This window comes from Ictidomys tridecemlineatus, chromosome 1 (assembly GCF_052094955.1).
Source record: "Ictidomys tridecemlineatus isolate mIctTri1 chromosome 1, mIctTri1.hap1, whole genome shotgun sequence".
NCBI lineage: Eukaryota > Metazoa > Chordata > Mammalia > Rodentia > Sciuridae > Ictidomys > Ictidomys tridecemlineatus.
The window spans coordinates 183811793-183952303 of record NC_135477.1 but is presented as its reverse complement, the minus strand read 5'-3'; the positions used below and the strand labels follow the sequence as shown (position 1 = coordinate 183952303).

The window sequence follows — 140511 nt, the reverse complement described above, 5'->3', positions numbered from 1 at the left end:
CCATAGCGGGGTCACAGAGGCTATGAAACATGGCATGGTGCTCAGGTGAGTGATTTTAGAGCACCAAGTGAACTTATAAAAGGAAATACCTGGGTGGGGTGAGATTTGCATTCACTCGCACGTACACAAGTATGTAGAGGATCAAGTCGCCCTTTTCTGTGCATACTCTCCCTCATGCAGTTCTTTAATCTTCACCATGTAATGTGCTTATTGATTTCTTTGATTTTTCTCACAACCTTGCTACTCACTATTCCTTCTCAAAAATCAATTGTTATAATAATGATAGCTAAAAAAATAAAAGTAGACTCCAGGTATCAAAAAGAAAATCAATTGTTATTTCATGACTTCACAATTTAGTCTTTTGTGTCTTTCTAAAGTTTCATTGCACATCGTATATGTTAGTTTAGCCTCTGCACTCCAGCCTTATGTACAGATTGGTGAAATGTCTCATTCCTTCAGATTTCACCCAGGAGTGCTCCACCACTATGAGCTTCGTCATAGCCCTTTTAATTGTTATTTTTTGAGATGAGGTGAGGCTGGCCTCAAACTTGTGGTCACCTGCCTCAGCCTCCTGTGTCCTTGTGTGCCCTGCAGCTGGCCTCTTCCTTATCATTGATGCCTTATTGGTCTGTTGATGACTCTGGGATGACCGCTGGTGCTTGTTCTAAGTCTCATTTGTTGTGTTGTACATAGGCACGTTAGGGAGGAATATAAAATATTGGCATTTGTATGTATTATTTGTAGAGGCATCTTCTCAAAATATATTTTGCCCTATACTTAATTGAGTTGCATTCTATTTTTTTCTTCTTTTTTCTGGTGCCAGGGACCTAATCTGGCCTTGTGCATGCTAGACAGGTGCTCTAGCACTGAGCTCTCTCCTAGCTCAGGCCAGGAGTTTGCTTCTGCTATATATGTGTGGACCCCCTGATAATACTGATAGCCACTTCAATAGATGCAGCTCTTCAGGTGTTCCCTTCCTTCTTAAAAGTCTTTTGCAGCATTGAGTTTTAAACACATCCAAGGTTTTCTCCACATGATTAATACTTAGGTGGAATGTGCCAGAAAACGAAGGCTTGATTTCTCTCTGTTTAGGGTACCTCAGTAACTCTGGAAAAATCATGTGATGATTTTTTTATACACAGTACAGAAGTCCAGATAAGGAGGATCCCAGTCTGAAGTGCTAATGTAGTGGTGCCCCCTCCTCCAGATAAGAATCTTAAATAAGCTTCTCCAGATATGCTCATCATAATTTTCTTTAAACAGAATGTCAGGAAATTTTTTTTTGCAAACAACTCAATGGGGGTTAGAATGCAGACTTGATATTACTTCTGCTTTTGTGGCAAAGCTGGGAAAACCTCTTGACTAATCTTACAGATGGTATGCAAAGTACTTTCTGTGATTTAAAACAAAAAAAAATTACGTAGACTTCTACAAGCTTGGGATGCTGAGGCAGGAGGATAGTAATTTCAAAGACAGTCTCCACAAAAGAGAAACACTTAGCAACTCAGTGAGACCTTGTCTCTAAATAAAATACAAAAGAGGGCTGGGGATGTGACTTAGTGTTTGAGTGCCCCTGAATTCAATTCCCTGTACCCCCCACAAAAATGCATGAATCAAGTTTTAATAACCTGTATGATGGTTGGATGGGCCTGTCCATTATACCATTTTCTTTTTTGGATTCTAATGCATGGTTTGGCAGTGCAAGAACTCTATAAAATGAACACATTCAATAAAAAGTAAGTACATGGATTTTTTTAAACAATGATGTAGCAAGGCCATGAAGGGCAGTTTCCTGCTCTGGGAACCCTCAGTAATTGATGGTCATCACAAGTGGCCATAATTTCCTCATCATGAAGAGTGCAGTGCAGGAGTCTCTGAAGCTGTTAAGAGTACTTGTCTGTTCTGTTCAGAGCCTTTTGGTGGAAGAATCCCATATGGGCCTGCCTGATTTGTAGATGGGGTCATCGTGGAGATCATCTGAAGACTCACAAGTGAGGAACACCTTGCCACCAGGTCCCCTGCAGCCTTAAACAGGGCTTGTTTTTAAAGAGTGTGTCAGGGATCCTTGGAGGAGAATAACAGGAATATAAGGTCAACCCTGTGCTCCTGGAGAAAGGGGGATGCTATAAGTCTCATCTCAGGGTCACGTGTGAAAAGTTAAGTGGTCTGAAAAAAATATTGGTCCTTTTAGACATAAGAGCAATTTGCAGTAGAATGGCCTGAAATAGAGACAACAGAAAATATTAGCCAGATCTTTCCATTTTTTAATGTAGGAACTCAAAGCTATAAATTTTCTTTTCAGAATTGCCTTCTTAGTATCTCAAAGGTTTGGTATATTGTGTCCCTTCTCCCTCTTTTTTATTTTTCCCCTTCATTTCTTTTATGATCATTCTTTCTCAAGTCTATTATGTAGTCTTCAGGGATTATAATGGCTTTTACTTTTTATCTTGTTATTTTCTAATTTTATTCCATTATGATCTGATTGAGTGTAAGGAATTATCTCTAATTTTTGAATTCGAGAAACTCTCTTTGAGCTCTAAAATATGATGTATTTTAGAAAAAAATCCATGTACTACTGAGAATGAAATTAATTTAGTTGTCAATGCATGAAATATTTGATGGATGTCTGTTGGGTCCTTTTGATTAATAATGCTTTTTAGTTCTGAAGAGTTCTTACTTAGTTTATGTCTAGATGACCAATCTAATGGTAAGAGAGGTGTGTTGAAATCAGCCAGTATTGTGGTCTCTTTGATTCTTTATATTCAGAAGGGTTTGTTTTATATGTGCAATTGCATCAATGTTTGAAGTATAGATAATTACAGTCATTATATTTTTTTGGATGATTCCTTTAACCAGTATGAAAATGCTACCATAAGCAAGGAAGTACAGGTAACTCTTTGATATAAATTTTTTTGTTTGGATATACTTCCATTAGTAGTGTTGCTGAATCCTCTGAAAGTTATGCATTTAGTTTTCAAACTTTTTATCAAAATGGGTATACTATTTTACATTCCATCCACCAGTATGTAAAATTTCCTCTTTCTCAACAGCCTCATCGGTGTTTGTAATTTTTTTCTCTTTTGTAATAAACTTTCTAAATTGGTGGCATTGGTGCAGTTTAGACTTTCCTTTCCTTGACAGCTTATGAAAGTGAGAAGATACAGAAATGAGGAGGATTTAAACACTGCCATATTTCAGTTTGTGCTAAGCTTTATATATTCTTTCTCAATAATTTGGTAGCTACAGTTTGGTATGTATATATACATACATATATAATCTCTGTGTGTGTGTGTGTGTGTGTGTAAATGTACGTCTTGATTAAAATATAAATCCGCCCTTACTTCAGAGTGAATTTATAATAAATTCTTCACCTAAATCCATTTCAGGTATAAGTTAGTTAGACCATGCATTTGTTTAAAGCTTCTATGTTTATATTTATTTTCAGAATGCAAAACATACTCAAGTGTATGCATGTGTGTTACTTAAATACACACATGTAAAGTTGTAAAGGTTTCATGTATATGTGTGTACAGTGTAATAATTGGGGTCACTGAAGTTCACTTAAAATTCCTGACTCTCAGTTATATCATTTTTAAGATGTGCTTGAGGAATATCCGTTTAGTGGAATTAAATCTGACAGCATACCAGAAGGCTCCTAACACATACCAGCAGCCAGCCCATGAGACTGGTCCACAGAAACCCATGCCTCTGCCCTTCCTTTCTTGTAGGACACATTGCAGATTCTAGGCTCCATTCCCCTACTTGGTGAGAAGCCCTCATTGGAGTTTCTCCCCTGCTCCCCTCCTGTGTGCAGGTCATCGCTGCTGGGATGGAGACTGCATGATCTGAGGGGAACATAAGAAAAGCAAAGCAAGCGAAAACACGGGCTTCTGGAAAGGAACTTACAGCTATTTCAATGGATAGAAGTTAAAGGGGACATACTATCTCGATTTGATTTACTTTACATGAGAAAAAAAGGCCTCACATTATTGAAACAAATGAATAATGGTTAAGGCTGCTTCTATGTGATTTGCAGGCTCTGTTTTATTTACATAACATTATATGATAGGTATTGTAATGTTAACAGACTGAAAAATGGGTAATGAAATAGGTGCTGTGTTGGCTTTTTTGGCACAATAGAAGATATCCGATTTATGTGTCATTTATTATCTCTTCCCTTCTCCTTTTTAAAAATTTTAAATCAGGATAATTTTGGCCATCTCATGGTAGGTGAGTCATTGACAGTCCTATATAAAATAAAAGTGACAGAAATTATTGTACTCTTATTTGATATCAAATAGTATGTTTTTACTTGCTAATAACTAAGTTATTTAAACCTCATGATACATGATGATGTTATCAATATAATTGGCTTGTTTCATGTTGACTTGAAATGATATTTAAAGAATAAATTTACTTTTCTCAATTTTTTTTACAAATTATCAAATTTCATACCATAATTAAATATCATTTTCTTCATAAATACTAATAATTCTACCTAAATTATTTTGAAATACATTTATTATCCAACTTTGGAAGAAATGAAGTTATTTAAAAGTTTTAGCTTTTATATTAAGGTAAGGATATATACACACACACACACACACACACACACACACACATACATTTTAACCATTTTTAAGTGCATAATTTTGTGCTATTAAGAGCATTCACATTGATGTACAATTGTCACCACCATTCATCTTCAGAAGTTTTTAATCTGTCTAAACTAAAACTCATGAAAAACTGTCCCTTTCCCTTAGTCCCAGGCAACCACCACTCCAATTCCTGTTGCTGTTAATTTGATTCCTCTGGCTATTTCATGACTGATTTCTTTTACAAAGTATGATCTCTTTATTGTTCATTGTTATTATAGTCTATATTTACTTTTTATAATCCCAGTTAGTTTATCATTGTGTATATGTGTCACGTTTTGTTTCTTATTCACTTGAGGATAGACATGGCACACAGATAATTGCTTTAGCATTTTTTTTTTGCAGTGGGGGGTTCTTTGTGTGTACCCCAGTGGAAGAAATGCTGGATCATTTATTAATTCAGGGATAAATTATTTGAGGAATCACTGCTTTGATTTCTACAGTGGCATCACTATTTCAAATTGCCACAAAACCTAACAAAACTTCAAGTTCTACACATACTTGTCCAAATGCATTTTGTAATTTTTTAAATTTTTTCTTAGTTGTAGATGGACACAATACCTTTATTTTATTTATTTTATTTTTTTTAATGTGGTGCTGAGGATCAAACCCATTGCCTCACACATGTTAGATGAGCGCTCTACCACTGAGCCACAGCCACAGCCTCTTGTCATTTTTTAATGAAACTTTTCCTAGTAGATATGAAAGGGTTTCTCATTGTGGTTTTGCTCTCCATCTCCCTGATGAGTAGAGGTGCAGGGCATGTTTTAATGTGTTTGTTATCCATTTGGATATCCTCTTTGGAGAAATTCGGTTTTCAAGTTGTTTGCTCATTTCCTAGTTACTTTTTCATTCAGTTATAGGTCTCTTTAATATTCTGGATATTATTTCTAATCAGATGTGTGATCGTGAGAATCTTTCCCTCCTTTATAGGTGCTGCTTTTTCACTTTCTTCATAGTGTCCAATGATGCAAAAAAGGTTTTAATTTTGATAAAATCAAACTGTTTTTTTGTGTTATTTGTACTTTTTGTGTCATATTCAGGAAATCATTGCCAAACACATTATTAGGAAGATTTCTTTTTTTACTCTTTCATTGATATGCTTCTCTTCTACGTGATTCCTACACCCTCACACCATTCCATGACTCAGCGCTCAGCACCCTGTGCTGGTAATCTGGCTCCTGGCCACATCATCCCCTGCAGAGTGCAAAACTTCCTCCAAGTCTCAAGTGCTGCGTCCCTCCTGGTGGCTCAGGGAAGGGTGGACTCCATCCCTCCAAGTTTTAATACTAGTTTTCTCTCAGATGTTTTAGGATCTTGCTCCAAAGGAGTATTTCTCATGAAAACACTTTCAATAACATTTCTCATGTGTTTTGTGATATTTTTATGCTGTTCTCATACAATAGCACAGATATTCGATTTTTCTGAGATTTTTTTCCTTTTGCACTATGGAATTTTTATCATTTTGTTATACATATTTCTATGAATGCCCATAAGCAATCATTAGTTTCTCATTATTTTTCTTTTTCTACTTTTTTTAATGTTAATTATTTCATGCTATTGCTTCTGCCCTTATTTTCCTTTTGTTAGATTTTATAGTTTGTCCTTTAAAATTTTATTTCATGTTTTTGCCAATTATTGTGATTTATTTTCCAGTAGAGTTTTACTCTTCATCTCTTAAAGAGACTTTTTTAAAAAAATTCATTGGCATCTAATTCTTCTCCAGAGTTGTCAAATTAGCTGGAAAATCATCATTCTCCCAATCACTTCCACCCCAGGGAATACACTTGTATGAGGGCTCTGTGAGGTCAAGAGCATCATTTGTGTGTGTGTGTATGTGTGTGCACACGCATGCATGTACACACATGAGCACCTGCGTGAATCGTAACATTTCACAATGTGAACTTTCCTTAAGTCTGGTGAATTTTGGCTCTAGTGTAATATATGTCTAAAAATCGCAGACATTTTGGTGGTACTACTCAAAATTGCCTAATGATCAACTTCACCAAGATCAGAATCCCCTATACTCCTCTGATCTGAGTATTCTCAGGATGACATCTTCTCCTTCTACTTAGGCAAATGACAGTTCTTCTGTTCAAATTCCTTTTTTTTTTTTTTTGAAGGGTTTACAAAGCTATGAATTTGGTGCATAAGCATCACAGAAGCACAGAGACAACACATATGCTGTTTGTAAAGAGCTTGGGCACAGCGGGGAAGCTGCAGCGAACATGGGCATAGATATCAGATATGGGAATGACGTTCTACAGCACTGAAGACCCAAAGGAGACTGAGTGGAGGTGAACAGTGTAAATCCAGAGCATGAATTTCTGTTACTTTGTATATGAGTTCTTGGCAATAGAAATTCAGTATGAATTTCAGAACAGAAAAAAAAAAGTGATGTTCTCTGACTTAAGATAAAATGCTGTACCTGGGAGTGTTATGTAAGTACCACTCAAGAAGGAGCAACCATATTTTCTTACAGTGAATAATAAAGTACTGAAGTTTTGGAATTAAATCTTAAAAAATAAATATGGAAGAAATAAATCATGCTGTGAGGATTTTATAGCATTTTTTAATATGGACCTCTACTGGATGCATTTACATGAATTTTTTATGCCTATATTCTGGGCAAAATATTAGAATATAATAATTTGTAAGTGCATTTATAAGACATTCATATCCTACTGAAGTTGTAACAAATGTTATTGTTCTGTATATTTTTCAAGTTTCCTATAAAACATTTTATCATAATTTGTCTCAGAAGATATTAATCTCTAAGGAAGAACATGAGATTTCTTTTTGACAAATACATAAAACTGGTTCTTCATTTAAGATGCATTAATTTAATGAATAACACACAGCCTGATTGAACAAAGGAATTTTCCAAATTGACTTAATAATCATTCAACATACTGATTCTTGTGTGTCACTGCAGGGTGAACCATATTAAAGCTCTGTGGCAAATTATGATCAAGTGTGAACAGATTTCATCTTGTTGGGATTTTTGTCATCGTCCAGAATTAGTCTTGTTGGGCACAGTGTCACACACCTACAATTTCAGTGGCCCAGGAGGCTGAGGGAAGAGGATGACAAACTTAGCCTCATCAACTTAGGCCCTAAGCAACTTGGTGAAACCCTGTGTCAAAATAAAAATTAAAAGGTGTGTGTGAGGTGTGTGTGGGGGGTCTCTCTCATCCATCAAGGAGGTCCACAGAATAGGGTAGAGAAAACTGGCTGTGGAATCGCTAATCAAGACCTCCGGAGACCAAGCAGGAAGCAGGTCTGATTTTATTGTATAGTTATCATGTATATATACTCAGGCAGTAGTAGTTAAACAGATTATAGGCAGCAACCAGTGCAATGTCTGCTAATTGTCCTTGCAATGACCAGTCAAGGAGCAAGCCATGAAGCTAGCGCAGAGACTGCAACACATGGCCTCAGGGCTATGCCTATGGGATAAGCTGTCTTTGCTCATGTGCCTAGCACAAGGGGAGTGGCCTGCCACTCAGACGCCCTTAACATATGCCATGTATGTACTTGTCCCCACATCTCCCTCATTTGACTGTGCTGCAAGGACTTCTGCCAGCATTGCTATTTTTCATTTGGTCGCCTTTACATGATTACGTAAGTGTCTCACAACACAAGAAAAAATTATCACTATGATAAACAGTATGGCCAGGGTAATAGCATTATAAAGGTTAGTTACATTGGCTAACAGGTTTTTCCAATGTTCATTCAATCCCTGGAAGAAAGAGGAGTTTGTCAAGATAGACATCTCAGTCTCATTGATTTTGACAATTACCTTCGTAAGGTTATGCATAGTTATAACATAGTTAGCATCCCAAGTGCCCTTAATATACTGAGAAAAATTGGAGAAGTCTAAGGTTATATTTTCAGTTACAGTGTATTGGGTGACACAAATGCTATGGAATTTAGGGTCACAATTGAGCCGTCGCAACATAAACAGAATATCTAGTTGTTCCTGGTGAGGTCTAGTTCTTACTGATGACTAAAATAGCAGATCAGGACAGTTTATTTAAGTCATTTTGCATGGCAAAGTCTTCTGTCATGGCAGTAGACACATTGTTCACAGTCTGAGCAGTCAGGATACTCTGAATGAGGGAAGCAGTGACAGTGGCTGTGGTTGCGAAATTTCTCTTATCAAAGAGATAAGCTATGGCAGTGACACATTGATGATGAGGCTAATTGCACGCCTTGTCAGATGTAGGATCTCATTCAGAAGGTTCTTCATCTCCATGCCCTATGGACTCCTCCACTCTCGGACAGGGTCACTGGAAGCCAGATTGCTGGGGGCACTCTGAGGATAAATATACCTTTAGCTTTCACAGCAGGGGTTAGACAATTTGTGAGCCAGTAGGATGTATTGACTGCACAAGGGATCTCTGTATGAGTGATGTTTATGCCATCAGTATCATTGATTATTGGCATGGCAAAGGGTGGTGTCACACAAGCTTGTGCATAGTGAGTATGGGTATCATTTGGCACAAAGGCAAATCCATGGTCAGGGTCTGGACTCAATATCAACTAATTCATCCAGCCAGCTGCTGCCCATTTGATGGGCCTAGCAGCTAGCAATATTAGTGTGATATCTATCTTGCCATAATGGTTTTCTGCATACTGGTTGGTAATGCCTTGTCCCTGTAGCAGGTACTGCAGTTGCCCATATGGTTTGAGGGCACATCAATTACTTTCCAGGGAGCTGTGTCTGCCCAGGTGCATAGATGTTTCTCCCAAGAGAAATTTCTCTTATCAAGAAGATAAGCTATGGCAGTGACACATTGATTCCATGGGATGCTATCATTATCTGAAAGGGACTTTCAAAAAGCATTGTTAGGCATGTTGACAGCAATGGTTTCTTGCATTTGCCATGGGGGAGTCTATGGCTATAGGTAGCATTAACTATAACTCTAAGGTCAGTGAGAGCCAGCCCAACATATTACTTATTATAGCTATCTACAATAGTTTCTATGGCAAGAGCAAAACATAGGGGACTGTCTGGATTATAGGTTTCACTATTCACTATGGAGAAACAAATGGGCAAAGTAGGTATGGAAATGCTGGTATTCCAGGGTACAATTACCTTCTGGATGGATAACTCAGGTTTATTAAGGTTGGAGTTATTAGAGAAGAGCTTAGGTAAAGTCCCTTCCCAATTATCAACAGCCAGAAAGGGTGGTTTAGTGACCAGGGCCCAATTTGCTTGGGCCATGATACTGTTGATGGTTAGAGCTGAGCATAAGAATAGAAAGAAGACCTGTCCAGGAGAATTAGGACCATGATCCTGGCTTTCTCCAATAACTTGGCCTGGTGTATTAGCCTTTTACATCACCCCATGTGATCTCATGATGGAGTTTTCTCTGGTATCCTTTTGCTCTTGAATTTTTCCTTCCTCTCTCTTTGGATTGTGGAGCAGGCCATCATGGTAGGTAGGCGTCCAGGTTCAGACATGCCAAGCTGGAATCCAGGTAGGCTGTGGATTTTTTTCTGGGAAGACAAAATCAAAACCCCTACCTAACACCAGAAGCAATGAAGGCTCCAACCACCAATTGGTTAAGGGGTCCTTATACTGCATTAGGGGTAAATGGGACGATCTGATCAAAGGGGCTCAATGCTTGAAGGCAGGTGTACAATCATCGCCCTTAGGCACTGTTAAAAAAGTAAAGAGGATAGTATTAAGATTATCATAGGGAGTCTGTGGGAGTCTGTTTCCTCCCTTTTGTTTTAAAATGGCTGCTTTTAGCTCTTTGTGGGCTCTTTCTACTATGCCTTATCCCTGGAGGTTGTAAGGAATACCAGTGGTATGTTTAACTTGGAACAGAAATCCTTAAATGTCTTACTGATATATGTGTGGCCATTGTCTGTTTTTATTTGATATGATCCTCCCATGGTTGTAAAACAATGTAAGAGGTGAGAACAGATGTGTTTAGATTTTTCTCCTGGGGCTGTTGTTGCCAGGAGGACCCTTGAGTAGGTGTCTATGCATACATGCACATATTTCAAATGCCCAAAGGATTGCAGATGAGTGATATCTCTTTGCCATAGGGTGTTGGACTTTAGACCTCTAGAATTAACACTTTGTGGTTGTAAAGATCCTATGGGAAAGAAGGGAGCACATTTAATGCACTGTCTAGTAATTAGTTTGCAATTTTCTTTTGTTAATTGAGAGAATAAACAGTTTGTGCAAGCTATAGGCTAATTGATGGAACCCGCTTGCTGTGCAGCTTGATTACCTGCTTGGGTAAGGAGGCCTCATAAGCTTCATGGGTCAGGTTATAGTCTCCTCATTTAGTTGTAACAAAGGCCAAGGCAACCCAGAATGGGCTCAGATATGCTGAATATAAAGAAGATTCTTCTAAGAAGGTTTGAACAGATTCTTGGAGCAGGGTAACCATATTAGTATCATTCTTTATGGAAGCAAAAAGTAGTCTAGGATAGCCATGGCACAATACTGGTTATCAGCCACAACATTAATAGGGTCAAGGAGCTGTTGCAAGACCAGATTTATAGCGGATAATTCTAGTGCTCTGGGAGACCCAGGGGAATAATTATATTGGAAGGTCCTTTTTACCCCAGCATCAGGGTGGAAATAGATTATGGCAATTTTCCTGGTAGAGCTGGCATCTGTGAACACCAAGGGTGCACCAGGAATAGGTTGGCCCAGTATTACTTTGGTTGCTTTAGAAGCACAAGGGAAATGGTTTGAAGGATTTTTAATGGAGGCATATGACAGTCAAGAAACTCAGTGAAATTAGCCATGGCCACTCGAAAGTTAGGGCTAAGCATCACCTCTAACCTTGTGAGAGGAGTTATGAGCCTATCAGGTTCTTTTCCCAGCGCTCGTAGTAGAACCTTTCTCAATGAATTGATCATCTGTGAAATGCCTTCTACTTGACTTTGGACTCTTTTTTTGTGCACTGGAGAAAGAGTGCACCCATGATATGATATTGTCTGGCTCTTGCCAGATGACTTCAGTAGAAACCCCAGAAGTTAGGCATACTATTGTCCATACATCCTTCTTAGGGTCATAGCATTGTATCTTATTGTTGTTTAGGGATGCATTAACCAATTCCAAAGCCTTAAGGGCTTCTGGGTAAAATTCCAGGGGGAATTTAAATGTGGGTCTCTCTTTAGCAAATCAAACAGGGGCCTCATTTGTTAAGTGATCTTTAAAGAATGCCTAAGCCAATTCAGATGTCCCAAGATAGTTTGCATTTGGTTCAAAGTAGACTTCTCAGGGAGAGTGATATGAGGAGCCACTTGCATAACTGCTCCTGGCAGGATACAGTGTCCTAAAAATTTAAAAGGGTGTTCTTTTTGAATCTTTTCTGGAGCAATGGTTAATCCCAATTCATTGAAGTTTTCAATCAAAGCTGTGAAAGCCTGTTGCAACATAGCCTCTTTTTTTATGTGCTAAGAGTAGGTCATCCACGTAGTGTAACACAACAAGATTTTTATATTGCTCAAGGCCTCTTGGAGCTTGAACAACAATGACAAACAGCGGGGCTGTTTTTCATGCCTTGTGGTAACACTTTCAACTGAAAACTTTGTGGGGGCACAAAGTCTGGTCTGCGTTTGTGTAAACATTTATACATTTTAATTTTGTATATAATATCTGTGTATATTTTATATTGATAAATGACAAAATGTGGTATTAAGTGCATGGATTTTATGCATTCATGACATCTAATTTTTTGTTAATGTTTTTGAATATTCAGTCACACGTTTTGTCTTTGAGTTTATCAAATGCTTGCTAGTCTCCAAACATGTAAACAATACATTTACTAAAAAAGATTTTTGTACAAGTGTACCCTTGTAGTTCAAACCTGTGATGTTCAAGGATGAGCTGCATTTCGTATTTTCCTAGATCCTATCAGATACTTTTTTGGGGGTGTTCTTTTGTGCCTCTGAGATTTTGACAGGAGCTCAGAAACTTATGGTGATGAACCCAGCCTAATTCCATCTTAAGATTGGAGGGCCATCTCATCACAAAGTGATGAAAAGTTAATTTCCATTTTACTATAAATTACTGAGATTTCTAAAGTTGTTTGGAATGCCTGCCCATGCCTTGAACTCACCCATGCCTGACTTTCCCTGACCAGAGAACAACCCTCTCTGAAACCTCAGTGATGCCTCATAGATTTTGATATTGGGATCTGAATTTACTCCCTACCTTGAAATGCCATGCCATGTAGATCATTAACCTGCTCTCTGCTCTTGTTTTATGTTTACCAGAACCTGTTAGCTGTAAGTTCCCAAGACACCCGCTTTGTAACTTTTTGTGCTGTGTAAACCTTCTCTTCCCTGGGAGCTGGGCTGATCTCTAGCCTGGGGTTGGGAGAGACAGTGGCTGATGACCTCTCTGAGTACACAATACACGCTTGCCTTAATTTGATTTAACATTGGAGTAGGTGGTCTTTTCTTTGTGTTGAGGTTCAACAGTGGCTCTGGAAGAAGCAGAGGTTGGAGCTTGGCAGGTGTGCCTTTCCTCTCTGCAATGACAGAGCACCAGGTGTGGATACGGATGAAGATGTCAGGCACTTTCCCTGGGGCAGACCAGCTCTGCCTCTCTACATGTGACATTCATTTACTTAATGTCATTTACACAGGTGCCTCAATTTCCTTTTCTATAAGTTGGGGATAATAATAATAATCATAGTGGAGCCTCCACACCACTGTTTAGGGCTTAGGTGAGTAAATAAACCTGCTCTGTGCGCCTCTAAGCCTGGCTAGGAGTCCATACTCCAGCATCAGCAGGTGCCACTACTGGTGTTGACACCTCTCCTCAGGTGCAGTAGACATGGACAGGACCAGTGGCAGCACCCAGGGCTGCTTCTTCCTCCTGTTATAGGTGATGAGTTCTGCTCCTTCACATGTTAAAGTCTGAACATTAGAGAAGCAGCTGAGGCAAAGCATATGAAGCAGGGTTTATTTAAAAAGAGGTCACATAGACTTCTCCCTCCCAGAGGGAGAAGGGGCCATAGCTGGTATCCTGATATCCCCAGAAGCGAGGTGTTCTGCCCTTTTTATACGTTCTAGGCTTCCTCTGTTCTCCTGCATCTTCCCCTTATCTTTCTCCTTCCAGTTTAAGTTACTAAGCCCAGGAATGCTGGGTGGGATGGCCCAAAGGTGGGACACAGGTAGGCTGAAGGGGGAAGGGCAGGATGGAGCAGCCCAGGACACATTAACAACCTTATAGCTCCCTGTGTATGAAGGGGACAATTCCTGGGACAGGTTACCTTGGCAACAGGTTGGAGCAGGGGCAGGTTCTTGATAAGGGTGGAAGAAGGGCTCTGAAGGAATTAATATTTCAATCCCTCAGGGGACAGTCTCCAACTTTCCAGACTCAAATTGGCCTCCTTGATCCACCTGACTCAATTTTCCTTTATCTATACTGACTGACTGCCTAATTCTGGCTTCAATGTCACCCTGTTGTCAGTCAAAATTCAAGAGTCAGACTTGGGCTGGTCTTTCTGGAGACTTCTCTGAGACCCCAATAAAACTGGAGTGCAGGAGTGGTACACTCTCCCTCTCCTCTCTGAGTGGACTGACTCTCACTTGAGAGTGTGCCCTTTTCCTTTTCCCTATCCTTTCAGTAAACTCATGCATGTTACTCTGAGCAACGTGTCTGAAATGTTTCTGATGTGATCATAGAATCAGGGGTTGAAGAGAGACTTTGCTGTGCCTCCATCTCCCTGAAGGCCCCACATCTTCATGTTGAACCTACAGGTGTAATACCTTCTTCCCCAAACTTGGTCATTGTCCCTGATGTCTGATTTAACATTCTGAATTCATCAAGACTTTCACATGTGACATTGATTTGGGGGGTCATTTAACTCTTGAAGCATGATGATTTTGCAAATGTGTTTTGTTTGTGAGCACACCTGGTGTTTGATAGGTTCCTGCCTGGTGATCCCTGTTCATCTCACCTCTGTGCTTGTGAGAATTTGATGTGACTGGCATCCTTCCCACTGTATCCTCTTGGTGCTTAAAAAGTTATGGTGAGAGGGCTGGGGATGTGGCTCAAGCAGTAGCGCACTCGCCTGGCATGCTTGCAGCCCGGGTTCAATCCTCATCACCACATACAAACAAAGATGTTGTGTCCACCGAAAACTAAAAAATAAATATTAAAAAAATTCTCTCTCTCTCTCTCTCTCTCTCTCTCTCTCCCTCTCTCTCTCTCTCTCTCTCTCTCTCTCTCTCTTCTTTAAAAAAAAAAGTTATGGTGAGAAACTGATGTAACTCCATTTTTGAAAAAAGCTTCTACCTCAAAGCCTATCCAAAGAAGGGGCATGACCCTTGTCCTTGGAAAAATTCACAGAGCACTCCTAGGCACATAGCCACCCTGCTGAGATATTTATCTGCAAATAACAGGAGAGATCTGCCAGCCAGGTGTCCCTGACTCAGTTAGGCTAGGTGAGGACCCACAGCAACCCCCAAGCAACCACCAATCAGCATGAGACAGGGAAAATACCTGGGATGCCAGATGATCCCCCAGTAGTTTATGGTGGTTGATAACATGCTGGAAAACCATGTAGTTTGGCACGTACAACCCTCATGGCTTAAACCAATCAGTTCAAAGGAATTCCCTTCTTGTACTAACCAATTACCCTTACCCAACTTGTTCCTGCTAGTGAATGTGCTAATCAATGTTAAGAGTTGTTGTTTGATTTTCCCGAGGTGTGGAATGATTTGCTGTGTGATGTTGTGACGCATAGAGTATCCCCCCAAAACCTATACAATCTCACTGAACAAAGGACCAGGACTCACTCCCTGGGACCACCACTGTGTCTGAACGGTTGTGAGTCCAGGCTCAAGCTCGCAATAAAGACTCGGATTCAGCTCCTGGAGGTCTATTAGGGTCCCAGGAATCTGTCATTACAATGGTTATATCATTTATTCAGGAGAAGAGAACATGGATTTACCCAGGGCCTCTCTGACTCCAATTCCCAAGGTTCCTACTGCACAGCCAACTTTTAAGATAAAAAAAAAGTCCTCTAGCCTTTGATAGGTAGAGGTTCTCCCCATTCTCCTCCATTTGCTATGCACACAGATCCCCTGAGAGCTGGGAGGCACACTCTTGATTCAGGGGGTCCTGGGAGGGCTGAGGGTCTACACTTCCCTTATCCCACAGGTGACATTCCTGGGACTCAGGTCGCATTTTGAGGACTTAGGGGCAGGTCACCTTTGCCCTGAGGGCAGACATCTCTAGGGAAGAGCCAAGACTGAAGGGAAATCAAGAAAGGAGAGATGGGCAAGCAAGAAATGAAAGATGATGGAGACCAGACATACATATATACAAGAGTTTATTTGTCACAGCTGACAAACAAAGACCATCTCTCTATAGAGTAGAGAGAGGAAAAACAGGCTTGGGTTCCAGGACTTTTATGGGGCAGGCTCAGGAATCAGAGCCAGGCAGTCCTAATGTGCACCCTCAGAAATGCCTTCTTGGGCGGGGAAAGAGAAATCTTTTCCTTAAAATGGCAGATGTCACTTAAGATAGCCGTCCAGATGCTAAAAAAGGACCTAATAGCTTGGTTTAGCTTCTGCTGAGTGCCAGGCCCACAGATCTTTCCAAAATTAATGGGGCAGAACTGTTGTGAAGGCCTCAGGTGTATCCTGGCATCTAGAATGGTTATTTCCAAGGAAAAGTTAGAGGATATCCTAGGGGGGCTGGAGATATAGCTCAGTTGGTAGAGTGCTTCCTTGCAGGCACAAAGCCTGGGGTCCAATCCCCAGCACCACGGGGAAAAAAAAAAGAAAAAGAAGATATTCTAGGGAGGTAACCCCTTTCCCTTCACCTCTCCTGAGTTTACTCACAGAGTCTGTTTTCTTGTCACAGTATTGGATGTCAAACCCTCCTGGAGACAAGAGAGGCGGGTCACATCCAAAACAAGACTTATCAGTGATCTCCCAGACACCACAGCCATAAAACTTTGCAGACAGCTGAAGAATTCAGGAGGCTCCAGGAACAGTCCCGCCACTAGGAATCTTGAAGCAGGTGATAAGGGAGGGCAATAAATCTCCCTGGGCTCAACTAGAGTCCAGCACCTCTGAGCACCACTGGTGCTACTAGAAGTCACCTATGGTGGCTTCTTCTCATCTCTGAAGCCCCTTCCTCCAGCCCAGGGCATATAATCTTGAAGCTTCCTTCCCTCTTTCTTTCCTCCCTGTCTTCCTTCTCAGCACTGGAGATTGAAGCCGTGGTTGTTCTACCACTGAGCTACACCCCCCAGAGTTTTCATTTTATTTTGAGAAAAGGTCTCACTAAGTCACCCAGGCTGGTTTTGAACTTCCAATCCTCCTTCCTCAGCCTCCTGAGCACGCAACAAGCCTTAGCACCTGGCTGCTCTCTCCGATTCTTTGGTTTTTCTACCTGCAGAACGTTTTATCTCATCCCCTCTCCCTCCGTGTTTTGCTTCCAGATCAATTTGTCCATCTTTCTGGGTCTGCCTTTTCTCTGTTACATTCTGTGTCTTGAAAATAGATTTTTAAGAAAACCAATTTAGAAACAAATAAAAAGTAAACCCAAGGTGGCAGGTCAACTAAATACCAAGTTGCCCTTATTCTGATTTATTTTTTAAACCTTGAATTGTTTTGTTGTTGCTATGAAAACATAGCTCCCCTTCTTCCTCAGGCTTCATGCTGCTTCTGGCAAGTCCCTTCCAACTTGGTAGCCAGAGTAGTCCTACCGCTGGATCCAAATGCAACTACTGAGGGAGAAGGAGCGGTTAGTGAGCAGAGGCTCCTAAATCCTGCCCTAAGTAGACGAGGGATCAAGAGAAGGAGACCACTGAAGGAAGGTCGCTCTCCCGCTCTGGGGCGCGGGTGGGGGGTGGGGGGGGTGCGGGGGGGAAAGGATTGTAACCGCTCTATCCCAAAGGAGAGGGAGGCTGACGCCAAGGCAGCAGTGCTGGGTCAGGAGGAGGTGGGAGGGGACCCTTGAACCACCGCACCTCCTGACGGAACAGTAGCAGCCCTGGAACTGCGCAGCCGCAGGGAATCCCAACCTCCATTCCCCCGGGCCGCGAGCTTGGGGTCAGCGTACAGCAAGCGCAAGCCGCGGTCCCTTCCCCACCCCCAGAGTAAGAAAAGAAATCCTGCTTCACTGGCCTAAATGGGAAGCCCTGCCAAGTTGGGTAGCCTGCTGTTGGGAGCCGAGAGCCTCAGCCCTTCTGCATGTCAGCGCAGAACCGCTAAGTGAAGAGCAAACAGCCGCCGCGCCCTGCCCGCTGCCCTGGGGACGTCCCCTCGGCCACGGGTCTGGGGCAGATGCGGCCGCTGCGTACCCTCCGATCCCCGCGCGGGGACGGGCTCGACGCTCTTCACCCGGGCGCCGCCGCTTCCGCCCGCTCCTAGGGGTGGACCGCCTCTCTTGGAGGGAATAGGTGGGAAAAAACTGTTTTCAAGAGAAAATGACCAGTTTTGAGAGACTTAAGCCTGTATACCTGCAGACACCAGTAAGCTCGAAGAATCTGAAGGAGAAATGAAATGATTGCAAACGTGTGACAGTTTCCCTCAGAAGTGGTTGTTCCAGCATCTGCACGGACAGGAGCGGTTCTGTGTGTACTAGGGAAGGAGAGCGTGTGGTGAAGTGCTATGGTCATCAGAAAGCAGGAGATCCACAGCAGTATGAGCCCTCGGCAGGTGGAGACTCAGGCAGTGTCCCCAAATTGCAGATCTATTGACGGATTTAAAAAAAAATCTTTTTTAAAATAATGCCACATTAACCTACAAATCCTGCTGTCCCAAATGGTCAGTATAAAGCCCAAAAGTACCTGGAAATTGAAATTGTTTTGCTTTAAATGGGGGATTGGAGACTCCTGCACTCTTGAGAAGTGGACAGCTTGTAGATAAATCAGACACCGGTGCCTGAGGAACTCCACCATGGGTAGCCAAGACTAGCTAAAGTCGTTTCAGAACCGGCCAGACCATGTCCACGGCCCCAGAGAGCTAGCTGGCCCTAACTACTGCTCTGTTCTGGGCCACAACACTGGAAGTGAGTTGGTGTGAATTCTGATAGGAATTTTACAAATTCAACAAATCCAGACGTGGCAGAGAATGAAGCACGGTCTCTTTCTGGGATGTGAGTCTATTCAGTCAAGGAGCAGCCGCCAAGAGCTGGATTTTTATGTTTCAGTGAAGGCGATGGAATAAAGTGCTTCACTGTGGAGGAGGGCCGCTGGTCGAAAACCCATTGAAGACCCTTGGGAATAGCATGCAAACTGGGGGCCAGGGCATAAATGTTTGTTAGAAGAGAAGGGAATATATATATAAATGATATTCATTTAACCCATTCAATTGAAAAGTCTGGTTAAAACGGCTGAAAAAAAAATACCATCACTAACTGAAAGAATCCATTATACTTACTGCCTTTCAAAATCCTATGGTTAAAGAAGTTATATGTTTGGGATTCAGTTTGAGGACATTAAGAAAGAACTGGAAAAAATAATTCAAATATCTGGGAGCAACTATAAATCATCGGAGGTTGGGGTCTGCAGATCTAGTGAGTTCTCAGAAAGGCAGAACCCAAGATGGGTCAAATCACGCTTCACTGCAGACAGATGAGAACCACAGGGCAGCAAGCTCCTCTGCAAGAGCAGTTTTGCAAAATCCGCATGGATAGAGGCATCTTGTCACTTTGTAATCAATGTGCTGAAGCAGTGGACAAATATCCTATATGCTACACAACTCCTGCCTTTCAAGTAAAACATTTTTATCTTTTTTTAAAAATTTATTTTTTAGTTCTCGGCAGACACAACATCTTTGTTGGTATGTGGTGCTGAGAATCGAACCCGGGCCGCACGCATGCCAGGCGAGCGCGCTACCGCTTGAGCCACATCCCCAGCCCCAACATTTTTGTCTTAATGTAACTCTATGGTGGGCATGTTATGTTCACACAATCCACTGAATACACAGTATGAAGTACTCAGCATTGAATGCCATTAACATTTGCTAAACAAGTAGCAAAAAATGGCAGTGTTTTGATCTGAATTTATGGATTAAAATCTGAATTTATGGATTTTAGGGGTACTAGGTATATTATTTGTCCAATTTTCTACTGTTATCCAATTGAAATCCTAGACTAAGAGCATCCTATTATATCTGATCACAATGTGTACGTGTAGCACAGGCTTTTTTTTTCTTTTAGATAGGCTTGACAGAGCATTTGTTTTGTATGAAAAAGGCATGAACTATCATCCCATGTGGTGAAAAAATAGAAATTATTTTTAAATGTGTTTTAAGATTCTGTCCATTTTTTAGAATTATAAGCACATACTTGTGTGAATGATTTTTTAAAAGGGATATTGATGTTTTTTAAAAAGTTATTTAATAAGACTATCATGCAGCTGACATGTGTTAAGATGGTAAAGCATCAAGTATATAGTAAGTGTGACACCAAGCGCCAAAACCCAGGTGAAAGATGGGCCAGATCAACCTGCTTTGCATCTATGTAGAACAGAAGGCCTGGAGGGGATTGTACCCAACCCAGTGGGTTCCTCTTGATGGGGGAGGGCCACAGAGGGGGCTCCCAGGGTCTTCCTCTTTCATTAAGTTTATTTTGTTCTCTTTGGATTTCTTATGTGTCACTTTCGTAGTCAGAATTCTTAGTATCTTACTGACTTCCAGGCTTAGGTGGGGTGGGGGTGGGCTCAATGGTAGAATGTGAGGCCCAGGGTTCAATCCCCAGCACCATCAAATATACAAAAGCTCAGTCTTGTTCAAAGCTAGTTTTTGCTGAGCTTAAGTTTTTCCAATCTAAGAAGTCAGCACTTTTGATCGGTGATGTGAAATTTGAATATTTTTCTTGGTGTTCCTGCTTTGAGGAAGAGAAACATTTCCGAGTAGTAGTTTTCTGGTAGACTAAGTCTTATTACCTTTTTTAAAAGTAAATGTTTGATTTTTTAAAGTGAATTATTTTTTAAAGGAAGAGTGCAAAGGACCGTGGCTGACCCTGGAAGAAGGTGGGATGAAGCATGAGGCTGAGGAAGGAGGTGTGGCCCTCTGAACTAGCTCTTCCACCCGATCCTGGTTCTTGGAAGTTCCTCTTTCTTGGCACCCCTACCTCCCAACCGAGCTGGAATCATCAACTGTTTTACTCACATTGTGCTGACCACCAGCCACCTGCCTGGTAAAAGCCACTGCCCAGGCCTCGGTTCCTCAACTGCAATGCACAGCTGTCACCCCTTGTCTCTGCGCTGCCTGCAGGAACGAACATCCCTCACCAACCTGGACTTGCTCCGCAATCTCATGCGGGACCCCAGTCCTGTCAACCCTGCCACCTGGATAATTTAATGCTTAGTTATCCTGAGAGGCCCCAGGTGTAGCCACCTTGGGCAGACAGGAATACCGAGGCCAGAAGTGCCACGTGACTCATGCAAACAGCTCATTGTGGCAAAGACCAGTCAAGGACAATCTTTCTTGGACAGCATGCTCAGTAATTCTGATGCCTAAGCTTGCGAATCAGTGTCTGAGTGTCTGGAACGAGAGTGACCACACATCACCTGAGTTAGCCAGGGGCTACACCTGCCTGCTTCCAAATCCAGCTGTCCTGATTTAGAGCCTCATCAATTCCCACCATGGCGTTTTGCACACTGAAACATCTGGGTAAATATTCCTTAATTAACTGCATATGCCATTTTGTTGGTCCCTCCACCCAGAGCAGCTGCAGTGGGGGATTAGGAAAGGAAGCAGGAAAGGGAGGGGCAGGACAGGAGGGAAGACCAGCAGGAGGTGACCTGTGAGCACACTGCAAGTCAGCAGCTCCCAAATATCCTGTCTCAAAGGACCAAGTACCCCAAGACACTGCCTGCTCTCTCTCACAGGGCCAGTGACTCCAAGGTCTCCTGGACATGCACAGGGTCTGGGAGGACATGAGGCCTCTACACTGGTGCCCACAATCCCCCGCCTCTATGAGTCTCCCAGGCCTCTCTGTATTGTGCACGGGGAGGACCTCCGTGTCTGCAGGACAAACACTACAAGCCTCATCCCCTGCACCAAAGATTCATTGAGATCCTCCCAACTTAAGGTGGCTGCTGCCCCCTGCCAGCAGCATGTGACAGTGACATGGGAGAAGCCACCTCCCCTAGTGAGATGGATCCACCAGACATCAGAGCAATTTGTGGGCCTGTCAGATGAAGGAGGTGCAACTTTTTTATGAGGACAAGGCCATTGAGAACCGCTGACAGAAATGGCTGAAAACACCCCTTGATGGACGCTCTTCGGACCTACACTGTCCCATTGGATAGGTGACAAAAAAACAGAGTAGAAGCCAGGGGACATCCACTGGAGATGTCCTCCCAACTGCTGTACCAGAGACGTGCTGTAGGTCTTTGGGGAGGCACACAGAGCAAAAGCCCCTCATGATCTGTGAAGTACAAGGTCTGTGCTGAGGCAGGGGAGACTGAAGTGCCAGCCCTTTGGTGGGAGGACACAGCAATGGGGACGAGGCATGCGCTTGTAATGAGATGCACCTGGTGAGCACCTATCAGCACTAGAGGGAGACTGCTGGTTGTGGCTTGTCCTCTTCCACCATCAGCTCTGACCTCCTGGCCTTGCTCCACCCTACCTGAGTCCTGCTTCCCCCGAATGTTGAAGTCTGAACATTAGAGAAGCAGCCCAGGCAAGCATATGAAGCAGGGTTTAGCTAAAAAGGGGTAAAACCTAGACTCCCTCTCAGAGGGAGAAGGGGGCTATAGCTAATATCCTGGTATCCCCAGAAGCCAGGTGTTCTGCCCTTTTTATATGTCCTAGGCTTCCTCTGTTCTCCTGCTCTCTTCCCCTTATCTTTCTCCTTCCTGCTTAAGTGACTAGGCCCAGGAATGCTGGATGGGAGGGCCAAAGGTGGGACACAGGTGGGCTGAAGGGGGAAGGGCAGGATGGAGCAGCCCAGGACACATTAACAACCAGGAGGGAGGGGCAATTCCTGGAACAGGTTACCTTGGCAACAGGTTGGAGCAGAGGCAGGTTCTCCGTAAGGGTGGAGGAAGGGCTCTGAAGGAATTAACATTTCAATCCCTCAGTGGGCAGTCTCCCACTTCCCAGACCCACTCAAAATTGGCCTCCTTGATCCGATCTGACACGATGATTTACCTCTATGCTGACTGCCTCTCTGATTCTGGCTTCACTTGGTCTGGCAAATGATCTTGCAGGGAGAAACTGCAGGGCATGCACAGTCCTCTGGTGCTCCTCCCCCAAGGAGCCTTACAGGACCCATGCCAAGACAGTTTAGTGCCATCTCAGAAAGCCCATGCATGACTGATAACCACACTATTATATACTAAGCTGTTCTTGCCACAGGAGGTTAGACGAGTATAAAAAATGATGAAAATGCTAATAGACTTCACTTCTAGTAACTTATCAAGACATCATGTTATACGCCTCTAATATGCACAATTTTTAAAAAAGCCCACGTAGGCTGGGGTGTAGCCAGTGGTAGTGCACTTGCCTAGAATGAGCAAGGCCCTGGGTTCCATCACTAGCACCACAAAATAAGTAAATAAATAAATGAAACCAAGCTGGCTCACTCAGACAGCCGTGAACTGCTATTGATAAAGGCAACATTTCCCACCTACCTGCCAGGCCAGCAAAGGTGGTCTCCAAGACCCAGCAGCAGTCCCTGTCAAGGAACACAGTGACTTCCCAGTACAGAGGCTCCTGATGCACTCACTGCTCTTCTGTGTCCCTCCAGCTCCTTCACCTGCCCGCTCCTGGCCCCACTTGCCACCCTTCCTGGCAAGAGCTGTCTCCTTCCCTTGACTGCCAGCCTTTATCCAGGTCTGAAGCGTCACAAGCCAGCTGGCTGTAGCCAGACCAGCCTTTTGCTTTGGGCCTCTGGGGCTACTCAGTTCACATTCCTCCCCAACTGGAGGCCACTAGAAATTTCTCAGGCACTTCCCACCCTCCCACCTAAACTGTGACTTCAGATACACACAGATAACCCCCACTGCGAGCCAGCTCTGAATGCTGCAGGAGAGAACCAGCTTCCTTTGGATAAAGGATCCCACCCACTGGCCCATTCACCTCTTGGTTCCCACAGTGCCTACTCCACCCTGCAGGTTTCTCTGACCAAGCCCTCCCTGGTGTCCTGGTTCCCACAGCATGGCCTCAGGACACTGGCTCCTCAGGTCATCCCCACTCACCTGTGTGGCCTCCCTCTTCTCCTGCCACAGTCTGGCTTGCTCTACCTCGTCCTCCATGCCCCTTTCCCTTCCTCCCTCCAACACCAACAGTAAACTTTACTGTTACATAAACTATTTTATTTAAATAAAACCAAGGCAGTCCCTTTCCCACATTCACACTGACACATGCACTCACACACACCCATGTCTCCCCTCCCCTTCCGTGGCCAGCTCAAACCTTGAGGTTCTCATCGTTGCACACCCATGTCCCCTGATTCTCCTCACCAGTGGCCACCTCAAACCCCAAGGTTCTCATTGTGACCTTCCTCCTCCAACCTGAGCGTAGGAGAGGCCTGTGCAGAAAGGCCCACCCCTCCTCCAAGTGCTGCAGCACCCAGGCTGGGAAAGAGCTCCCTGTCCTTTCGGGGTGACACAGCAGGACCAGCTCTCCCAAGGCACCCAGATCTGTTTGGCTTCCCTACACACACTGGGAGCACCACCCCTGGAGCAGCTCCCCGAGGAGGGCTGGGACCCTCAGCCAGGGGACTCCCCCCCATCATGGCAGGCAAGGCTTGACAGGCTAGCCTAAGCACTCCCCAGGGACCGTGGAGTAGGGAAAGCAAGGGAGAGCAATTGAGCACCAATTCCCTAACGCCACCCACAGGAGGGTGCTGAGATCCAGTTCAGCAGCACCCACTCAAAACACTGGCCCAGCTCTACTGCAAGAGCAAGGGGTGGGGACCGCATCAGCCTCCCACATGGACCCCTCAGGGACCCACTAGCACCTGGGCAAGGTTGAGGACTCAGCCCAGCTGGAGAAACACCACATATACAGAGCCAGTCTAGAATAACATTCCCTATGTTGATAATGGGGTCAGGCTCCCTTCCATCTGGCAAGTTCTGCTACAGGGCACATATAACAGCAGCTCAGTTCACAAAAGGGCACACTGAGGGTGGTGGTGTCTCTAGAGGCGAAAAGTCACCAATCACACAGGCAGGCTAGGACAGAAGGGCGGGGCACATGGCCGGCAGGACTCAGCAGCATAGCTAGGGCACCCTGGGAGCCGCCTTGGGGTGGGTGAGGAGCAGCAGCCCCTTGCACCCCTCTGGTTAGGGTACTCATTTCCTCTGATGAGCTTCCCAGGTGTTCTAGACCAAGTTCCCTGAGGGGCAAAGCTAGACCAGGAAGGAAAGAAGTCAGAAGGTGGGAAGTCAAGGGTCTCAGAGGGGTAAGGGGAAGGAGATAAGTGCAGAGAGCAGCCTTCTGAAGGGGCCCTGCAGGACTGCCTCCTGAGGGGGCAGGGGAGGCCGAGGAGGCAGGGCAGACAGAGGGCTGACACAGCTGGCCTCCAGGGGAAAGATGGGATCCGAGGGGCAGGAAGAAGCCCAAGGGCCCTGATGAGCCTACGGTGGGAGACAAGCCCAAAGCCCCAGATAGCGTGCTACAGGCTGACACTGCGCTGGTGGCGGCCCCCTTGGGCCCCACCGTCACTGCCCCGGCGTCCCCCACTCCGGGGTCCCAGCTCTTGGCCGTCTAGACTGGCATGGTCCGAGAGGCCCCTCAGGTGCTCCACCGAGTCACACTTCTGCAGGTCAGAGGCCACGGTGCGCAGGCTCAGCAGGCTCAGTGTGTCTGTGTCCGCGCCAGGTCCAGGCCCTAGACTGCCACCCTCCTCCAGCCCCCCACCTTCAGCACCCTCAATGCCGCTGTCCCCGTCATCCAGGCTTTCAGGCCCAGCCTCAGCCCCCACAGGGGAGGAGCGCCGTGGACCTGGCGGGTGGGCAGGCAGGCCCCGGCGCCTCGCGTGAATCTGCTCGCTGATCTGCTCCAGGTTGCGCAGAGCGACTGAGTAGCGGGTCTTGGCCTGTGCTACCTGCTGCTCCAGTTCTGTCACCTTAGCCTTGTGCTCCTGCAGAGGGCAAGACAGGTGAGGGCAAGACAGGTAAGCACGGGACATCACTCAGCCCCACTTGGCACTCTACATCTAGGCCATGGCCTCCTATCCTGGAGGCCTGGCAGTGCTGGGTACAGAGCAGACCTGCAGCACCATCCCTGTGTGCCTCCTCTGGTCGGTCCTTCCATCCCGGGTGTCCTGCCCTGCTCCAGGCCCACTCTGCCTTCTGGAGCTGTCCTCCCAGCTCTCAGTCCCCACCAGAGGCCCCCGCCCTCTGTCCTCTTCCCCATCCCAGGGCTTTCAACAATTCTTCTTCCCACTGACCTCCCTTCTTCAACCAGTTTCTCTGCCAGGACAAGCCCCATCCACCCTTCTCCTATAGGGTCATTCTAGCACTTGTGCTTCACCCGGCAGGTGGCATCCCTTGACCTGCCCTCAATTTCTGTGCAGCCCCTCCTCTTCCCACACTCCCACCTGCCCATACCCCGCTGCACTCCAGCTACCTCCAGGATCTGGCTAAACTGCGCCTTGAGTTCAAAGTAGGGGCGGCTCTTGCCGATGGCTCGCCGGAGGGTCTTCTGCAAAGCCTGCACACGGGCCTCAGCCTGCTGGCACAGCCGCGTCACTCGCTGATGCTCCCGCTCGCCTCGAAGCCGTTCCTCCTCTGCCTCATTCACCTGGCCGGTGTGAGGAAGGGACACGCGTCACTGAGCTGGAACACACGCTTCAGTCCCTGGCACATGCCTAAGCTCAAGGGAACCTGCATGGGAAGGCCTCAGCAAGCCCCCCATCTGCAAGCCGTCCGCAGGGGAACGTGGGTCCACCGGCCTAAGGACAGCCTCTTTTCCATCTTTTCTGCACTTGCTGCCTGATCTCCTGGTCTTCAAGGACCAGGTCTCAAGCACATCCCCTGCAGCCACTTCTCCCCCACTGTCCCGCCTGTTGTCCCTGCACTACCTGCCACTCAGCTTTGCTGACGCCAAGAAAGGCGCTACAGCCATCTCAGGAACACAGAAGAAATGTCTGTCCTGGGCACAATGTCCACCCGCGGCCACCACAGTTGTGGCAAGGGGTCAGGGAGAGGAGGAGCCTGTGGGGAATCTCAGCCATGTATGGGGTTCTCCAGGCTTCCACACCCCAGGTGTCCACAGTCCAGAGCTACAGGTGAGCAGGGAGCAGGGGAGAGCTTTGGCCACAGTGTCCAGCAGGGCTATCATACCATATTCCAGGCAAGCACAGACTCCAAGGTGCCCACCATCCCTTAATGTCCCATGGTGCAGTTTCGATAGCCCATCCCACAATGCCCTGTGCCTGCCTGCATCTGTGTGAGCTCCACAGCAGAAGCCTGTGCCCTCTGTGCAAGGAGCAGCTAAAGAACCACAACACTGCCACTCCCAGGAGCTGGCGCTTGCCCTGTATATGCTGAAGGTCAGAAGGAGCCCAGCCAGAGATCCTCCTGTCCCCAGTCTACTTTCAGGAGCTTGGAAATGATACATAAATCACACTGCAAAATCAAGGTACATGACAACAAAACTGCACATCGTGCAACAGAAGAAAGGTATCACAGAGCTCAGCCTCACGAGATGTGAGTGCCGAACCAGGACATCCACCCGGTGAGACTTTGGGGTCAGCCCACACTCAGAGGTGACAGCTTGATACAATGCCATTCTAAGTCAGAGGGAAGGGCACACGGGAAGCCCCAGAGGTCAACGGAGAAGGCTGGAGTGGTGGAGAGAGGGAGAAATGAAGAGGTAAGGGGATGAAGGGACAATGAAAGAAGAACTAGAACGTTCACAGACCTGCTGGCAACGTCCACCCACCTTGCAGGTGGCATGGTTGAGCATCTCCTGCCACGTGGGGTCCAGTCGGTTCTTGTCAGCCATGACCCCCTGCTCGGCCACAAACACCATCTCCCGGGCGGCATTGTGCATGCTCACAGCCCGCTCATACCGCAAGGCTGCCTTCTGTGTCTCCTGCTGGGCCTGGGGGGAGATGGCCATCAGGACAGGGAGCCCCCACCAGGAGGACCCACCTCAGGCTTGAGGATGAAAGATGGAGAAAGACTAACTTGCAATGTTAGGTTAAATACCACTGAAGTAGCATTCTATAGGGAACATATCGTAAGGAAATGGATGAGGAAAGAAATAAACATAGAAATGAATATTAAAATGAATGCTACTAGCCAGGCATGGTGGCACACACCTGTGATCCCAGAGACCGAAGGCTTAGGCAGGAGGATCCCAGGTTCTAGGCCAGCCTTGGCAACTTAGCAAGACCCTGTCTCTGACATAAAATGAAATGGCCCAAGGAGGAAGCTCAGTGGTTAAAGCACCCTGGGCTCAATCCCTAGTACTGGGGAAAAAACCCAAAACCCCAGAAGGAATGATGCTGCCCATAGATGGTAGCTTGTGAAATCCATCACTCAAAGTCTGCTGGCCTTTTGCCCTGGGAAAACCCACACCATTTCAGTTGGAAGGTAGTTAGCAACATGGATTGAGTCTTACAGAAAGTCACTCTCTAGGATCAACTCCACATCCTGGGAGCAAGCTGAAGCAAATGACCACGTAATTTCCCAAGACATTCATCACAATCACGTGGGTTGGTTGAGTATCCCTGACTCAAGTCCAAGACCCCACCACGTTCCCAAATCTGAAGTTTTCTAACCACAGCACAATGCCACAAGTGAAAGATGGCATACCACATGACTGTCCAGGCACAGAACTGCCAAAGCACCTGGGTACACCAGGTGAGGTGGTACATACCTAAGCTCAGATACTCAGGAGGCCGGCCCGGGCACTTAGCAAGACCCTGCCTCAAAATAAAAAAAATTAAAAAAAAATGGCTAGGGATGCAGCTCAGGGGTAGAGAGCTTTCCTAGCATGTGTTAGGCCTTGGATTCAATCCCCAGTACCTTTAGGCAATGTCCAAAGGTGTTTATGTCATAATATAACTGTCATGTTTAGACTTGGGCCCCATCTCTAAGATATCTCATTATGTCTATGCAAATACTCTAAAATCTGAACAAACCTGAAACACTTCTGGTCCTAAACATCTCAGGAAAAGAACACTCAACCTATACTAACCAAGCAAAAAACTGGAAACAATGTTAACCCAAGTTCTGAGAGAAAACATACTAAACAAGTAAAACAAGAAAATATTCCTACGTCTTTAAAGGATGATGGCATGGGGGCTGGGGATGTGGCTCTGTGGTGGAGCATTGCCTAGCACATGCCCATATCATAAAGCTAAGTAAAACAAGGGACAAAAACAGCACATATTGTATAACCTACTTTGGCAGAAAATACACCAAAGTGACTACAAAGAATGCCCATGTGGTTATATGTGGCTATCTGTGCTGCATTACTCATACCTTTTATTTTCTATATTTCTCCATCATCTGGCATTGGGGTGCCTTGCTGGTCAAGAGGGTCTGCTCCTCCCAGGGCTAGAAAAATGCCTGGACCTGGTCAGCTTCTGTGTGTGTACATCCTTCACAGGTAAACCAGCTAATCCAAGGCCTGGATCCCAACCAGACATCTCCTTTATCAACCTCTTACTCAGGCCAATACTTCCCCTGCCCTACATCACTGCAGAGTCAGCTACAGATAATGAGAGACCACCCTCAGAGCCCAGAGCCCAGAGCCCGGCAGAATTATGCAGACCATTCAATATGAAATCCACTCAGACTAGCCTGCCCTGCTTTAGCTGCTGCTTCCCACAAAACCACAACAGATGCTCTGGGCTGGCTTCCCTAGTCACCTCTGCCTCAATGACCCTGGTGCTCCCCCATGTGGCCCTGCATGGCATGGCAGGTCCCCTCCTCAACTCCTAAGGCATGAACTCTTTCAAGGCAGCTGTCCCCTTGCCTAGCACCTTCCCACACTGGATCAAACAAATCCTGAGTATAAAGTGCATGACAGAATTGGGAGAGATTTTGGATTTTTCTTGTTTCTATTACAGTCTTCCAATGATGAATCCACATTATCTGTGCAAAGAAAAAAGATGGATGGGGGTAAGAAGGATGGTCAAGCAAAGACACAGAAAAGACAAGAACCAAAGGAAAGAGGAGAGACAGGAAGTGGAAGATGTTGGCCCTATCAGATGCACCTAGGGCCTGAGCCCTCATGCACAGAAGGTACTTAGCAGCAGGTGGCAGTCAAGGGGCAATTAAGTGGGAGGGCATGAGCCAGGCCCTGGTTCCATCCCAGCTATGTAAAACATAAAATAAAATCAACACCAGAAAGGCTGAATAGCTTCTAGAGCAGAATGCACCCACCTACCCCTATTTTCTAGGTCTTTAGCCCACAGTGGTGAAGGAGCCTTCTTGGCCCAGAGCTGATCTGAAGCACAGCCAGTGCTCTGCCCTCTGGGTGCAGACAGAGTCCAGGCCAGGCTCATGCAGTCCTACCTCCTTAGCCAGCCGTCGAGCTTCATAGTAGGGCCGAGCCTTCTCAATACAGCTCCCCAAGTGGGAGCCCTGCGTGTTGAGCTTCCTCGCAGACTCCTGCAGGATCCTCCGATAGGTGGTCCTGGCCTCCTGGCAAAGGGACAGGGTGGAGGAAGAGCATGTACATGGCTCCCAGGCCTCTGGTTCCTCAGACACACCCATTCCTCTCACTCTCTCCATCTGGGCAAGACACCAATGGAGACATCCCCGGAGACCAGCCCAAGGGTGTGAAGAAAGAGACTCACGTCCAGCTGTAGCTCCACCTGGTTGATCTCCTCACTGGCCTGGTTTAGATGCTCCAGTTCCTCCTGCACAGAGAGCGTGGTTAGAGCAGGGGAAGAGAGACGGTACCCAGTGGGCCAGGAGAGGCAGGCCAGATGCCGGGGAAGGGGAAAGACATGGAGGAGGGACTGTCCCAACATGTCCCTGTCAGATACCTATTGGGTACCATCTAACACGACCCTTGAAACTCCACCTGTGGGCCTGATAAACCCCCAAGTTAAAGAGGAGGAAATCACTGGGCGCTGTGGTGCATGCCTATGATCCTGAGGCTCAGGGGGCTGGCTGAGACAGGAGTTCAAAGCCCTGCCTCAGCAAAAGCAAGGCACTAAGCAACTCACTGAGTCCCTGTCCCTAAAAAAAAATACAAAATAGGGCTGGGAGTGTGGCTCAGTGGTTGAGTGCCCTGAGGTCAATCCCTGGTCATCCCCCCCCATACACACACACACACACACAAAAGAGGAAATCAAGTTTTGGGGATAAGATTAATACATGCCCCACGGGGATGTCTCCATTGGTGACACACTGCTTTTAACCCAAAATACTAAAATGTTATGTCAACATGCAATCAACCTAAAATATGAACCACTTTTTTTTTTTTTAAATGCTTTTCAAAATCTGCCGCAGTCTGGCAGAATAGCCGGGGGTGACGAATAACTTGGGTATGTTGATACAGCAGGAATAGGAGCCGTTTATTGTAGGGCAACAGAGCTATTTATACATTTTGCACAGCTTATCTTAATTAGCATAAACTAGATACATCAGTCAACCAATAAGGAATCTCCACACTTAATGGCTTGCTTTTGTTACTTTTCAAACCACTCCCTCTGGCATTTTGCCAGGCACCATCCAGACTTGTTTACGAACTCTTAACATTTCTCTGGCAAAATACCACGTGTTATTTTGACTTGTCTACAGACCTTAACAAAAATCCACTGCATTTGATTCCGAGGGCACATCCCAACTTCAGACAGTAGCACGTGGCTCCTGTATTTGACAGTGCAAGCTAACAGTCGGTGCATCGGGGGAAGTAAATCACAACCCGGTGTCAGAGCAAGCCACTCCGGACGGGCAGCCAACAGACAGGCTGAGGAGGCAGAGGACGCCTAGGGAGCAGCATCAGCTCTAATTACAGAGCACCTCCCTAACAGGGCCAGCAGGTTCCTGACTGCCTCGCAGAGAGAGGGGCCAGTTCCCTTGACAGATGCGGCGTGAGGCTCCTCCCCAGCTCATCCGCGTAGAGAGGGACAACCCAACGAGGGGGGATGGTGACCGAGTCGGGTCTGATCTCACTGTCCTGATACTGTGGCCATCATCTGGGACTGAGGCTGTCCTTCCACGAATGGCTCAGAAAAGACAGGACTGCTGTGATCACCACTGGGTAGGCAAAGAACAGGTCTCAGGAATGCAGTAAGCTTTTATTCCAAGGGAGAGAAGAGGGAGGCGGGACAAGCTCACTCTGCAGTGTCCACCTGAGCTAAGCAAGATCCAGGATCAGATCCCCACCTGGTTCCATGACCCAGAGTGCTCCCCACCCCCAACTCCCAGACAATGAGGAGAAGGGCTCGGTGTTAAGTTGTCCCTGGTGGAAAATTGACAAGGGCTCTTGCTATCAGCCCGTGGCAGAAGCAGACATCATCTCATTACATAGGAACCAGCACCCCAAAGGCACTTCCTACAACTAACACACCACTTGCTCAGCTCTGCCCTGTGGGGTCCAGCAGGACAGGAGAGGCAGCAGAGAGGCCTGCAGAGAGAGAAAAGGGGACACAAACACACAGCAAAGCTGAGTGGGAAGCCATCGAGAACTCCAGGCACCACCCTGGCCCATCGGCAACAGGCCATTGGCTGGCTCCACCAGCACTCCTGGCTCTCAGCTCCAACGGAACGCAGGGAGGACAGTCTGAGTCAGCGTGCCTCATCCATCAGTGAGCAGCAGCCAGCAGGGAGGGTGACCTTCCCGGGCACACTGGCTGCACTCTCAGGATGCCAAGCCACTGAGTCAAAGGCATGGGCACTCAGGACAGAGGCTCCCGCCCCACCTAGTGCAAGCCGTCAAAAACACTCAAGCAACCTGGGCACAGCTCCCTCAGCTAGACCAACACTTCCAGATAAGGACACACATTGCGAAGTCACTCCAAGGAGTCTGGGGGGGGGGTGCAAAAGAAGAATGTGCCCACCACAGAGGAGATGGAGGAAAACGTAGGGGAGACCCAGATCCACCCAGCACCACCCTCCTCTCCCCTTCCTCCCACTGCAACACTCTCTCTGGAAGCTGGAGAACTTTCCACTGAAGTCCCAACACAGGGACGCAGCACTGACCTTTCCTGAACGAGAAAGCACACCACAGGTAGCTGCCAACCAGCCTCCTTCCACCCTCCAGCGTGGTCCCACAGACAGCAGGCATGTGTGGCCAAGGGGCCCCAGTCCACTTGAGGGCTTCACCCCATGGACAACCATTTCTGGGAACTTTGGAAAATACAAAAACCAGGCCCTCTGGGATATCCATGTGCCAGTGGACTCCACCCAGGCTGTGCATTAGAGTCACTCTGTACCCCACCTGTGAGAATCCAAATGACTGGCAAGTCAGGGGAGGGTGATTTTGAAAGCTCCCTCGTGTGTTCTGATGGAGCCCCATCCAATGCAATGAGAATCCAGAAAAACGGACAGCCATTTAAAGCACCCAAACACATCAGTAGGTGACGTGGTCTTGGTCACTGTCAACACGAAAATGGACCTCGAAAGACACAGGCCCGAAACTCCTCCATGTCCAGAAGAGGGACCCAAACACTGGAGGGTTAAGTGCCACGGCCTATTCCAGGAAAGATGTCCCTCACACCAGGCTGCTTCTCCCTCAGGGTGAGAAGACACCAACCCCTGCTGAGGCTGGCATGATGGCCTGCCACACTCATGGCCTCAAACGAGGGAGGCTGCCAGGGGCCTTTCCTCCTCATGCAGCCTGCAAGCTCCACAGTGTCCTCAGGACACTCCACCCTCGCAGAGCTGCCTGTGACCATGGATGTGCTCTGCGTCTGCACCTTCAGCACAGCACTGTCAGAAGAATCACTTTTTATTTTATTTTAATTAATATTTTTTACATAGCACGTTCAGAAGCTGCAGCTCGCCTTTTCAGACAGCCTGGTGCAAATGTGACTCTTCATTCTGTGCCTTTGCCTGTGCAGAGATCGGAAAATGCACAGAAGCAGGAGAGCAGAGAAGCCACAGCACTGGATTCTCTTCTAGAGGCCCCCCTGAAGCAGGAGGAATAGTGCCTGTCAGAGGCCCTCTTCAAGAACAGAGAGCTCTGTCCCAAAGCACCACTGCGAACTCTCACCAAGACAAGCAAAAGAATTTGTAAAAGAAAAGGACTGTACACCTGTGTCCGAGCAGAGCCAACATGAGCCAATCAGGTCAGCCAGACCAAGCCCTTGCCTCACACATGAAGAAACTGGGCCTCAACTTTCCTAAAAACCAATGCTCATAGTACAGCCCAACACTGTTAATACAACTTATTTCCTTAGTGGACAGTAGAATTAGAAAGAACACTCAAGCTGTTTTCAATGCAGTGTCCATGAGGCACAACAGAAATAAATTACCCACTCACAGCAGAAATGAATGGCTCACTCTGCTCCATTATAAACACGGGCACAGTCTAAGAGCCACCCACATGCACATAACCTGGGAACTCAGACCACAATGGCCATAGGATGCCAGGACCAGATTCTATTTCTTAGCAACTCACTGCAGTGATCCAATAAAGGTCTGCTCACAGAGAAACCCAAGAACTCAAGCCTGGGACACTATTGCTCAACTAGAGAAGGGTGAGTCACTTTCTGATACCAGAACTTTGGCGATGCAACCTGACCAAATGGCAGATCAGGCCTCAAATACAAGGAGCATCATGGCTGTCACCTGTCCAAGCACTCTCCAGAAAGACCTTCATAGCCAACACCCTGAACATTACAACCCAGCACTAGAACCGAGGCCAGGGAGCTCCTCCACATGGGGCTTCCTCACCTTGCCGCAGCTCCCCCTGTCTGCTCTCCAGCTGGACTGTAAACACCCAAGGCAATAAACTGCTCTTCCATTCCTCTGGTAGACCCTCCAACCTGAGAGCCGGCAACGTGTTATTATGGACTGCCCATGGCTGACGGAAAGCCTTGAACACAGAAGATTACCTTCTAGGTCCAAACCCAGGGCCTCCTTCCTAACACTTGAAAGGTCTCACAGCCTACAGAAGGGAATGTTCCTGGGAGACACTGCTGAAAAAGGTAGAAAGAAGGAAAGATCCCTCACTCCCTAATGGCCCCTCCGCTCACCTAGAAAGAAGCACAGCAGTTCTACTCTGGCTGACCTAAAGTGTGCCTCTGGTTTCCATGAACAACCTGACCCTGGGCTTCCTGCAGGGAAGCTTTCAGCAACACACCCTGGCACTCAGGGCCTTCCCTGCACGTGCGTGCACAAACACACACACACACACCTCTTTTGGCACTTGCCACACTAAATTACAATGCTGTGTTGACAAACTTGTTTTCTTTCCTGCCCCAGGATACTGGGGAGAGAAGCCTTAGCTCTTGTTCATCTGACAGTTCTTCAGGAAGACTGCCGGCTGGATGTCTTTTCTCTCCCCAGACTCAGTCTTCTCACCTGTATTCTAGGATCCAGTTCTTCCTCCTCTCTTGGAGACAATTTGGACTCATTGCTGTTGCTTCCACCTCCTCCTCCAGGCTCCTCTGCCACTGGGCTCCTAGGAATTTCATCCTCTACAACCCCTGGCCGCAGCTCCCCCTGTGGGGTCTCCCGCCCCCCTGGGACCTGTCTGAACTCAGCCATGCTGACCTGGAGAGGGCAGAGCCCTATGCACAAGAGAGGACTGACATGCTGGGACCAGGGCCCCAGTTTGAGGGTTCCTGGGCTCTAGATGGCAAAGAGAAGTGTTTGTCTTCTCAAAAGGCTGATAAAGTGGGCACAGGAAGAACCTCAAACTCAGAGGCTGAAATTCCTAGAACTAAAACCCCGTCCGGGCAAAAGTTCTTCTCTCCCCTCCACCAGGAGTCCACCAACACGGTATTGGAGCAACAGCTCCAAGGCAGGGGGCAAAGGGGGCCTGGATCCTGGGCCGAGGCCAGCGAAGAGCAGCACCATTCGGGAGGGTGGAGGAAGGCGCCTCCAGGCTGTAGTGCCAGCTGGAGAGAGAAGGCCAGGCTGGAGCAGAGGCTTCGAGGCGTCTCTGGGGAACTGCAGGAGAAACAAGGCCAAGTGTATGGCCATGTCAGCATCAGGGCCTCGGCCACCAGCCCCTGTCTACCTCCCAGCCTCCCTACAACTGCGTTCTCGTCTCTCCACGCTCTTGTATTCCGCCTGGACCCCAGTTTCAACTTCTTTCCTCGGCTCTCCAGGACCTGAGGTCCGACTCTGACTCCTGTCCCAGCTCCCACCCCAGCTCAACCAGCGTCCACGGGGCTTCCCTCCGAGCCCCCACCCTCTCCTCCGCCCGCCCCACCCCACTCTTCCAGCTGTGCAATACACCCTGTTACCCCCAGCCTGGCCCCACCTCCTCTCCTCTCTCCAACCCTGCAGAACTCGAGCCTCTCGTCTCCAACCCTACATTCTTTTGCAATCCCGAGGACCATGCTCCAGCCATCTTCATATCCAGGCACAAAAGCTCCCCTTAAGGCACAGCCTTACCTCAGTTTACCTTCCCTTGCGCAGAGCTCCCAGGCAGCAAACAACCTTCCCCCTCCCTCCCCGCAACAAGCCGGTCCAACCAAAACGACGGGGCCTGGCGGAAGCGGAAATGCGCCAGCAGTAACAACGTCCTCCCTCCCACTCTCCTTCGCCTGCCCGGGCGAGCGCGAATTCCTCTGCCTTCGGTTCCGTACAGCATGGTGCCTCGTAGCGTTCAGCCTAGCCTCCCGGCTTCCAGCTCGTTCTCCGCCAAGGCTGAGTGGAAGCCAGACGTGAGCGTGCTTTTCTAAAGGAAAATAGAGGGGATAATGGAAACCGAAGGTCCCTTGTGAATAGAGAAAGGCCAGAAACAGGAGGCTCGTAAGTGTCCGCAGAGTGTGTGCTGCCATCTTGCTTTACGGATCTTGGACGGCAACTCTGGGAAAGCCACTTCCGGCCCCGCCCGGAAGGGCGGGAGCGACGGCGTATGTGGGTCCGGGAACTTCCGGCTGCGGCCATAGGGGCCGCTGAGGTCCGGGGGCTGCGGTTGACTGGGAGGTCTTCTTCCGAGCGGGATTTTTCTCGCTGCAGGGGCGTCAATGGGACCGTGAGCATTGGCAGCCTGGCGGACGGCGGCAAAGTGCAGGTCTGTCCTGGAGGCCGCCGCCTAAGAGCTTCGCGAGCGGGGCTCGGGGTTGGGCGCGGAGCGCCCGCGCCCCTGCGGCTAGTCCTTGGGCCGAGGAGCAGGCCCCTCGCGTGCTCCTGGCGAGGCGCCCACAAGCCAACCGAGTCTTTCCTCTTCCCCGAGGAGCCTGTCCAACCTGAGCATAGCTGGATGGAGCTGTCGCCAGTGACTTCCGACAGTCGGGGACAGCAGAGTCCCTGCCCTGTTTGTAGGGAAGTGTTCCGGCGTGTCCAGGGAGAAACGGACGAGTGAGGCTGAGCGGGTCTCAGGGCAGTCAGAGGGGAGAAGTTAGTTGGTCTTAAAGAGGGAAAGAAGGCGTTATTCGGGATCACTAAGCTTCAAAGCAGGTGTAGAGACCATTGCAGGGAGGGAGAGAGGGAGCTCACTCCAGTTCCAGCGTGGATCAGCCTGTAGCCAAGGAGCCATGTAGGGTCAGTGGGTGAAAAATTGCCAAGTGCCAACAGCGGGGGTTAAGGAGTGGGTGGCAAAACCAGCCTAATGGTTCCTGGGAGTACAGGACTGGCGGTGGTGCGGAAGGCTGATCGAACACCCAGGATGGCGGCGGGGGTGTTCTTGTTAAACTTGAGATTCTTTGTTACACCTGATGTTAGGGACACATGTACATTGGGCCTAAAATAAGGTTCAGACGAATGACTAAAGTTTGACCAAGCAAAGAGTCTTCTGTCGCCTTTCATTGAGACTGGGAGATCGAGACCTGTTGTTCCTGATGATTACCTTTAAAGGAATAGGTCTCAGATTCCTGAGAAGGATACCCCCCCACCCCCACTAAACATCTCAGAGAGGTGAGATACATAAGCAAAGGGATGAAGGAAGGATTCACAATTGCGCTTGTTAGTTAATACTCAAGAAAAGGAAGTTAGGAGAGTCTTACCAGATAATGACTAGAACAAACAGTAATTTTCCTAGCTGCATTGAGGCAGGCAGGCATTTTAATGGGGAAAGAATTGGGGTCACCCTAGGAACATGACTATTGTTGCTATGGGCTATGTTAGAGTTCTTTCTTTTCCTAAGTGCAGAGGTTGGGATGGAGGTGTTATGCACCAAGAATTCTGCCGTTCTCAGTTCCCTCCTTCCATCCCCTAATCCCTTGAATTACCATATTTTTTTAAAATTTGGGGGACGGAGTAGGCTGGGAATGTAGCTCAGTGGTAGAATGCATGCCTAGCATACATATGGCATTGGTTTCCATTCCCATCACAGGATGGCAGAAAGTAGAATCAAATATATTCCGTTAAAAAAGGTGATTTAAATGAGATTTTTCCTTGAAATTGGAAATATTCATTTTAAAATTTCAAAAATGATTTATCCTAAGAAGTCAGCATCATCTGATGGGTAATAATGCTTCACTTTTCTGCCACATTCCTTATTGTTATTGAGGTACCATATATAATCCATGAAATTACATGTAGCAGTTGTAAACATTTTTTCTCTATCAGTCATTTCAATTTTGTAGAACAAGACTTTCACTGTAATGACCCCATTTCACTTAGTTTTCTGTCTACCCTAGCCTGAATTTTCCAACTTTTCCTATTCAGCATTATTCCAGTACCTATGTGCCCTAGTCCACATCTCCTTTTTCTGTGTGTTCAGTCCTTTCAATCATGAGCTGCTACTGCTTGTCACAGATCTTTGTTGGATTTTAAGAAAACATTGTAAATGTATATACTGCCCAGATTCCCTAAAAAAAACACCCTGAGATTCAGCAGCTTCTCCGTGTCTCCACTGGCCTCCCAGTGGTCACTCTAACCCAGTGAGTCCAAATGTAATTTTTATTATGTATGGTTTGTAAGATAATCCCCTAGTGGTTTTCTGCTGGATTTGGATAATGCTTCAGGTAAAAAGCGGTTGTAGGATACTGTACACTGGTTTAGTCTAAATTTGTTTTATCTGTGAATTAAAACTCTTCAAGCAGCACTGTCTAGCAGAACCTTCTACAACAAAGGTAATGTTCTGTATCAGACCTATATGCATTATGATGGCTTCTAGCCACACATGCCCAGTGAGCACTTGAAATGGAAATAGTGTGAGTAAGGATGTCTATTCTTTAAGTTGTTGATGGATCTTTATTTTATTTATTTATATATAGTGCTGAGAATTGAACCCACTGGCTCACACATGCTAGGCAAGTGTTCCACCACTGAGCCATAACTCCAGCCCAGGAAGTCTATTCTTATTTAATTAATTTGTATTTAAATTGCCATGTTGCCTAGTGCTTTCCATTATTGGAAACCACAGTTCTAGAGCCTGCCTTTACTATATAATCTCTTTTGAATCAAACTTTCACACTTAGTAAAAACAGTCCCTCTTAATGTCCCTGTCACTTATCTCATGTCCACTTCACCTCCTTTTCAGCTCTGGATGTGGACTTCCCTGCCAATTCATAAAATTACAGAAGTAAGGGTCATCTGTTGTCTCAATATAGCCAAGGCACTGACATCTGACACTGGGTTAATTTTCTCTTTTATTCTTTGCCTTCTCAGTCACCCATGTCCTAGGTTTCCTATTCTCTGTGAGTTGTTTTATTTCTTCATGCAGTGTCCTTACTATTGTGTGCCACAATTTTGAATTATGATGAAAAAAAAAAGGCATTATGGTTCCCACGTAGCTTATAGTCTGTGGTGCTCTTTCTATAAGTTGATGACATCCAAGCTAATTGAACCACAACACAGAAATATATTATTGTTACAAGCTAATGATTGCATATGTGTGTGAATAAATTAATGTTTAAGGAAAATATGACCCAAATTGCATGCAAAGTACATTAATACTTAAATAATTTTTTTAATGCTGGTAGAGATGCAGTTTGTTGATTTTTATCTCACGTTTGAAATTAAACACTAGTGTTCCCAGGCCATGACATTAGCCTGTGACTACCTCCTGCCACCTGATTTCCTGCACGCTCTCACACAAGTCCAGCCCTACTCCTGTCTGTGGCTCTTTCCTTGAAACTGCTTCTAGAGACTCCTCATGGACTGCACTCAGCCAGCAGGCTCCCAGGCATCACTGCTTGGTGCCAGGCTTGCCTCCACTCACTGTGTCTAATCCTGACTTCATTCCCTTTCCCCATATCCTGTTCCTTCTACATTGACTGTGTTGGTGAATGGTTCTACAGAATTTGTCCTAGGTAGACATCTAGAAGACATCCTCAATATGTCTCCATAGCTTCATCATGTGAAGTCTCTCTAATCCTTCTTCTCCTCACTGCCATTGCTTCATCTTAGGTCCTTCTGACTTCCACCATGCACAATGTACCTCAAGAGCCTTCTGGATGGGCCCTATATAATGGCACTTTCAATGATGATGGAAGTTTCTGTATTTACACTGCCCAAATGGGAGCCACTAGCCACGTGTAGCTGTTGAGCACCAAAAATGTGGCCAGTGTGACTGACAAACTAATTTGTTTTTCTTCCTCAAGGGCAGAGAATGGGCACAGCATCTTGCCATGTTGCCCAGGCTGGCCTTGAACTCCAGGGCTCAAGTGATCCTCCCCCTGACTCATAGACATGCATGGCTAATGATTAATGTACTGTACAGCAGCATATGTCTAAATAATCTTCCTGCCACAAGCGTAGCCCCTCCCAGCCCCTGGCACAAAGAGATGGCCAACCAGCAGTCCTGTTGACTAGTTTAATGAAGGAAACATGACAACATGAAGGCTGAATAAGGATGATAGCAGTACCACGAATTGCTATGTAATGTCACAAGTCAAGCTTTTTAAAAAAGTTCATTAATTTTCTTCTAACTTCATTGGTTATTTATTTCCTCACATTCTTATTTTAAACCGTCTTTGTCATTAAAAACTTTTTCCTTCTTTTTTTTCCCCAACAAATACAAACTACCCTTTATCTTCAACAACTTCTATCATCAGTTATATATTTAATAAATACCTCTATCAATCTGTTTAATCAGATTAGTTGATTCTTGTTTAGAGACAAAAGCAAATGAGTGCTTGCCTAAAGAAGTGGTGGGAGGGTTTGCAAAGTGTAATGAAAAAAAACCCAGAAGACACAGGCATTTTTGCTGTCCTTTCCTTGTACTGGGCACTATTCTGCGCAATCCACAACTAGTAGATAAATTATGCCTGCATTTTACAGCTGCTGCCTCTTGGAAGTGCCACCCACTACCATGGCTCATCCACTCACCTCTGACTAACTGATGTTTGCAAACCTCAAACACCATGACTCTTTCCCTCCCCACCGAGGGTAGCCATGCTTTGGAAATTGAGGGACAAGAGGATTACATAAATTGCCTGAGGTTGTGCTGCTGGAAGAGGCAGATCTTGTGTGAGATTTCAGATAATCCAGGTCTCAGGGATAGTACCTCGTGGCCTCAATAAAGCCTCACAAAAGTACTCAAGGTTACTTAAAATCTTAACACACCAGAGGTCACTTAAAATCTTAACACACCATATGTTAATTTAAGTGTATGTGCTTACATTTTAAATGCCTGAATTTTGAAAATAACAAAGCTACTATAGATTTGCATTTGATGTCATTTCAACTTATATTTACAACTCTTGCTTGACCCCTAAAGTTGTTTAAATTATAAAAATTGATATTATCCTACCCTGTATATTTTATTTTGAGATAGATTTTCCCCTGAAACTTCTGCACCATGATTTTAGGTTTATTATCAATATCTTATTTTGAACATAAATTTTATCTTTTTAAAAAATTTCATATTTAAGTACCTAGACACCATGAAGAACTAGGAAACACTTTTGTGCTGTATCATGTTTATGTAATTTACTGTAGCTATTCACAGTTTACCCACATGATGGTAAAAAAATAAGTAGTGTCTTTTTGATGGAATCAGTGCTTGAGACCTTGGGCAAGTGCAGACTATAAGCAGTACAGACAACAAGCGATTTTTATTGAGATTACTGTTTACCTTAATTTAAAATGTGTGTTATTGATGAAATTTGTAAATTTTTGTTCATCTTATTTCCTGAAGTCCATTTTGATCTGGATTTATAATATGAGACTTGACATTAATTAAAGTATTCATACTTAAAAAAATAAAATCTGGGGCTGGGGATGTGGCTCAAGCAGTAGCACGCTCGCCTGGCATGCGTATGGCGCAGGGTTCGATCCTCAGCACCACATACAAATAAAGATGTTGTGTCCGCCGAAAGCTAAAAAAAAAAAAAATATATTGAAAAAGTTCTCTCTCTCAAAAAATAAAATAAAATCTGCAATTTGGTATTTAACCCAGTCTTTTCTCATCATTCTAAATTACTGAATATTAATTTTCTGCATTTGCTCTTTCCATCTATGGAGTTATTTAAGGACGCACTGGAAGCCACTGTGCTGTAGAGGCGAACATTTTTATTGCACAGGGATCTGAAATCCAAACACTTCAAGAAGGGAAAATATTGTATTAGCAATATAGGAGCATGATGAATGAAACTGAAATAGTCTTCTGTCCTAGTAGCATAGCAAGCCTTCTGAATCTGATTTTAGACACTGAACATCCACTGGGCTCACGTTTCAAACGAGGAATTTGGAATCCTCTGTGCCGTCCTGATAACCTTTCAGTTGCCCCTTAGCTGATGTTAACTAAAGCAGGTGTTCTCTGTACTTGCTCTGCATGACAACTCTAGACTGTCTGCTATCTTTTTTCTAATTTGAATTATGTTTAATCGATACATTCAACCTCATACATATTAATTGGGCAATGTGTTGTTTCAATAAATGTATGTTGTGTAATTGTGTAATGTTTCAATCAGATAAACATCTGCCTCCTGAAGCACTATTTCTTATGTTGAAAACTTTCCAACTGCTTTCTTATAGCTTTTGGAAATGTGCAGGATATTGTTGCCATCTACAGCACCCTCTGTGCAACAGCACACCAGAACTTCTTGCTTTTGTCTAACCATAACTGAGTACCAATTGGTAAACCTGTCTGTCTGAAACCATGGGCAGTGCCCTCTAGCCAAACCCCATGGCCTTGCTACTATTCGACTCACTCCAGCATGGGGCAGTGTTCACCACTTCCTCACATAGGATCCCAAACTTGACCCTGTCCCAACCCCCCCACCATCACCACTAAAGTCTTTAGTGGTTACCCTTCTACAGCTTCCTCCTTTTGGAAGAGTGATGCTCTAGGCTTCTGCCCTTAGCTCTTGTACACCTACAACCTCTTGGACATGCTATCCAGTCTCACAGCTTACCTCATTCACCTCTAACTTCCTAGTTTTTATGAACCCTCATACACCTGGCCCTTCCCCAGCCCACTGAGGGAAGCCAACACGTGGGTCTGGGATAGATTTTTCTACCATATTGCGTGAATACAAGATGGGTATGTGATACTTTATTCATCTCTATATTCCTTTACCCAGCCAGATGTGGACAGTGGGCCACAATAAGAGCTTGTGGAGAGCTGAGGAAGTAGCTTCATGGTAGACCACTTGCCTAGCATGCTCAAGACCCTGGATTTAATCCCTAGCCCCGCAAAAAATAAATAAATAAATAGAAGTTGTGGAAGGGAGGAATTCCTTGAGTTAGCCCAAAATTTCTCTTAGTTTTCTCTCCTTACATCTTCACCTCCTCAATTTCTAGAACTCCAACCCTGCTTCCCTCTGGGTGCTCCAGAGTTCTAAGCCTCTATTTTCCCTGGTATGGATTTAGTACATGCCTATTCCTTTCCTGGTCAATCAGTTCCTCTGCACAAACCAGTGTCATCACATATAGTGTCAGAAATCTAGGAAGTGGAAATCCTTCACTTCCATCCACAGATCCCAATATGAGTCTTCACTGCATATTGAGTCATTGAAGTGTACTGATGACCAATGCAGAATTATTCTTATTTTACTGTTATATCACTTTATCCCATTCACAATGGTATGGAAACGTCTGTGGGGGTCTGTCTCCCACTCCCAGCATGTCCTCAAAAGACAGTCTCTATTTTCTCTCCAATACTCTGCTCAATTCCTAGCAGGTAATCTGAAATGTTCACTCAGACACTGACTCTGCCTGCAAGCTTAGAGTTTAGTAAGGGAGATAAACTATACGTATTATTTGAAAATACATAGTAAATGACTGTAAATACAGAGAATGTGTCCTAAGTATCTGGTGACCTGCAAAGCTAACAGATTTTCAGTAAATACTTAAGGCATTGCTGAATGACCAATTCCAGTGATCTTCAGAAAGAAGGTACAGTTTTCATCTTGAGGGTGAGCTGGCATTTGAACCAACCCTAAAGGGTAATAAGCATACTATGACAGACAAGAAGAGGTGGAGGAATGAGAGGAGTGTATCCCAAGCTGAAGGAAATGTAGAAAGTGGGAGAGAAATGGTCCAGTTTAGTGGCAACTTGGGAAGAACAAACTAGAAGGCAGGTTAGAAGGTCTTAAATGCCACACCAGAAGGACAAACTTCACTTTTGACAGTTTTTGATCAGGAATAGGACACAATCATAACTTCAGGGGGATTCATCTGGTGGTTCACAGCTGTATCTGTGTGTGGAATTATGAACCACTGTGGGAATTGTCATCTACTGATGTAAATTGGTAGGGTAAAAAACCATTTGGTCAGGCCCTCATCATTCCAGGCCTGCATTCTGTCTTGGTTTTCAGCTTTGCTATTGTCAGACCTATTCTTATCCCATGCTGTGATAGGCAGCAAATACTCATAGAGCATCTGTGGGTAGGGACCCTGCATTCATGATTCATGCTTCAGTAAGACAAAGGGTTTCCTTTAACTATGGTGCAACCTTCCATAGGCTACTTTAGACAACTATAGCAACGTTGCAGGGGAGCGTGTTACAATTAACCCCTAGCGAAGAGTGGAGAGAGAATTTCAATATAAGTTTAAGGAAATGGCAATTTTAAGGGTCTATGAATATGTGGAATTAAAGTAGAGAAGATGGAAAGAGTTTCCTGGCCAAGTGTAAGAGGTGTCAGTGCACACTGATTTAAGAGCCTCAGGATCAGAGCTCTAGATGTCTTAAAAGACCGATGATTCTAAGTGATCTCGAAAGGAAAATCAATGAAGAAGGATCTTGAGGGGATCAACAGTCCCCGGAAAGGGGTCAGCCAGGCTGAAACACTATACATTTCCCGCCACACTAATAGTATCTGCCAGAGGAAGAAGACATCAACAATCTACGTTTGGCCAGGGCGCTCGGTCCGCAAGCTCATGGGGAGGCGGTTGTCAAGAATAACAGGGGTGCCCAAGCTTCTAGCTGTGCGACCCTGGGCGGGTCTACGTCAAGCAAAATCGAGTCTGGCCTCACTGTAATAAGTTGCTAAACTACTACTGGAAAGGTTTGGAGAGGGGGCCCTCCGAGATCTGGTTCGCGTCGGGCACTGGCCGTGCAGGGCTCAGCACGCAAGGTTACTCCAACCGCTGGCCCGGAGCGCACCAGCCTCAAGACTGGGCTCACCCAACGCGGCCAGGGGAGTGGCGGGGGCGCGCGGTGCTCGGCGCCCTTTACTCCAATTGGCCGGGATGAGGCTCAGGGGCGGGCAGGCGGGCAGGGGAGGAGGCAGGGATTCGCCGCGCCCGTCCAGGGGCGGAGCTATGGGCGGGGTCAGGCACCTCCTCGGCTTCCCGCAGGGCCCGCCCCTCCCCAGGGTTCCTGCGCCGCCCTGGAGCTGGGCGGGCAGAGGTGTACCCCCCAGGCTCCCCAGCAACCCGCGACACCGGCCGCCGGGGAGAGCGGGCCTGCAACGTGACCTCCGCTCCGAGGCGCCTCCCGCTGCCCGCTCGGCGGCCGCGCTCCCCGCCCCGGTCTCGGAGTCCGGGAAGCGGGTCGGCAGACTTGCCGAGTGGGAGCCGCGCGGCGTCCGAGGAGCCAGCCGCGACCGGTGAGGGGCCGGGGGCTGGGAGGGCGAGGGTGGCGGGGACAGCGGTCCCCTACAGTTGCCGGCTTCTCCCCTCCGCCGCCACTCGAGTCTGCCCGGGCCGAAGCGCCCCTCGGCAACGCGTGACGTTCAGGCTCAGCGGAGCGGCGATTGGTCCACGCCCCGCCGCGTGCTGCCCGCTCCGCCCAGGCCAGCCTTCCGCGCGTCCTCGCCGCCCTGCCCCTGTGACCTTCGCGTTGGAGGCCCCACGTCGCCGGCCCCGCGGGGCCTCGCCGGATTAAAGGGGCAGTGACGCCGCCGGGCGCGGAACTCGCCTCCCCACTCCCTCCGCGTGCCGAGCGCCGGGGCAGGGCGGGGGCTGGGACGGGCCCCGCGGTGGGAAGGCTCCCAGCCATCTGCCCAGCAACTCCCGGCGCGCCTACTAGGGCGCCCCGATAGGCTGCGGGGGCCCACGGAGGCGACCTGTTCAGGTGCCACGTTCCTCATTCCGTGAACAGTCGTTCCAAGTCCCATTAAGTACCAAGCACCGAGGCTGAAGGCGAAGCCGGCCTCCCTGCTTTACTCGGGAGCCCCGGGTGCGCCGCCGCGCGGGCCACGCTGCTTGAACCACGTGGGGAAGGCGGGGTGTGCGGCCAGGGCCTCCGCGGGGCAGAGGTCCGCCTTGTAAGGGCCTCTCCAGAGAAAGGCAGTCCAAGAAGACTAGGCCCTCAATTCGAGTCAGCTGCAGTTCTCAAACTTTTCCTCCCCGAGGAAACTGTTTTCCCAGGCAGGAGGGTGACACCCTGAGTTCTCTGTTCAAGGTCACACAATTAGTAATGGAAGAACAGGAGTTAGGACATGTGCCTCTCTGGTTCCTTTAAACAATTTGTATTCCCAACTCCATAGTATTTAGGGTTATGGAGAATAGGATAACTATAGAAAAAAGCTGGCTCCTCCAGAAACCTAACATTTGTGAGAACTGAATCCTAGCCACAGACTGAAGAAAAATTTTATTAGGACGAACTGCTTTTTCCGAAAGCAAAAGAAAGGATATACAAAAAGAGAAAGGGAGGCTGACCTTAACGGTCATGGTCATCGTCATTGATGCTTTTATTAGGCAACGGAAAGGCACAATTTTTCAAAGGGAAAATAGCAAGGGGCTACAAGAAAGAACTGAGTTTTATAGGGTTTAGCAGAGCTGGGTCATCACTGGTGGACTCCTTTAGGGTGGGGCAGGAAGGCTGTAGGGGAACAGTTGTAGATAAGGGAAGTTCCCTGAGGGCCATCATTCTCCTTTCTCTCTGGTGTCTGTTTTCCATATCCTTCAATCTTATAGAAGATTATATTGCCTAGTGGTGTTGTAGATGTCTTAGTTTGTGTGTAATTCACCCGGATACTCACAACAAAATGGCCCAAGAACATATTTCTCAGGACTTACTCCTGTCAGGAAGCCATCTCTTCATTTTTAAAAAAGCATTGAATGCCAGATGTGTACACCTTGATAGACCCGTGAGTATGTTGAAGACCTAACAGTCTTTCTGATCCTAGTTCTGGGATGCCTTGGCCACTCTGGGCCCATGGCAGAGGGACAGGATAAACTACAGTGTATACTCTCTCAGACCTGCCTACATACCCACCTTCTTCGCACTTCCAAGTTGTCAACAAAATCTTTGTAAAACCAGAACTTCTGAAAGAATGTCTTTGGCTCATTATCAGACAATAGGTACTTGGGTGGAATGGAGCTGTCATTCTTCTTTCCACCAGCTCTTAAGCATATCTCCAAGTGGAAGGAATGTCTTATCTGGAAGCCTTGGGCCTTGCTGCTGTTGGAGGAGAAAAAAGGAAGGCGGAGGGCCATTCTGTTGCCTGAATTCCACTCGCCATCCTCACTTCCCAGAATAGGGCTGGAATCTTTCCAAGGTAGATGGGAATCACTGCCCTGTTACTTTGGCTAATTCAAAATAGAGCTGAGTGGTGGGGTTGGAGAATAAGAGGGTCACCTTTTCTATGGCTAGTTACTGAGAAGAGGCCTGAATGAAGTAGGCAAGGATTTTCTCAGTGGCAGGAACTGCACTTCCTGGAAGGGCCCCAAATCAGGCTCCTCAGGCTGAAATAAGCCTTTGCACTACAACCACCCAGAGTAAGGAGTGGATGATTTACTTCTGATTTCCAGGTAGTTTAGGGATGTCACAGAAACCTGGAAATGGCATCTCTCAGCTTCCTAAGGGAGTTAGATCCAGCAGAAGGCACCTCTCCTGGATGCAGCTCCCCCTTTCTGACTTCCCACACACCAGGTCCTGTCCCCTTTTGAACACTGTTCCATTTCCTAGACCAGGGTTCTAAGGTAAATGCTGTGCACATAGACCGAACCCCAGGGCCAGCATCCTACCCCCTACTCACCTGTCCACCATGCTTCCCACTGAACCACACAGTCAGGTATGTTGCCACTGCTCAGTGAGCAGTTACAGGTCAGCTGGGCCCTCTAAGATCCTGTGGGGGCTGCTTCAGGGAAAGTGACAGACCTCTCTTGTCTTCAGACCTACGTGCGTCTTCTGGATGACTCTGGGACAGGCCCATAAGGGAACCCCAGAGCAGAGGAGGGTAATGGATAACGACTACCTCAAAGACTACTGGCAGGATGAAAAGGGGTCACATCCACAAATATGTAGCGGTGGGAGAATGTTTTGAGTGGTCACAACCCCAAGGCCCAACCAGTTCTACATGAGCATTACAGACATCGACTTCCCAAAAGAGCAGGTGGATTTCTTTGGAGTGGGTGGCCAGTTGCTAGAGCCTTGGAAAAGGCTCCTGCGTGGTTTTGGTGGCATGAAGTCAGGTGGACACAACCTTCCAATCAGAGCACTCCAGAGACCTTGAGATGGGCTACTTTTGGTAAGATGTTACAGGATTTGGAAAGGTTATATAGACAAGTGCTATCCAATATTTTATCAAAAATAACTTGTATTTGTAATTTAAATTTTTAAAAAATAGGTGAAATCTTAATAGTATGCTTTATTTAACATATATAAAATATAAAAATATTTTCCATGTGATCAACATTAAGTATTACTAATGAGATATTTTGTAATATTTTTTTATACTGTCTTTGAAATGAGGAGTTCATCTAACCCTTTGGACTCAGTTTCAAATGCTCAGGGGCCACGTATAGCTCTTGGCTGCTGGAATAGATGGTACAGTTCTCAAGAGTTCCCCCAGTTTCACTTCTTGCATCTTCTCTAGCAGTGTGACTGGCAGGTCTACGTCAAGCAAAATCTTATGTATCGAGTCTGGCCTCACTGTAATAAGTCACAAAACTACTACTGGAAGGGTTTGGAGAGGGGATCCTCGAGACCAGGTTCGCGCCAGTCACTGGCCACTCTGGCCACAGCACACAATGCGTTTTGCGAACTTTGTAATGGATAGAGATGGCAAGATGATCATTTGCTTCTTGTCAGTTGTAACTTTCCTGGGTCTCTGTTCCCACCCAAGAAGTGCTGGTGTTGCAAAACAGAGTACCAGGAAAGAGGATTCTTTTTGTTCTGACTGAAGGACATGGCTCAGAGGAAAAGACTCTCTAGTAGCTTGTTAATTAGTGTCCTAATTGCTGATTAATTCTTATTTTCTTTTGGCGGGGGGTGCTCAGGGGCATTTGACCACTGAGCCATATCCCCAGCCCTATATTGTGTTTTATTTAGAGACATGGTCTTACTGAGTTGCTTAGCACCTCACTTTTGCTGAGGCTGGCTTTGAACTCGCTATCCTCCTGTCTCAGCCTCCCAAGCTGCCGGGATTACAGGCATACGCCACCACGACCGGCCTAAATGGAGGATTAATTCTAATGCCCTTGAAATGTAATTTCTGATCAATTAGTTAGGGCACGAAATACCTGTCTATTAAGACAAAAATAAATAAATGATATATGAAACTTAGAAGTTTATCTTAAATCTACCATGAATGTTAATTTTTCTATTAGCTTATCTTACTTCTTAGTACCTATTTTTATTAGTTATATGTATTAAATGCATGAAACACTGAAATATTGTCAGTATTCAGCAGTTAGGAATTCACAGACCACAGTCACCCCCTTGCCTTTTCCCAAGCTTCCCTGTACTTCATCTTTTTTCCAAAGTAAAAGAATTTGGCAGCATAGCAACTTTAAAACTTACGCGTACCCAGGGGGTCATAGTGAGAGTGGTCTACTGCTTGTTCTTTTTGGACACAATGGTACTTTATATTTTTCTTCCAGGTTTCTGCCCCATGCACAGGTCCCTTTGTTTTTGTGATGAGCACCAGCATGGGGTGAGGTTTGGAAGAGAGACCTGAAGGCCCACTCTGGTACCGGAGCACCAAACCTGCATTCTACAGTGGAACCTCTCATATCCCATGTCAGTGACAAGAGGAAACGGTATTTTTGTTTAGCCACTATTTAGGTGTGTGTTTGTGTTGGTGCATTTGCCTTTTGTTGGACATGTGTCCTGGAAGCAATAGCCTCAGAGAGTGTGGGCTCCAAAACTATGGGCTGGGAGTGCCATGCCTCCTGGAGACCCCCAGGGAGGCAGGCCACTCACCAGGCCATTGGCATTGCCCTCTTTGGCATTTGGGTCCAGCCACTGGGTCTCTAGGAATTTCACTCCCATGCAGGCAAGCATTCTTTTGAACTGATGTTCAGTGAATCAGCAGCCTGGTTGACTGGGTGAAACCTGGTTGACTAGTTGGTAAAACCTGGGTGACTGGGTTGAAAGGTTCCTCTGGAGGATCCTTTCATTCTGCTCATTGATCTGCAGTGGTGCTCAAACCCTGCTTTCAGATTTTGTTTAAAAATCACTTTTTTTTTTTACTAAGATGGCTTGGATTTCTTGGCCAAAACCAAAACCAAAATAAAACGTGGAGTGGTGTCACAGATGAACAAGAATGGAAATTGGTCACTGAGTGGTTCAAGATTCATTCTTCCTAGTTTTTTATATTTGAAAATATCCATTAAAAATATCTTCCCTAGGCCAGGTGCGGTGATACACGCCTGTAATTATAGCAGCTTGGGAGGCTGAGGCAGGAGGATCACAAGTTCAAAGCCAGTCTCAGCAATTTAGCAAGGCCCTAAGCAACTTAGAGATATGCTGTCTCAAAAAATAAAAAAGGTTGGGGGATGTGGCTCAGTGGTTAAGCACCCTGGGCTCGGTCCCTGGTACCAAAAAAAAAAAAAAGCTAAACTAAGGGTTATACATAATCTTCAATGTCCCCACTCATTGGGCTGGTAATAGACTCATGGACCAGATGAGGAGGTGAAGCCACATTTACATTCTTAGCTGGAGGGTTTGTGAAGTTGTGTGCATTTTAAAAAAAGGCTGATCCTGCTTAGAGAGATGCCAGAGAACCTATTAGGAATACTGTTGGAGATTTCTCACTCTGCATGTTCTCAGAGCCCTAGGGTTGCAGAAGTAAGGAAAGTATGCAGAGTGTTGACAAACTTGTATAGCTGAGAATTAGAAAGAGGTCCCGTTCTTTACCCCAGCCTTGCGTGAAAATGTGGAATGCACTTCTTGGATAACACCACTAACTTGAAATAACTGTTTTGTGAATTTTCCATTTTTCCTTTTTGCCTCTCTCCTGGATCCTGACTTGCTTTCTCAACTGGGGCATGTACTAAGTAGTTGTTTATAGGTGATGTCCAAAGCTAAGGAACAATTTTGGGGGGTTTCTCAGATACCTTTGCTTGCCCAGGCTGAGCCCCTTCCATAATATCAGATGTGTGCCCTTTGCCAGGCTATTGCTGCTTCTGTGGCATGCCCTTGTGCTTTAGTATGTGGCCTCTTTGTCCTTCCAGGCTTGGGTGGTTCACTGTCCATGCTCAGGAAGTGGTGGTGGAGGACTCCTTGGAATGGTCTGGCTTGGGTTCTCAATACTCCACCCTTCCTTGTCATTGCCTAATGCTTCCCTAGGCGGGACACCCCGCCTGCCAGTGAACAGGCCAGGCTTTCCCATTTCTTCCCTCTCCTGAGGTGTTGAGGGTGCCGAGTTTCCACACTGAACTAAACTCCCCTTTGAATCCTTTCTGCTCTCCAGGACAGATGTGATCCATCCCTCCTCCCTTCCAGGTAGTACAAGAACACTCCCTTCATATTGATGGGATCCCCAGGATAAGACAACCTGTCACAGGAAGCGTTCACATTAACCTCTCCCTTCTGACAGCGGGGTTTGGCAGCTCTGCTGGACTCTCATGACTTTCTCCCCGCAGAGTTTAGCAGCAGGGTGAAGCTGGCCTCAACTTGCCCCTGGAATAGAAGCAGCACCTACAGGTGACATTAAGACCTCTAGAAGACACAGTTTTTGAGGCCTCCCCCTCTTCCCTCTTAGGAAAACCAAAACTTACCTTTGGAGCAAGGAGCGTGTTTTCCTGCAGGCCGCCCCTCACGATGTTGGCGGCTTCAGGCACTGTGGCAGTGGGCAGACCCTACGCATGCAGCGAATGTGGAAAGAGCTTCCGCTACAGCACAGTGCTGCTGCGGCATGAGCGTGCCCATGGTGGCGACAGCTGTTTCCGCTGCCTAGAGTGTGGCGAGCGCTGCGCACAGGCTGCCGACCTGCGTGCTCATAGGCGGACCCACGCAGGCCAGACGCTCTACATTTGCAGCGAGTGTGGCCAGAGCTTCCGCCACAGCGGCCGACTCGACCTGCACCTGGGTGCCCACCGTAAGCGCAGCCGCGCCTACCCATGCCGCCTGTGCGGTGGCCGCTTCCCTCACCTACCTGCGCTGTTGCTGCATCGCAGCCGCAGACACCCGCCCGAACAGCCTTGTCGCTGCCCACTGTGTGCACGTGCTTTCCGGCAGAGCGCGCTGCGTTTCCACCAGGCGCGGGCGCACCCAACTGGCAATCCGGCTGTCCCCACCCCTGGCGCGCCCCACCGCTGTACACAGTGCCCTCGGGCCTTCCGCAGCAGTGCAGGGCTGCGCAGTCATGCACGCGTCCACACTGTCTCCAGCCCTGGAGCCCACATGCCCCCACAACCCCGTCCCACGGACGTGCACCAGTGCACTGTATGCGGCAAGACTTTCGGCAAGAGTTCCACGCTAACGCGCCACCTCCAGACGCACTCAGGTGAGAAGCCTTTCAAGTGCCCAGAGTGTGGCAAGGGCTTCCTGGAGAGCGCCACGTTAGTGCGCCACCAGCGTACACACACGGGCGAGAAGCCCTATGCTTGCAGTGACTGTGGACGCTGCTTCAGCGAGAGTTCCACGCTCCTACGCCACCGGCGCAGCCACCGTGGCGAGCGGCCACACGCGTGCACCACTTGTGGTAAGGGCTTTGGGCAGCGATATGACCTGGTGGTACATCAGCGCATCCACACCGGGGAGAGGCCCTTCCCATGTCCCGAGTGTGGCCGCGGCTTCAGCGACCGTTCAGATCTCACCAAACACCGCCGTACGCACACTGGGGAAAAGCCATATGGCTGTGAGCTGTGTGGCAAGCGATTCACGTGCGTGTCCAATCTCAACGTGCACCTGCGCAATCACGCAGGCCATAAGCCACACACGTGCCCCGAGTGTGGCAAGGCCTTCAGCGTCGCCTCCAAGCTTGCGCTGCACCGAAAGACACACCTGGGCGAGCGGCCAGCGAAATGTGCTGAGTGTGGCAAATGCTTTAGCCACAGCCGGTCACTGTCACAGCATCAGCGGGCCCATACACGTGCCCGTGCTGCTGTCCATGAGGCTGCAGGAGGCAGGGACCTGGTCCTTATGGGGCCAACTGGACAGGAAAAGTCAGGGGTCTTATGTCCCCGCTGAGGGTGACTTGCTGGGAGGTTTCTTAAAGGGGCCTGGGCTGGCACCCCTACAGTGCCAAGGGACAAAGGAGGACTCACAGGTTTGGCCTTTTGCACTTCTGTTGGTGGCCCTTTGTTTACCAGGATTGCCTTACCTCTGCACTGACTTCCCCAGAGGCTCTTTCTCCATCCTCAGTCCTTGAATCTCTCAACCTCTCTCCAGGTATAGGGGAGGGCATCAGGACAGCCCTCACCCAGTATGCAAGGGGTCCCAGAGTTGTGTCCTATTGCTGGCCTGTGTTCTGGTATTTTTCCTGTTTTCTTTCCTGTGTGCTGTCTTCTCCCCTCTCCTTATGCCAGTGTGCATTTCCTTGGCCTCTTTCCCCAATACTTTTGCTGCTGTGCCTCTCTAGGTAAAGTCACAGATTTGGCTAGTTGCATCTTGCCAGCTCTGTGGTCTTCTTGCCAGGTAGTTGTACCTGTTAAACTGCTTTCTCCCTCTGCCTGAAAGATGGAGATGGGAGCCCAGTTCATTGAACAGCATCTCCATGCCAGGAGCTGCTTGCTCATTGGGAATGGTAGCCCACCCAGATGAGACCAGGCAGGACCCTCAGCATGACTACCGTCTGTCCCCTGAGCAAATTCGGGTTCCTATTAGGACAATATTTTCCGACCAGGTGGGGGACATTTTGCCCTGGCATGTGGGACAAGACTATGTGGGTTCACAAAGCCAAGTACTGCCAAGTGGAGTATCAGAATATTATTTCCAAATCAAATTTGGAACCATGGGGAAACAGGTTCACAGACAGGTGGAAGCAGGACGGAGACTCCTGGAATTGTGACTTTTTGCTACGGCTGGTGAAATAAAAGAGTTGTTTGGGTTTTGGATGCCAAGAGTCCCTTTGTCAAATCTGAGGTTGCTGTCTTCCCAGACTGGGAGTATACAAGAGCCAGGTCCTTCTATAGTTCCAAGGTCTCACCCCTTTTCAAGGACCTAGATGACGTGCATCATCCTGGTCTAGCTAGTCCCACCACTCTGTGGGGACCCTCTCTCCATACTGTTACAGCCTCTCTATTCAAGGATGAGAGTAGGTTCATACTCCCCAGGAAAGACTACCAAAGTGTCTAGTGAATCTGGAAATCAGGGTGGGGGCAGGTGAGAGCCTGCAGAGAGAGACGGACCTGTACCTGTCGTGCATGCTGGCACACTCTCACATCCAGCTCTCAAAGAAATCCAGCATTCCTATGTCTCAGGTACTAAAATGTGCTCTGCTCAAAATGCTCATGTAAAATACTTGTTTATTCTTTCCTTCAGGAAGACTAAAGTAGCCTGGCTCTTTAGGGCCCGCGCCTCCACCTGCACTCTCTGTGGCCTAGTTTCTGGGACCAGATATCTGCAGTTATCCTCTGGGCTTTTAGTCCTGTGCAGTCCCTGGGGACTGGCTCTCTGAAGCCAGCTGAGGGGGAAAGGTCACTGCTGAGGGAGCACCAGAGCTTTCAGTGGATCCCAGAGGTTCAGGAGCAGAGCCATGGCAACAGGGCTCCAGTGGGCCTGGTGGTTCCTGTGGGGCTGGGCGCAGAGCTGGGTGACTTTTGCTACAGTGAGCAGCCACACTGTCTGGCCTCTCAAAGCGCTTGCCGCAGAACTCACAGGGAAAGCGCCAAGCTGCTGCTGTCTCTGCATGCTTGCGCCGGTGCCAGTTCAGGGAGGCCTTCTGGCGACAGGTGAACCCACAGATCTCACACCTGCAGCCAGGGACAGAGGAGGGAAGGGGTAAGCCTTGACTTAGGTCTGCCTTGACTCCCCCAGGGCTTCCTGCTGGGCCCCGCCTGGGACCCTCAGCACTCAGGCACTCACTGCAGGGGCTTCTCTCCAGTGTGGATGCGTCTGTGAATGACGAGGTTGCTGCTGGTGCGGAAAGACCGGGCGCAGAATTCACAGATATAGTCCCGGGTGTCTGTGGGCACATGAGGCACACTCCAGTGTCTGTCCCCAGGCCCACGGCCCCTCCATGGCCCACCCTGCCCATTATCCCCCACAGAATGCAGCAGTCCTAGGGGTCAGTCCTGGTTTTGTTCTAAGGAGGTGCCCAAATCATGGAGCCTGTCTGGATTTCCTTTACATGGAGAGGTGGGACAACTGAGTGGGGAGGGGCACAGAATGGAACATCCAGCTGGAAAGCCCCATCACTGTCACACCCCTCTCCACCCAAACCCTGATCTCCCTGTGGAGTTGCAGCGACCTCATCATGGGCCCTGGAGCTGGGTCTTTGCCAGAGGAATGGAGAGTTGTGTCCCTGTGGACAGGAACACCAGGCACTAGCCACAGTATACCTGGAGTCAGGGGCAGGAAGTAGGACTACAGTTCAAGCCCCAGGGATACTTCCTGGCATCTGGAATCATCTCCCCATGCAGGCCTGCAGACCACAGCTCCAGCCCTGCTCAGGGACCTGCGGAACACCTAGACTGCTGGCAATGACTGTCCTCTCCTTCCAGAGTCTGCTCCCTGCTAGTTCCAGCCACACCTGCCTGTTGCCCATGGTTACTGCATCTCCAGCAGCTCACAGGGACTGCTGTGGTTCTCCCATACCACCACGCCTCAGGGCCTGCTTCTCCTGGTACCCACAGATGTCTTCCCTCTATCCTCTACAGACCTGCAGACTCCTCCCTTGTCACTCCCGTCCATCCACACAGCTCTGACTCCAGCCCTCTCTCCAGGGTCACTGACCTTACCACCTGTCTTCCTCAGGTCACACTCCAGCACTGTGCAGCCTCAGAACTCACAACTTCAAGCATCCTGGCTCCAGCCAGGGCCTCCTACCGTGTGCTGCTATGATAATCTCTTGACATCCAGGCCTCTGGTCCATTGGCCCCACCACCTTATCACTGTCCCCCTCCCCTCAGCTCCGTTTTCATGGCCATCTTAGGTGTCTTTCACTGATACCACCAATCTGCCCACTTCTCACTCCCACCCAACACAGGACAGACAAACTGGACCTGCTCTAGGCCTGTACATGGCATTGTCCTTCCTATGGCCTCTTCATCTACAGCTGCAGCTTTAGGGGCTCACCACCCATCTGCAGTCCCCAGGCCTGTCCACTCTCTAGAATCCAGAGGACACTCTGCCCATCCACTCGCCTCCAACACCTGGGCTCTCCACCCTTGCTCAGCACTGCTCCTGTTTTCCAAGCCACCAAGAAGGAAGAAACCAGCAGAGTGGACCTCACCCTCTGCCCACCGGGCCATCAGCTGACCTGCATACCAACCCTTGGCCACAGCCCTCAAGGCCCATCTTACTCAAGGGCCCACTGGCAGGTGTCAGCAAGGCCTGCTCTGTGGGCTTACTCCCACCTCTGCCCTGAGCCCACAGGCCCATAGGTCTAGATCCTTTCCCCATGTTTGCAGCAAACCCCAAGCTCTCCAGATGACTGCACTGCTCCCACAGCTGCCTCCACCCACGGGCTTACGCCCAGCTCAACCCCTCCTGCCAGAACACTTTCCTGCGGTCAAGGAAAGCTTCCTATGGCCACAGCTGGCAACCCTCCTCCCTGGAGCACTCGCTGTCCCCCACCCCTCAGATCCTACCTTTGCTTTCCCCTGTGCCCACCTGGCAGGCCCAGGACAGGTGTGCCACGCTCAGGCCCATTCTCCCCACTACTCTGTGGGACTCTCCTCCACCCATAAGACAGGGTGCCAGGTGCACCATGCTCAGGGCCCCTCTCCCACCTCTCTGTGGGGACCCTCCTCTGGGGCTCCCAACACTCAACAGAGATTGGCCTGATGTGTCTGCTATGACTTCACATCTCCTGGGCTGTACTTTCCTTCACAGGACACTTCTCCCTTAAAGTGGGGGAAACTACTCCACCTTCTGCCTGTTGCTCTTCTGGTGTCCTCCGAGCCACCCCTGACTCCTGCTGCCTGTCCCACCCAAGGCTGTTTTGTCCTGCCCCAGCAGCCTTCTGGCCATCGCGCACACACCAGCCTCCAGCCACTGCTCACCAACTGCCACGGCCGGTCCAGGCCACCATCACCATCTGCCCATCTCCATAGTTGCCTGGCAGCTAAGCACCATGCTCTACACATCCGTGGTCCTCCTACTTTCCACACAGCACTGTGACCTGGCTTTGGTCTCGTCTCACTGGAGGCAGGAGCCACATTGTCCTGTGGTGGTCTCTAAGGCCACCACTCCTGTGAGCTTCCTCCCCAACCTCCTGGCCTCCTCCCTCCCCGAGAGCACCACAGGTGAGACTATACGGCCTCCCGCATGCTCGGTCCTAGGACTAAGGGGGGTCTCCACGCTCTCTTCACTCAGGGCTCGCTCAGGCTTCACTTCCTACCGCAGCAAGCCTCCTTGCTGCCCTAGTGTCGCTGCCCTAGCATCACTTCTCGTCATTCTTCATCACTAAGTGGGTGCTTGTGGGCAGACGGCTTCCTGCTGTGCACTGCCATACCCAGCCCCAGGCACAGTCCAAGCAGACCAGGGCTAAATTCACAGGGATGCAGGGCGACCCTAGAGCCACTCTCAGAGGGAAGAGCAGGTTCACAGAGGGAGAGGGTGTCCCCAGGGGGAGGGGAGGCCCCAGAGGGAGAAGGTGAAGGACACCGGGAGAAGGTGAAAGCGTGTGGCAGGTGAAGATGGAGGCCCAGGGGGAAGTGAAGACCACAGGGGAAGGGGAAGGACACAAGGGGCAGGAAAGGACACAGAGGGAAGAGAAGGGACACTGTGGGGAGCGCCAGAGACAGACGAAGTGGACCCCAGCACTCACCACTGTGCAGCTTCACGTGCTCCTTCAGGTGCTTCTTAAAGTTGAAGGACTTCCCACAGGCGGGCTCCGGGCAGCAGAAGGACTTCTGGTGAATGTGCTGGTACTTCTTGTGGTGCTGAGGAGGAAAGGGTGGCAGGGGAGGAGGGCCAGGAGGATGACTGCCTTCCTCAGGGAGACGGACCCAGCTGAGGGGCAGGCAGGCACCTCTGCTACCTCCCGCACCACAGCCCTGTCACGGCCTGGTCATGCCACCTGTCCTCACCTGCACCAGGAGCAGCGCCACATCCATCCCACACCGACCACTCTGCTGTGCCCCACCCTATCCTGACATGGACTCCCACTTGGTCACCTCCTCAGCGTGATGCCCCACAGTGGCCGTGTACAAAGCACTGCTGAGTGATACTCCTGCCCACCCACCACGGACTCACTGTTGGAGGGGAGAGTGGTCTAGGTGAATGTGGCTGTCCTCTTCCATGTCAGTACTAATGGACAACACACCCTCGACCACCTGACAGCTCAGCCACTGATGCACACTAATGTCACACAAATATGTGGTTCCCTTCTAACCTGCTTAGAAACACACACACCACAGCCTCCCAGTGGAGAGTACTGTTAGGGGTAAGGGGTCCTCTCTGACCCTCCCTCTGGCAGTGCTGGGGACCAAACCCAGGACCTGACACATGCCAGGCAAGCATTTGCCACAGGGCTACACCCCCTGCCCAGGAGATGGGCTCTCAGATCTCTATGCCCCCATGAGGAGTACTTCCTGTCATCCAAGCTAACTCCCACCCTAGCTGTCCTTTGCACCACCATTCTGTTTACCCACAGTTCAACCTCTAGAGCAGCCTCATCCTCCCACACAGCCAGCTCAGGTGTCTGCCCCAGCCAGGGCTCAGCTCAGCTACTGGCACTCAGGCACCCCCATGACTCCCATGTGGCCTCCTGTAGAGACATTCTCCGGTCCCTCCCACTCACATCACACTCAGGACCCACTCTGCCATAGGCTCTGGCCAACTGTGGGTCCTGATCCTCCCCCCACTGTTCCTCAAACTTCCTGGGCAGAGAGTCTGGGGACAGGACTACTGCCCAGTCCTTCTGGTCTACCCATGCAGGCCAGCAGGGGTGGGGAGACAGCCCCAGCACCGCCTCACTCTAGCAGAGAAGCCTTGGCAATGCTGAACCTCTCAGGGAGCCTCGGTTTCCCTAATTATAAAGTGGCAGTAATATCACCACCTACTCCACAGCAAGTCTGTGAGGATCAAGACCTCACATGTCAAGCACCTAGAACTGCACCAGCACCTACCAGTGAACGATGAACAGGCACTGTGTAGTCCTCTGAGGACCCACAAAGCAAGCAGGAGTGGGCCGGAGCTGTGTGCCCTGTGGCTCGGTTTTCCACATCTACTGGTTATGTATCTCATTTAAAGGTTAATGTAGGAAACTGCCTGTTAACAACCTTCTTCCTCCTGGCTTCCAATTCCCCCTACACCTAGACTTCTTTTATTTTCCCTCCACTCCCTCCCTTTCTTTTTTGCAGTGCTGGGGATAAAACCCAAGGGCTTGCATGCCCCTGACCACACCCTGAAGTCCTCTTCAGCCCCAGCACACACGGGGTCCCTCACATTCAGATACTGCCGGTTGGAGAAGATCCTTCCACAGCCAGGGAAATCACAAGACATCAGCTCTCTTTTGGCAGCTTTCCTAGGAAAGGAAAGGGGGAGCAGAATGACTCCCGCCTGCTCTCCTCCACTCCCCTCCTCTTGACCCTGTCCAGAGCACCTTTTCCTCCAAGTCCTACCTAATTCTTTTGGGCCCAATCTGTGCAGTGTCCTCATCCCAGTCCAGTGTCAGGGCAGATGAGGCCTGGCTTGTAGGGCTAAGGGCAGCAAAGAGGGAGTGGAGAGTCTTGAGGGAGGGCCAGTCACAGGGTACCCTTGCCCTCTCTGTTGGCTGTCATGTTACCTGGCCAGTGGCTCTGTCTGCTGGGCCACTGGAGGGGTCCCACTGAGTTCCAGCTGCACCCCAGCCTCTGATGGCAGAGGGTCTCTGGCACCCTCAGTGTGTGTGGATGAGGGTGGAGTAGCAACAGGAACAGGAAGAGCTGCAGGGGGTGGTGCTGTCTCTCCCTCCTTGGGTGTGGGGGTGACAGGGGAAAGGGGTGGTCTGGTGTCATCTGGCTCACTGCTGAAGGGAGATGAAGAGAAGGGCATTACCTTTCTGGGCACTCAGCCAGCCCTGACAACCCTAACCCTAAACTGAAAATCTCAAACTTGGAATAACCCTGTTCCTCCCCAGGCTCTCCATTCATACCTGCCTTCAGCCCACAGTCTCCCCTGGAGCCCATCTTCCAGTTCCTCTGCTTGGGTTCACCTGCCCTCCCCGGCAGCAAGCCCACCCCTTGAATCTGCACCTTGTGCCTCTTGTGCTCCACCCAGCACACCTCCCTCCATCCCAACTTGCTCATCTGGGGAGGAGCTGTAGGTCCATGGACTGGCATCACTGAGCATCTCCTCTTCATCCTCCTCACTGTCTTCCTCTTCCTCTCTTGAGGGCAGGAAGGCCTCTGGTGGGGGTCCCGCCCCCCTGCAGGCCAAGGAAAGCAAGCCTGAGGTCCTGTTCCCACACACCACCATCTATGCAGGCCTGTCCTGTTCTTCCTCCCTCCCCATCCTCACCTGGGCACCCTGGCTTCTTGAGTCCTCTCATGCGTAGACTCCAAACCTGTTGACACAGGCAGGGTCAAAGGAGGGAACACAAGGCTCAAAGAATGAGGACAGATGTGGGGAGGCCCTCTAGGAAGGGGGCAGGGCCAAGAGCCTACTGGAGTGGGAAGATGCATTTTGGTTCAGAAGTTCTATTCACATAGACCAAAAATAAATAAATAAATAAATACAGTAAGCAAGCAAGCAAGAAGCACACAGTGAGAACCTTCTTTCCAGTACTGTCCCCTAGTCACCTGGCTCTCCCCAAGGCAGCCAGTTTCCTATGTGTCCTTCCAGAGACATTTTATACAATTACATACATAGATTTATTTTGTTTTATCTATCTATCTATCTATCTATCTATCTATCTATCTATCTATCTATTTATTTGCAGTACTGGTGATTGAATCCAGTGGCCCTCAACCACTGAACTATATCCCCAGCCCTTAGCTTTATTTATTTATTTATTTATTTGCAGTACTGGTGATTGAATCCAGTGGCCCTCAACCACTGAACTATATCCCCAGCCCTTAGCTTCAATTTCTTTTGAGATAAGATTTCACTAAGTTGCCAATGTTGGCCTTGAACTTGGCATCTTCCTGCCTCAGCCTCCCCAGTCACTGGGATTACAGGTGTGCACCACTGTGCCTGCCCTTTTTACTCTTATTTTTTTTTATTTTCCACTAATGACAACACACCATATCTAACAATGTATGTGAGGACTATTTCCTTGTTGCCATAAAAGGATTGTTTTTAGAAACAAGGTTCTGAGCCAAATGTGGCAGTGCCCACCAGTAGTACCAACTGCTGGGAAGGGTGAGGCAGGAGGGTTGCAAGTTCAAGGCCAGTTCTGGGAATGTAGCTTAGCCACCATCTGTGGAGGCCCATCCTATCCCAGAGGACCCCTGGATTCAATCCCACTACTAAAAGAAAAAAAAAAAGGAAGGAAAGAAGAAAAGAAACAAGATTGTCTCAGAGACCTGAAAGCCTTTTTCCTTCATATTTTCCACAACTCTTTTTTTTTTTTTCTATGGTACTGGGGATGGCACCTAGGATGTCACCCATTCCACAGCCTCTTTCCCCTGGCCTACCTGCAGGCTCCTGCCTACTCCTGGATTCGGGGCTCCAGCTCCTTGGGCTAGTCCGTGGAACAGAGGTCTGCTTGGGCACCTCTGGAGGTGTAGGGCTCAAGGAAGGTTCCCAGGAGAAGGTGTGGCCGGCTGAGCACTCCCACACCAGTCCCCCATCTTGGCCCCCAGGTCCCCGAAGACCAGGCACTAAGCTGCATTCCCGACTGTGGACATGGGACAAGAGTACCAGATACTGCAGACCCTTGGGGGGCAAAGGCTCTGGACCTGGAGGGGGTTGGGGGAGCAGTCAGGTTGGGCTAGAAGGCCCCTCCTCTCACCCAGAAAACCACATTTAGACAATGCGCTCCCCAGAAGCCCCAGTGCAGATTTTCATCCTTCAGAGCGCTGACCCTGAGGCCCTGAGACATTGCTCCCCATCCCAGAGGTGCCCAAAAGACTAACTCCCCAACTCCATCCCCCTTCCCACTTTATTCAGGGCTTCCAGCCAATTGTCTCTGGGTACCATTGTCTTCTGGGTCCCACCAATCCCTTTGCTCCTGTCCCTTCTGGCTCCTCCTCTGCCATCCTCTACCTACCTGCACAGAGGACACAGCCAGAAGTGTACCTGCCGAGGGAGAAGCTGCAGGTCAGATCAGAGCCTGGGTGACCATCACCCTCGGCCCTGGGCCACACACTTAAGGGGCGAGGCCTAAATGACCCCTCTTCGCTGGGGCCACGGAGGTTGGAAGGACCCTGGGAGGCCACAAATCACTCAGATCATACTGCTAAAGTGAGAAACCTGAAGGTGGAAAGGAGCAGCTGCTGCACCTGACCCCAGAGGGGACAAGAGGCTTGCTGCCTGAGGCCCGCCCCGACCCCTCCCGACACCCCCACCCGACACCCCCACCCGCAGCCCCCTCGTCCCTGACCGGTCCAGCAGGAACTTGGCGAGCTGCGAGTGCAGGGAGAAGCCCAGCCGCTCTTTGAGGAGGCACCATTGCTCCATGTGGCCGCCCAGGCGGATGCGGCACTTGCTGCGGCGCGCGTCCAGCTGCCTCCGCTTCTCCCGCCGCAGGCAGGACGCGTCCACTGCTGGGGAAGCCATGGGACCCGGGCCTGGAGGGGAAGGGGATGCTCCTTGCCGGCGGGTCCTGGGGGCAGAGCCCCCTGCTCCACCGCCCTCTGGCTCATCTGTCCTCATCGGGGCCTCGGGCAGAACTCAACTATTTCAACAGCAGCAGCCGCCACTGGAGCCGAACCGCCCTGCACAAGAGGGTGTGCGAGCGGGGCGCTGTGGGGGGCGTCGCTGGGTGCAGGTCAGGGCCAGGATGAAAGTCAGGACAATAGCCCGCGCCCTCCAGCCCACTCAGGTGTCAAACGCCAGCTGCGGAAAGGGGCGGGAGACTTGAAGGGGAGACTTCAGCTGAGGCGGGGGCGCGGGCACTTCACCGGCCTTGCTGCTTTCCGGGGGGCAGAGATGGTGTTCTGGCGTGCAACTGGGCGCTCTTCTCGGCCAGGTCGGGGGTGGGCCGCACGGTGCCCCCACCCCTCCTCGGGCCGCCGCACTCGACGCTCACGGAGCGAGGGGCTGGCCAACCCCGCTGGCAGCTCCAGGCGGCCAGGGCCCCGCCGCTGCCCTCCCGCATGGGTCTTACCTGTGCGCCCCCACCCACCCTCACGACTGCGCCTGCGCCCTGGCCTCGCGCGCAGGCCGGGAGCGAGGCGGGAACACCGGGGCCCACCTCGCGCGCGCCCCGCCGTTTCTCTTTTAAGAAACCGTCCCCTCCGCGTCGGCTTCGCCCGGAACTGCGGCCGGTCCCAGGAGGGGCGGGGGTGAGGGAGGGAGGCCGCGATGCGCCTGCGCACTGGGCGTCCGCGCGCCCCCTGCCGGCAGCGGTGATCCTACGCGAGCAGCGCACTGTGGTGAGCTGCCTGAGTGGCGAGTGGCTGCTTGGGACCGCCAGAGGCTTTGGGGAACGAGGGGTGGCCAGGATCAAGCCCTCCTGTGCACAGACCCTGGCCCTCCGATCAGGATAGACACGTGACCTCTCTAGCCTCTTTGCCTTCTTAGCACTCTCGAGCTCCCTTCTCAGTTGCCACCAGCGAGAAAACACGTGCTGCAGAAGACTAGCGCCTCCTCTGGACCACGAGGCCCCGTCAGGCACAGCCTCTAACCTCTGGTAGCTTCAGAATTCTTCCGAAGAGTTGCCTAGATGATCTGCAGGCTCATTCTCTCTTCATTCTCCTCAAATGGCTCCGCTGGAGCTGTTCTCTCCAAGCCCTGCAATGGCTCCTCTCAAGATTGTTTGATGGCCATGTAGCTAAATGCAGTGGTCAGTTTGGCCTGCCTCTCAGCCCTAGACCGAAGCGACTATCATGGGTACATCTCTCTCCTCCTCTTCCCAATGGATGCCTTCACGCTTTCCCAAGCTCTTGTGATTTCACCTGATCCCGGGTTTCCTTCCTCCTCCTGTAGCAGTGGTCCACTTTATACTTGAATATAACCCTTGCTGCTCTGCCACTGCAACTTATTTTTAAAATGAATATATTTCTTTCTCTTCCTCTCCCTGCTCCTCCCTAATCTTAGAGGAAATCTTTCTAATCCATTTTATTGATTGATTAATTAATTGATTGGTACCGGGAATTGAACTCAGGGGCACTCAACCACTCAGCTACATCCCCAGCCCTATTTTGTATTTTATTTAGAGACAGAGTCTCACTGAGTTGCTTGATGCCTCACCTTTGCTGAGGCTGGTTTTGAACTCACAAAACTCCTGCCTCAGCCTCCCAGACGCTGGGATTACAGGTCTGCACCACCGTGCATCCCACATGCTGGGCAAGCACTCTGCTACTGACCTACATCCCCAGCCCTTCTTCCCCACTTTAGGAAGATTTGTCTGTCCTTGAGCACACACCCACCATAGGAAGGAAGTAATACAGACTTTGGGGATAGAACCAGAAGATCTCAGAAATAACTATCTCCCAAATTAACAAGTGAATTACAATTCCAAGAGAGAAAATGTGGAATGCAGCCTTTGAATTACCTCTATAAAAACCCCCTGGTTCCTGCTGATGGGCAGAATCACAGCCTTTGGGATTGGAGTCCCCTGTGCTTCTCCTTTGCTAGCAAAGTAATAAAACTTTTTTTCTTTTTTCTCCAAACCATGCCTTCATTATTGGATTGGCACTGGGGAGAAGGACTGAGTTTCGGCAACACTCATTGGCCTCCTCCTTCCCCTTGTTGGACCCTTCTCTTCCATCTTCTGTGGGACCAAGTATCTCTTCTCCACATGTTTTTTTTTGGGGGGGGGTGGGGGCAGGGAGTGATCTCATTAGGTCCCCTAGCTTTAAATTCACTGATGGCATCCAGATTGATATTCCAGCCCAACCTTCTTTCAAACCCAGACTTGAAAGTCTTTTTAACTGCCTGCTTGGTTTTCCATGGTTAATTCAGTTCATTCAGGTAAAGAATTGAGGACAGTGCTTGGTGCAAAGATAGCCTGAACATATGCTAGCTTATATTTTCTCTGACTATGAAAGATAATGCTTAAAACAGCCCATTCCCCTCTCCCTTATCAGTTCTCAGTAAATGGTGCCATCATCTATGTAATTGCTCAAAACTAAAACCTGGGAATCAGGCTTGAGTGTATCTTCTGGGACATCTGACCATAAACCAATAAGGTGTGTGTGTGTGGGGGGGGGGTTGTCCCAGGACCACCTGCCTGAAAGGGCTCTAGGAGAGAATTCATTCCTTGTCTCTTCCAGCTGCTGGTCATGGCCAGCATTCCCTGGCTTTTGGCAATGTCACTTCAATCTCTGTATCTGTGATCATATTGCTTTTCTCTTCTACATCAAATCTCCCTCTGTTTCTCTCACAAGGAAGCTTGCAGGTGCATTTATAGTGCAACAAGTGATCTCCCATCTCACTGTTCTCAAATAATTACATCCAAAGGGTTTGGTGCAAGGTGATCTTCCTGGATTCCAGTCATTAAGGCTTGGAGGTTCTTTCTGTGACTAGTTCTTAACGTACCAGACCACCATCATAACTCTCAGGGTCTATGCCCACACCCTTCCCATGAATCTACCTTCTACTTTGACATTACTCTCACAATGCAGATGAAGTGAAGGCAAATCTCTTCCTTAAAACCTCTAGTTATCTCTAGTGTGATCCAAAGTCCTTACTGTGGCCTTAGGTCCTAGGAGATATGACCCCTGGCTACTTCTCAGGAATCTTCCTCTGAATTCCTGAACATTATGCTCTCTGACCTGGCCACTTCCACTTGCTCACTCTTTCTGATGTGGGTTGACCATGCTGGAGGGAGCTTCTTTTTTCTTGGGGCACTTCCTCCTAGCTCTTCAGGTGGGCGCTTTCTTTTCACCATGTATATCTTGGCTGTAAGATTAACCACTCAGATAGCTCTTCCCTCTGTCAGTTTCTACCCCACTGTGCCCTATTCTCTTGCTTTGACCACACTCATTGTTTTTTGAAATCATTTTAGGGACTTGTTTGTGTATGTGTGTGTGGGGGAAGGTTGTTTGTTTTTTTGTATATGATGATTGTTGGCTACCCTAGCCTTCTTCTGCAAAGGCTAAATATACCAAGTGTCATGGAGTTCAAACACGAACCACCCTTAGGAAGAACCCAGTATTTCCTGTCCATGTTCCTATTCATTTGTGGTCTTGATGATTCTATATACTTGTTGAGTAGCATAAGGTAGGAAGGAAGATCAGCTACCTTGTTCCAGATACTTTACTCACTAATAAGGGTAAAACCTATGTTTATATGTAAAGCAGGAGTCTTCCAGGCACCATGGTGCATGCCTGTAATCCCAGGCTGAGGCAGGAGACTGAGGCAGGAGGATTGGAAGTTCAAGGGCAGACTGTGTGACAGGAAAATCCTGCCTTAAAATATAAAAAAGGACTGAGGATGTAGCTCAGTGGCAGGTGCTTGCCTAGAATGCCTGAGGCCTTGGGTTCACTGGAATTCAGGTCCTCACAGTGCACTGAGGTCACTGAAGGAAGAGAAACATTTACTGAGAAACCACCTCTCCTTCCCCAACCCCAAGAAGTTAGTGCTCTTCTGCAGGACTCAAAAAGGTGGGAGCTGGTGGCTGCTTTTGAGATAATTATTCATTCCTTACTTCAATGATTGAAAATTTAGAGAGGTCGACAGAAAAAGATATCTTTAAAATTCTAGTTCCTCTGTACAACTACAAATAGGTCCCATAATTCTTGGTTACTCTTAGACAATAAAAAAAAATTTAACTCATTTTGAAACCCAAGAACATTCTTAGTTCTTTGGGTTTGATACTGTTCAAAACAACTCTAAACTTCTTCCAGAGTCAAATGCTCTCAAGAGATCAATCCTCTTTTTCTCTCCACCTCCCTTCAATTTCTCACATCATGGAAACAAGGAATGAACAATTGTCTCAAAGGTAGCCCCAACTCTCACCTTTCTAAGTACCATGGAAGAGTGCTTTCAGGGGATGGGAAGAAGAGGCAGTTTCTCTGTAAATATTTCTCTTCCTCAATGACTTCAGTGCAATGTGAGGACCTGAGTTCTATTTTAGTGTCCCATTACAAAGGCTAAGATTGAACTTGAGCTATTTGTAGCTCTGCTGCTGTTTGGCTATGGCTTACAGCCCACTGAAACCGCCAGTTCTTTTTCACATATAAAGTTCCTAATCTCCCCATCACAAACTCTCATAACTAGGGGGTCTGTGTGGAGAACATTCATCTCCATAACATTTATGTTTTCCTGGACTTTACATGTTACCCCATGGTTGTAGCCAGATCTAATAATAATGGTGTATCATCTGAGCTCTCAATATTCCATCTCTTAAGAGAAAAATCACTTTCCACTCCCCTGGCCCACAGAGGGAAGAGCCAAATTGTTACAGCCTTGGAATCACTAAAATTCTGAGATGACGACTTACTGGAAGTGCAAGCCCTTTGGGTGTCCACAGAAAGGCTCCTAGTAGCACAAGACCCACCCACTCTATTTGTCTACTCCCTCCGACAATTGGTAGGCGGTGCCTCTCCCCAGCAGCCAATCATGCCGGGCTGTGGCACACAGGTTTTCCCCCCCCCCGCCCCCGCCATGACGAAATGTGGGCGGGGCCAGGCGGGACAGTATATAAGAGACGCAGGGCGGGGATCCTTAGTATCTGACTGGCCCATCCGCGAGTGCTGGGTCGGGAGGTTTAGACGCTGGTCTGGAAGAGCTGGAAACGCGAAGGACTTGAAAGCGAGCTGCGGGGGAACTCACAATTGGAAATGTTATGGGCGGCCGGGGTGCTTAGGGCCTCGAGGCTGGGGAATCGGCAAAGTCCGGGACGCCAGCTTTGAAGCGACACCATGTTCCAAGTGCTGAAGCAGCAGCTGCCCAGTGACACGGTGGCCCCGCTGCCCGTGGTGAAACCTTACCTTTTCGATCTTCTCACCCACCGGCGAGGTGACAGGGCTCAGGCAGGAGAGCGTGGGAGAGCTGGACCAGCATGGCCAACAGAGGGCCATGCGCTCTGCTGAGATCACAGCCGCCTTGGTGTGGCCATTTTTCTCTGAGCTGCGCTTGGCGCCCACATGTCTTCCTCCCCAACCTGCGAAGAGCGCGTGGTCGGTACACAACCCTCATTGTCCCCAAAAGCTGTCCTCTGTGATATGCCAAAGACTGTGGGAAATCGCAGATTTGCAGATGCATCGCAGTTATCATCCAGGTTGTAGACAAGATCCTGCCACCTGTGTCTTGGATATGTTACAGAAGAAATGAAGGGGCTTTCAGCGCAAATGCCCAAGGGAAAAAAAACATGAAATACAGGCAGGGAAGTGGGCGCAGGAAAAGGTCCTGGCAGATGTGGGATGTTAGGATGCACTGTGTAGGCCACTCCTGCTGCTCCCTGGGGAAGATAGAAATGGAGGGAAATCGATTTGCTCTCAAAACATGGCTTCTTGTGTGCTATTTTGAAGGGTAAAGGTCTTCATTTGGTGACAAGCTCAAATGACAGGGTTTCTCCAGCAGAGGAAACTCCCAGTTCCTTCCCCTTTCTGGCACCTTCATTCTTTGCAACCATAGATGAAGAACCACGAAGGGCAAGCTGAGGTTGCTGAAGAAACAGTAGGGCTCCTGAGCCAGGTTTGCTGGGGAGAGGAACACCGGTGGGAGACTGATTACAGGAGACTCTCCAGCCCCACAGCAAATCTCATCCCGCTCTGCAGACTTCCGTGTTTGTCTTGCTTTCATCTCTTCTCCCTTGTCTTGTTTCTTTTCCTGTTTTACTTATAACTACCTTTTCTCTATTCCGACCTTCTCATTGCCTCTGGTCTTTCTTTTTTTCTCTCCTTCACTCATCTTCTTCCCCTTTTCTTTCCTAATTGTCTTATCGCCCTCTCTAGAAAGTTTTACATTTGGACCAAAAATGAATCCAACCTTTCCTTTTCTGCCATCTTCCAGCATCAAGCTTTTAGTATCTAGGGATTTGTGAGCTACCAGCATTCTGAGGACCTCTCTCCAAGGCCTGTCTGATTGCCCACTCACCACTGAACGATCCATTGCTTCCACCTATCAGCACCTGGTAGATATTGCCCTCCCCAGACTGCTCCTTCAACTTGGGTAACTGAAGTCCCTCCCACCAGTGAGAACTGGGAAGCATGGTGGAGACTATAGACTTCTTCTCCTTCTCTGCTCATTGTCAATCTCCAGTTTACTCCAGAAGCATCTAAAGCATCTCCAGAACCCTGGAAACTTACAGCCATGTGTAAAAGGGCCCCCATCAGCATCCCCCCCTTTGTTCTATTTATGTTGACTCCTAGGAAGGGAGGGAAAGAGGAACCCTGCTACAGCCCCCAGCAGAAGAATGAGGCATGAAAAATGGTGCTGAGGACATGAAATGACAAAGCTGAGCCACCACAGTAGAGTCTACTCTAGATAAGCTAGTCTGCAGATTTCATGAGCTAAATCAGTGCCTACTGTTGTGGATGTTTGTTATACAGCACTATGGGCCATGGTTAGCTGATACAGTCTCTTAACACCTATGAGTCTGTCAGGGTTGGTCTCCTTGCAGAGATCTTAGCCTGACATGAGCCCAAGGAGACCTCGGAGAATTCCTTCTACCCAAATTTTCTGTTCTACCCTGGAAGTAGTGTATCTCTAGAAGGATCTTTCTAACTCCTACGATGAGAAGAGGCCACAGGGCATGGTGGGAAAGACAGGTGGGCCAGGGAGGCTGGAGAGAGGTCACCTCAGTGCTGCTGGTGGAAGAGGGCTGTTTGGCAACACTTATGTTCTATATGCAGAATTATTTGTAAGTACAGACCCTCTTTGACTTTGAGGAGGTTATGTCCCTGTAAACCCATCATGAGTTGAAAATATAAGCTAAAAATGCACTAAACACACCTCACTTGCAAATCCTAGCTCAGCAACAGCCCACAGGAGCACTGGCCAGTCACCCTTATGATTCCGTGGGAGCTGAGGCTCTCTGCTGCTGCCTAGCTTCATAGAAATGGACCCTACACAACAGGTAGTCTAGAAGAGACTAAAATTCCAAATTCAAACTACAGTTTAAAAATCCTAAGTTGAAGGAGCCTAAGTCAGGGACTGTCTGTAGATTTATGCTAAATAGCACTTCCAACAACAAGCTCCATTTGCACATATGCACAAGGGAACATTGTCATATGAATCAGAAAAAAAAAGAAAAACTAGAAATGACTCAGAGGTTCATGGGTAAGGAGGCAGATAAATAAACCATGGGGCACTGACAGCATGGAACAAGCTCAGGTGGTTAGAAATAACGAGGAAGACTTTTCCATGCCATCATGATTAAAACCTGAAGACAAGTTGTTTTCTTCAGTTCCTTAGGTACACTGTGGCTTTTATTTTTTTAAAAAGAAAACCAATAAAACTGAACCAAACACCATACAGTAACCTGGGATCACATTTTCCTTGTAGAGAATAGCTAGATATTGGGGGTGGGGGCAGACTGACTTATCAAATTAACTCCAGCTTTCTTTTTATTGTACAATTTTTAAAGAGGCTTTATCTCTATCATCACTTATGTCCTTAAAAATCAAATTCAAAACATGAATTAAAAAGACCTAGATTTTGGAAACGAGCAGACCTAGTTGAATCCCAGCTATATCACTTGGGCTGTTCATTTCCTACCGGTGGTTTCAGTCTTCCTGCCTCCACCAAGGGAAGAAGTGATGGTGTCTATAGAGGGCCAGCATAATGTCTGGGCCCAGGAAAGGGCTTTTGAATGTCAGCTGACAGTGATGGACAGGTTCACTGGGAGCCACACAGCTTGGACTGCTCATCCCTTTGGGACCTTGTTTCCCTGGGAATCCTGCCAGGTCTTTGGGTCATATGAGAACTGACCCTGGAAGGGGTGACCCTGGTGCTGCTGGGCCAGCACTCCAGCCAGCATGATGGCATCACAGGGCATGAGAAGCACATTGTGTTCTGTGACCTTGAGGGAGGTAGTTGGAGGTTGGGGACATGGTGTTTGCCTCAGTCTGGCTGGGCACAAAATAACCGAGCCACCACGAGGCACTTGTAGGTTCAAAACAGGAACTCCTTTTTTGCCCGAACTCACGCGAACGCTTCCAGGAACCACCAACCGGAAATCCCCAACCAAAACGAACTCTCCAGAAATACCCAGGAGAACTCCAAAGTAGCACAAGAACTCCAAAGTAGCCGGGCTGAGGTGGACAGCAGGGGTCTAATATACAATTGAATACACAGCTTAATATAACCATCTTCATCTCAATGGCTCCCTGGCGTCACCTCTCAACCACTCCTTCTGCCATGCATCATTCTGACTAGCTGTGGCTCTCAGCAGGTGTTGACATTGCAATGACATCTAAAATAACAAGCCCCTTGAGCTGTCCACAGGGTGCAGGAGAACTTCTTCCACGCACCCTGCTGGCTATTGTGACCGGCCAGGGGCGAGATGAGTCCCTGGTGATCGTTTCTTGCTTGAAGATGTGGAGCTGCTGGCTGTCTTGTCTGTGCAACCAGGCTGATAAACTAGTCCTGATGACCATAGGTGGTTGGGGAAGGTGAGCCTCCAGGCACTGTGCTCAGTGGTGCTTAGTAGAAGTGGATTCTCCTTCTCATCCAACTCCACTGAGATGGGATTTTAGATGGATTCCCTTGATGCAGGCTACTGAGCAACCCCCTAGCAGCCATCTTGAACCTAAGCTGGGTTCAAACTGCCTAGGCCTGTGTGCACTGGGGTTCCCTTAGAGCCTCTCTGCTGCTTAGGTCCACATCTGTGCACTCTCACCCAGGGCACCTTCCTCCCAACCTGGGCAACCCTTCTCCCCATGTCTCACTCCTTCCCTAATTCTCTGTAATGTGTAGATCCAAGCCCGTCTCTCAGGAGGGCAAGAAGTGCCTGTTCCTTTGGGTTCCCAGCACGTAACTGGAGGTCTGCAGAAAGCAGACCTTCATAAAGTGCTTCCCTGGACCCTCACGTCTTCTCTAACTCCAGGAAAGGGCTTTTAAAAACCGCCCCCCCACACTCCCTGCCACCAATCTTACCATTTTTGCCCCCTCTTGCTTGACACCTTTTGAAAGCAAGGTGAGACACGGTTCCTAACTGCCTGGCCTTCCCAGCAGGCGCCTGCTCTGTGTCAGCCTGACTGGCCTCTGGTCTCCTTCCACCTTCGCCTGCTTGCCTTTGCTTCTCTTCTGATTCCTGGTGATGGAATCTGTGTTGGACAGAACAGGATTCTGGAAATGGCAGTCCCCAGCTCCAGCCCCAGCTGAGTGTCCATGAAGTACCCCACTGTGACTCCCCTCACACCCATGGTTATAGTTCTGGTGCAGGCGGCTCATCTTCACGGATTGGCTCCACTGCTCCCTCACCCTCTCCCAGGCATCCTTTCATGAAGCTTTGTATTCCCCCCTCTGAAAAAATATCACCCAGATATTTTTCTGTGAGCAGAGCAGTTCCTATAAGCTTCGGTGTCCCCACCATCTCTTCTCTGTATCTTTTGGAAATTCAAGGTGTGTCTTACTGACTTCTTCCTGAAGGTCCATGAATCAAGAACCTCTAGCCTCCCCCCCTCTGTCTAGGGGACTCTGATCATGGCAGACACCACCATACTCCAACAGCAGCCTTGATTCTGGCCAGTGCCTTTCCTTTTCAAGAGCCTGTCATTGGAATCTCTGGGATCATTCCTTGCACAAAATCCATGGATTTTCTCTTGACCTGGTGTCTCTCATCACCCCACCTACTGACTGCTGGCTTCCTTGCTTGACAAGATTTCTATTTAAAAGATGTCCCTTTCTCCTAGGTAACAAAAGAATCTTGGCATCTGGGAACTCTGGAGACCTGCCACTGCATGGAGTCCCAGCCATACACCTGGTTCCCCAGGTGAGCAGGAAAGAGGATCTTGGGCAAGTCATGTTCCCTTTTCAATATCTCTGTTTGGTTGTGTACTGGGTTGAATGGTATCTCTTCAGAAATTTATGACTACCCAGAGTCTCGAGAGGTGAACTTCTGTGGTCTGCCCATCTGTGGTTTCGCTCTTTATGGCCTCTGAAGGAGGTCTTAAGACAAATCATAGCTTTGGGTAAACTCCCTAACTTTTTAAGGTAATTTTTAATTTGGCCTTTACCTCAGAATTCTATTGTGACTCTTTTTTGAGGGGAGGGTGGAGTAACCAGGGATTGAACTCAGGGGCACTCGATCACTGAGCCACACCCCAGCCCTATTTTGTACTTTATTTAGATACAGGGTATCACTGAGTTGCTTAGCACCTCACTTTTGCTGAGGCTGGTTTTGAACTTGCAATCCTCCTGCCTTAGCCTCCTGAGCTGCTGGGATTATAGAAGTGTACCACCATGCTCCGCCATTGTGACTCTAAATCAAGACACCGTATGATGAAGTTTGGGAGTATCTCTTCACTGGGGATTTAAAAAATGAAATAGCAAGGCAGCCTGCATTTTGATAGCTTTATTGGAACATGATGGTAACACAGAATGCTAACTCAGGTCCACCACATATGCTGCCTCTGGGCAGCAGGTACCCCACTTCTGCAGCCAGTGGAGTCTCCAGGAGGCCCCCAGAGGGGCCAGGACAGCCCAGATGCAGGCTGGAAGGAGTCCTCTGCAGTGGCAGGTGGCTAATGGGCTCCTGGGGTGGAGTCCTGACCAGCGGTGCCTGTGATCAGGCTGCAGTTTGCTTGCACTGTAGATCTTATGCCTCCAAATACTTGGCATGACTTGGAGACCCAGCTATCTCAGACTCTTGGGGGAACTTCCAAAAGAGGGGTTTCTGGGACTTCCAGAAGAAACAGCCCAGAAACTAAGCATCTCTGGGGCTTACCAGGGCAAACCAAGTCTCTGAGTTTTTTTGGCAGGTAGGCTGTTGACCACACTCTGCACTCTTCATGTTCTCTGCTCGCCAATCTAACAAACATTCATGAAGCTCCTACTGTGTGCCAAACACTCTTCTAGGGGCTAGACAGACAACTGTCACCAGAACTCATGAGCAGGGGAGGCAGATGATGTTCCAGGAGTCAGCCAAGTGGCAGTATCGTTACCGCCAATACAGGGGTTTCCAGTGAAGAGACAAGGAAGACTTCCTCAAGGAAGGGCAGTTGTGCCTGAGATCTGCAGGAAGTCAACTGACCCAAGGGCAAGAGCATGTTGTCATGGAAACAGCACTGAGCATGCCTGGCTGCCAGGAAGAGCAGCGAGATACAGAAACCAGGAGACAAAGGCTGGGCAGAGGACAGGAGGGAGGGCTGGGCATGCGGGGCATATACAGCACCTGTGGGCCATCAGCTTTGGCCACCATGTGTGGAGAGGGGCTGGAGGAAGGGGGTGGGGACATGGAGGGAGGCGTCAGAAGCTATTCCATTTGTCCTACTGGAGACAGGGCCCTGGGCTGAGTGATAGCAGGGCAGACAGAATCAGCTGGAGGGTGGACCCCTGAGGGGCCTACGACCAGAGAGCTTGGACACTGGAAGCAGGCAAACGAGGCCCCCTCAGCTACGGAAGCCCCAGTGGGGTTTTTGCATGAGAAGTGGAACCTGGGGGAGCAGGTACGGGGACACCGTGCAGTGTGGTTACGGAAACTCTGAGGTGGGGTGTCTTGGGAACATCCCGCTGGAGGGGGCACATAGGCAGAGGGGTTGCAGCCCCAAGGAGTCTGGCTACACCTGGGATCTGTGTGAAGGCTCCTGGTGCCTCGTAGCTGAGGCCTTGGGTGTAGGTGAAGTCACGGAGGGAGACACCGGGTGAGGGGAGGGCGCTGGACCGAGCGATAGAGAATGGCTGCCGCTCACGCGGCTGGACAGTGATGAGCTCAGAGAGGACTGAGAAGTCCTGGGTGGACAGTGAGGGAGGGAACCAGACAGGGTCTTGGAAGCCTAGGAAGGGTGTCATGGAGGGGCAGGGCCAGTAAAGAGAGATGTTGCTGAGAAGTCTGCCCACACTCTCATGCCCCCGGGGCTCTCACCTCCCCGTCTCCAGGGGTCTCTCCCACAACCCTACAGATAGGGAGGAGGAACTTGCCCCCTTGAACAGAGGAGTAAAGAGCTGCTCAGGGGGGTCAGGAGATGTGCCCAAAGAAACACAGCCAGCGAAAGGCATCCCTGGGCCAGCACCACCTGGATCACCTCCACCAGTCAGCACACGGTGCCCGGGAGTCCATGCACATCAACAAGCAGCAGAGAGGGTCGGACTTTAGCCCCAAAGGATCCCAAGGCTCCAGGGCTCTAGGCTTTGCCAGGAGAGGGTAGGCTGAGGCAAGGAAATTGCGTCACCTCTTTACTACAGTGCAGTGCAGGGTTGAGAGCATGGCTTTCCACCCATCCATCCATCCATCCACCCACCCATCCATTCCCAAATCTGTTGAGTGCCTCTTCCAGTCTGGCTGAGTGGCCCCAGGGGGACCCTGTGGTTTTCTGACTCTCAGTTTCTACCTCAGTGAGGTTGGGATGGTGACCCTTTCCCTGAGGACATGCTAAAGGGTTAGGAAAGCTCACACAGGTGAGGTAAGGTGCCTGCACATAGTAGGTGCTCATGGAAGACAGTCCCCTCCCTTTCCCCCTCCTCCCTTCCCTTTGTCCTGCTGACCCATGAGAGGGTGAAAGGCCTGTTTATGCAGCACCCTCTGCCTTGCTTAGAGGACAAGCGGGTTCCCACACATACGTGTTCAGGCTCCCGCATGCACGCACCTCTGTACGTCCCACTGTCTCCACTCATGACACTTAGGGCCAGCACCAACGTGTGCTCTGAACCCCTGGATTCAGCCCAGAGGAGTCCTGAGCACGAGGGTGGGGTGCCGAGCACAGAGCCGATGTCTAGCCCGGGTCTAGGCACCACGGCACCCACTGTGTGTGCTGGGAGCCCCAGTTCTCCGTGGCTTTGGAGGCTGGGTCCTCGGGGGCTCCAGAGGTCAAACTTGGGTGAGCAGAATCTTCAGGGTCCTGGAGCAGGGTTTAGACAGCCTCCTGGGACAATGTCGTCGGGGTGTCCTCGGGCAGTGGCTCCCCCGACAGCTCCTCTGAGGGGCATCGCTGCTGCCTGTGGAGGAACCGAAGCCCCCACAGGCTCTTGCAGCAGTTCAGGAGGCTGTTGGCGCACGTGGTGCAGGACAGTGCTGGCTTCCTGAGGAGACACAAGCAGAGGTCAGAGCTGCTCTGCTTTGTTACTATTGAGCTGGTCTTTGGGAAGGGGTGAGGGGCAGGACGGGGACCCCTCTTTGCTGCCCAGAGTGGCACAGGCAACATATGCTTCTTTCCTCCACATTGGGGTGACTTGTTCCAAACCCCAGCTCTCTTTCTAATATGCTGGACACCTTAGTCAAGTTTCTTAGCTTCTCTGAACCTCAAGTGGATGTAAATAGTTACCTTCTCAACTCTCTGTTTTGCTTGTTTGTTTGTTTATTTGGTACTGGGTACTGGGGATTGAACCCAGGGGTGCTTAACCACTGAGCCACATCCCTAGTCCTTTTTCAGGATCTCACTAAGTTGCTTAGTGCTTCACTAGTTGCTGAGTCTGGCTTTGAACTTGAGACTCTTCTGCCTCAGCCTCTCAAGCAACACTTTTTCCCCCTCCTTTTTTCAGTACTGGGGATTGAACCCAGGAAATCTTTACCACTGAATTACATCACCTCAGCCCTTTTTATTGTTTGTTTGTTTGTTTTGAGGCAGGGTCTCTCTAAGTTGCTTAGGGTTTCACTAAATTGCTAAGACTGGCCTCAAACTTGTGATCCTCCTGCTTCAGCCTCCCTAGGCTCTGGGATTACAGGTGGGTGCCATCATGCCCAGCAATCTCTCCAATTCTTGAAGGAATTTGGTGTTGTAAAATATGTATAAAAGCACACACAGGTTGGCTCACAGTAGGAGCTCAGTTAAGGTTTGCTCTTTTGGAATCTGCTCTTTTTCCAGTGCCATGGATGAAACTCAGGGTCTCTTACATGCTAAGCAAGTGCTCTCCCACTGGGCCACTCTCCAACTCTATTTCCAAGTCTGAATGAAAGGGTTCCTGGGCCTCTGCAACGTGACTTGTATGCACTGGGAAGGTGGCATTAATACCAGCTGTGAGCACTCAGGCCACCAGAGGACTCCAGCACCTTTTCCTTTCAGACAGAGACAGGGACCTCTGTGCTTCCCTTGGAGTCTATGAGAAGGTGGCTGTGGACTTGGAGGCCTGACTGTAGGCTCAGAGCAAGGACACAGCCAGCCCCACCCTGCCTTCTCTGTGTGGCTGGAGGCTCCCGTGGCCTGGGCTCTCCCTGCCCGCCCAGCCCCAGGACGCTCTTCCTGCCTGGACCTGAATGTCACACCTCTGGCATTTCGGGAGCACCATTTTCTGTGTTAGCAGTACACAGGTCTGGGCAGGCAGGCAGGAATCTGCCCTTAGATTCACATTCTAGGTGGGGCCATGGCTTTGGGGAAATCACTCTCACTGAAATTAGTAGAGTTGTCAAAGAAAAGCCTCCTAGAGGCTGGGAAATAGCCACTTCTTCTCTAGCAGCTCAAGAGTCGCTTGAGAGAACACAGCCTTAGAAATACCCGACACTCACAGTAAAATGTCAGAACACAGAGAAGGATAGAAAGAAGAAAGCCAGCATCTCAGAAGGCGATTCAGTCATCAGGTATTCTTAAATGAGACAACTTGTCATCCAGAGACTCTATAAAGCACATGTACGTGGTTTAAAGAATATTAAAATATACCAGTGGACCACAGCGCAGGGTGAGAAACGGAACATCACCAGCACCTGACCTGCTCTAGTACACATGTCTGCATCCCTAGACAACATATTGGGCTGTTCTGCCAGCCCAGTGCTATCGTGATATGGGAATTTTTTTTCCTGCAGCTCACTTTCTGTTCTTGTTCAACATGATATTTTTCAGATGAAACGGGAGCACCCACTGTTACTTCTCAGTGCTTGGGTCCATGGTATGAAAGCATTTCAACTGGTCCATCCACTCATCTCCTGATGACCACCCAGACTGTTCCCAGTCTTGACCATTTCAACAACACCGCCCGGCGCGTCCTGGACCTTGGTCCTGATGCACGCTTTCCAGTTCCTCCTGTGACGCCTGGCATTGAGGCTTATGGAGGTTGGCCAAATTGCTCTCTAGAGGCGCAGGACCCTTCCCGTCCCACAGGTCCCACAGCCATGCAGTGGCTCCGGGTGACATCCTCACCAGCACGGGATCCTGTCAAGCTCAGATCTTGTTGATCTGGTGAGTGTGAAATGGAGCCCTCTTTTTAAATTCATGCCTCTCTGATTACTGAAGAGGCTGCTCAGGTCTCTGCCCAGGCCCTCACACCCACCGCCTCCCTCATCTTCTTCCCATCTCTCCTTTCCTCCCCTCCTCCCTCTCCGGGTCTGCCTGCCACAGAGCTCTTTATCTATGTCTGAATACTAATACTTGGATTGTGTTGCAAGTCTTTACCCACTTCTGGCTTGTCTTTTATAAACGTTTTTATAGATCTTTTTAATAGATCCATTAGGGAGACAGATCTTATATCCATATAGTCTCTTTGGATGATTAATGTATTTCAATTGAAAAACATCTAATGATGGAATCAACATGTAACAAAAAGACGTGGAGTGGAGGAACAATGAGATGTTGGTCTGCTTCTTTGTGTTCTCTGCTCTGACATTTTACTTTGAATACGTGATTTTCCAAGACTTTATTATCTTAAGTGATTTGTCTTTTGGAAAGCAGAAATCCCTTAATTTTAATAGTAAAATTCATCTCTCGGTTGGGTTTTCACATCTTGGTTCTTATTTAAAAAATCCCTTCCTACCCCCAAGGTCAGAAAGATATTCTACATTTTCTTCTAAAAGTTAAATATTTGGTTTTGATATTTAACCCATCAGCCTATCTGGAATTGACTTTGTGTATCACGTGAAACTTGGGGCTATTTTATTTTTCTACTTGCTCCCTCCAGGCTCCCAACCCCAATTTTAATATCCAAAGACCACCGGTGGATTTCCCTGCTGATTGATAGTGCTACCTCAACCTTTCACTTCATGTTCATTTTCCTTTGCCATGGGCAGAGCATTGATCCCAACGTTCTTTTTTTTTTTTTTTTTTTAAAGAAAGAGTGAGAGAGAGAGAGAATTTTAATATTTATTTTTTAGTATTTGGCGGACACAACATCTTTGTTGGTATGTGGTGCTGAGGATCGAACCCAGGCCGCACGCATGCCAGGCGAGCGCGCTACCACTTGAGCCACATCCCCAGCCCCTGATCCCAGCGTTCTTATTATCAGTCTCCAGCTCTGGAACATCTAAGATAATATCCCTCTCATTATTGTATTTCTTGTATCACTTACACTTTCAGTACGTTTTGCCAGATTTTTTTTTTTTAATCTTTTGATGTTGCTGCTCTTCGCTGGTAAATCTAAGTCTTCTGTTCCATGGGCTTCTGCTGATAATTTGTCTTCACTTTTTCCTTTACTATCTTTGAATTCTTTGAGATTTACTATTTGGTTGTTTCTTTAACTCTCTAAATTGGATGTTTAGATCATCACATTTCAGGTTCATTTTTAAATTATAAGCATCTCAAGCTACACATTTTTCTTTAAGTACAGCTTTCGGAGGTGTACTCTAAGTTTTGTGTGCAGTGTTTTCGTTGTTGCTTACCTGACACAATATTTTCTAATGACCATAAGGAATTTTCTTCATCCCATGATTTACTAAGAAATGTGTCTGCAAATAAGTAAAGGTTTGTTGTTGTTTAGTTGTAGTCAGTGACTTATTATGTATGCATACAGTTCTTTGAAATACGTTGATTCTTGCTTCTTGGTCTAGTACATAGTCAACCTTTTAAGTGTTTATGCATGCTTGAGAGGAATACGGATTCTCTAGCTGTTGGAAGTAGTGTTTTATTCAATAATATTGATTTATAAGCTTTTCATTTATTTTTTCAAAATATTACATATCCTGATTAATTTTTTATGTATTTGATCTTCAAATATTGATATAAGTATGTTATACATTTTATACTATAATGATTTGTTTATTCTTTGTAGTTTTGTCAACTTTATTTTTAGAGGTAGATTATTTGACACATACAAGTTTAGAATATTATATTTCTGGTGGATTTTGGATTATCTCTTATCAAAATATGGTGGTCATTTTTATCTCTAGTAATGCTTTTTGCTTAAAGTTCACTTTGGTATTAATATAGCTACTAGATTTCTTCTGATTAATATTTGTGTGTAGTATCTAGTATACATTTTTTTATTTCTCACACTTTCAATGTTTTTATTTCCTTAAGTCCGTGCTTATTAAGATACTTGCTTGGATTTCAAAAATCAAATTTGATGATCTTGGTATTTTTTCATTGGCCAGATTATTGGGTTTACATTCAATAAAATTACTGATGCATTTTCACTTATTTCTTCTTCCTGTTTTTGTGCTTTACATTTGCCCCCCACACTTCTACATTCCCCTCCTCTCTTTTCTTTCTTGATTTAAATTGACTTTATTCTCTTTTCTCTACATCATATGAAAGAAATATTTACCTTCTATTAAGAAAAAAAATAAAATATTTATCCAAAGCAGCATTGTAGCAGGAGTAGTTAACCTTAAAGACCTGGGGCAGGCAGTGCCCCCCTCTGCTGACCTTCCAGCCATGCAAGGTGAGCTGAAGGAACACAGAGCCCAGCTTACCCTCACACACTTGAGAGGCTCCATCTGCATCCACTCAGAGCCCTGTGCCCTTCTGTCCTGAGCCCTAGCCTGGGCGTGAGGGGATGCAGGGGATGCTGGAGAGCGCAGGAGAGGAGCCCTGGGTGCTGCTAGGTGCTTCCCACAGCCCCTGCACCTTTCCACCCACTTCCCCTTCTCTCAACTGCAGCACCTGATTCTTCTGTGAGAGGCAACCTTCCCCATCTTCCCCGTGTGGGTCAGGCTAACGTGACCTCTTGCCCTTTGCCCTTGCTTAAAAGTTGCTTGTGACAGTCGGATCAGAGGGATCCATGACCCAGCCAGACAATGAAACGTGAACCTGAAACTTCTCTCCTGGTGGCTTCCTGGGGAGAGTCAGACCCTGGGAAACCAAGTCCAAAACTGGAGAAAAACAAATGCCTGTGACATTTGAGCCCTAGGACCCAGGCAGGCTTGCAGCCCCTCGGTCTCTTCAGCTCCAGTGGGTCACCTGTCCCGCCCGTCCCATGCGTCTGAAACTAGACTTCTGCTACCTCAGCAGCGTCCAGGATATTTCCCATTAAATGTTGCTGGAATCTCACTGCATGAGGGTGTTATAACACGGCCGGCCGCCAGGGGTCAGGGCACAGCACCCGGCGCCTGCGAGGGCCAGCTCCGGGTAGCTGGGACCCTGCAGGAGCAGCGCCACTGCCCTTTGGGTTTCCCTCCACCGCCGGTCCCACGTGATCTCAGACAGAACCGCCCAGTACTTCCTATCCTGCCGTGACTGGCGTCGGTGTCCTTGCATGATAGTCCTTTACCTCCTCAGATGGCCAGCTCCTCTCCTGATTCCGGCTGTCTGGCATTACCTCTGGGCAGCTGCCTCAGGTGACCCAGGTTACTGTGCCCTCCTAGCACCTGCAGCCCCTCTGCCAAGGCTCTTACCACGGGGCGAGCTGACCCTGCCTTTGTCTGTCTCCCAGACTCAAGTCAGTGTCCCCCGCTGTCCACCCTGGAGTCGGGGCCTGGGTGGCTGGATGAGCGGAAGCGCAGCAAGTCTCAGCAGACCTGAGGCTTCTGGAACGCATCTTGCGCGACCAGAGGGCGGGGGCAGCAGCGCAGCCAACCCATTGTGGCTTCCTCCCTTCCTTCCCCACAGGCGGGCGTTGGGCTGCACACACCCTCTCACTTCTGGAGAGTCAGAGGGGGACACTGCCATTTAGCCAACATCTGGGCAGCAGCCGCGCGCGCGTGGGAGACCGGTGAAAGGATGCGATTCGGAAACAGGCACCCTGTGTTGGGTTGGACCCAAGCTCTTTCCCCTGCGGTTGGGTCTCAGACAGCTCCGCCTCCTGCTTAGGCCCAGGATAGACCTGGGAAAAGGGCGGTTGGAGCCGTAAGAAATATGGGAAAAGTGAAATGTTTTGAAAATTTTCCTGTAATGCACACTATCATTAGGTGCTTTGCCCTGGGGTCATCAAAAACTCACAGCTGCCCGGAGCAGGTGGCATTTGTGTTGGGCCTGTGCGGTGGGGGGAATTTCCACAGCAGTGTTGGGGGCCGTTGGGGTTCTCCAGGCAGAGGGAACGGCATGCGCTGGGAGCTGTGCTCTGAGGACAGAGAGGAATGTGGGATGCAGAGGGAGGGGAGGTGCAGGGTTTTGCAGCCAGCAGGGGACAGCCTGCCTGAAGAGGCTGGTGAGATCTGACAGGCACTGGGTACTACTGAAGGCTGTGGAGTAGAGGAGTTAGGAATTGACCAGGTAGGGGGCCTCAGTCTGTGGCCTGGATAGGACATTCTCTGAGATTTTACAACTGTGTGGGGCAGTGAGTGTCCAGGGGCAGAAGGGAATTTGTTCCTCTGCTATAGTTTGGATCTGCAATGTCCCTAAAGACCCCGCGCTAAAGGCTAGGTCACCTGTCTGTGGTGCTATTGGGAGGTGGTGGGTCCTGCAGGAGTGGGACCCAGGTTGGATCACTGGGGCATTCCTTGAGGGGGACACTGGGACCCTGGCCCCTTTCTGGCTCACTCTTGCTTCCAGCTGCCATGAGGTGACGGCCCTGCTCCACCTTGTGCCAGGACATACTGAGCCTGCACATGCTCAGGAGCAATGTGGCCAGCTGACCATGAAACCTCTGACACCACAAGCCAAAGTCAATGTCTCCCACTTCTAAGGTGATGATCTCGGCTATTCTGTGAAGTAACAGACGCTGCCCAGCACTCTCTGTCCAGGAGTGTGCCCTACCGCTGACAGGCTGCAGGGGGTGGCTGCGCAGCCTGGTGGAGTCCTCTCTGGAGCTCTAGGTAAAGGGTAGGGCTCAGCATGCATGTTGAGCATGTCCTCTGCTTGGACGGGCCTCTCCCAGCAGCCCTGCCAGGTGAGCACCACCCCCCACATCTTCACAGAGGAGGGACTGGCCCTCCACGAGGTAAGTGACCTGACCGAGGATGCCCTGTATGCTGGGTCCAAACCCTGTGCACTGAGTCCCAAGAGCAGCCACAGAAAAACTACCACCCTCAGAGCAGCGTGTGCGCAGGCCTGGCTCTCAGGACCCTGACATACTAACCCACGGGGCAGGTATTACAATTTCCTCATCACAGAGGAGAGGCGAAATAGGCCCAGAGAAGTTAGAAAACTTGCCTAAGGTCACCCAGCTGGTAAGCCAGTGCTGGGTATGTCACAGCTTGTTGGGCACATAACTTGGAGGAGAATGAAGGCTTGTGGAGCGTGGCTTCCCGCTCGGCCCTCCCCTGCCTCCCTGCCATCCAGTTCCTGCTGTGGACTCGGATTGCTGAGTAACCCACAATGAGAGTGCCCAAGGCTGCGGCATTTAACATGCCAGGTCTCATGTAACTTCCAACACACATGTGACATACATGACACATTATTATGTCACCTCTGACAGAGGAAGAACTTGGGTCATTTTCCCAGAACTCGCAGCAAATAAAGGGTACAGCACAGCCTCTGGAGGGCCCAGGCTGGCCCCGCTGCCGAGCTGGAAGCTCTTGCCCATCCTCCTCCAGAGCGCAAGGAGCATGCTCAGAGAAGCCCTCACCCCACTCCTCCTCCCTGGTATTTGTGTCACACTCAGCTCCCCAGTCCTGGCCTGGGCTCACCCTGCCCAGTCGCTCAAACTCTCCAACGGCCTCTATTTGAGGCGGCTGGCTTGACCAACCCTGTCTTGAATCAGATTTCTTTTTTAAAATTGGAGGACATCTGGAAGCTCGGGCCACTCATGCCAGTGGGAGCTGATGGACAAAGTCCCCAAGGACCAAGACACTTCCAGTCGGTTTCGGTCACTTACTACCTCCCATCCCCCGGAGGCCGTCAAGGTGCTTGCCCAGTTCAAGGCAGGGAAACAGGCCTGCCATGCGTCGCCATCTAGCGGTGACAGTTGAATGGGAATCGCCCCAGGCCTGCTAGGCGCTGCATCCTCCCTGGGCATGCTGGGCCCACAGTCTCTGATGGCCCACGCCTCCGGTGTGGGACAGGGCCCCCCTCAGAACCCCCTCCTGGGCTCCTTCAGTCTCCCTGCCCCTTTCCCTGCACCTGCCCACCTCACACCCCAGGGCCTCTCCTCGTGGTCTGTCCTTCTGCCCCAGTCATCCTCCATGGCACTTCCAGCACCCACTTGCAGGCGGCTTTGTGGAAGTGACACCTTGGTGACGGAAGCCATGTGGCTGGTCCTGGGAACAGGCAGGGTGAATAGAGGTTTAAAATATCCCTTCCCGTCAGCCAGTGACTCTGTTTCCAGAAACCCAGTTTCTAGGAAAATAAGCTCAACAAATCAGAGTCTCTCTGCACAAAGATGGTGGCCACAGAGTTTCCTCTATACTCTCAGTTTCCTATCACAGCAAAACAGCGCAAAGAGGACGAAAGGCAGAGACTGAGAAGTGCTTTGCCCAGGCAGGAACTCCTCACCCCACCTCACACTGGCCTGAACCAGTGGTCTCCGGACCCCCCCATGCTGGTACTAATCTCTGCCCTTCCATCCTTCCAATGGGTGCTAGCCACACCTTTTACAGATAAAGAGTGTGGGGGCGGTGCCCAAGGTCAGTTGGCTCCTGGGCAAGCTGACCCCATTGGCTCACCTGGCCAGGGCAGTGGTGCTCACTCCATTTCAACAATCAAGTCTTCTAAACACTCCATCTCCTGATTCAGTGTGGGAAGGGACTGCCACTGACCGACCGTCAGCCCCCCTATAATGATGGCAGACCTTGGACAAGGGACAACCTTCTCATCCATTGACCCAGGACGCCCAGTCTGCAGGGCCTTCCCTACGCTTGGCAGCTGTCTGCAGGATCAGCCTCAGGGGAAGTGGACATGCTGATGGTGTGGTGGCCCTGCCTGCCATTCTGGATCTCAGGCACACCCCAGCACCCCAATACTCTGTCACAAAGAGCCACTGTGAGTTCAGTAAACACCAGTGTCACCCCAAAGCAGAGAGCCCTGAGATTCATTGCTTAGGGGTAGGCACAGTTGTCAGAATCTCTTATTTACATATGAGAGAATTAGAATTCAGAGAGGGATGCAACCTTCTCAAGGTCATACAGCCATAAACCCATGCAGAGGCTTGGAGAAATCCAGGTCCCCCACCCCTGAGGCTGGGCTCTCTGAGAGCTTTCCTATGCCTGGCCTGCCACAGCTCCAGCACATGCAACTCAAATTGTGACAAGGACACATTCCACTGGATTTGCCTCCATACTCTGAGCAATTCATTAGCATAAGAAACAGGCTCTCCTGCCCCTTGCCAGGAGATTCTTGACATAGCAGGGTCCAGGGTGTGGGCATAATTTTGTCCCTTGTTAAGCATTTATATATAGTTATGTTGGAATGGTCCTTGAAGCTAATCCAAGTCCCCTATTTTCAGATGAGGGACATGAGTCTTGGGGTCAGGACCCAGCTTCAGTAGCACAGCTGGGACACAGAGCCTGCCCCAGACTTTCCAGCTGCTTCTCTGCAAAGAGGCCATGGGAAGAACAATGATCAAAGCTGCTGTTCACTATGCACTTACGCTGTACCAGGCACCTTGCAAAAATTGCAGCTAAAGTCTCACCACAGTCTTCCCAGGGTGGCATTTTAATCCTCGTTTTGCAGATGAGCAAACTGAGGCTCAGAGAAGGCAAGGCACTTCCTTGTCACAGAGCAAGGGGCTGAATTGGTACTCATTTCTTTCTCCTATGCCAGGGTTGGCCAATGACAGCCCAGAGACCAAATCTAGCCTAACATCTAGTTATTAAGAAATAGAATAACATTTCATGACTCATGAAGAAGCTATGCAACTTAACTTTTAGTGTCCATAAGTAAAGTTTTATCAGAACACAGCCACCAATCAGTTTATGTGTTGTCTACAGTGGCAGAGTTGGTATGGCCCTGTGCTGTTTGGTGACAGACATGTCCTGAGAACCATATCATCAGGCACCCTCGGCCTCTGTGAGCCTCAGAGTGTGAGGTACACCCAGCGGGGTGGATTCTACCACACAGGGGCTGCCAGCCTGGGCAGCTTGTTCAGCCCACCCCCACGGGATCATCGTCCTGCATGCAGTCGGTGAGGATGGAGGGCCTATGGGGCAGTGGCTGAAACGGAATGTGGGCTTAGGGTGTGAGATTCACTATCTGCTCCTTTGCAGAAGAAGTTTGGGGACCCTGCCCTGGGCCACGCTCTCTCCCGTATGACCCACAGGGACGGACTCTCCCATGCCAGCAGGATTGCACTGGGCTGCTCTGGTCAAGAGGAGCTGAGTCCAGCCTTCCCTGTGACTGCCAAGCTTGTGTCCTAGGGCTGGGTCCCCGAGGGAAGGGCCCTGAGGGGAAAGGAGATGCTCCTTTTCTTGGGGTCAAAGATATCTGCGGTGGCCTGGAGATTCAGCTCTCTTCCTTCAATCACAGCCCTGCAGCTTCAGCCAGATTGTCCTGGAAGGAGCCAGGAGCTAGGAGGTGATTGGGCAGGGGCACTCTGGGAGACAGAGGGACCAGCCAGGCCATGCCAGGGCTTTTAGCTGGCAAAGCCACCACAGATGGTGAGCGCAAGTTCTCTACCTTTCCAGTCTCCTGGGGGCCACGGCGTGTTCTCCTTGACCTCTGAGGCTGCGAAGGGCTCCCCTCCTCCTCTCTGCTCTCCTCTCCCTCACCTCCTGGGACTGGAGGGTCTCACTTCCCAAACTCTCTGAAGAGACAGAAGACGTGGGTTAACTGGCTGTAGCTGTCTGCTCTGCTGGCCCGTGTGCAGAAGGCAGGCTCTGGGGAGGGTCACCCTAAGTCCTCCTGGCAAGGAGTTGGGGATTTGGGGTGGGTGTGATAGAACCTCCCACCTGGAGTCCTCCACCCAGGCCTAGAAAGTGCCAAGAAGTGCCAATGGAGCCTGAGCACTTGTGAAGGAGAAGTGGGATGGTAGTGGGGGAGGATGGGGAGAAAGGAGAGGACGGGGAGGATGGGGGGATGGGAAGGATGAGGGGATAGGGAGGACAGGGAGGACAGGGAGGACGGGGAGGATGTGGAGGAGGAGGATGGGGAGGACAGAGAGGATGTAGAAGAGGAGGAGGAGGACAGGGAGGACAGAGAGGAGGAAGAGGATGGGGAGGACATGGAGGATGAGAAGGATGGGAGGACGGGAGGATCTGAGCATGGCAAACATAAAAAGGAGCAGAAGAAGGAAAAGGTGGTGAGGACAAGCCTTGGAAACTGAGTGGGACACAAAAGACCACGTCGGATGTGAATCCTCCAGAACAAGAAAATCTACAGGAAGAAAGCGGGTCAGGCTCCTGGGCACAAGGGGGGCGGAGGGGGGGGCGGGGAACACAGGGAATGGAATGTGGGAATCAGAGGTGACAGTTAAAGGGCACAGGGTTTCTTCTGAGGTGATGGAATGTTCCAAACTTGATTGTAAGGATGGCTACCCAATTCTGAGCATACTGAGTGTGGAGCATACTTTCAGTGGGTGAGCTGTAGAGGGTTGGACTACTGCATGTAGGAGTCAGAGAAAGGAGGAAAGGGCCTTGGGAGGGAGGCAGGAGGAGAGGTGGCTGGGGGCGCAGGGACTGTGTTACTGCCTGCTCTCCTCACTCTTGTCCCACTGGCCTGCCGAGGTAGACCCCTGCCACCATTCTGTAGGTCAGGACAGGCCCCTCAGATGGTGAGTGGCTCCTCCAGCCAGCAGGGGCCATGACCCACAGGGTTCTGCCCGACCCGGCTTCAGGAGAAACCCCGGGCAGCCTGAACCAGAGGCAGAGCTGAAAAGCCCCTATTTGAGGCAGGTGGCCAGCTGTGGTCCAGATGCAGGAGGGGCAGCCTTCAACCTTTAGTCTGAGGGCAGCTGCTAAGGCTCACGTGCCAAAGCATTTGTAGGAACTCCTCAGAAATGTTAACATCAATGTGCCGAGAAGCCATACCAGTTGGTGAGCGGGATTGCACAAGTTGACACGTTTGGGTTTTGAAGGAGTCGACAACTTGGGCCCCAGGAGGAAACTTCCTTTCCGAGAAGCAGCTCTTTTGCAGAAGTGTGTCAGACACAGGCTCCGCTGCCCACGGAAGCTGCAGGCGCATCCCCAGGGCTGGGTTTGGAGCAGAAGACAGCCAGCCCCACCCTTCCTGTGCCCTCCACCTTTGGCCAAACAGGACATGCCTTGTGGTGCAGGGGACCCAGTCCAGGTATGAGCCACTTCCTATGCTTGTGGCACACAGCCTCACTTTTTTGTTCTGTCTATGACAGGGCTGGGGAGGCAGGCAGTCGCCACCCTGAGGTGCAGTGATTTCTAGCGGTCCCTGGAGGCTGCTGTGTGGGAATGCCACGGTGGCAAAGGAGCCAGCCATCTCTGAGCTCTCCCTGGCTTCCTGCTGCTTCCCTCTTTGAGACCCAGTTTTTGATCTCTACAGTGCAGGTGGCTTTATTCATTTCTCAGGGCCCTCTGGGACCAGGATAAGACATTCGCTCACTCATTCATTCATCATCTGTTTGAAAAAATTTCCCTGGGCCTGCTCCAGGCTGAGCACAAGACGAGGTGTCAGGACTCAGCAGCCAAGAGCACAGGCATGCACCTCCCAGGGAGGCAGGCTGAATGGGGACAAGGTGTGGCCTGGGAGGCTGTCCCCTTGGGGTGTGAGTGGGCTGGGGCAAGGGCAGCAACTCCGGTCCAGAGCCTTGGAGGCTGGGATGGACTTTGCATTTTAGTCCAAGTGCAACAGAAGAGGTGGAGCCGGCTTTGATGGACTTTTGGAAATGTCCCTCTCTGACTGCAGAGAGGTGGGCAGGCAGGTGGGATGGCAGGTGGGAAATGGTTCCCTGGCAGGGGGCGGCGGCTGAAGGAGGGAGCAGAGCACCACAGCAGCCTGCCAGGCGTCTGGGGGTCTGGGTGCATCCCCGCCCATGGGGAGCAAGTGCAGGGGCACTGAGGAATGAGGAAGTGCCCAAGGGCTGCTGATAGGCCAGGTACTCATGAATCATATCTCTGAATTGGGAGATTATAGGGACCAGTGAGGTGGGGGGGGCACAAAGAGCACTGGGCAGGGCCCAGCCGCTCAGCCTGTTTCGCACTGCAGACAGGTCACCTGCCTCTCTGTGCCTGGGCTGCCCTTTCTGGTGTCTAGAGGACGAGTTGAAGTGTCAGTCAAGAGCAGGCCAAGTTCAAGTCCAGGTGTGTTACTATGGAAAGGGCCCAAGCTCTAAGTGTGACAGGCTGCGCTGAAATCCGAGCTCTGCCACATCTGAGACTGTGGGACACCAGCCACTTTGTGTCTGGGAGACCACGCTGTCCAACATGGAGAGACCTGTTCCCTAGGACAGGAGGGCTGCCTTGCTCACTGCTGTCCCGAGCAGTGCTGCAGCCAGCAGGCCTTGGTAAATGCCTTGGCTGAAGGAGTGCAGGGCACTTTGATTTGGCTGGGGAGGGTGGGAGAGGGACCTGGCCTGGGGATGCTGTCAGAAAATGGAGCAGGAAGGTAAGGTGCTCAGGGACCCAGGCATCAAGAGCCTCTGGTGCTGGGGCTCATGGCAGGCTGAGGAACGGGCGCAGGTTGGCCTAAGTCCCAAACGCCAGAGAATGTTACCTTATGTGATATCAGGGCCTCCGCAGATTGATGGATTAAGGAATTCAAGAAAGGCCTCCATCCTGGGCTGCTCAGGTGGCCCTTCCATGGGTCCTTCTAAGAGGTCGGTTTGCAGAAGAGGGGAGGGAGGGTGGAAATGAGAGGTGGAGTAGGGGTAGTTGGTGGGCATGAGCCCTGGTGCACAGGTGGCATCCAGTGCTGGGGACAGCAAGGGATGCTGCCTGGGATTCTCCAGAAAAGACTGCCCTGCCCACACCTTGACTGCAGAGTTCTGAATGTGTGTTGTTTTTCAGTTTTTTTTTAAAAAAAGGTAGTTATTTTTAACATCAGCCACAAGAAGAAAACCAGAGATGTGCTGTACACAGCAGGAGACAGGTTCAGTGGGAACCTGGGGACAACAGGGGATCCGTGCTCTGGGAAGCTCACCAGGAGTGGCCGAGCAGGCCATGTGGGGGATCTGTGTGCAGGAAAGCTCACTAGGAGAGACGGAGAAGAGAGACCCTAGGAGGCAAGGAGGTGTCCAGGGGAGTTGGGGTGAGGAAGGGGCAGACAGAGGTCCATGTTGGGACGTGGGCTGCTGGCTGGCCACAGGGAAGGAGCAGCAGCATGTTTGGCCCCCTGTCTCTGGATACCCCCTGGGCTGACCATGCCCCTACTCTGCCCAGGCAGGCTGAATTGGTCCCCTTTAGCACCCTTGGCTCAGGCAGACAGCCCAGCCCTGGCATTGATAAGGGCCGCGGGTTGGCGCTGGCTCTTGACCCCAGTAGAGAGCAGGAAGGACCTGCTATCAGTCAGCAGGGAGCCCGGAGCCAGCCTCAGGGAGCCCCATGGCTCTGGCAGCCTCAGTGTGAAGATCGACCTCTGGCTGCTCTTGGCCTCCTGCAACTTCCATGCCTTTGACCTTGGTGTGAGGTCCTCTGACTGCCCCTACCCTGCCCTTGTCTGCCCAGCCCTTCTGCCCCCTGCCCCAGGGACTGTGGCCTCCAGGAGGCCCTGCTCTGTCCCCGGCTCTGCACGGCTGTGTCAGGTGGGCAGTGATTCTTAGCTAGCCTTGGCTCTTCATCAAGGGTGGGCGTGAAGATGACAGAAGGCAGATGGGCAAACTCGTGGGGTGCCTGGAGCAGAGGGCACCGGGAGCTGGTGCTGCTGTCTGCAGTTGCTCAGACCTCAGCTTGGGAGCTTCTTCCCAGTTGTGACACTTGGAGCGACTTACTGGAACTCCCCAGCCCCGGTTTCCTAACTGTAGAGTGGATACAGACCCTCCTTCCCAGAGAACAGAATGAGGTCCAGCCCCTCCTGGGTGAGAAGGGCTTTCTGTTTGCATTTAAAGGCTCAACTCAAAAGGCAGTTCTCTGGGACAAGCTCCTAGGGACATGCACTGTCCCTCATTGCTGGGGACACTGAGTCTCAAACTTTGGCACCTGCTGCTGTGAGCAATTGCCCATCTATTCCATAACTGGACGATTAGTGATTCCAGGGGGTCAGAGCAGCAGTGTGGGCAGGGCTCACTCTGGCTCCCTGTGCACCTTGGCTTCTGGGATGGGGTGGTAACGGGACAATGCAAAGGCAGCTTATGAGCCTGGGAGTGGAACAGGGCTGAGTGACACAAAGCAACACATAAAAAGTGCTACCTGCCTGCTCTCTGGCCCTCTGCCCTGGTGTGTGCTCGTCTGTTTTATTTCTTTTTTTGCACTGTGAGATAAACCAGCTTTGCCTTTGAGGCTGCCTTCTGGATGAGGGATTGGAAGGGACATGGAAGAATGGGATCAGATGGGCATTAGGTCCACCATGACAGGGCAGGGATATACCCTGGTGGAGGGTGGGTGTGGGAGGATGGACTTGAGAGGGACAGTCTAGAGGCCAAGAGGCCAGAGGGGAGGCTGCAAAATAGCTCAGAGGCAGAAGCAATAGCACAGGAGTGGGGAGGGCCCAGGTCTCAAGTCGGTGGGTACACTCCATGTCTACAGGGGTGTAGCAGATGCAAGGGGACCTGGGGCCCAGCGAGGCAGGTTTGCCCACAGCTGTCCATCAGAAGGAGAGCCCTGGTGTGGGTCTGCAGTATCTGTCCACATTCTCATAGAGTGTGCGATGCTCAGAGCCCAACAGCAGACCCCAACAGCAGACCCCAGTTCTGCTGGGTCCACATCCCCTAGCTCTGGGGGACTTCAGGCAACTCCAGGAAACAGATAGAAGGCCCCATGGGAGGAAATTGAGACCCAACAGCACAAAGACTTGCTCGAGCCACAGGGTGAGTGAGGCAGAGATCAGAGCAGAGCTTGCAGCTCACCTTCCATAACTCTCATCAGTGTCAACACACAGAATATCACTTCCACATCCCTGGCCCTCAGCATAGGCCCTGGCATGTGATGGAAATCTGACAAGTGTTTGCAAATAAATGAATGAGCAATGAATGGATGGGTGGATGTATGGATGGATGGATGAGTGAAGAGGTGAATGGGTAGATGAATAGGTGAATGGACAGATGGGGGGTGGGTGGATGGATGGATGAATGGAGGGATGGATGAATTAATGGATAAATGAATGGACGGTTGAGTAGACTGATGGATGGGCAGATGGATGGGTAGATGGATGGGTAGATGGATGGGTAGATGGATAGGTGGATGAAGGAATAGAGAAGAGACGGGTGGATGGGTGGATAGATGGAAGGAGGTATGGATGGATAGGTGGATGGATATATGGATGAATGGCTGGAGGGATGGAAGGAGGGATGGGTATATGGGTGGGTAGATGGATGAATGGAGGAAGCAAGGGATGGATGGGTGGATTAAGGGATGGTTGAGTGGATGCATGGACAGGTGGATGGATGCATGGGTAGCTGGATGAGTGGATAAAGAGATAATTGAGTAGATGGATGGATGGTTGGCACAGTCTACAGGAAGAGAAAGAAAATGACATTTACTGAACAACTTGTACGTGCTAGGTGTTCTACTAACACTCTTTCCTGCACTGCTATCAACAGATGACATGGGATCAGGAGCTGTCATTCACACATTGAGCTTCCTCAGTGTCACTCAGCTCATGGGTGCAGTGTTCCCTAATGCCCTCCCTGGCTTGTCCCAGTGGCTTTATCTAAATCTCACTCTGTCTCTTTACCTTTTGTGCAAGTGTCTTCTTTCTTTTAATAGCCCAGCAATTTGGCTTTCTTCTCTTTCCCCTCCTGGACCAATGCCCAGCCTCCTCCCTGAGCCTCTGTGGTTTCACCCAACTCATTCACATCAAAAGAGTCCTCTTCCCAAAGCAAAGTTCTGTTTAGGTTACCCCAGGCCTTTTATCTAACCCTTGCATCTTCCCCAAACAGCTACACTCTTGGTCTGGCCTTCGAGGACCCCCTCCTGACTCTGCTATCCTCTCTTCCCACTGACTTGAGCAACCCTATGGTAAGAGCTGGTGCACAGTAGGAGCTCAATCAATGCTGAATACAGTGGGTTTCTCCCTTAGCCCAGCAGTCCCATCAGGTGACAGATCAGCACCTGACTATCTGAGTGCTACACTGCAGGGGTAAGTTATGGGGCTGGGCCTAAATTGGAGGCCCAGCTCCACCAAGACACCTAAGTGGCAGAGCTGAGCCTCCAACTTAAGTCTCCAGAATGGAAGGACAACATAATTAGACAGACAGGCCCATGAGTTCTGGAGCAAGGGCCCTCTGTCCATGTCCTAGCTGGGTGGCCTTTGACAAGTTCCCTGAGACCTTTATTGGGATCCTTTTGAAATGGAGGCAAAATGTTCTACTTTAGGGAGTCCTTGGAGGAACTAAATGAGATATCATTTGGGAAATGCTTCTAGAGAATCTTGGCCACCATGTAGCAGAACCCTGGCTGCTGTTCACAAGACCCCTCCAGGGTCCCCTCCTGTGTGTGAAGGCTGCCTTACCTGTCTGTGGCTCCCTGGGGTGCAGTGACTTCGGTCCCACTCCACACCTGCAGCTTGAGGGGTTTCTCCTCCTGCCACCTGGGTCCTCGGCTGTGGCTCCGTGACAGCTGAGAGTTGTTCAGCCTTAGGGACCTCAGGGAAGCCTCATGGGAGCCACGGTGACCGGGCCTACAGCAGAAGAGCTGCTGGTAAGCCGTGCGGAAGTCCCTGTTGAGCGCAGCATACAGGATGGGGTTCAGGGCCGAGTTGGCGTAGCCCAGCCACAGCACAACGGCTTCAAACACCTCATTGACGGCATCGTCCCCTTTCAGCCCACGGTAGACGAACACGGTGAAGTAGGGAAACCAGCAGATGATGAATGCACCCAGCACGACAGCCAGCGCCACAGTGGCTTTGTGCTCCCTGATGGTGGCCGCCCTGCAGGAGCTCATGTGGTTGATCCTCCTGGCCTGCTCCCGGGCGATCTTGAAGATGCGATAGTAGGTGACACACATGACCAGCAGAGGCAGGTAGAAGGTGACCAGCCCGTCCACCAGCCCGTATACCTCGTTGACCTGCACATGGCACCTGCGGGTAGTGTCGTTGCCCTTGCTGGCCTCACTCCCGCTGTTCCAGCCCAGGTGAATAGACAGGAAGGACAGGGTGATGGAGATGACCCAGATGAAGACCAGGGAGATGGCCACACGAGCTGGGGTGACCATTACAGGGTACCGCAGTGGGTCCGTGACAGCGCAGTAGCGGTCGAGGCTGATCATGAAGAGATTGAGGATGGAGGCCGTGCAGAGCATCACGTCTAGGCTGGTGTAGACGTCGCAGAAGACCCTGCCGAAGGTCCACCTGCAGGACAGCTGGTAGATGGCAGAGAAGGGCAGCACCAGGAGACCGAGGAGCAGGTCAGTGACCGCCAAGGACACGATGAAGCAGTTGGTGAGGCTGCGGAGTCGGCGGTTCAGGCCCACAGCCAGGCAGACTACCACGTTGCCAGCAACAGTGACGAGGATGAGGACGGCGAGCACCATGCTGAGGGTGACCTTGAACACCGTGGACTCCAGGCCACAGGAAGGGGCTGTGCCATTGGACGCCATCCTGGCTCCCAAAGCTCCTGCCCTGCCCTTGGCCTTTTGGTTCCAGCCACTGGGCTCCAGACTCCCAAGAGAGCCCAAGGCAAGGGTCCATGTAGGTGAAGACTTCAGCGAATGACCCAACACTGTTTTCTAGAAATAAACCAAGCAGTCCCATAGGTGTGGGGCATGGATTTGAATAACGAAGAGCCAAGGGCGGGGACTGGAAGCCAGGCTGGGGCGCTCAAGCTCCAGAGGTTCCCGACGAGCCAGCTTCCTCCCAGGGCTGCGATAGCTCTCCAATCTCCAGGCTCTGCACGGGGACAGGGGCACCAGAGTGCGGCACTGAGGTGGCCTTGATTCTATGTGGGAGGGATCTCACACAGACGTAGTGGTATCCTTCTCCGTAGCCGGCACCCACTTCTGTCCATGTTATTGGGTCGAGGACGGGTGGTCTCTCTTTCTAGGGCGACTAGAGCAGGAGCTGAAAAAGTGAAGGGCAAGTGTTGAGCCTCTGAAATGAGACCAGGAGCCCAAGGGCATTCAAGGTGAGTTTCTAGCCCTGCGTCCCCTGGCAGGACTCTGGGGGCGTGGGGCCCATCTGGGTGCCTTGCTTTGCAGAGACTGGAGCAATCAGGGTACAGGGCGGGGAGGGCAGGAGCAGGATGCACCATATCCTGGGGGAAACTGTGGGAAGGGCTAGGAATATCTATACAGAAGAGGAAGGACCTGGGCACCGGCTCTCGGCTTCGGGAGAACAGGGACTGCACCGGTCTGTCTCTTTCCAGGTTCCAGAGCCCACAGATAGGTAGCATCCCATGAATGAATGGCAGGCTGAATGGATGAATGGACAGAAGCACTCGGTTTGCTCTTGAAAGTGCTGAGAGCCATGTCTGGTGCTGCTGTTGTGACAAAACATCATCACACTTTTAAGCTAGGGGCCAACAAAATTTCAGGAAAAGGGCAGGTGGTATATTTCTTGCTTGGTGGCCAGTAAGGCATCTGTCACAAAGATTCAACCGTGCCACATTCAAGAGAACATGGCTGTGCTCCGATAAAACCTCAAGGAGGATGCGGCCATGTGCCTTTCAAGTGTCGCAAAATCTTCTCTCGGCTTTTTCCAATGATTTAAAAACCTGGAACCTTCTTTCCCTCCCTCCTATAAAGATCACTTCAATCAAACAGCTGCACACACAATGCCTCTTGGTTAAATGAGAGTCCCTGGTCACCAGGGAATCTCCAAGACTCCTTCTGTTGGCCACATTCTGCTTCCAGCAGAACAAGCCAAGGCTGTGCCAGTTCCTGGGCTCCTCAGGCACATCCATACTCCAGAGCAGCCAGCAGGGGATGTCCCCAGGTCGGACAGTGCCAGAATGGAGTGGCCGGCAGAAGCCATGCCAGAAGCAAGCTAGTCTCCGGGAGGCAGGAGCTGACCTCCCTCAGCCTCCCGTCTGGAGTGGCTTTGCATCCTGACACGAGAAGCACCATTGAATGAGAAGGACTGACAGGGGCAGCAATCACGTTCCTGATCGCCTTCTGCTGCCCTCGTGGCCACCTGGCCCTGTAAGCTGGCCTCTGGGCACTAGTTTTAGAAGGTCTGCTGTTCAGTATAAAAGTGGCCCAAATAGCAGGAGTCCCACTGCCACACTTAGTTAACTTTGGAGGGGTAGCAATAGGATTTTTTTTTTTTTTAAGAATCCCTGTTTCTGATCAGATTTCTCGAGTTTCATTAAAAGCTGAGTATAGATTGCCATTTTGGCATTGGGCTGGCATTTCAGTGTTCAGGGAAAGCTTCAGATCTGAGTGAACCAACCTCTCGAAGGAATCAGAAATTCTCCCTGCCTCTCCTCTCCTAGCATCTCCTCTCCTGGCCTCTCCCTGCCTCTCCTGGCCTCTCCTCTCCTCTCCCTGCCTCTCCTCCTTCTTTTCCCTCTCCCCTCTTCTTTCTTCCTTTCCCTTCCTCCCTCTCTTCACTCCCTTGATATGCTTCAACAGGTATTTCCTGGAGAATCTCACCACACCAGGTGCTGCTCTGGGTGCCGCTCCTAGTACTGGGGGTACCAGGTGCTGGGGGGACCGGGTGCCATGCGGACCAGGTCCCATTGTCAAGAGCTGTGCTTCTTTCCTTCATGGAGTTTCCAAGGAGTTGCTCCCAGCCATTGCTGTGTTAAGCCCAGTGCCCCAGCAGTCTGGGGGGACCTCCGGTGAAGGCAGGGGTCTTCAGGCAGGGCTCATTCCCCTTACACCTGTGGGAGGATGACCACCTTAGAGGGTCACGTTGCCAACTTGCATATCAGCTTCCAATGGCTCCCTTTTGCCCACAAGAAAGAATCGTCACTGTCACCATCACAGCCTATGTGAAGGGCACTCTCCCCAACGTTTTCTCAAACATCCAGTGTTCAGTGCAGTAAACCAAGCATCCTTGATACAGGCAGCAAAGACTGGCCCTTGGGCCATGACACACCCAGGCACTTACATTGCCAGGTGACGGGCGCTGGCCATCTGGTGTGAGGGGGCCCCTAGACTGTGTCTGTGCCTCTGTTGTAAGCAAGCAGGGGTCCAAACACACCTGCGCATTACTCCGCAACTTCCCTTCCTTGGTTTCTTTTAAAATCCCCAGTGCATCATGGACGTCTCTCAGGTAACTAGATTCAGCCCACTCTTTCTGGAGCCAGTGTGTGGCAATGCAAGCTAACACAGGAGTCCCTGGGCAAGGACATCTGTGCTGGCAGGTTTGCAAGTGGCAAGAAATGGAAACACTGGGAGCATCAGTGCAGGGACAGTGCACAAATACACATGCATATTAAACACGACTGACCTGCACAGCAGCCTCATAGGGGAGGGGGGGAGTCATCCACTCCACACAACGTCCAGGAGAGCAAGGCTCACAGGAACCAGGTGACATCACACTCCCAATTAGCAGCACAGCCTGGGTTCAATCTCAGGGCTAATGTTTGGTCAAGTGCCCCCCAAAGGCCATGTTATGGAAGGCGGGGTCTCCAGCGTGGTCCTATTAGGAAGTACTGGATCCTTCGAGGTGGGGCTCAGTGGGAGAAACTGGGTCTTGGGGGTGTGCCCTTGAAAGGGATATTGGGACCCCACAACAGGGCCAAGGGACCCTGGAACGAAACCTCCGAAACTGTGAGCCAACATAAACCCTTTTCCCTTTGAAGTTGATTATCTCAGGTACTTTGTCATCGCGATGGACAGCTGCTCAGCACACTCAATTTAGTTCCTTTGACCAGTTTTTAATGCCGGTTCTTGGATCAGAGCAGACGTCCAGCTCTTTCCAACTGCCTCTCACCAAACGCACCTGCACTGTCTCAGCTTCACCATTAAGGCAACTGAGCACCCCCGGGCACAGCAGCCTCTCTCTCCTGCCTCTGCCTTGGCCATCCCCACACCTGGGGCCCCTTTGCCTACACTCAGTTCAGCTCCTGACCTTCCATGATTCAGTACAGGTGACTGTCTCCTAGATGCTGGAGGAAGAAGCAATGTCCCCTGCACTTAGATTCTGAGCACCTGCCACTCTGTACTGTTACCATGGCTTTGTCTTGTCCCCACACTGGAGAGGGAACCATCTAGGGCAGGGGCCGGATCCTTTCCACCTTGCCCCACCCCTGTGTCTTCCTTGTCACCCATCCCTCAGTCCTTCCTTCCTGCACCCATCCTCCCTTCCCTTCCTCCATCCCTCCCCCATTCCCTCTGGTCTCTGTAACAGGAAGAGTACAGGGACAGGTAGTGTGTATACATATGCACGCTGTTTTCCTATGCTGGGATCCTCTAAGTGGAGCTCATCCTGGGATCTTGGGCACTGGAGGTCCATCTGAGTGGTAGGTGAGAGGTGCCTCTAATGTCCCCAGCATTTTATATCAGACATTCCCAAGCATTCTGGAGAGCTGACAGAAATAACCCAGCGTGCATGGCATCTCGTCCTCCTGTCACACGGATTTGGCAATGGCTTTCTCCACTCTTTTGTGTGTGTGTGTGTGTGTGTGTGTGTGTGTGTGTGTGTGTATGAGAAAAGACGCTTGCTCGCCCAGCTCCTTCCTGTCGGCGCAGCCCGCAGCTGTGTGGGTGTGCGCTTCACTACTTCCTCTTGTGTCTTCCCATCTTGCCTTAGCACCCTCAGGAAAGGCACTTTCTGGAGCATTTCTCAAGAGCAGGTCCTCCTCTCCATTACCCGCGAGGGAGATTTCCTATCTCCATTGAAAGGCATCACCAGCCACTGCAGCCTCAGCAGTGAAGAGGTGGCTCGCTCTGCATCTCACCTGGGGTGGCCTCCATGCGCTGCACTCAGGGGCAGTCACAGCAGGGCCTCCATGCATCTTGCAGACCCCCTCTGGCCACACCAGCTCTGTGTGGGGAAGTCTGCTGGACACTTCCCATCCTAGCTGGCTTGTCCTTGTCCTGGCATGTGGTGACCTGGCCTTGCTGCTTTGGCCTCGCTTCTGCCTGTGGGTTTGGGTTGTTTTCTGTTCCCTGAAACAACACTTCCAGAAACAGCTACAATGACCCAGTGAGAGGGTCCTGGTCCTGAAAATGGCAGGCCCACCTTGCTCCACCTTGGCGTCCCATGCGCACCGTCAGGAACACCCTCCTTCCTCCTGCTCCTCTGGCAAGCCTGGCCTCTGGTGGCCTTGGGTGGTGTCCTCTAGTCTTCTAGAGGTGGCTTCTCCATCCCTCTCCTTCCAGCTCTCACCTGCCCCACCGCCAGCAGGGGCCAGGAAGAGGGTTCCTTGACCACACTGGCACAGTGCTGAGTTTCCAGGGCCTCAGGGGACCCTCCTCCTGATGGGTCCTTGTGATTTGCCATTAGAACCTGTGCTGCCAGGAGCTGAGCCGGGGTGAGCCAGGAAGGCCTCTCTCCTATCTTGCCTCCAGTGACAGTATGGGGACTGGAAGGTGGGGGCCACCCAGGCCTGCCCGATGGCCCGCTGCCCCAACTGCTCCTCCAGGACACTCCAGGAGAGGGCTGCTGGAGGGCTGCTCTCTGCACCCAGACAGCACGAACACCGAAACAGCAACCACCAGGGGCTGGTGTCTCCCCATTTGGTCAGACTGTGTCCAGGGCTCCTTTTTTCAGGGGGAAGTGAAATGGAGTTTCTCTTCTGTGGATGACACTTCACTTCCAGGCACAGCCACACAGGGAAGCGGCACCATACATGAGCCACTGCCAGGCAGGCTGGTAAAGGCTGAGCTGATGGGGTTTCTCCCTCCGCCTCCAAGACACGCAGCTGCTTGAGGGGGTCACGTGCAGCAGGAATGCAGGCTGGCCTTCCCTGAGTGCACTTTTAGCCGGGCCACCTGGCCCACCTGTGAAGCAGGTGGTCTGTTCCTAACCCTCCAATAACAGACACTGAGCCACAGAGGGGAGCCCGGGGCTGAGGACAAGGGCTGTGACAGTGGACAGTCTCTGCACTTTGGGACCTTGGCTGACAGGTGTCAGGGTGACAATTCCTCCTTCACTTTCTGTTTATGAAGACAGTAGAGGGAGAGAAACCCCAGGGCCAGGCCTATGGTTCACTCTCTCCAAATGTGACTTTTTTATTGTCTAAATCCGCGAGCTCGGAACAGTACCTGTGTGTGCTGCAGGCACGTGTGGAGCACCTCCCTGTGTGGCACTGTGCTGGGGCTGGGGGAGGTAGCAGTGGGCCTTGCAGACACACTGCGCAGCACCTCCTGCAGGAGTGGGGACAGACGCAGAAGGCCACCTGAAAAGTGCTTCTTTACTGCAGCTGAGTTCTGCGCAGGGGCAGTAGATGTATGTGACGGTGTCTCAGAGCTAATCTCGGGAGGCGGTTTGAGTGGAGGTCCAGCACGCGTTCACCCCCACTGACTGTCAGGCTCGCACACCACCACCCACACATCCCAAGCAGCCACACATGTCCACCTGAGGGCTGGGGAGGAAAGGATGTGTGCGATGGCTGTCTCCATGGGTGGGTGGCGGGACAGGGGCTGGGGGACCACATTCCCCTTGGGAAATTTCCCATGTTTTAATTCTGTGGAAGTGGCTTTCACTCAAACCCTAAGAGCCACACAGCCGGCCAGGAGAAGGGAAGGGGCAGTGAGCAGGGCAGAGGACGGAAGGTGGGTCCCTGGGCTGCCCTAGGATGCGGTTGGAAGGGGCTCCAGCTGGGGCTGGTCCCTGGTCCTCACATGCAAGAGCCCTTTACAGGAGGTCTTCTGCCCCAAGCTCACAGTCCTCCAGGGCCATGCCTCTGCCCCGTCCTTGCAGAAGTTTGCCTGGTCTCCGACCATGCCATGCCCCTCCAGAGCCTCCTCTGTTGTTAGGTACAGAGGGCAATGCCTGCCATTCTCCAGTGACCTGGCTTCTGCCGAGCTCTCAGCTGGTTCTCAGGAGGAACATGGATCTGCGGATGGATCTGGAAAACTCTGAACTTGGCTCCAAGGCAGCAGGGACTCAATCAGCTGACCCTGGTCACCCAGGGAACTGGCAACAGAAAGGGAAGCCCGCCTTTTGATTCCTGCCAGCCAGCTCTCAGCAAGGACAAGCTGTTAGGAACTGGCACCGACAGGAACGCGGACTTCAGAGTCAAGCAGGCCTGGGTGCTACGCGTCCCGCCTCATTTAACCTCTGCCACAGAACTGGCAGGCAAGGGACTTTCATCTCCCCCATTTGAAAAACACAGAACCCCAAGACTCAAGAGCAGGAGGAGGAAAACTCGGGACCCAGGCCTGCCTGCCTCAGCCTTGCGTAGTTAGCAACTCCTGTGAACGGACACAGGCTGCCTTCGCCTCCACAGCACAGGACACTTCCTCCCTCACTACCACACTCCAGGGCGTCTTTCATCTTTGTGGCTGCAGATTTCTAACCTCTTCCTCATACACAGTGGGCTGAACACTTGGTCAAAGTCCTGGAGGCAGGAACAGCCTCTGGTGAAGGCTGCTCTGTACAAGAAAGGGTGAGCCTCCCAGCAGGGTGGTCCCACTCTTCCTTCCCCGACCCTCAGCGCGGGCCCAAAGCCAGGCCTGGGTATTACTTCTGTCCTCAAGCGCGTCTTGTGCCCACACTGCAGCCCCCTTGGTGGGACCCCTCTGCCCAGCAAGGTCCGGGCGCTTGCTGCCCCACAGGTATGGACTCTCCAGCCCAGAGTTAGGTGGTGGGATCTGTTACAGTACAAGTACCAGTGAGAGAGAAGGGCCTTGCACCAGAAGTCCTCTGGGGAGAAGTCAGTCACGTGGTCCTTCGTATTCAGGAGTCTCTTCTGCAGTGTCCCAGAGAGACAGGCATCTGGCTGTCCTTGCACAACGCCATGGACAGGGAGCTGACTTTCTTACAAAGTCTTTGCCCAGCACCGCATCATTTAAAGACACGTACAGCGCCCCACCCCATGCTCTTTCTCTTGGAAGCCATAACCCTCTGCAAGGTGAATACATTGCAACTCATACCCAGTCCACACAAATCACGATCGGCACAGGACAGGCTGCCATGGATGAGCTGGTCCAGGGCTGCCTTTGTGGATGTGCAGCTGGATGCTTACCGCTTGCTGCAATTTTGTGGTTTTCTTTTTATATTTAAGGTCTGGTTGTAAACACTCGCACAGGTCTGAAACAAGCCTGGAGGCCTGGAGAACAGGCCCCAGTTACCCTCGGCAGCGCTGCAGAGCTCAGCGCACACCAAGCTGCAATCCAGTCCCCTCAGCCATGCCACCGTCCTGTCCCTAGGTCACCTCCACCACTGTGATCTTCACAGGCCTGGGCCCCGGAGCTGCCCCGCAGCATGGTTCCTTTCTCCTGTCTGTTCTTTCTCTCTCTCTCTCAGTCTCATTCCTTAAGGGTCCCCCTTGCAGTTCGGCATGGCTTGCTCCACAGGCCAAAGTCCTACTACCCTGGCCAGCTGGGACACCTTGAAGGTTATCAGCAGCAAACAGCCACCTCTTGCCAGGGCCATTTGCACCTAGGGTTACCTTAGCCATCGCTCCTCCCCCACCTTCCCAGCCCCTTCTTGTCACGGTGGCACCTGAAGTCCTGGACAATCTACAGCAGACAGCATAAATGTACTGCCCACTTTGCAAGCGTGGCCCAGAGAGGCCAAGTGTCTCCGCAGAGCCCACACAGCTGGTGGAGTTGAGGAGAACCCAGTGCCCACAGCTTCTGATTCCTGACATCTCACCTTGTCCCACTCCTCATGCTCCCCAAACGCTAAAATCTCCCAGTTCTTCAAATTCACATAACACCAGTCCTGTTTTGATTTTAACTTAGTGATTTTTTTTTTCTTCTAGTGGTTGCAGTTGTGGCAAAAGGACTTTGATCATTACAATGATCACCGGGATCACTTTCCCTTAAGTAGGTCACCCTAAAAATAAATACAGTTGAAGCACAACCAATGTAGTCACAGTCTCCCTAGGGACTGCTGCCTGCAGGGCCCAGCCCCACCCGCTCCTCATTAGAATGGGAGACTGGCCTGCCCTCCAGGGCTGGAGGACCCACGATCAGATCATTCGCTCACACTTTCTCGGTGCCACACTGGGTAGCTTAAGTGGAGAAGGAAACGGGGGCTTCTGTGTGATTGGACCCTTACTGACATCTGTGTCACTGACCCCCAGATCCATCCAGGGACCCCCCCCCAAGGGCTGCTCGCCCTAGAGGAAGCACCTGGGAACCCCAGCACTGCAGTGGAGAAGAGCCAGCCTGGCCAGGCCCAGATGCCGGCTTAGCAGCCTCTTGCTGTGCTGTTGGGCAACCTCTGCACCTCTCTGAGGCTGTTCTGCCAGATGTCCACAGGCACCACCTGCAGCCTGCCATGCTGCAGATGAAATGTGGGGGGAAGGGGCAGGGCGGGGAGCGGGGAGCGTGGCGGCTCCTTAATAGATGGCCCCCTCCTCCCAGGCCGTGCTCTGGTCTCCTCTGGGAAATGTAGGTGTAGATCCCACCTTTCCTGTTGGGGAGAGGCAAGGAACAGGCCAAGGAAACACAGGTCCCTGTCTGACACAGTCTGAGCTCCAGGTCCTGTGTCAGGGTGAGCCTGGCCAGCAAGGCTGGATGGACGGTCCAGTGACAAGGTGAGAAGGAGAGGAATGGCGGCTCCCTGAGGAAGGCAAGACCATTAAGGAAGGCAGCCGGGGAGAGAAAGGGAGGAAGGAATGGTGTAGGGGCCGCTCTGCTGGTGGAGGAGTAGGTGAGGAAGTGGGGTAATGGAAGTGGCAGGTGGTCACAGAGCTGGGCCTGAGAGGGGAACAGAGAGAGGACTGTGAAGGCCAGGAAGGCCTGAGGTCGCAGGCAGGAAGAGCCTTTGCAAACTCTCTCACGTAAGCCCTTCCTCAGCTCTGCTGAGAAAGCCGCACAGCGGCCCCCAAAGCCTCAGGGGATCAGTTCCCAAACTTCTCTTCCCCTGCTCAGGGGTCTCTGCCACACTAGCCCCTCAGTTGCCCAGGCATCGCCTCATGCCCACCAGCCCTCTCAACAGAGGCCACAGCCCACTGATAATTCCTGTCCTCCCCGTGCTTCCTGTGTGACACAGATGCGGTTCTTCACTTCTCTGTCGGCCATTGCCAGGCAAGTGTAAGTTCACAGGCGGAGGGTCCAAGTCGGCTTGCCTACCGCCTCACAGAGGGGGCTCCAAAGCACTGCTTCCCCTCCCCGAGTCCAGGCAGGGTTGAGCAGAATGAGTTGCAGGCCAGGCCAGGCAGCTGTCCACCTGGAAGTGGCTTTTGCCTTCCTGATGTGGTAGGTCTGGGGCTAGCAATGGGGTGGGGTGAAGCTATCACCTGAAAGATGCAGAATCTCCATGGGTTCCAGGCATTGGGGGCTCTGCTGTAGGTAGGTGGTTACATCTGCAGCCTGGCTGTTATAGTATTGCAGGTACCTCCTGGTCCCAGAGGAGTGGGGAGGGGGGAGAAAGTGTGTGTATGTGTGTGTGTGTGTGTGTGTGTGTGTGTGTGTGTGTGTGTGTGTTAAGAGGCAGGGGGTTGTGGGACCTCTGGATCACCTACTAGTGTGACTGAGGACAGGAAGGAACCCAGTGATTGTTCATATACAGGATTCCCTTCCAGTATTCCAGATGGATGGCCCATGGCCTCCCTGGTCACCTGCAAGGACATTTCCCTTAGTTGTTAAGTATCTGGATGCAACAATGAAGCCACAGGCCGAGCTCAACCTGCTGAAGAGCCCTGCTGGGTCCCACCCTGCTCAGGACCTCTGAAGATAGCAACAGCATTTAGTCACCAGGAGATTTCATGGAAACATCTAGGTTTCCAGTTATAGATGGCCCCAATTTATGATGGTCCATTAGGATCTTCAGCTGGACAGTAGTGCGAAGGCTGGATCCTTACAAGCATTCTGTCTTCATGTTCAGATGATATTCAGCACCTTATTATGAGACAGGCTTTGAGTTTGATATTTTTGCCTAACTACAGGCTAACATAAATGTTCTGGGTATGTTTCCTCAGGCTGGCAAGGTCCAGCTGAGTCCCTAGACAGGCTTTGGTGGCATTTGTACCACTATGTGAAAGGATGGAAAGGATCCTTTCAGAGTCTCAGCACCCAAATAGGACACCTGAACCTGTGTGGCTCCTGATTTGAACCCAGCCACCAGGCCATCTTGAGACAACCGGGAAACCTTGAGCCTGGACTGGGCTTTCAATTACACTGAGGAGTGAGTGGTCCCCCTGTAATTCTGCTAGCCACCAAGCAGAAAGGGAGTCACGAAACGAACCCTGAGATGGTTCAGTGCCACAGATTCTGTTAAGCTTCTGCTGTGCTGGGAATGGAACCCAGCACTTGGCGCAGGCTAGGTGGGTGCCCTGAGCTACAACCCCAGCGCCTGATGTCACAGATCAACTCTAGACGCTCAAAGAGAACCAACACACACCCAGATGATGTGGAGATGGGAATGGGTGAAAGTGAATTGGCCAAGCTGTTAAGCCTGAGAAGGAGACAGAAGGGCTCCTCTCCATCTGTGTCCAGCGCTATGTACCCAGGGAATGTCCATAATGAACAAATTTTGCAGAGTGGTTCTCCCCCAGAAGCACCTGCACAAGCTGTTCTGCCCCTATATGCTGCCCTGGGGTGAGCCCTGCCCTCGCTGTCCCTCCTGCTCTGGGGACATCTGGACTTCCTGCTTCTCCCACCCCACTCTCTACATGGGGACAACTCTGCCACGGGCCTGGCTGTTTCCCCCCACGCTGCCTTTCACTTTCACCCTCGGCCAGCACAGGACTCCGACCTTGGAGTGGCAGAGTCTTAGCCCTTCCCCTGCCTTGGCCCACCCTCAGCTCAGCCTCCAGGCCACATGGAAGAAGTACCTTTTCCAGCAGCTGCCCTGGGTCCAACCCTTGCCCTACTACTTACAATTGGGCAATTTGGGTCAGTGGCTTTGCCTCCAGTCTCACTTCTCCTCCTGCAAATGGGGATGACAGTCCCAGCCTCCCAGGGAGGTGAGAGGCCCAGAGGGGTAAGAGCAAGGCTCTCCTGGAACCAGCCTCCAGGTTATATTGCCCCCCACCCTGCTTTCCATGATGAGCAATGGCTTGGGATCTCTCTGCCTCAGACCTGTCCCCTGGATGAATGAAAGTCAGGGTCGTCCCCAGGTTATGTCACCTGACTGATGGGAGAAGTCACCAGGGAACACCTGTCAGGCACTCAGTGATTGCTGGGGTGGCACAAGCACTCACGGGCGCCTGCTCTCCTCCAGCTGCCCGCCAGGCATCCTGTCCTGTTGCTTGTCCTTCCAGGACCTCATGCACACCTCCTGCCTCAGCTGTGCCCCTAGTAGCCACCTATCCCTGTGCACACCCAGGCTGCACAGTCCCTGCCCCGGAGTGGCTTCTTTGCTGCTGGTCCAGACTTCTGTCATCCTCATTTGCAGGAGGGGGAGTGAGACTGGAGGCAAAGGACACGCTCACTCAGCCCAGCTCTAGTTAGCCATGTGAGAAAGGCAAGCTCCTCTGTGCTCTGGACAAGAGCTGCGGGCTGCTAAGGCCCCCATGTTCCAAACCAGGAGGATGGCGGAGTGAGTTATGTCTTAGTGGAAACAGTAGACAGCTGGCACCACCAATCTTGGAAACTATGATATAATAAATGGAAATGCTTATATTCAGGTTAAAAAAAATAGAAGGATTCAAATTGTACCTAGAAAATGACTGTAACTACGAACTTCTAGCTTGGAAACGTTCAGCAGGGAGAAAAACAGCCACTAAAATTTATGCCTAGAAAGACTGGATGGCAATAATAATTTTCTTTGGATACTGATACCGGTTGTTATTATCGTCTTTGCACATTTCTTTATTTGAAATTTTGTTCATTGACAGTTAATTCTACTGTGACTAAAAATCAACACATAAGGAATTGAATGGTGTGCAGAATATTCTTTTCTTTGGGGCAAAAAATAATACACAGACATACACATATAATAGGAATGCAGTAATATAAATAAAATACAGTAGTTGTGTCCCCGGTTGTCAACCACAGCCTGTAAATATTAAATGGAAATTTTGAGAACTAAACAATTCTTAATTTTTAAATTGCATGCCATGGCAGGATGAAATCTCACCTATATTGAAAATGAATAATCCCTTTATCCAGTGTGTCCTCTACCTACCTGTTAATAGATGTCCTTGACTATCAGAACCACCATCTAGGTACCACCGTGGTTGTGCTTATTTAATAATGGTCCCAAAGCACGAGAGCAGTGATGATGGCCATCTGATTAAATCTGTATTGTTGTAGTCAGGCGCGGTGGAACATGCCTGTAATCCCAGAAGTTTGGGAGGCTGAGGCAGGAAGATCACAAGTTCAAAGCCAATCTCAGCAAAAGTGATATGCTCAGCAACTCAGTGAGAGCCTGTCTCTAAATAAAATACAAAATAGGGCTGGGGATGGGGCTCAGGGAGCGAGTACCCCTGGGTTCAATCCCCGGTACCAAAAGAAAAAACTGTATTGTTGTAATTGCTGTTTCTTGTTATTAATTATTAACAATCTCTTACTGTGCCTACTTTATAAATTAAACTTCATCATAGGTATGTAGCTTAGCATACATGGGGTTCGGTGCTATTGCCGGTTTCAGGTCCTGGCTGGGGTCTGAGGTGTACCCCTGTGGATGGGAAGAACTACCGTACATTTTCTGCTTGTATTTTCATAAAGAAAATCTGGGAGGATTCTCCCCAACGAGCTAACAAAAGCTATTTCCTTCTGGGGAGAGGTGGGGACCTGGGCAGGTGGGGGCCTGGGTAAGTGAGCCCTTTCTGGGTGGCCTCTGCATATTGCACTTCTGAACCACACAAAGGTCTGACCCACTTGAAACCTGGGAAGACACAACTGACCATCTCATGAAGATTCAGGAGCAGGCAGCATTTTTCTGAAAGGACTCCTTTTGTTAAAGGTACTACCTCAAAACAAGGGGCCCTGTGCTGGAGCTCTGGGCTGAATCATGTCAACCGGGGTCTCTACTGTGGACCTGACTGACCCCGTTGGTGTGTGTTGTGACCAAGGGGGCTGTGGATGGAAGGACTTCCAAAGAGCCACACAAGGCTCTAGAACCTGACCCTCTGCACAGAGCCTCTATGACTGATACTCTCTGGAATAGTTTGAGGACAACAGGGCAAGGGGTCTCTCTGGCCCAGGTCTGGGTACCAGGGTGGTACAAAGGAGGAGGATGGTGCTGGGGTCCCAGGGTCCCAAGGTCAGAGGTCTGGCAGGCAGAAGAAATGAAGCAGGCTGTGCAGAGACTGTGTCATCTGCACTATGGCGTGGGTGCAGGGCGCATCCGGAGGGGTGGCCACTACACAGCTGTGCTCACTGTGGGCCCAGAGCCCTCAGTGGCCACGTTTTCCAAGAGAAGCTGGAAATCTGCATATGAAATTATATCTTTTGGCTTTAAAATAAAATGTCCCAACTTTTCAACGAAATCTCATTTAAAATGTTGGCTTTTTTTTTTTTTTAATATCTTAGAGGCTTTGTAAAATTCTCTGCTAGCTGCTTGTCTGATCTCTGCCCGTTTCTGCAGAGCCAGATCAGCTCCCAGGATTCAGTCTTCCTTTTCTAACCCCTCTCTGCAGTTCATTATTGCTTTGAGAATTTTGCATCTGATTGGTATTAAACCCACTGGCCCGTTGCCTGGGGGAGACTGACTTCCCCCTGCTTGAACCCAGGCTAGACCTGATCATCTGTGGCCTGGGGGCATGGTAAGGGGACAGCTGCCAGATTCTAGCTATGGGTTCTTATGGGCTCTTGAATGTTCTGCATCTAAAAGCGAGAGGTAGTGGCCTTGCAGTTGCTCTGGGCTCTAACAGCCAAATTCCACTGAGTGTCCACCCTCTTTCCACTCTCCTGCCTCAGTTTCCCCTCCCCTCTTCACTCATGCTCTGTCCCCTAGGTATCCAGAAGTCTCCCTCTTCCTTTAACTGCAGATTCTTGCCCATTTTCTTGCACAGCTAGATCCCAGCATCTGGACCACCCTCCCCTGATGCCTCTGTCTCGTCTCCAGCCACTTGGAAAATGCCGAGCTCAAATGCCAGCTCCCACGGCTCAGCTCTGGGGAAGCCTCTGCAGTTGTGGGGCCCGAAGGCAGCTGTGCCTCTCTTTCACTACTTACACGCCTTCCCTGCGTGCAACCCACACCGCTGGAGATAGTCGGGCCTCTCCAAGCAGCTCTTGACTTTGTCCCTCTCTCCAGCTGCAATATTCTGGTCTTGAACCCTGCTCCAAGTGAAGGGCAAGAGCCAGGGCTCTGCCCTCTCCTCCCCTGCCATGTGTGGAGAAAGGGCATGTTAGAAACTGCAAATCTGATGATCTCTATGTGGGGCTAGAATCCTTCTGTGGCTCCCACAGCCTCCCAGACAACATCCAAACTTCAACTTGGCAGTGAGGGCTCTTGGAGATCTCTGCCCGGTGGACTTCTCTATTACTCCTCCCACTGCCCGGGGTCTCAGATAAAACCTACTTGTTCTGAAAGCCCCAAGCACACCTGGAGGTTTTCAGCTCTGTGTCTCTGCACAGGCTCCTTCACCTGGGTCACCCGGCCACTCTGCCCACCAGTGGGACTCCCAAACCCAGCTCGGCAGAGCTCTGGATGGTGACTCCCCCAGGACAGTGGGCACTTGGGGTCTACAAGGTTTGCACAGGACAGAAGGGCTGCACTATCCCAGGCAGCACATGCTGCTCACTGCTGTCCCCCCCCCCCCCCCCCCGCCACAGGGTCCTTGGCAGGTGTCAGGTGGATCCTCCCCCATGTCTTCTGTGTACTGCTCAGGATTGGCTGCAAGCAGGGCCTCAGTGAGTGCTGGCTGAATGACTGAATGCGTGAATGGATAGCTCTGCGGCTCAGAGAGGGTCTGGAGGTCAAACAATTATTCTCTAGAAGAGGACAATCCTGGAGTGGGAAGTGACCAAAGTGTCCAGTTTTTGCTGGCGTGGGTGTTTGCAATCCTCCCTGCTGTTCCTGGAGGCTGGGAACCAGGTCAAACCTGCCACATCCTCTTAGAGACTGTCCCCTGGGGCTGGCAACAATTGGCCATGCTGCCTGGTCCAATGCGTGACCAACTTAGGTGCCAGCCACCCTCTTCTCACTGTGGCAGTCCAGGCCTGTGCCCTCCTGGCTGGGCTGTCATGCAGCGTCAAACCAGGCAGAGTTGGAAAGTCCCTTTTGGATCAGCCATCATGGCCCCTGTGGTTTTCAGATGGGACAGTTGAGGTCCAGAGAGGGGAAGCAGCTTGCCCATGGTCCCACAGGGAAAGGAAGGGATGGCCATGCCTGGAGACCAGTATTCAAGGTCTTATCAGGTAGGAAAAAGGATCAAAGGATACTCTGACGCATGCTAGAGAAGATCTGAGGGGAGGCCCTTGAGATTGGGAGGCCAGAGGGGCCTCCAAGAGGCTGAGCCTAGAGCTGCTGTGCGAAAGGAGTGCTGGACAGAGGAAACAGAAAGCAAAGGACTGAACAGGGATGAGCTTGGGAAGACTGGTGGCCAGCACAGACTCAGAGCCACCATCAAGGGCAGTGCCTGATGGGGCAGGGCCTTCTAGACTTCTGTGGAGTTCGCATTTCAGTTTAAGTCAGGGAACGACACCAGGGAGTTTAGAAGGTGACTCTGAACAGACAGTTCTCCAGAGAAGGGACTGAACAATGAACACACCAAACAACACTGAAATTCACTGGCCACCAGGGAAATGCAAACCAAAGCCACAAAAGTACCACTTCCCACACTCCAGGATGGCCACCATGTGGGAGACAGTGCCAAGGCAAGGCAAGGAGGCAGAGAAGGGCCCCACGCAGGGCTGCTGGGAATGCAAAAGGTGTGGCCACTGTGGAAGCAAGTCCAGCAGCTGCTCAGAGCAGGAAATGGACTCACCATGTGGGTACTTCTACCCATGGGTATGAGCCCAAGAAAAATGAATGTATATATCCCCCCAAAGTCCTGTGCATAAGTGTTTGCAGCAACATAAAAAGTGAAAACACCTCCAAATCCTGACAGCTGATGAAAGGATAATAAGGTGTGGACTGAGTGACCCCTGCAATGTAATACGGTCAGCCACAGGAAGCATGCAGGGCTATGTGCCCTGACGCGGATGTGCCTTGAAAACATCATGCTGGGGTAAGAGGCCACTAACAAAAGGCTACATGTCATATGAGTCCATCGGCACAAAATGTCTAGAAGAGATGAATCTACAGAGATAGATCAGTGGCTGGGTGGGAGTGGGGACCGGGAGGGTGGCTCCTCACAGTCACAGGAAAATGTTCAGAAATCAGATGGCAGTGATGGTTGCCCACCTCTGTGAAGATGCTAAAACACTGACCTGCACAGTTTAAAAGGGTGGATTTTACAGTAGAGCATCTCTATAAACCTGTTATGATTTAAAAAAGAGACCACCCTGGTTGCTGATGGGGACAGAGATTCTGGAAGCAGGACCAAAGTGCCCAGCAGAGGAAGCACTTAGTGAATACCTGTGGTTTCCCAGTACATGCCGACCTCAGGCCAGGAAGGCCCTCTCTTCTAACCCAGGCTCTGAAGCTCAGCACCAGGGCCATCTTGGACAGGGCTCCTTCTTCCATGTGCCTTGTAGAATGCCTAGCAGCCTTCCTGCCTCCAAAATGCCAGCACACTCCTCCCCATCATGACAATCCAAAACACCTCCAGGTGTTGACAAAGTGGCCCCCACTTGAGAACCCTTGTTCTAGCTTCCCCCTTGGGGAGTCTCTGCTCCTCCCTGCAGAACCACTCCAGCTATCACTCTGGGACTGTCTGCAGCCTCTGAGGTCTCTCAGTTTTGTAAACACCTTGAGCCAAGGTCTAAGGACCCTGCCCACGTCACTCTCCATCCACCTGACTGTCAGCACCTTAGGGACCTTTGGGCCCCAGTACCCGGCACAGAGCTGAGCTCTTCAAGGTCACCATGGAGCCCTTTATTCACCTCTACAGCACAGAGATGTAAACCTGTGGGGACCCTGGGGAGCAGATCTGAATAGGATGTTAAAGGAGGAGGAGGAAGACCACTGAGCAAAGAAGGGCGCTGTGGGTGAGAGGAGATACCTGGGGGAGCCTGGGAGGTACATACGAGCACGCTGGGTACAGACCTCTGCAGATAGACCAGTGAAGTGCAGGCAGACAGAGGTTCAATCCCACAGCTGGTAGCTGGAGGGAACAAGGGCAGAGACTGGGCTATGGTGGCCATGTATGCTATAAGGACTTTGCACCTGACCCACTGGGGAACGGGGAGCCTCGGATTAGTTTTGAGCAGGGGAGAAACAGTCTCAGATCTCTATTATCAAACTGACAATGGGATAAAGTATGCATCAGAATTAGAGGAAACCAGATAAGAGATAAGAGGACGGTGAATATTTCAATCTGGCAAACACCCTCGGAACAATTTGGTCTCCACGATAGACCTGGAGGCCCTCAGAAAATGGGTGCCCATTGTATAGAACCATACAGCACCTTCATTTGTGCAAGCCCCCCCTTCCTTCTCCCACCAAGACCTCAGCACTAGCAGCAGACAGGTCTATGTCTGCTAATCATTAAAGCGCATGTTCATTGAATCCAACCTGCAAAGCCCAGGGAACAAATCTCCCATAATCCTAACGCCTACAGGCAAACACCATTAAGCTTCAGCCGATTTCCTTCCTGTCTTTTGTCTAAACTCTTGCCACAATATGGGGGGACCATGTTATATGTATGCCAATGCATAAGCACGCTCCTATTCATTGAAAACTCTCCAGTTTTAGTAGCCCATGGCTGTCCCTATTGTCGGGCATTACAGGCACTCTGTGATTGTGGATGAGTAGCTTGGCAACTGAAAGAGCCTTTGTTTGTATCCCCATCACTTCGTCTGGATGTACTCTTCTTTTAAAACATTTTTGGCAAAGGAGCCTCCCTGGCTTGCTGAGATAGCCTTTCTCCCATCATCGGGGGACTTCTTTCCCAAGAATAAGCAAAATTCTTGGGATTGGACCTTAATCCTGCTTTTCCTTCCTTGGGGTGTTGGTGGAGAAGGACCACAGCTGGCCCTTTTTCCCCATGGACATGTCGGATGGGAGAGCCACATCCTTAGTCATCAGCCTAGGTCAGGGAGCAGAAAGCGCATGCTAGTGACCCCAGGGAAACCAATCTAGGCTGAGACTAATGGACCCATGTTACCTGGAACAAGGACAAGGGAGGAAGGAAAAACATGGCCTGTCAGCCTGACATCGGCTTCCTACGCGGTACTGAATAGCAGCCTTCCTTCCTTCCAGAACCCTAAAGAAATCCCTGGGCAGATGAACCTGCGGCCCACTGCCAGCCTTCAGGCTCACCTTTGCCAGTGACCACATATGTGGCAGCTCTTCCTCCTACAAATGCAAAAGAAACCAACGCTGATCAGGTGCACGCAGGGGCCAGGCCCTGTACTATGAATTTTACTAGTCCTCTTTGGGGGCCAGCATGGTAACATGAGAAACACCCCGGAGGCAGGCAGACAGGGGTCCAATCCCACTGCGGGAATTTTCTAGCAATGAAACCATGTGGAAGTCACTTACTTCCAGGAGCCTCAGTTTCTTCATCTGTAAGTTGGGGTTCAACGTCACTAGTTTCCCAGGGTTGCTGTGATGATTATAGCCAATACCATACACATAACACACCTTGCACCAAGCTGCACAGAGCAGGTGTTTCAGAAAAGTTATTTTCTCATGATTTCTAATTCCTCTTCTACCCCAGCAACATGTATGTCAAGAAATGTAACATATTCAATTGCCTTTGATAAACTCCAGTGATGAGGAGCTCATTAAAGACAGGAATTCATGACTTCCTCTTAGAATAAGGCAACTATGGGCTGGGGGTGTAACTTAGTGGTAGAGCACCTGCCTAGCACGCATGAGGCACGGGGTTCAATCCTCAGCACCACATAAAAACAAATAAATAAAATAAAGGTTTATGTCCATCTACAACTAAAAAAAAAATTAAAAAAAAAAAGAAAGAAGGCAACTATTGACAAAAACTGTCATCTGAGCGATGTCCTGCCTTACAGAAGCATGAGCCCCTGGGCAAGAATGGGGTGGGAGTGAGGTCCTGGGACCCCATTCCCTGGTCCTGCTTCAGGCTTAACTGGGTGACCACTAGCTCTACCCCTTTATTATCTCTGGCAAGGGAGACAAAGAGGACCTGGTGCATACAAATGAGTTCCCTGGAGATGTGAGGACTCTAGGGTCACTTAAGTTTGGTGACAGATGCCACCCAGGGACACCACAGCTCACAAGCACTTTCCAGCCCCACCTCCTTATCCTCACAACCACCTCAAGCGGGGCGTTAACACGGAGCTTGTCACTGGGGAGGAAACTGAGGCTCACAGGCTCAAGGTCATTGGGATTCTTAAGGGGCCCAGAAGAATTGGAGGGGAAGCCACTTGCCCGCCTCTTCTCACAGGGGAATCCCTCTCCAGATGCCCTGGGAGGAGTCCCGCCCGACTGAACGCTGTCCCACTGGCTACCAGGCTTTGGCAAAGCAGCCCGGGAGGACCAAGGCCAGTGCTCTGATTCCTGAGAAACTAGGAGGTCCCCTCCCGCCAGCCGGGGGCCCTCCGCTGGCATTTCTAGAGCAGAGTCGATCCGTGCTTCCACAGACACATCGCCCCGGGAAAATACCACCCACCGCCCAGACCGGGGACAAAACAGAGACTTTCCACGCAAGTGGACTTTCCAAATCTACCCCTGCGCGGGCGGTAGCAAGACAGAACTGACCCGCATCCCCTGCTGTGCCGGATCCCAGGCTGTGCCCCTGGCTCGCGACGACCCGGTGCGGCCAGGATCCCCGAGGGTCAGAGACGGAAAATGAGACTCCAGGGCGCAGGAGGCACTTACCCAAGGTCGAGCACTGCTAGAGTTGGGGCCACGACAGCCGCGGGGACCGGGAGCCGCAGCCCAAGGCGGCCCCAGCGCCCGGGGGCCCGCCCAGCGCCACCCCGCCCCCCGCGACCCTCGGCGAGTCAGGCCCGCGGGCAGCCTCGCCACCTTACCTGGAGCTGCGCGGGGCGGATCGGCACGGCCTGGGCCCCGCACCGCCGCTACGCTCGGGGACAGGAGGGAGCGGGCGGCGCGCACAGCCCGCACCCCGCGCCTCGCACCCACTTCCTCGTCCCGCCCCCGGCGCGCCTCCCGCGGGCGCGCCTCCCCCTCCCGCTCGCTCCCGCCGCCGCGCACACGCACGCACGTGCTCCGCTGCCCGCTTCCAGCGCGCCCACCTGGGCTTCGCTCCTTTCTCGTGGACCTCCTTCTGTGCGCCCTGCGTGTCGCTCCCTTCTTGGTTCCTGCCGTCACACCGCCTTGAAAGCTCTCGCTTCTTCTCTTGGCTCCTGCCCACTCCCCACCACTGCACTGGGACATGCCCTGCACCCAGGGCTACACCCTGGCCTGAGACCTGCGTCCACCTGTGCAGACACTGGTCTGGTGGACAGGGACTGGGCCCTAGGCCCAGAGATCAGTTGCACCCCTTACCTTAGTTGCTCGGGTCCCAGATGCTGGAGGGAGAAAAACACTAGTTTGATGGAAAGGCCAGGGTAATTCTGAGGTTTAAAATATAAAGGGCAAGAGGATAATGGGCACATAAAAGTCAATGAGTCCAAGTGTTATTAAAGGAAACTCCGTGAAAACACCAAAAACTCTCCCGTGGATTTGTTCTGATGGAAGGGTGCATGGGAAAGTAAGGAGGTGAGTCTTGGGAAGAGGGAATTTGGGGGTAGGTAAAATAACACCCACTTTCCAGGTGAGAAAGTGGGAGGCTCGGGTGGGAGCACCCATGACCTACATGTCAGGATGTGAAGGCCATGGTGCTAACACAGACCTCAGTGAGGGGAGCCTGTCAGCAGGACAGCCAGGGTGCTGTGCCAGGCCCAGGGCAGCAGCCCACTGTAGGGGTGACAGATGGTCAGATGGGCAACCCCTGGTTGCTTAGTGAATCTGATATGTGGGTGGGGAGTTTCTGCAGAAGCTTGGCGAAGAAAAGCAAACCGAGAAGCTTCAGCTGGATATAAATTGTAGACATGCATCTGCATCTTGGTGTGCCACCTGTAGCCACTCAGTCACCATGTGACCCAGCACTGTGCAGGATTGAAATGCATAGACTAAGGGCCACACACAGTCCCCTAGAGCTCTGAGCCCACAGTGTCCAGGGAAGGAGGCTCTTGTTGCAGCACGTCCAAGTCACACGTCATGGAATGAATGAAGAGCCTCCAAGTGGGTCTTCCGGTCTCTTCTCTTGCCCACCTGCAGTTCACAAGCAGGCAAGGCTTCTGCATAGTGTAAATCAGATGTGTCTCTACTGCTTGGCTTCCACCCCTCCCATCACTTCCTGTTGTAATCAGAATGAAATCTAGCTCCTTCCAGTTGCCAGGAGAGCCCCTCCCCAAGATTACCAAACCCTCCTTTGGTCCTCCTGTCTCTGCACTCACTGCTTCTCTCCGTGTGTTATAATTTACATCAGGAATGTCCCCCAAAGGCTCATGTGTTGAAGGTTTGTCCCCCAACCAGTGGCACTACTGGGAGGTAGTAAACACCTTAGGCCTTAGGTGTAGTTGGAGGAAGTAGGTCCTTGGGGACATGCCCTTGAGGAATTCTTCTTGTCCTTGGCCTCTCCCGGCTTCTTGTTCTGACTCTTTCTCCCTCTGCTCCAAGCTGCCATGAGGTGAGCTTCTCTGCCCTACCATGCCCTCTCCACCGTGATGTTCTGCCTCCTTAACTGGCTCAAAAACAAGCCAGCTGACCATGGACTGAAACCCTGAGCCAAAACAAGCCTCCTCTCCTTTTAAGTTGTTTTTCCTCTGGTATTTGCTACACCATCAGAAAGCTGATTGCACAGTCGGCCTCAACGGCAATGGCGTCCTCTGTGTTCCTGGGACAGCCCATACTGGACAGACCACAGGCCGTGTGCCAGCTGGACTTTCTGCCTGGAGTGCTCTTCCTGCTTCCCGTGGCTGTTTGAATGCTGCCTTCTCGGAGAGGTCACCTCTGGCCGCCTTATCTAACGAAGTCACACTTTGCTGGTGGTTTTTATGGCATCCTTTTTCACTGTAATGGAAAGATCTGTCACTGTCTAAAACTATTGTCTCTTCACTTATCTACATGCTTACTGTCTGATTTACCTCACCAGGACCTCGCTGGTGAAGGATCAGGGGCCCTGTCAGCGTGGTTCCTGTGTCTCCCCACAGCCAGACAGTGTTTGCTGGATGAGTGATATGGCCTGGATCCAGAACATCTCCCAGAGGCTCCTGTGTTGATGGCTTGTCCACCATGCAGCCATGTTCAGAGTGGGGCTGTGGGAAGTGACTGGACTGTGAGGGCTCTGCCCTCACCAGTGGACTGATCCATTGATGGATGTTGGAGTGGACAATTGGGAGATGGGGGAAGATGTTAGAGATGGGACCTAGTTGAAGTGTATGGCTCTGTAGGGGCATTTCCTTGGGTACTGTCCCTGGCCTGCCTCCCTGACCTCTCTCTTTGCTTCCCAGATGCTGTGAGCTGAGCGGCTCTTCTCTGCTGCACCTGCCACCATGTTGTCTCTGCCTTGGCTCCAGCCCACCATGGACAGAAACCTTTTAGACTGTGAGCCAAAATCAACCTTTCCTCCTCCTTTGGAGATTTTCTTGGGTATTTGTCACAGCAATGGAAAGCTGACTAACAATGAGTGAATGAATAAATGCTATAATTAAGGGTTTTAGAAAAAGGAAAGGTTGGTTGACCCTGTGAGAGGAAAAGAAAATTGTCTTCGGAGAAGAGCTTACAGTTGGGTCTCCTCATTTGCAGTTTCTGCAACTGACAATTTGATCAACTGCAGGGTAATATTAGGAGGAAAAAATTACATCTGTTCTGAGCAAATAAAGACCTTTCCTTGTCATTATTCCACAAACAGTATGGCACGACAGTTATTCCCATAGCACTGTCACAGTATCAGGTATCACAGCCATGTAGCATGACTTCACATACACAGGAGGGTTGTGTGGGTTTTGGGTGAACGCCATGGCATGTTGGAGAAGGGATTCGGGCATCCCTGGATTGAGGTGTGGGGAAGGGTCCCGGAACCAATCCCCTGCTGATACAGAGGGACCACTGTATATCATAGCCAGATCATAATAGAACATAGCATTTCACAAGATGGAGAAAGAAGAAGGCTCCAGAGGCCGAGGAAACAGCACAGGAAAAGCACCCAGGGGCACAAGGCCTGGGTACTAGAGGACGCTCATCTATCTGGCACAGCTGCACACTGAGGTACCAAGAGCAGAAGGTATAAGTCGATGCAGAGGAGGGGCCTCAAGAAAGCAGATGGGGGGAGGTTCTGTGGACACCGGTGGGGCTGGGCTTGATCCTGTGGCCAGGGGCTGGGCTCCGGCCAGCCCCAGCAGATGTGTGCTGTGAGCTTGGTTGTGATCCTGAGAGTTCCTGGAGTCATCCAGTCCTGCTGGATGGTCCTGGTCCCTGGGTCTGCCTCACCTAGCCGCAGGCTCAGGCTGCTTCCAGCACTCCCTGACTGTCAGATTTCCCAAGGCGACTGTGACAATTCAGCTCAAGCTCCTTTGCAATGGGACAGCTGCCCCCTGCCCAAGGGTGGAGACTAAGTGATGCCCCTGGGATCTGGCTGGGCCCTGTGGCTTGCTTTGACCCAAAGCAGCAACACTGTGCAACTTCTGAGGTCAGGCCCCAAGAGACCATGGTGTTCCGGCTGCCCCTCTCAGAGCAGTGTCCATGGAGACGATGGGCAGGAAAACCTCCAGGAGACAGATGCTCGGCTGTTCCAACTGTCTTAGCAGATCTTCCCAATGACTGTACCAACCCAACCTGTGGGTACAGCCACTTGAGTGGCCATAGGTGAGACCAGCTCCAGATCTGAGGGATAGGATGTGTCCTTGCTGGTTGGAAGGCTTGAGGAGGTTTGTGACATAGCACTGAATAACTAGATGAGTGACCTTGGGGTAACGGGGCCTGTCTCTGAGCCCACTACCTTCATCATGAAGCAGGAACACAGTAATGTCTGCTGTGCAGAGTTTGGATGAGACTCAGGTGTTAAAAGGAGGATCTTAAGTTCGTTCATTCATTCATTCATCTGTGCTTTCACCGGCAGGTGTGTACGGAGTGCCTGCTGTGTGTGTGGCCACCTGGTCTGCTCTGGGATTCAGTGATGAACAAGGCAAACGTGGACCTGTGGTGCTAGAGGGGCGTGAAACAGACCAGATAGTGTCCACTAAAGATAATTGTCACGAGGAATTAAAACAGTCAATGTAATGGAGAGTGGCCAAGTACTTGGGGAAGGTTGTTCTGAGCTTGTGACCCTGGAGCTGAGCCAGGCACAGGAGGGCAGAGGGAGCAGCATCCCCATGGGTGGGGGTAAGTGCAGGTGATGGGGCAGGGAGGAGCTCGGGCTCCCCAGGAGTGTGGGGAGTCAGCACGCTGTGACTGAGAGACAGGGATGATGGCCAGCCAAGGCTGGTGCAGGGCCTTTTAGGCCACAGCGAGGTGTGTGGATTTCATCCTAAAGGAGTGGAGCCACCGGAGGGCGACTGGGTGGTGACAGCTGGGTTCCCACTGGAGCGCTTCAGGAGTGGCCACTCAGCTGATCAGGATGACATTGATCACTCTAAAAACCCCCAGTTCTGCACTAGATCTGAAAACCTTCAAATCTCCTGGGAGCCCTTCATCATCCTGGCTAGCAGTGTTCAGAACCGAGGCTCCCCACTTTGCCAGGGGGCTTTGGGATACGAAGCCTCAGTGCCCAGCTCTGAGTGGGTACTGAGAACCACCTCGCAAGGGAGTAGGAGGAAGCTTCTCATTCTGAGGAAACCCAAGCCACGATTTGACCAAAATAGAAAAAAAAAAAAAAAAAAAAAGTTCTTTCTTTGAATGAGTAATCTCTGCAAATCCCACTGCTTGAAATCGAACAAAACAAAATTAAAAAACAAAAAAACAAAAAAACAAAAAACAAAAAACAACACCCAAAATCCAATAATAAAATAAGGAATGACACGGTACGATGGTGACATTTTGGTGAAGTGGCCTGTGGACAATACCAGTGAAAACCCACTGTTTTGTCATGGGCTGTCTCCACCCTGAGTTCTGAGAGAGTCTAGGCTTGGGGAAGAACCCCTGAGCTGTGGTGAGGATGTGTGGGTTCCAGGTTCCTCAGTCACAATGCCGGGAAGGCCTCAGGGCTGGGAGTCCCCAGGGGTGGAGGTGGGGGCTGCCTACCTGCTGCTGTGGGGAGCCCAGGCCTGGTGGTTTCCCCAGGAGGCCTCTGAAATCGCACAGCGCCTGGTGCTAACAAGACCAGAAGGAATGTCACTGTTGAATATTTACCATCTTCTGCACCCTGGCTGGGCTGTCCACATACATAGGTCACCTGCGAAATTCTCACCTCAGCCCTGGGTGGTCGGTGCTGTTTCCTCTGGGTTGCAGACAAGGTTGCTGTGGCTTCCAAAATCAGAGGCATCTCCCACTTCCTTCCCAGGACCTGCTTAGCGCTCTCCGCCCTCCTGCTCCACTCTGTTAGCAAACAGACCCTTCCGTGGGAGCAGCTCCGCCTGGAGCAGAGAGGTGCCAGAGAGGACCTTGACAGCAGGCAGGGAGCATAACCAGGACTGTTCCTGGGTGGTGGGAGGATACCCACACAGACACAAAGCATAAAAGGTGCTAAGGTTTGATGTGGCTCATCCTCCATGGGTTTCTGTGTTGGAAGAGTGGTCCTGAGTGTGGCTGCGAGAGGCAGCTGGATGAATGGGAGGTCCCTAGAGCCCCTTGGAAGGGGCTGTAGACCTCCACCTAGGTCTGGCTCCCTCAGGCAACGTGCTTGTTCCCTTGGCGTGTGTCCTGCTGTCTGCTTTGAAGTCCCCACGAGGGCCAGGAAAATGCTGGTGCTGTGCCCTGAATTTACAGAACTGTGAGCTAAATAAACCTCTTTTCTTATCAAGTTAGTCTGCCTCAGGTGTCACATTATGGTAACAAAGATGAATGAGTATGGAAGGGCATTAGGAGGTATTGATAAGGAAAGAAGGCCGGAGGACATTGCTCAGTGGTAGAGCACATGCTTGGCATGCAGCAGGCCCCAGCTTCCATCCCCAGAAGAAAAAACAAAACACAACAAAACAAAGAAACGGAGGAAGCAGTTTGGCTGGAGAGCGTGGAGCTGTCCAATGAGGCCATGGAGAGCCCGCTGGGTGGGATTGTGAATGTGTCAGGCTGAGGGGCCTGGACTGCACCCTGGTGGTGACATGGAGAAGCTGTGCATTGGGGGATGGTGAGTGGGAGGACCTTCTCCCTGGGAACTGCAGGAAGTGGACAAAGGCATCTTGGGACCACAGGGAGCAGAAGTGCCCCAACCAACTCAAGTGGGCAGGACTTTGGAGAAACAAGCTGGGAGTGACAGTGGGACCCACCAGGGGACTTCAGTGCTTCTGTGGCTCCCCCCTGGTCTGTTTTCTTGAGCAGGCACAGGTCCCTGGTTCCTGGTCCTCATTTGCACTTCTGTGGCATTGCTGCTTGGCTCCTGCTGGGCCTCAGCTGACCTGACTTACCCCTCCCAGGGCCCAGCACCACATTTCTGGTCTCTTGATTCAGATCCCAAGAAGAAACAGCCTGTGGAAGGGCCAGGAGAGGGGAGTGCAGGGGTGGCACTTCTCCAGGCTTCCATATACCAGGCAGGCACCTGCAGGAGCTCACCATTGTAGAGATGGGGAGCAGCCGGTCCAGGTGCCCGGGCTAGTCACAGAGTGTGGGGTTCATTTCATGTGTCAGCTTGGTTGGGCTTGGAGCTGGGATATTTGGTCAAACATTATTCTAAATGTTTCTGTGAAGGTGTTTTTGCATGAGATTTGCATTTAAATCATTGGATTTTGAAGAAAGCAGTTGCTCTCCATATTGTGGGTGGACCTATCCAATCAGCTGAAAACCGGAATAGAACAAAGGGAATTCTGCCAGCAGGATTTGGACTTGAATTACACCATTAGCTCTTTCCTGGGTTCCCAGCCTGCAGCCACCTCCTTACAGATTTTGGACTTGCCAGCCTCCATAGTTGCATGAGTCAATTCCTTAAATAAATCTTTGTCTCTTTCTCTCTCTGTCTCTGTCTCTCTCCTTCTCTCCAGACACACACACACACACACACACACACACACACACACACACATGCTCCTAGCTCTATATCTCTGGGGAACCCAGATTAAGACACAGAGTAAGAACTATTAGCCATCTCCTAAATCAAGTATGGGAGAGTACCTCTAGGACAGGCGGGGGAATGGTGACTCAGACAGTCCTGGGATTCATGAAAGGGAAAGCCAGGTCCAGGAATTGCTCTGGACTGAGCCCCTAGGAGCCTGGCTGGGTCATGAATCAGACTCTGGTGAAGCGAGAGCTAGGAGGTGAGCCCAGGACCCAGCCAAAGAAGACGAGGGCAGCTTGTCCCTGGTCCAGGCAGGCAGGGAGAACACGGATGAGATCCAGCCCATGACTCCAGACCCCCTCTGCCCTGCCCTTTACGCATCTCAAAGGCTGAAAGATAGTGCTCTGGGCTCCCCCTGCAGCTAGGGCCTGCCATGTGACCCAGTCTGGCCAATGAGATGAGGGTTGGAGAGTCCCTCTGGACCCAGGAGGAGCAGATGGGAGGTGCCCCATCTTTGCCTGCTGCTGGTCCCACAGCTTCCTTCCTTTGATCCCGAGGTGGGGGGCAGCCACGTGGTGACCAGGAGGGAGAGACCATGAGAACTGAAGTGGACTCAGGGTGCAGGTAGTGTGGGGTGCCAGGACCAACCCCAAGAGCACCCGTGTCTGGCGTTTCTGCTTGTGAACTAGCGAAGCACTCCATGAGGAAGCCTCAGGGAACTACGTCTGTCTGACAGCTCACCCACCCCAGCTCAAGGAGCCAGGGTCTGAATGTGCAGGGGGTACCATCTCCTCTCCAGTTTGCTCCCCTTCAAGGGTACAGTGATCCAATTTGCCTCTGTTGGGACATTCTTCTCTGTCCTCCACCTGCTCCCCTGCCAGGCTTAGATGCTGCCTTCTCTGCAAGGTCAAGGTCAAGTTTGCAGGAGGGCTCCCAAACCCCATGGGCCTCTTAGCCCTGGGCACATTTGCTTTCAAAGCACTGGCCAAAGGTTTTTTCATGACATTTTCCCCACAGATGTCATGTGAGGCAGGAAGGAAGGAGGAGGAGTGGGAGCGCGTGAGGTTCAACCCCATCAGCATACTTCCACCTACGCATGGTTCCCCATCTACCAGGTCACTGCCTAGCTGCCAAGACACCAAGAGCCCATTCACCCTTCCTGCCTGTGTGGTGGAAGGCAGGCAAGGGACAAGAGGACCAGAATGAAAGTGTCTGCCTGGCCACTAAGAGCGTCTGTTACTATTGATGCAATGTTTTATCAGATTATTTGGAGCTTTAACTACATGACTCTTATTTTTTTCTAAAAATGAAATACTTATATCATTTTTAAATCAAAAAGCAATAAAGCCCGTAAAAAATTAAACTGTATGGGCTACAAAGTGAGTTTTCTGAAATCATTTCCCTTCAGAGAGAATCTTATGAACAATTTATATATCTTGCAAGATTTTGATCTATGCATGAAAATAGTTTTTAGTCACTTGTTTGTAAAAAAATAATACCCACTCAGTGTGGAGGGGTCCTATTGTCTAAAGCAAGTTGTGGGTCCTGCCCACATGAATGGCTGAGCTCCAGGGTCCAGGGTCATAGGGTCCACGGTCTGCTTGTGTCCTCTCTGGTCAGCTCATTCCCCTGGTGAACCTAGGTGGTCTGCAGTTTTTCCACCAATGTAGACAATGTCACCATCCTGCCACTCATGTTGTCATGAGCTGGTTCAAGATTGTCTTGGGAAAATTCTTCAAGGTGGGGTTTCTCGTTCTGAGGGTGTAATGCCAGATTCGTGGGACCTCAATAGACCTCCAGGAGCCAAATCTGATGCAAGCACACAAGAGTCTTTATTGCAAGCTCAAGCCTGGACTCACAACTGTTTCTGACGCAGCGGTTCCAGGGAGTGAGTCCTGGTCCTTTGTTAGTGAGGATTTATAGGTTTGAGGGGATATTCTATATGTCACACATCACACAGCAAATCATTTCACACTGTGGGAAAATCAAACAACAACTCTTAACATTGATTAGCACATTCACTGGCGGGAACAAGTTGGGTAGGGGTGATTGGTTAGTACTGATTGGTTTGTTTGAACTGATTGGTTTAAGCCATGAGGGGAGTTCGTGCTGAACTACATGGTTTCCCAACATGTTGTCAACCACCATAAACCACTGGGAGGTCATCTGGCATCTCAGGTATTTTCCCTGATTGATGGTTGCTAGGAGGTTGCTATGGGTCCTCATCTAGCCTAACTGAGTCAGGGACACCTGGCACTGAGATCTCTCCTATTATTTGCAGACAAATAATAACTCAGCAGGGTGGCTATGTGCCTAGGAGTGCTCTATGGGTTTTTCCAAAGACAAGGGTCACATGCCTGCCCACTCCCTTTGGACAGGCCTTGAAGTAGAAGCTGGGTTTTCAAAAATGGAGTCACATCAGTTTATCAAGGGCAGACGGATTCATGGGTGTTTTGTAAAGGTTGGCAAATGCGTGGGTTCCGTAGCACCATGAGTGTGGGCCCTCCCGCACCCCTCATGCCAAGCACTTAATCATTTGTTCACAAGTTTTCAATATGGCAGACAAGAACTGTCACCCTGTGTTTTAGTTTGCAGTTCTTTGTTTCTTGGTATTTTTGTATGAACGTTATCAGCTGCTTGTTTTGGCCAGGAGTTTTTGGTATCAAGCACTAAAAACCATTTGAACTAGGTTAAGTATTACAAAAGCACAAAAAGCAAAAGACCAGAGACAGTGCTCCTGTAGGAACACAGAGCTGCCCCACGCGCCAGCAAACAACATCTTGCAACTCCCGGGAGTCGCTCTCTTCATTGTTAACTCCCTGGCGCTCCAGTAGGCCCTCTGCTCTGCTCCTTCCTTACCTGCTGATCAGCTCTTCCAGTCACTCTGAGGAGTTGGCTTCCTCTGAGCTTTCTTTTAGCTTCCAATTCAAAACCCATGCTTGATAAAAGCTACAGTTGATGTAGATGCGTATAAAGCCAGATGCTACCACATAACCTCCACTCCAGTACTGTCCCTCAGAGTTACTGGTGATTAACAGTTCGATGGGTGTTCTAATGTTTTCTTTTTGCCCTGGGGATCATAATGATAATGACAGTGATGATGATGGTGGTGGTGGAGATGGTATTGATGATGATGATGGTGGTGATGATGGTAAAGATACTGATGATGGTTACTAGTTACTGGGTATTTAATATATTCCTAGCATTATTCTTTTTTTGGGGGGGGGCATTGAGGGTTAAACCCAGGGGAGGTGGCTTAACCACTGAGCCACTGAGTTGCTGAGGCTGGCTTTGAACTTGCGATTCTCCTATCTCAGTCTCCCTAGCTGCTGGGATTACAGGCATGTGCCACCGGGCCCAGCTTGTTCCTAGCATTATTCTAAGAGTGTTACACGTTGTGATATTTCTTAGAATGATGATTTGAAGAAGACACAATTATTCCCCATTTTATGGACAAGAAAACTGAGGCACAGAGAGGTTAAATAATTTTCCTAACGTCAATAACACTCAAATCCAGGATTAGAAACCATGCGACTTGAATCTTAAATGCACAGACACATACAGATTTTTTTAAAGATAAAATATAGTATCACACTTTTAATTTTCTGCATTTTAATCTCTGTAAAGCTTTCCCCTTGGGGTTTTGAATCATGGGATGGCATTTCATTGCAGGGGTGAACTGTAATTTCCTTTCAGCCACTTTCCTATCGAGGGACGTTTTAGTTGCTCCCAATGTGTCATTTCACAGCATCCCTCATGAGCACATCTTAGTTGATGGAGGAGACTCTAGCCTTGTCCTAAAATGACCTTCCAGCTGGACTCCCAGTACGCTGGCAGCTGGTGGCTCATGTCTTGATTCAGGTGTTCAAGAGAGGATCGTGGGCCCCAGGCCAGTCGAGCACCTATGAGTGTCCCTCCCAGTGGCTGCAGAGAACTGGAGCTTCCCAGGGAAGGGCAGGCAGGCAGCCCGCCCAACGTTGGAGCTTGGCTTTCAGTGCAGCCTGCACCGTCCTCGGTGGTGGGTCTGCGAGGTGCCCCCTTTTCCTCAATGACTTAGGAAACTCCTGAGCCCGAAGCTTCGTCTCTCATGTATTTTGCAAGTTGCGTGTTGTCATTTGTCTCTGTGCCTCGACCGCGAGTCTTAACTTTCAATGCGGTTAGGTTTATTGGCCTTTTTGTCATCATTACTGATCCTTGTGGTGCGCTGAGAATGGCCTTTCTCAATCCAAATCATGAACCTCTTCTCCTTTTATTTCTTCTATGAATCGTGTGGTCTTACACTGAAATATTGAATCCTTTTCAAATTTGTTTTGTAATCAAATCAGTAGCCTCTCGGAGTGACCCCAGTGCAGTGGCTTGGGACCATTCCCTTCCTTTCCCACTGATCTGAGCCTTGGTGTCCCACTGCACACCTGTCTGCCATGGTCACCAGCAGCGACGTTCTAGCTAGACACACCTGGGGCTGGGCCCTGCTCTGCACTTCCTGGCTGTGTGACCTCGGGCAGTTGCTTCATGCTTTGGGGCTTATGTTTCCTCATTTTTAATGTGGAGATGGCTAGGGTTCCTGATTCGTGGGATTGGTATGAAATGAAGCCATCAGACACCTGCAAATGACTCCATAAACAGCCTGGGGACCTCGACCTCCTCCTCTCCCCTCCGCCATCTTCAGAGCCTGTGCCTGGGCTCGCACACTTCCCCTGCCTTTCTGTCCCCTCTCTGTCCTCCTCTTCTCCTGCATCCTCTGCACTGCAAGCTTCTAGGGTCAAGGATGCTTCTGTCATGGGAAACTGGCATCTGGCAGCTGCTCATAAACCACCCACTGGAAGACGAATGGGAAACTTGAGCTCCCCTGTGTTTCATTTCTTAGTCATTTTCTTAGTTACTCTTGAGCAATTTTTCTCCCAAATGAATTGTAATTAATCTGTGAAAAATATTCTCCGAAGGACTAATGGGATTTTTATTGGCATTACAACAATGAGGGTGTTGATTTGAGGAGAATCAGATTTACAGCCCCAAGTACCTGATCTGCCTAGGGCGCCCCCCAGCCCCTGCTCGGGGGCTTTGCAAGGCCACGTTCTCTCCTGCCTCTTGGCCACATCTGCCCACCCGGCATGTTTGTTTCTCTTGCCGTCTTGAAAGATGTCTCCTCTACATCACCGCGATTGAGCTCTGGGCTGGGCTGAGGCTTCCTCCTCCTGGGATATACCCAGAAACAACACTTTACTGGGGTGATCAGCGCTTGGATTTAGAGTCCAGCAGACCTGGGTGTGAATCTACTTAGTACATATGTGACCTTCAGCTATCTCCGGGTCTCAGTGTTCTACTCCGTGACAGAGCAAAGGTGACATCCCTCCACCGTCTTGCTGCAATATCCCCTGACACACGTAGGCAAACCCTTAGGGTGCTGCCTGCCCCGGTGGAGGTAGAGTGTCTTCTAGGATTATTACTCAGTAACGTTACTGACATAAATATTTTATAGCCCTGAGCAATGGACTATCATGTTGGGTGTTTTCATGGTGACTAAATATGAAGATGCTGCCCCCCCTATCTCTTTGGTGGCTTTGCAAAGCCATGTTCTCTCCTGGTGCTTAGGGGCATTGCTGTTTGCTGACCAGGCCATGCACTCCATCCAGGGACCTTGCATCTCTGGCAGATGTTGATGAATGTGGAGACCCAGGGCGGGGGGGTCGAGGGAGAGTAGAGATGGAGCGTGGGGCGGGACGTCTTAGGAGGGACCAGTAGGGATTTAGGAGAAAACGAGAGGAAGAGAAGGCACAGGGCAGAGCAGAAAAGAGGGTCAAGGTCATGGAGATTTGGGCAGGAAGCCCCACTCTCCCCACAGGGTGCCCCGCTCACTTTCATGGCCAAACAAAGGGGTGCTGAGCACCCTGCCTCATTAGTCCTCTGGACCTCTCTCCCAGGGCCTTTGATCTTCCGGGCAGAGCAGCTGGCTGACCTCTGAGCAGCAGCTGCCGACAGCACGTCCTCACTTGGAGGCAGCAGGTCCCTTTTGGGGCCCCAGATTCCCAGGCCCTGCAGAGCCTTGAGCACACTAGGAAGCCATGTCCTCCCTAACACTCCCAGGGGAGATTGGCTTCTCAGCATGGGACCTGGGCTGGTCCCAGGGTGCTTTCTAGGGGGAACAGAACTGAAGGGCTGCAGGATGTGCAGAGAGGGAGGTGGGAGCTGGCTCCCACCCCAGCCACCCCAGCCGCCCCAGCCACCCAACCACCCCAGCCACCCAGCCGACTTCGCTAGCTATCCCCGCGCCCTTTCTCCAAAGGCAGTGGGATGCCTAGGGCTGGAAAGATCAGCACAGCCTTCTCTGAAGCTTCTGGGAGTTTCCTGCCAACACTGTATAGTGGCTACTCTGTCACTGTGGCCCCTGGAGAGCTCATGACACAGCCCTAAGGGAACCTGTGCTGGAAAGTGTCCCTGCGGGAGGACTTGGCACACTCTAGTCAGGTCCTTTGAGCAGTGAAGGGAGGAGCCTTTTCCAAAGTCACAGGCAGGCGGAAGGAAGCCACCGGAGAGGGAGAGCTATGCCACGGCTGGTTCTCTGCCCCTCCCGCTGGTGGGACAGGGAGAGCACCCAGTGTCCAGGGTGCTGGGTGTGAAGAACCGCTGGAGCAGTAGCCACCTGCCTGGGGGCCCCCAGTGTGAAGGACAAGGGGGGGCGCAGCCTGGCCCCCCTTTCCCTGGCTCTCCTGTTGGTGCAGGGCTCCCCAAGTCTGGCACAACAGAAGCCAGGCACAAGGGAGCTCTTGACTAGTAAGCCTTTGGGGTAGAGAGAGGCTCTGGAGGAGCAGCCAGAGGCTGTCCACCACGTGAGGGAAGCCACGCATCAGGCCACGCTCTGTTGGAAGTCTTGATTTGTGCTGACTTATTTAACCCACCACTACCCTCTGAGCTAGTTGCTATTCTTAGTAGCATCCCTGTTTTGCTTGTAGGGACACCAAGGCTCAGAGAGATTAGGCACCTGCCCCAGGTTTCCCAGCCACAGAGTGACAGCCTGCTCAGAGTCTGAGGCCCAAGATGCTCCACCGCCTGCCTGCCTGCATTCGGGCCTCCAGGGAGCAGTTTCCTGTGCCTCGGGGAGATGCCTTCCTGAGCAGCTCTGCACTGTGAAGTGCTAAGGTTGGGGTGCATCCAAATCCTAATGGCCTGGACCCCAAGTAGGCCTGAACCCTACCCAGGAACTGACTCAGGACTGAACCAATGAGAGGTACGGAGCCTGCAGTTGATGGTGTGGACGCCAGTTGCCTGTGTCCGCTGTGGCCACCTGTGTGCTTGTGTCTCCTGTGTGCTGAAGCCAGCCTTCCACCTCCCAGTCCATGACAGCCTTGGTCCCAGCCGGCCCTCTTCCCAGGGCGAGGCAGGCAGTGAAACTCCCTGGTTGGATCCTGGCGCTGTTGCTTCCCAGCTGGGTGACCTGACAGTTACCTGCCCCCTCCTCTCCCTGGCCCATGGGTGCTGTGAGGCCCAGAGTTGCACCTGAGCACGGTCGGCCCTGAAGAAGCTCTTCAGGGGAGGAAGTGTCAGTGAGCTGAGAACCTCTCTTGCCAGGCGTCGCAGCAGAGGCAAGGTTCCTGCCGCTGGCCAATTTGGGTGTGAACACGCCCAGGGCACCTCCCGGCTCTGGGGGGAGAGCGTGGCGCCCCATGTGCCCACGAGCGCTGTGTCACCGCAGTCGCCTGCACTGCCGTTTTCCTCATCATTTCAGAGTGTGCTTCTGCTTATGAAGACATCGCTTGCTGCAGGACAGGTGGCCGTGTTTGGCCTGCAGTCGCCTCGCACGTTTCAAGTTCACCGAGTCTTGCTGCACAGAGAGGCCGCATCAAGCCTGCTCCTGGGTCACCCAGGCCTGGCAGGAGCATCACGTAGGCAATGCGATTCTCAGAGCCAGTCGCTGTCACGGAGCAGTGCCACTTTAATCTCAGTGTTTGGAGTGTCGTAAACACCTAAGTGTCCACTGTAGATCCCGGTATCACTCTTAGCTGGAAATCAGCCCTCCAGTCCAGGGCTCCTCCATCCCCACTGTGTGGGAAGTTCTAAGCATACCCAGCCTGGCTCCAGCAGACAGGCTGGAGCAGACAAGGACGTAGTCAGAGTGGCCTCGTCTTGGTCACTGGTTTGGATGTGGCTGGTGTGCCACCCAGAGCTCTTGTGCAGGAAGCCTGGTCCCCAGTGTGGCGGTGCTGAGAAGTGGAGGGTCTCTGGGAGGCGGGGCCCGATGGAGGTGAGGTGCTTGGGTCATGGGGTTTCTCAGAAGGGCTCGGCGCATGTCTGTTGTGTGAGTTCAGTTGTTAGACCACAAAGACACCTACAATCTTGGTCTCTTTTGCACATGGCTATTCCCATTTTCTTCTTGGCTATGTTGTAATGAAGCCAGAGAGATCCTTGCCAGAACACCACCAATGCTCTATGAGCTAAATAAACCTTTTTCTTTACAAATCACCTAGCCTCAGGTATTTCATTATAGCCACACAAAATAGACTAAGACAAACAACCTTATTTCCAAGGAAGGTCACATTCACACGTACTAGGGGTTAGGTTTCAGTACCTCAAGGGGGACACAATCCAACCCACAACTTGTTCAGTTAAGGGCTAAGAGACCGATTTCTTCCCTCCATGCTTCTGCTGAACACCTAAAGTGGGCCATGCCTTAGAACTTGAGACTGGTTCTGGTGCCAAGGAGCTCACAGCCTGGAAGCAAACCCTTCTGAGGAAGCAGGCGGCTGGCACATGAGGGAGCAGGGGACTGTGGTGTGCGGGGAGCTGAGGCTGCTGGGAATAGCCCGGCCTCTTTTCAGGGCATGCTCTGCTTCCTGTATAAAAAGCTCTTGATGAATACATTTGCATATATTATCCACGTTTGCTGGCTTCAAGTTCCCAGGCATTTGGGGGAGGCGCTTCCTTTTCTTCAGTGAGCAGGAGGCTGTAAAAAAAATAACAGACTTCCAAATGCATCCCAGCTCATTCTCTTTATTAGGAGAATCACATCTTTTCTGTGCTCTGAATCTGAACCTTGGGTTCAGGTGTCTTGAAATCTCTCTTCCCAGGGTCTAATTCTGGGTAATGCCTTGACATGGGAGAAGCACACCCTGCCCCGTCTGATTGGACCTCATTCCAGCTCCAGAGATCAAGGGCTCCCCTTCTACCCCGAGGCCTGAGGGCCAGCAGGTCCAGCTCCCGTCAGTGCCTGCTGGGCAGTTGCGGACATTCCTCCTGAGCTCTGTTTCTTAGCAGGTCAGGGAGCTTCTCTGGCTTTCCAGAGTGTCCAGTGGCCCATTGGGCTGGGAAAGCAAAGGTGGCCTGTGTAAGCAGATGGACTGACTCCCCAGTCCACTCTAGAGCTGTTGACAGGACAGGATGGTGGAGGGCAGGCTTGTTCCCGACTGAGCGTCACGTGGCTGACCTCCTAAGTGAATGGGGCTTTGGTCCAGGACCCCAGCTGCTGGCCATCCCGCTGTGCAGGCTATTCATAGATCCCAGAGGGCCGGGCCCCAGGCGCTCATCCTGGTTCACATAGGCTGTGATTTATTTCCAAGTTCCTACTACACATCACCTTTTCCAATGATCAGAATGACGTTCCAGATTGCCATCACATCTGGTTTGGGTGACCCTCATTACACTGTTGGGCCATGTGGGCTTTGTGGAATGGGGTCCCTGTCTGATGATCCCATGGGAAAGGCAGAAAGCAAGCAGCTGCTTCCAGTAAAATATGCAAATAATTCACGTAAATACAATAAAGACAGGTTGCAGGGTGTGGTGAGATGCTGGGATCAGGGCCTAGGTGACCCGGAAGACTGAGCAGGTGGAAGGGACACATAGTTGTCCTCCCAACAACGGGGCACTTCTAACGTGGTTTGCAGGGACAGAGAGTGCTGCCAAAGCCCATCGGGGACCTCAGAAAAACTGTACCCTGCAGCCAGGGGTGCGGCTTGCTGGAGGAGGAGCAGGCACTCAGAGGACCCCAAGAGCAGGTGGTGGGCGCACAATTCCTTAGAGAATTTGGGCTTGACTTCAGTGAGTCTAGGGGAGAAGAGGAAGCAGGTTCTGGATTGAAAGTTGCCAGAGAGCAGGACTGATTCACGATCGGTCTTACTACATCTTATCTTCATGCATTTTCTCTCTTAAAAAAAAAAAAAAGCACTAGTTACATCAGTCAAGGGAGGGTTGTGGAGTAATTTATGGGGGCACAGAGTGGCTTTGTCTCTGCCATGTTTGGAACTCAGATGCAGCAGGCCGCCTCCAAGCCCCATGTTGTTGAAGCTCAGTTTCTACTCTGTGAACACGGAGCAGTGTTAATTTTCAGATGGAAATATCATGGGCTGGACAGCTTTACTTTCTCATTGATAATAGGGAAGAAATGGTTTCAAATGTTGGTAGAGACCACCACTACACACACACTCACACACACACACACTCACACACACACACATATGATGTGTGTAAGACAGATTAGGAAATGATTTGTTCATGGTGTTTTCCTATAGAGAGACTTTGTGGTATTTTTAAGATCTGGAAATTTCACACACATAAAAATTAGTATTTTTGGCTTCTACTGGCAAAAGCGGGAAGATTTATCAAGTTTGGCCTTAAATCAATTGTTTATTTCTGAAACAAAATATTCCAGGGTTTTCTGGCAAGGAAGCTCTTCGAAGTTCCCGGTGCGTGCCCTCTGATGTCTAAATTTGCAGAGCCTCACTGAGTGCTCCACTCTGGAACCCCTCGCAATCCCAAAGGAGACCTCACAGTAAGGCCAAGGGAGTCCACATTCACAGGAGGGGCTACGTTTGGGAGGCTAAAAGCCCCTCTGGACCCAGGCACCTGGTCTGGCTGGTGCTTATACAGAAAGAGCTGCGTCTGGGTTGTGGCCCAGGACAGCTGGAACTGGGTGCCTACCTTGGAGCAGGGCTATGCACCTACAGGGAAAGGAACCTTCGCAGGGTCCTGAACTGAGAAGTCCCATGGCACAAGTCACAGAGGATTAGAGACAGAAGGAGTCAGAGAAGCCACCCTAGTGGGACCAGCAGGTGAAGGTGAGGCCGGCCTGCAGAGAGGAGCCGGGCCCTGGAGCAGGCTCTGTCAGCAGACCCAGGCGGTCCACCTGGTGGCCAAGGAGCCACTGGAGAGTGCCGGCTGATTTAGGCCCCAGAGAGAAGCCTCTGGACTTGGATGTGGTTGGACACAAGGAGGCCGCTCCAGAGAACCACAGCAGAGCCAGATACTGGGGGTGGGGGTGGGGGGCCTGGACTGGGTGGTGGCCGTCGGGTGGGTAGATGAGGGGACTTCTGGGCAAAGAGAGGGACCTTGGGAAGCCTGGGACAGCAGTGGGAAATGACTAGGCGTCTCAGGGACAGCCGGGCAGGCTCCTTCTGTGTGGACTCCCCTGGGCCTCCGCCTCTCAACTGTACAATGGGGATGTCGACACGCACCCCAGGATTATTGGGAGAGGAAAGGAGAGCCAGATGCTGCTCTGTTCCTGCCATCTGACCTTGGGTAGATCTGCTGCCCAAGCCTAGAGCCTGCCATGGGTCTGAGCTGAGACCCTAAGGCTGCTAGAAGCCCGCTGCCTGCCGGGAGGCCACTGGAGGTCCCCTGCTGGTCTCCCTGCATCTCAGGTCTTGCCTCCCGAGAAGCCTTTGCCTAGGCCCATCCTGCCACCAGCACCTCCTCCTCTCCAGTTCCCCGGGCCATTCAGTCCTTATTTCTCAAGTGATGACCCTGGGTCTGTGGGGGGCACTGTCCAAGCGTGGGGGAAATAATTGCAAATGAGAGAGACCATGCCCTTTTTCTCATGCAGCCTGTGTTTGAATTGAGAGAGAAATGAAGACATTAGAATAAGGAGACTTGGAAAGGTGGGCGGCAGGGCTTTGGGGGGTTGACAGGCAGGACAGAGCAGGGCAGGCTGCTTTAGGAAGGGAGGTGAGAGCTGAGTCCCAGGCCTACAAACAGCACGTAAGGAACAGTGAACAGGAAGGAGCAGGGGCTGCCGGCAGATCTACAAGGCGCTGAGCACGAGGCTCCGGATACAGGCTGAAAAGAAAGAAATGCCTCAGACGGCAGGAACGGAGCGGCATCTGGCTCTCCTTACTTCTCCCAATAATCCCGAGGTGCGTGTCGACATCCCCACCATACAGATGCGAAGCGGAGGCCCAGGGAGTCCACAGAGAAGGAGCCTGCCCGGCTGTCCCTGAGACCCCTGGTCTTTACCCACTGCTGCCCCAGGCTTCCCAAAGTCCCTTTGATTTGAGGCTTAAATGATAAAGAACCAGTTGTGCAAGAGTTGGGGGGCAGATTCCAGACAACTATGGCAGCAACTGCAAAGGCTCTGGGGCAGAAACGGCTTAGAAATCTCCGGGAACAGAAAGCAAGCCACATGGTGGGTGTGCAGTGAGAGGGAGGACAGCAGAACTGGGGCTGGAGCTGCCTTGCTCTGTGATGCTGCTGCTTCTGCTGCTGCTCAAAGCCTCTCCCCTCACCCCACCTCCCCAACTCAAAAGTGGCTGCTCAGAATTCCCCTGCATCTGAGTGGTGCCCTTCTCTGGGCACCACGTCCTTTTTCCTTGATCTGGCAGCTGTTTTGAGCATGTTTGGCTCCATGAGGAGCAGAGGGTAAGCACGAACCATGTTTTCCTTCCTATGTCTGGGAGTCTGGGAAGCGCGGCAGGGGGAAGCTCTCAGTCAGCAGAACGGCCCTGTCAGCCTCCCACTGCCGGGCAGAGCAGGGTGACCGAGAAGGAACCAAGTCGGGCCCTCGGCCATCTCCAGCTCCGACTTGCAAGGCCTGGGAAAGCTGAGCTGGGTGGTCAGATTGCCCATCTCCTGGCCTGTCCCTTGGTAATTGCCACTTCTATGCTTCCCAAGGTCACCTTGTCTCTTCACTCGCATGGCCACCACCTAGTCCACCCTCCACCCCCCGTATCTGGCACTGCTGTGGTTCTCTGGATCGGCCTCCTGTGTCCAACCACATCCCAAGTCCACAGGCTTCTCTCTGGGGCCTAAATCAGCCGACACCCTCCAGTGGCTCCTTGGCCACCAGGTGGGCAGCCTGGGCCCACTGAGCCTGAGGCCCTCCTGCTACGACAGAGCCTGCTCCAGGGCCCTGGCCTCTCCCTGCAGGCTGGGCTGGCCCTCGCCTGCTGGTCCTACTAGTGTGGTTTCTGTGATTCCTTCTGTCCTTGGTCCTCTGTGACTTTTGCCACAGCACTTCTCAGTTCTGAACCCTACAAAGGTTTCTTTTCATGTTCTTATTTATACACAATTGCATGTATTCCCAGGACACTGTGTGACAATTCCACATGTGTCATTACATAACGATCCAGTCGGAGGAATCGGCACCCACGTCGGTCACCGAGGCACTATTTCTTCATGGTGAGAGCGTTCAGAAACCCGTGCCCCGGCATTTCAGGACCATGCCAACAACATTGTCAGCGACTGTCACCTGTCTCTGTGTATCTCCCTGCTACTTCCCTCTCTGAAGCACTCCAGAGGCCCTGTTCTCCCTCCAGGCTGTGAGCCTGTGTGCACAGGCAGGAGGTGCAGCAGGACCCAGCGTTGGCCAGAGGTGATCAACTACAGGGAGAAAAGGCCTGCTTAGTCCAGAGCGTGTGGGTTCAAGGTCCAAAACCAGGCGTGTGGAGGACAAGGTGGGCACTGGCCGGGCCTCTGCTGAGAGTGTATGATGGAAAGAGTGGTCACAACTCAAGCCGGGAAGGAGAGGCAGAGAGGAGGGCATTGCCCAGAGTGGGGGCAGCCTGCCTGAGCGCCATAGAAAGTCTGGGCCAGAAACAGGAGTCTGCGGAAGGTCACAGCTGCAGAGTCCCAGCTGAGCCCTGGATACCAGTCAGAGATGGACGAGGCCCTGCTGAGCCCTCAGCCTGTCAGTGGCCAAGCATAGTCTCCGGTCTCCTCCATCAGGGCCAATGCCAGCAGTTTTTATGCTTATTAAGATGTCCTTCTCCCAGGTTCTGCCTGGGCACAAGGCCAGCCCAGAGACATTTACCCTGGCTGCAGCTGTCCTTGGGGCCACGGGCCTGCAGAGGGAGGGTCAAGCCCTAGAGAGGGAGTCCGTCCACATGGGGCCAGGTTGTGTTGTTATGGGAGCACCCCTGGCCTGCCCAGCCTGTGGCCCCAGCTGCCCTCAGGCCTCCTCCTCGGCCTGGGATGACACTGAAGTATAGAACAGCCTCCGTATTTCCTCCCCATCCTTCCCGGCTCTCCAACACTCACCTCCAGGGCCTGGCCTTCGAGGCCCGCGTCCTTACCCACGTTCTCATCTGCCCCAAGCGCTCTTCCTTCCTTGTCCACCACTGCTTGTCCAGGACCACCTCCCTCTTCTGCACCCTTGGCTCTGTGTCTTGGAAACGGCTGCATCCACAGCGCCCTCCTCAGTGCCGGGAGCCTTCGGGGGCTCGAGGATGCTCACTGAACCCAAGAGTGAACCCTCTGGTCCCTGGCTGCCTTTCCAAGTGCTCCCCTGAGATTGTCCTCACCTATCTTGGGGTTTGTGTCCCCGCAGTGTCTTTCTCCACCTGTGCCCACCTGTGCCAAACCTCTGCCGGTGCTGCTCTCTGCCTGCAGGACCTCCCTTTCTTGACCACGGTCTCTTCTGTTCATCTCCAGGGCCCATCTCACTCTGGACCTTTCCTCACCCTGCCTGCCCTGACCTCCAGGTCATTCCTCATGGCCCCTGTTACTGTTGCTGAGTGCATCCTGCCTCTATCCTGAGCCTTGGAGGAGCCCGTGCCTGCTCCCTCTGCTGATCTGGTGCTGCCCAACCCTGCCACCAGTTAGCAAGAAGCCCCTCCTCCACTGCGAATGGCACGGGCAGAACCACCCTCTCACTAAGACCGACTGAAGGGTGCAGCTGGCAGTCAGAGGGCCTCGGGGTGGGGTGGGGGACAAAGCTCTGGTGTCGCAGCTTGGATCATTACTACCCCATCCCTGGAGGCCCGCATTTGGAGCCGTAATCCAAACCCACACCTCCACTGGGCAGTAGAGGACCTTTCAGGCAGCCTCTCACTCTGTCCCACATGCATTAACTGAGCCACCTCCTCCACCCCGTGCTCCTGCCAGGGTGAGCTGGGGTGCCACAGGCCCAGGGAAAAAGGGCCAGGACCCTGGACTGCAACCTCCAAAGCTGAGGGCCAAAAATAACCTTTCTTCCTTACGAGGTGTCCATCTCGGATGTTTTGTCCCAGTGACAGAGTTGCCTGGCACATCTGGGATTATACCCCCATGGCTTAGTGGGGATTTCTACACGGGCTTTCCTGATCTCCTCTGCTGAGGGCAGGCCACGAGGACCAGGAGCCCAAAGAGGGAGAAACCAAGACGACCTCCACTTCATAGGACGGGGACTGGGACGTGACTCTTGGGTCCTCCAGGGTGAAAGCCCGGGCTGCCTCCCTGCTCCGGCTGCCCACATCCCTTCTGATGCAGGCTGTCATGGACTCGGCTGTGTCGTCCCCAGAATTCACCCACTGAAGCCCTAACTCCAGGTGGCTGTACTTGGTTAAGGGGACATAGGGAGGCCCTTGTCCTATGGGATAAGCTTCCTCATAAACAGCAGCACCCACGTGCCCTGCACGCCACACAGTAGGGGCAAAGGGAGAAGACGGATCTCACTAGAACCCACCATGCTGACCCCTGAGACTTCTGGCCTCCGGGGCAGGGAGAAGACACGCCTGGGTGTGGCACTTGACTGTGGCAACAGAGCAGATCCCTGTGGTGCACCTGCACAAGGAGCGGCCCGAGGGAGCCAATTTCCTGGGCATCCACCATGTGAGAGTGAGGCCCGCTGTCAATGGACTCGCAGGCACAGTGCCCAGACCGCACCATCCCTTTAGGGACTCACAGAAATGTTTTGATTTCCTTTAAAACTCAAGATAATTACTTTTTTTTTTTTTTTGCACCTGAAAAACATGCAATTTCGAGGGCCCATAAAAATCTATGTAGGGAGAAAAGCTGGGAAGACTCAGCCACATGACTAGGATGATAGCTTCGTACTAGAGGTTCGAAACATAAAAGTTAACTAGTGAGTTCAAATTAAAGACACATGACTCTCTATTTACCTTTTATTTGTCCAGCTCAGAGACGGCTCCTCCCAGCTCCTGCTTCTAGCCACTTGATGCGGTAGCGAGGTTTACACAAGATGCCAGCAAGAGAGAGAGAAACACGCCAGGGAGTGAGCTTTTATTGGGGAACAAAAAATTCAGGGGAAAATTCCATCCAATAAAGGTCAAGGGGGGCAGCATTCCAAGGTCAGGGTCAGTGATTGGTTTTCAGGTCAGTGGTCAGTCACACCCCCACACGGACAAGCCCTCGCACCTGGGGGAGGGTGGAGAAGGCTCTGACACAGCTTGCCTAAACGTCTCACACCCAGCCAGGGAGGTAGCTCAAATCAATGCAAGAACAGCTTCCCACAGAAGACCACAGTGCCCAGGGTCACTAATGAACACCAGGACGGAGCCCTGGGTGTGCAGACCCCAGCCGCCCTTAGGTTAGGCATCAACACCTAAGGCCGTGGGCAGGGCAGCCTGCTGCCTGTTGATGCAAATGCATATTGTCCAGGCCACTTCTGGGCTGCCGAGACAGAGCTGGGGACTGTAGCAGGACTGCAGGACCCAGGCCAGCCATTGACCACCCTCTGCAGAGTACAGCAGCAGCCCCTGTCCACAGCCACTGGCTGGGCGAGCCCAGGCCCTGTGAGCGGGGCCCTCTGTCCTCCAGGATTCCTAGGTGAGCAAACAGACGACCTGCCACGGGTGCCCTGATCTACTACAGGGTGGCTCTGAGCTCATGGACGGTGCGCACTCTGCCCTCCTCCGCCGGCACCAGCCCAGGACGGGCAGCCTGCTTCCATCCTGACATGGCCTTTCTACTTGCCACGGGCATGACGTTTAGGCGAATCTGCCACCACAATTAACTCCAGCTCAACCCATGTGTTCTGTGCTCAGCTTGTTCCTGGGTTCAGTGCCATAGAGATGCCTCTTGGGGGCAAGAGCGCAGGCTGAGACATGGCTGAGTGCGCGGACCCCAGGCTTCCCAGGCTAGCCACTGCACCTTCCCGATCCTGGGCTCCAACAGGCCGCCTCTTGGAGTTGGCAGCCACGGCCTCAAGGAAGCAGAAAGGCTTCTGACTGTGAGTAGCGGGCATTCTTCAAATCGCAGTGAGGGACATTTGGCATTTGCCCTCTTGACCTCTCTAAGTGGACAGTTCAGTGGCATTAGATGTGCTCACGTCATGTGTCACCATCACCCCACCCACCTCCAGAACCCTTTCATCTTGCAGATCAGACTTGTTATCCTCTAAGCACTACCTCCCTGTCTGCCCTCCCAGCCCTACCACCATCTCCTCCCTCCCTCTCTCCAAGCTTCCTGCTGCAGGAATCGCAGACGGGGAAAGCCTAGTGTGTGTCCTTTGGTAACTGGTTTGTTCCTCTTAGCAGTGTCCTCAAGGGTCATCTATATTTCAGCAAGGGTCAGATTTCCTTTCTTTCAGGGGCTGAATGAGACTGCACAGTGGACAGCTCATTTTGCTTATACACTAATGGACGTTGGGCGGCTCCCACATCTGGCTATTGTAAAGAGTGCTCCTGGGAATGCAGGGGTACAGACGTCTCTTTGGGACTCTGCTTTCAGCTCTTTTGAGTGTGCATTCACAAGTAGAGTTGTGGGATCATTAGTAATTCTGAGTTTTTGAATAAACGCTGAACTGTTTTCCGCAGAGGTGACATGATTTTACATCCCATTTTACATCCCACTGACAGTACACAAACGTTCTGATTTGGCCATATCCTTGCTAACTCTGATTGATTTCTATTTTTTTTTAATTAGGTGCCAGGGATTGAACCCAGGTCTCACACATGCTAGGTAAGCACTCTACCTCTGAGCTACATCCCCAGCCTGGTCAATTTTATTTTGAGACAGGACCTCGCTAAGTTGCTGA

General features: G+C 50.8%; 4 protein-coding genes and 1 pseudogene across 22 annotated transcripts; 2 read left to right on the top strand and 3 right to left on the bottom strand.

Annotated features, from left to right (window-relative positions):
* The first annotated feature begins 18430 nt into the window (after positions 1-18430).
* Positions 18431-19611, top strand: LOC101964312 (E3 ubiquitin-protein ligase XIAP pseudogene; annotated as a pseudogene).
* Positions 19612-23910: 4299 nt separating this feature from the next.
* Positions 23911-36236, bottom strand: Sh3bp5l (SH3 binding domain protein 5 like). Of its 2 annotated transcripts, XM_005334098.5 has the most exons (7): positions 36104-36236; positions 35063-35653; positions 30382-30444; positions 30098-30226; positions 27510-27671; positions 26193-26366; positions 23911-25704 (listed from the first exon to the last, which is right to left on the bottom strand). In XM_005334098.5, exons 2-7 carry the CDS (start codon positions 35246-35248, stop codon positions 25237-25239), a joined length of 1182 nt encoding a protein of 393 aa, XP_005334155.2. In that variant the 5' UTR covers positions 35249-35653; positions 36104-36236; the 3' UTR covers positions 23911-25236. The 2 variants fall into 2 exon arrangements, with proteins under 2 accessions (XP_005334155.2, XP_021587997.2); XM_021732322.3 differs by lacking the exons at positions 30098-30226; positions 30382-30444; positions 35063-35653; positions 36104-36236 and adding an exon at positions 27892-29045.
* A 9101-nt stretch (positions 36237-45337) lies between these two features.
* Znf672 (zinc finger protein 672) lies at positions 45338-54220 on the top strand. 12 transcript variants are annotated; one of them, XM_013362328.4, is made up of 3 exons: positions 45338-45597; positions 49820-49958; positions 51925-54220. In XM_013362328.4, the coding sequence occupies exon 3, from the start codon at positions 51984-51986 to the stop codon at positions 53352-53354; it is 1371 nt and encodes a 456-aa protein (XP_013217782.1). In that variant the 5' UTR covers positions 45338-45597; positions 49820-49958; positions 51925-51983; the 3' UTR covers positions 53355-54220. The 12 variants fall into 12 exon arrangements, with proteins under 12 accessions (XP_013217782.1, XP_040127796.1, XP_005334154.1 ...); XM_040271862.2 differs by having other exon boundaries at positions 51806-54220; XM_005334097.5 differs by having other exon boundaries at positions 51666-54220.
* A 394-nt stretch (positions 54221-54614) lies between these two features.
* On the bottom strand, positions 54615-63724 carry Znf692 (zinc finger protein 692). Of its 4 annotated transcripts, none has more exons than XM_021732319.3 (12): positions 63613-63724; positions 62800-62986; positions 62467-62495; positions 61892-62155; positions 60774-60819; positions 60559-60681; positions 60061-60282; positions 59897-59974; positions 59721-59799; positions 58099-58213; positions 55191-55290; positions 54615-55078 (listed from the first exon to the last, which is right to left on the bottom strand). In XM_021732319.3, the coding sequence occupies exons 2-12, from the start codon at positions 62973-62975 to the stop codon at positions 54748-54750; spliced, it is 1563 nt and encodes a 520-aa protein (XP_021587994.2). In that variant the 5' UTR covers positions 62976-62986; positions 63613-63724; the 3' UTR covers positions 54615-54747. The 4 variants fall into 4 exon arrangements, with proteins under 4 accessions (XP_021587994.2, XP_021587995.2, XP_077908881.1 ...); XM_021732320.3 differs by having other exon boundaries at positions 63095-63702; XM_078052755.1 differs by having other exon boundaries at positions 62800-63254; positions 63613-63694.
* A 10088-nt stretch (positions 63725-73812) lies between these two features.
* Hrh2 (histamine receptor H2) lies at positions 73813-115582 on the bottom strand. Of its 4 annotated transcripts, XR_013440304.1 has the most exons (6): positions 115435-115582; positions 97009-97238; positions 93932-95476; positions 90041-92930; positions 87038-87164; positions 76353-76490 (listed from the first exon to the last, which is right to left on the bottom strand). XR_013440304.1 is itself a non-coding variant. In XM_040272412.2 (3 exons), the coding sequence occupies exons 2-3, from the start codon at positions 95014-95016 to the stop codon at positions 76322-76324; spliced, it is 1254 nt and encodes a 417-aa protein (XP_040128346.2). In that variant the 5' UTR covers positions 95017-95476; positions 115435-115577; the 3' UTR covers positions 73813-76321. The 4 variants fall into 4 exon arrangements, 1 of the variants encoding a protein (XP_040128346.2); XR_013440303.1 differs by lacking the exon at positions 97009-97238; XR_005727958.2 differs by lacking the exons at positions 90041-92930; positions 97009-97238 and having other exon boundaries at positions 115435-115579.
* Positions 115583-140511: the final 24929 nt, after the last annotated feature.

Bases quoted from the DNA above. Each gene is read 5' to 3' on its own strand.
- Sh3bp5l (XM_005334098.5), bottom strand. From the start codon at position 35,248: ATGGCTGAGTTCAGACAGGTCCCAGGGGGGCGGGAGACCCCACAGGGG. The intron at 30,445-35,062 runs GTGAGAAGACTG...CTCTCTGTGCAG, and splicing joins AACTGGATCCTAGAATACAG to GAGGAACTGGAGCATCTAAA. The intron at 30,227-30,381 runs GTGAGTCTCTTT...TCCCTTTGCCAG, and splicing joins AGGTGGAGCTACAGCTGGAC to GAGGCCAGGACCACCTATCG.
- Znf672 (XM_013362321.4), top strand. From the start codon at position 49,957: ATGTCAGTGACAAGAGGAAACG. The intron at 49,979-51,924 runs GTATTTTTGTTT...CTTCCCTCTTAG, and splicing joins GTCAGTGACAAGAGGAAACG to GAAAACCAAAACTTACCTTT.
- Znf692 (XM_078052755.1), bottom strand. From the start codon at position 63,071: ATGAGGACAGATGAGCCAGAGGGCGGTGGAGCAGGGGGCTCTGCCCCC. The intron at 55,291-58,098 runs GTGAGTGCTGGG...ATGTGCCCACAG, and splicing joins GCACGTGAAGCTGCACAGTG to ACACCCGGGACTATATCTGT. The intron at 55,079-55,190 runs GTGAGTGCCTGA...CCCTGGCTGCAG, and splicing joins ACTGGAGAGAAGCCCCTGCA to GTGTGAGATCTGTGGGTTCA.
- Hrh2 (XM_040272412.2), bottom strand. From the start codon at position 95,016: ATGGCGTCCAATGGCACAGCCCCTTCCTGTGGCCTGGAGTCCACGGTG. The intron at 76,491-93,931 runs GTAAGGCAGCCT...GTGTCTCCTCAG, and splicing joins CCCCAGGGAGCCACAGACAG to GAAGCCAGCACTGTCCTGCA.